Consider the following 144179-nt stretch of genomic DNA (forward strand, 5'->3'; position numbering starts at 1 on the left):
AACAAATGAACAATGTGCCCATGGAAAGAGGACAATAACCCTGGTACCTGAAGAAAGAATATCTCCGGGAAGTTGGGGGGGGGGGGGGTGGGTGGAAATACTTAACGCTTCCTCCATTCTCTAAACCCAGTGCTGCAGCATCACAAAATAATGACATGGTCCTCTTGAGTTAAGCAACAGCTGCAATTGGCAATAACCCTGCTGCTGGGTTTGTCATCCCGTCTGAGTCCTAGGAAAAGAAAAAAAAAAAAAACTAATGTGGGATCAAAACTATTCGGCTGTGCGGGACACCCGCACAATAGCAGGACTATTCAGTTCTGCCCGACACCCTCGGGAAAGCGGGACCCCTGGGGTGTGTCGGACACCTCAGCTCCCCCCTCATATGGGCACCAGTGTAACCTTGTTCCAATCTGGCTGATAGGAATTAAGGCATTTAGCCCTTGGCCTTGGGTTCCTCAGCTGTGATGCAACTCACTGCTCACAGAATGTCCATCCAAGCCCATTGAATCACTCCCTGGGACTTGGGGGCATGAGAACCAGAGCTCCCACGCTGATGCCTCAGCTGTTGCTGAGCTGAGGCTTATTCTGATCATGTAATCTACTTCTGGTACCTATGGATGCTAGGTTTACTCTTTGCAATCCACAGGTTGGGGGTTCTTCCTATTAATTACAAAGGAAGAACAAGGCAAGGGGAGATTTTCGTCTCTTCATTCTTTGACAGAATATAATAACTGTATTCTAAACAGGTTCCTTCCCTCTTCTATTTCTACTAATACCCCTCTTTTTCTTTTTCCTTTGTTCACCCACTAGAAATCATTTATTTTAAAGATATTGAATTTTACAAAGAGGTATCTGCACCCTGTGTGTTCACTGCAGTATTATTCTTAAGAGCCAAGACCTGGAAGCAACCTACGCTCAGTTGCTCAGTTGTGTCTGACTCTGTGACTCCATGGACTGTAGCCCACCAGCCTCTTCTATTCATGGAATTCTCCAGGCAGGAATACTGGAGTGGTTGCCATTTCCTCCTCTGAAGTGTCTGTCAACAGATAAATAAACTGTGGGATACACACACATACACATACACAAATGCATGCACACATGCATATTATTTAGCTATAAAAAAGAAAACCCTGTCATGTGTGACAACACAGACAAAACTTTGAAAGCAAATGCTAAGTTAAATAAGTCAGACAAAGAAAAGCAAATACAAGGAATCCTTGAACAACATGGGTTTGAACTGCCCAGGCCCACTTATACATGAATTTTTCCCCCCACTTCCCTGGTGGCTCAGATGGTAAAGAATCTGCCTGCAATGCGGGAGACCTGGGTTTGATCCCTTGGTTTGGAAGATCCCCTGGAGAAGGGAATGGCAACCTACTCCAGTATTCTTGGCCTGGAGAAGTCCATGGACAGAGGAGCCTGGAGAGCTACAGTCCATGGGGTCGCAAAGAGTCAGACACGACTGAGTGACTAACACACACACACAAATATGTATTACACAATCCACAGTTGGTTGAATCCTCAGATGCAGAACGGCATATACAGAGGGCTGATTGTGAAGTTAGTCATGGATTTTTTAACTGTGCAGGTCAACCTTCACCCTCATCTTTTTAAAACTGTACTGTATGATCTCAGATGTAGAATCTAGATTCATAGAAACAAAGAGTAGCTTGGTGGTTGCCAGGGGCTGGGAATTGGGGAAATGGAGAGATGTTGCTCAAATGGTACGAACTTCCAGTTTTAAGATGGAGTAAGTTCTGGGGAATCTAGGTGTCTTTGCTTTTTTGGCCACATCTTGTGGCATGTGGAATCTCAACTCTCTGACCAGGGATAGAACTCAAACCCCCTGCTGTGGAAGCAGGGAGTCTTAACCAGTGGAGCGCCAGGGAGTCCCAAGTTCTGGAGGTCTCATATGCAGCGTGGGAACTATAGTTAACATGTATTCTATACTTGAAAGTTGTTAAGAAGGGTATCTTAAATGTTCCCACCACAAACATTTTAAAAAGGTAACTACGTGAGGTGAAAAATAAAGATATTGAATTTTAACGTAGCTAGAAAAATTTCACGTTATATATTTGTGTGTGTGTGTTTTGAGAGGTCCTTGGAAACCTTCTTATTTCAAGGCCTGAAACCAAAATTGTTAAAATATTGGACATTTTCATCTCTTTTATAAGCAGTTATCATTGAAGTTTATTGTAGCTTTCTTTTTTAAAGTTAGTTTTAAATACTCTATACATTACAGAAAATGTTCTTAAAATCTGAAAAAATTGAGTAGATATATTAAAGGTTGTTCGTTAGGGAAGAAAAAAGATCCAGGCCTTTAGTTGACTACCCATTCTCAATTTTTTTAAAACAATTTCTTGTGTATATTATCACACATACTGAAAACAAGAGAAAAAGTAAAATGAACTCCCACGTATCCATCATCAGCTTTAATAACTGTCAACATTCTGCCAAACTTTTTTCATCTATCTCCTGCAACTATTTTTCTGAACTATTTTAAAAGAACTCCTAGACACTTCATTTCACATGTAAATATATTAATATGTAAGTCAATCTTAATCCCAAAATGTTAATGCAATATAAGACATGCAATATAAAACCAGACATGCTAGGTGCTGGGAATATTAGAGAGTCAGTTGAGGGCAGAAGATGGAAAGTTCATGGGTTATTTAGGTGAAAAATCAAATACAAGCATTATTGCTCCTAGGTGATGATAATGGTAATAGCTAATATTTATAGATAAATGACTGTTTTAGGCCCTTTGCAAATGTTATTAAGAATAAATGTCATTTTTCAATAAAAATTTTAAAAACCACAAATGGTTTCTATGAAATGGAAACAGACTCATGGTTGCCAAGACAGTGGCGGGAGGGATGGATTGGGAATTTGGGATTAGCAGATGCAAACTAGTACATGGATAAACAACAAGGTCCTACTGTGTAGCACAGGGGACTATATTCAATATCTTGTGATAAGCCATAATGGAAAAGAATATGAGAAACAAGATATATATGTATGACTAAGTCACTTTGCTGTACACCAGAAATTAAACACAACATTGTGAATCAACTATACTTCAATATTTTTTTTTTTAAGAAGAATAAACATCATTTATTCTTCATAATCATCCTCTGAGGATGAGGAAACTGAGAAACCCCGAGAAATGAAGTAACTTCCTGGAGAGCATTCAGATCATAAGAGGTTAAGCTAGAATTTTAATCTAAGTGGTCTGATTTCAGAGGCTATGTGGTTGTTTAGTCACCCAGTCATGTCCGACTCTTTGCGACCCCATGGACCACAGCATACCAGGCCTCTCTGTCCCTCACCATCTCCCAAAGTTTGTCCATATTCGTGTCCATTGCTATGGTGATGCCATCCAGTCATCTCATCCTTTGACACCCTCTTCTCCTTCAGCCCTCAATCTTCCCCAGCATCAGGGACTTTTGCAATGAGTCAGCTGCTCTCATCAGATGACCAAAATACTGGAGTTTCAGCATCGGCATCAGTCCTTCCAACAAGTATTCAGTTGATTTCCCTTAAGATGGACTGTTTTGACCTCCTTGCTGTCCAAGAGACTCTCAGGAGTCTTTTCCAGCACCAGTTGAAAGGCATCAGTTCTTCATGGCTCCGCCTTCTTTGTGGTCCAGCTCTCACAACCATATGTGACCACTGGGAAGACCATAGCCTTGACTATATGGACCTTTGTCAGCAGAGTTATGTCTCTGCTTTTCAACACACTAAGTCTGTCATAGCTTTCCTGCCAAGAAACAAACGTCTTCTGATTTCATGACTGCAGTCACCATCTGCAGTGATTTTGGTGAGCCCAAGAAGAGGAAATCTGACACTACTTCCACCTTTCCCCTTCTATTTGCCATGAAGTAATGGGGCTAGACGCCTTGATTTTAGTTTTCTTAATATTTAGTCTTAAGCCGGCTCTTTCACTCTCCTTCTTTGCCCTCATCAAGAGGCTCTTTATTTCCTCTCCACTTTCTGCCATTAGAGTAGTATCATACGCATATCTGAGGTTGTTGATGTTTCTCCTGCCTATCTTGATTCCAGCTTGTAACTCATCCAGCCCCACATTTCTCATGATGTGCTCAGTGTATAGATTAAACAAACAGGGTGACAACAGTCAGCCCTGTTGTACTCCTTTCTCAATCTTAAACTAATCAGTTGTTCCATACAGGGTTCTGACTGTTGCTTTTTGACCTGCATACAGGTTTCTCAGGAGGCAGGTAAGATGGTCTGGTATTCCCATCTCTTTTAAGAGCTTTCCGTAGTTTATTATGATCCACACAGTTAAGGGCTTTGGTGTAGTCAATGAAACAGAAATAAATGTCTCTCCAGAATTCCCTAGCTTTCTCTGTGATCCAGCGAATGTTGGCAATTTGATCTCTGGTTCCTCTTCCTTTTCTAAACCCAGAGTGGATATCTGGAAGTTCTTTGTTTGCATAATGCTGCAACCTAGCATGCAAGATTTTAAGCATGACCTTACTAGCATGGGCCCCTGGAGAAGGAAATGGCAACCCACTCCAGTATTCTTGCCTGGAGAACTCCATGGACAGAGGATCCTGGTGGGCTACAGTCCGTGGGGTTGCAGAGTTGGACATGACTGAGCAACTAACACTACTAGCATGGGAGATGAGTGCAATTGTCGGATGGTTAGCACGTTCTTTGGTACTATCCTTCCTGGGAATTGGGATGAGGATTGACCTTTTCCAGTCCTGTGGTCACTGCTGGGTCTTCCAGATTTGCTGACATAATGAATGCAACACCTTGATGGCTTCATCCTTTAGGATTTTGAACAGTTCTACTGGAATTCTGTCACATCCACTAGCTTTATTAACAGCTGTGCTTCCTAAGGCCCACCTGACTTTGCTTTCCAGAATGTTTGGCTCTGGGTGGCTGACCACACCATTGTAGTAGTCTGGTTCATTTGGATCTTTTTTATACAGTTCTTCTGTGTATTCTTTCCATCTCTTCTTGATCTCTTCAGTGTCTACTAGGTCTCTACCATTTATGTCCTTTATTGTGCCCATCTTTGGGCAAAATGTTCCCTTGATATCTCCAATTTTCCTGAAGAGATCTCTAGTCTTTCCCCTTCTATTGTTTTCTTCTAGTTTTATACAATGTTTATTGAAGAAGGCCTTCTTGTCTCTCTGTGCTGTTCTTTGGAAATCTTCATTTAGTTTGATATACCTTTCACTTTTTCCCTTGCTTTTTGCTTCTCTTCTTTCTTTAGCTATTTGTAAGGCCTCCTTGGATAACCACTTTGCCTTCTTGCTTTTCTTTCTCTTTGGGATGGTTTTGTTCACTGCCTCCTGTACAATATTATGGACCTCTGTCCATGGTTCTTCAGGCAGTCTGTCTACCAGATCTAATCTCTTCAATCTATTCATTACCTCCACTACATATTCATAGGGAATCTGATTGAAGTTGTACCTGACTGGCCTAGTGGTTTTCCCCACTTTCTTTAGTTTAAGCCTGAATTTTGCTATGGGAAGCTGATGATATGAGCCACATTCAGCTCCAGGTCTTGTTTTTGCTGACTGTATACAGCTTCTCCATCTTCAGCTACAAAGACTATAATGAATTTGATTTTGGTATTGGCCATTTGGTGATGTCCATGTGTAAAGTCGTCGCTTGTGCTGTTGAAAAAGGGTATTTGCTATGACCAATGCATTCTCTTGGCAGAATTCAGTTAGCCTTTGTCCTGCTTCATTTTGTTCTCCAAGGCCAAACTTGCCTGTTACTCCTGGTATCTCATGACTTCCTACTTTTGCATTCCAATTCCCAATGATGAATAGAATATCTCTTTTTGGTGTTAGTTCTAGGAGGTCTTCTAGGTCTTCATAGCACTGATCAGCTGCTTTGGCACTGGTGGTAGGGGCATAGACTTGGATTACTGTGATGTTGAATGACTTGCCTTGAAAACGAACTGAGATCATTCTGTCTTTTTTGAGGTTGCACCCAAGCACTGCATTTTGGACTCTTGTTGATTATAAGAGCGACTTCATTTCTGCTATGGGACTCTTGCCCACCGTAGGCTGTGCTCTAAGAAAAAAGACTACCTTAATATTGCGGTAAAATCCATGCTATTTATCCACTAAACCATTTCATTTTCTTCCTGGCACACAGGTAGACTTGTATTTCCCAGCTCCTTGGGCTTTAAACAAGCCATGTGACTAATTTTGGCTAAAGGAATGTGGGTGGATATTTAAAAAAAAAAAATCTCTGGGTTGGAGCGATTGTTTCCCAATGTTACAGACCAGGGTTCTTGGCCTTTCCCAATCAACAGAAATTGATCAGAGGCTAGACAAGAAATTTAGGCAAGGCTTTACTGGAGCTCCTGCTGTAGCAGGGGGGAGTGAGAACAAACTACAGTTTTCCTTGCTCACTACCTGTGGTGGAGGCAAGCTTGTTCTTTATATGGGGTGAGGGTAGGGGTGTGTTCAGGGGCTGGCCAGAGGGGTGACTTAGGTGATTTGCCCATCTCTTACGCGGTGTTGTGTGCAAGGGTCCTGTGTTTTGGCTCCTGACACCCAGTTTTTGCTCCAGGTTCCTCAAAAGTGGTCATTGGTTTTTTTTTGTTGTTGTTGGTCTCTCTGTATCTTTGGGGTCCAGAATTTGTCCCAACTGTGCACGCACACAGTTGTTTCTAGTCCCATGTAGTTTCTTTGTATTTTGTTGCTTGAGGAGAGGTGTCCAGGTGCAAGCATTGCAGCAGAGGGTCCCTGATCCCAGCCTGTCTCACGAAGATGAAAAGAGCCTGTATCGCTGGGTTAATTGCTTAGAGGCGAGCCTCTCCATCAGGTACATTTTAACTGAACTTTGTGAGCACAAGAAATAAGCTCTTACTGTGCTAAATCACTGAGATTTGGGGGGGGTGTTTGTTATGGCAGATTGTGTAATTAATACTAATAGAAACAGTTTAAACTTTTAAAAATTATGAAATAGTTCAAAACTAATGAAAAGTACAGAATATATTAACAATCATACCTCTATCCCTAGATTTAACAGATATTAATATATTTGTTATACTATTCCTATTTTTCTAAGCACACAAAATATCCATAATTTTATATATTGTAGACAAAGTAAAAAATGTAAATGAGGATAAGAGACACCACCTTCAGGATAGTAATTACATCTAGGGAGGGGTAGGGATGCGGTGATGCTTTATTAGTTATTAGCTATTAGTCACATTTCCTTCTGGTCAATCTTCAAGAAACCCATTGGGTATGGGTGTGTTAGTTGCTTGGTCATGTCTGACTCTTCACAACTCCATGCACTGTAGCCCACCAGGCTCCTCTGTCCATGGAGTTGTCCAGGCAAGAATACTGGAGTTGGTTGCCATTCTCTTCTCCAGATGATCTTCCTGACCCGGGGATCGAACCTGGGTCTCCTGTGTGGCAGGTGGATTCTTTACCACTGAGCCACCTGGGAAGCCCAAGAAACCCATTAGATATAACTAATAGCTAATAACCAATAAAGCATCACCACATCCCTACCCCTCCCTAGATGTACTTACTATCCTAAAGGTGGTGTCTATTATCCTCATTTACATTTTTTACTTTGTCTACAATATATTAAATTATGGAGTATTTTGTGTGCTTAGAAAAATAGGAATAGTATAAAAATGATAGCTTTTTTCATTCCATATTGTTTTTGGGGTGTCTTCATGTTGGTACCTATAGGTCTAATTTATTCTACTATGTAGAAACATAATAATTTACTTATCCATTCTCCTACTGAGACAGTTAAGATTATTCATATTTTTTTGCTTCTACAAACAATGCTGCAATGAACTTCCTTGTATCATCTGCCTAATATCATACAGTCAGGGGAGACCTCTCTGAGGATTTCTCATTTAAGCTGATATTGGGAGGAGGAGAAGGCAGCCACGTGAAGAGCTGGGAAACAAGTGTTTCAGGTGTCTGGAGTAGTGGATAAGCCCTAACACCTTAGACAATGGCATGTACTAGACCCACCCAGGGCGGTTACAGTGAAGTGAGTGAAGGAAAGAGAGGCAGGAGGCAGAGGTGGAGAAGCAGGCAGACTACTGTGTTAATAGCTTTAAAGGCCATACTAAGAAGTTTGGGTTTTCTTCTATGTATAAGGAAAGCCATCAAAGTGTTCTCATTTTTTCTGGATTGATCAGATCATACTCACAGTATTGTGAGTTCCTTTCTTCAACTTCACTACGATGGAAAGTGAAAGTGTTAGTCGCTCAGTTGTGTCTGACTCTTTTGTGACCCCATGGACTGTAGCCCGCCAGGCTCCTCTGGCCATGGAGTTGTCCAGGCAAGAATACTGCAGTGGGTAGCTTTTCCCTTCTCCAGGGGATCTTCCCAACCCAGGGATCAAACTCGGGTCTCCTGCACTGCAGACAGATACTTTACCATTTGAGCCACCAGGGAATGGAGCAGCTCTTAAATGAATTCAGTTACTGCTTTTGCTCTCTGTTTTGGAGGAACTGATGATAATATCATAGAAAAAAAATACTTTTCAATTCCTTTCCCAATCTTTTGTGTCTGAGGGGCAGCTGTATGTTTCAGAGTGAAACTACAGTTGACCTTTGCATAACACAGGTTTAAATTGCATTATATGCAGATTTGTTTCCAATAAATGTTACTACATGATCTGAGGTAGGCTGAACATCAAGGTACCACAGATAAGGAGGAATTCTGGTTAAAGAAGGCTGACTATAAATTATACTATAAACTATATATAAATTATGGATTTTTGACTGCGAGGAGGGTCTGTGCCCCTAACTACTGCATTGTTCAAGGGTCAACTGTATATGTACCAATTTGTCAATTTTCCATCAAAAGGGCTTAAAGGGAACTATTCTCTTTTTTCTCCATATTTTGCAATCAATTTGTTCTTTTACTAAAATCAGATTGACTTCATGAAAGATCTAGCATTTAGGTTGATTTAAGAGCTGAGGAAATATCATACTGCTAGTTCTGAGTTTCATCTGCTAATTCTCAGATAGTTTTATCTGAGGTGTGATAGAATCTGATGATGACCAAATACAGAAACACTTGAAAATTGGGAATGAAAGAAATAGGCACTTATACTAATAATACAATGCCAAACATTGTATTGTGGGCTTTAAAATGATAAATTACACTATTTCCAAAAGTGATTTGGATGTGAACCATTCATTTAGTATCTCAGCCAAACATGCTAACATTGTCTCTCTTTCCTTACTTATTTCTTCTATATTTGCCTGTGGCTATACTAATCACGTTGGGAGGTGGGCTATCACTTTCAGGAGTTTTCATTTAAATTACCTCCCCGATTGCCAACAATTTAAGCAAAATACAGTTATTTTCCTGTATTTTCACCCTATTTTCTGTTAGAACTTTTCGATTTTTAAAGATACCTATACAGAAATTTCATTAAAATCTAAGCTGATGGATGTGGGTGAAAATTTCTCTTTTTTAAAACAACCCCCATCCACCCATTAATTTTTTTATTTGCAAATTGGTTGTAATTTCTCTAGGTATAATCTTACTGCCCAATAGGATGAATACTAAGAGGCATGGTGTATAATTGTGTTTAATATAGACAATAAGACCGAGTTAAAATCCTATTAACATCACACAATCAGAATGTGTTAGAAAAGACCTTAAGGACCATCTCAGGGACTTCCCTGATGGCCCAGTGGTTAAGACTCTGTGCTGCCAGTGCAGGGGGCTTGGGTTTGACACTTGGCTGGAGAACTAAGGGCTTCCCTGATGGCTCAGGTGGTAAAGAATCCGCCTGCAATGTAGGAGACCTGGGTATCATCCCTGGGTTGGGAAGATCCCCTGGAGAAGGGAATAGCCCACTACCCGCTGCAGTATTCTGGCCTGGAGAATCCCATGGACAGAGGAGCCTGGCAGGCTACAGTCCATGGGGTCGCAACCAGTTGGACAGGACTGAGCAACTAACACTTTCACTTTTTGGAGAACTAAGGACCATCTTGTACATCTTGTGTGTATGTGACCACCAGGGCTTTTTGGCTGAAGTCAACAGTTTTCAAAAGAGGAAAAAGAACCTTCAATAAAACAAAACAACTGCCAAAGAAATGATACCATTCTAGCTAACTTAGAAAAAATTTGTTTCCTAAGGTAGCAGCATAGGGATGGATCTTAGGGAGAGTATCTACCCTCCAGCAACTGTACCTGTGGGGGCTGTAAGTAATCCTACTGCCTTTTAATGAGTACTAGGATGCTATTGTTTGTGTAAATGTGCTTTAGGATCACAAAAGAAGGAGCAAGTGATTAAGATTACACCCTCAGAAGACAGGTGAATTGTCTTCAAGAATGACTAAGAATTACACAAGTGGACAAGCATGAGAGTATTTTAACCTTAGGAAATGGCAAGTGCATCTCTTACTCCTGAGTCACAGATAAGACTCTGCAAAAAGATATTTGAAAAGGGTGGCGGCAAGTGACGCTTTTAAACAGTGCACATTAAAACCACCTAGGAAGCTTTTAAAAATCCTGAAGCCCCGACCAATTAAAGCCTAATCTATGGGGAGAGGAGCATAAGTATTTTTTAAAACCACACACTCCTCCATCTCCCCCCAGATTCCAACGTGCAGGCAAGGTTGAGAATCATGGCTTTAAATCAGAAAGCAAAATATTAAGCGTGCATTTTGAGCGGGAAAATGTGGCAGTAGGGCATAGAAAACGAACTGAAAAGTCCTTGGAAGGCAGGGCGGCTACTTCAACAGCAGGGACAAGAACCAAGTGGGAGAGTCAGTGGTAGAGGATTTAGATTGTTTCTGCAGTAGAACTGTCAGGTTTTGGGGGTCGGTAAGGAGCTCAGCCTATATCCAACTCCATTCAAGTGAAGTTATTCTGCAAGTGGCCCTTCTTCTACCCTCAATAATATTTTCTCGCATCTTTTCCCACAGTTAAAAAAAATGACGGAAACGTCTCCTATCCCACGAAAGGCGCATGGGCAGACTGTGGGAGGTGCAAAGATCTGAGATGTCACAAGCGCTCAGCCGTAACAATTTCTTTTTGAGTCCAGAAACACAGGTCACAAACATCTGGGATGGGGTGTCCTCCCCGGCCGGGTTGCACCCACCAGGGGAACGCTGATGAACACCTCAGCACAAATCGGATCTTTTTAAATTCCGGAGGGCGGCGAGGGCAAGGGCGGGGCAACTGCTGACGTTCTCGATGACAACACTGGCTCCGCCCTTACACTCACTTCCGGCGGCTCACAGCACCCGTTTCCGCTTTTCGCGCCCGCGCGCCGGCCCCGCCCCACTCCCACGCACCGCCCCCCCCCCACCCCAACGTCCCCCCGCCCGACCGCCTGGAGAAAAGGCGCAGGTTGCTGTCGGAAGTCCCCCTTCGGTTCCCCTTCCGTTCTTCCTAACGACTTCCGCTTTGGGCCGTCAATATGGACGCTGCGGCTGCCTGGCCGAGCGGCCTCTGAACGGTTGCTGGGGCGCTGCTTCTCTGCGGCTGCCGCCCCGCTTCCCCGCCCTCCCCCCGCCCCTCGCTCCAGTCCCTGGAGCCGGCGGGCTCGTCGCTACATGGGGGCGGGCCTCTGCGGCCGGCGTGAGGCTTCCTGTTCTGAGGCGGCTCGGCAGTAGTAGGCGGCGGCGGCGGCGACTCCGCCCGCGCCCACTTAGGCGCGGTGACTGAGCGCCCGGGAGGGAGGTTCGAGGGCCGCATCTTGTACCGCTGCGCCAAGCCCGGCCCTGTGCCGCCATGGCCCCAGTGCAGCTGGAGAACCACCAGCTGGTCCCGCCCGGAGGCAGCGGCAGCGGCGGCCCCGCGTCAGCCCCGGCGCCTCCTCCTCCCGGAGCCGCCGTGGCAGCGGCCGCTGCGGCCGCGGCTAGCCCTGGCTACCGGCTGAGCACCCTCATCGAATTTCTACTGCACCGGGCCTACTCGGAGCTCTTGGTGCTGACGGACCTGTAAGTGCCGCGAAATCCACGCCTGCTCCCCAGCCCCCGCTTCCCGCCCAACCGGCTGCGAGGTTCGCACCTCCTTCTCCCCAAGAGGCTTTCTCCTCTCCGCTGGGCTGCTTAAGTCTAGAATTTCTGAACTCTTGGGGCCCAGCGGAGGTGGAGGAGGAGCTTTCCATTTGGGGTCCTGGAGATGAAGCAATCGAAACTTGTGAATTATGCACGTTGTTTGACTTTCCCTGAAAAGCCCATCTTTGGAATTTTTGCTCGATTTGCCTGCTGAACCTTATTGATTTGTTGGTTGGAAGCTTTTTAGCCCAGACTCCGAGTTTAGGGTTTAGGAATATATATAATTCGGGCGTTTAAAAAAATTCTCAAAGACAAATTGTGTTACAGCCTCTTACGGTACATTTTAAATGTAGGTTGTAATTGCTTCTGACAAAGTTTGAACTCAGGAGATGTATGTAAAAGAATGTAAAATGTTGGATCCCAACGTTTGTTTTCCTGGAATGTTTGGGACTGTTTGAAGTCTTAACACTTGTCGTGTAAGTAAAGATTTTTTGGTAACTAGCCTGTTGTTACTGTCTCGTGGGGTACGAGGGGAGTTTATAAATCACCAAGTTACCAGTAAAATGCCTTGGGATATGATTAGAGTGTTAATCCCTTCAGAATAGGATCAGAATACACTGTAATGATTTTCAGGTGTGTGAAGAAAAGAAACTATGAAATTTAGGGGTATATATAGTTGAATTACTGTTTCACATTTTTGAAATTTAGGTTCAGAGAAAGTAAGACTAGTTTTCAGCTAGATTTATTTTTATCTTTTAGTGGACTCCAGTGTATTCAGTTGAAGTACATTCGTATGTAGGTATGAGGCTGTGAAGTGTCACAGTAATTTGTTGCTAGAGACTTAAAATGTTCTTTTGCAGATGACTAAAAAAAGAGGTTCCACTTAATCCTGTAAAACATCATTCTGAGAATTTTGATATACTTTATTGAGGGGGATGGAAAGAAGCCTACCCCTAATGAGGAACTTAAATAGCTGTCATGATTGGATTATGGTGGTAGTATACTTCTCTGCACCGCTTATTGTTGGCTGTCATATAAGAATTTGAGTAGGCATGAGAAAAATCTCATGTACCCATCCTATGTATAGCTATGGGAAAATGTTGAAAACTGCCGCTATCCGTGGTGTATAATTTGTATAATTTGTCTTTCCATAGGGCATTTGTAAAAATTCTTGGGTTATTCTGTTTTAGCACTTAGTTATGAAAAGAGAAACATTTATTGCTGTAGGATAAGTATATAGGTTTAGTCTTGCACCCTTTATATGAGGATGATTCCTACACTTATCTCGCCAGCACAGACCTCTCCACTGAGCTGCAGACTCTATCCACATGCTTTCATTTAAGCACCTAGTGGACATTTCAACCGACCAAGTCCAGAACCAAACTCCTGATTGCGTTCAATTCCCCCCCCCCCCCCCCCCAAAAAAAAGAAACTTTCCTATCTCACTAAGTATTCTCTCTATTCTTCCTCTGGATGCTTAGGCCAGGAATTTTGGAGTTAACTCTTGGCTCCTCTTTCTTCCAATCCCACATCAATAAATTCTGTCATCTCTGGCTTCAGAATCCCATCACTTTTCAACCATTCCATCAAGTGTTAATCCTTTGCTCCTGTTACTGCAGTAGTCGACTCATTGATACCTCTGCTGCTATCCTTGCTCCTCTGTGGTTTTTCCTTCATGAAATAGCCAGGATGATCCTTTTGAAACTTATTCTTACTCACAACTTTCCCATGGTTCCCAGTCTCAGAGTAAAAAACTTTTTATAGTCACCCATAGAGTGACCATTAAAGTTTATGGTCCAGATGAGGATGCTTTTGAACATGAAAGGTGGAACTATTAATAACTCTGTCAGAGCAACAGGCATAAACTGGGACTATCTTGAGCAAACCAAGACTGTGGTCTGCCTTTAAGGTCCTACATGATGTGTCTTCTCTCTCACCGCCTTTGTTTAGTTGTTGTTGTTTAGTTGCTAAGTCGTGTCCAACTCTTTGTGACCCCATGGACTGTAGCCCGCCAGGCTCCTCTGTCCATGGGATTTCCCAGGCAAGATATTGGGATGGGTTGCTGTTTGCGTTTCCTCCATTGTAGACCATGGAGAATTTAAGGGGAAAATTCACTGTTGTTCTTGATACATAGATATATAAAATAACTTTTTTCTCATTTGATTTGTGGTCACCAAAATTGGTTTAGGAATAAGTTCCTAAACCATGTATTTTTCCTTGTTCGAGGTAGAAACTGTCAGGGTTAATGTATTAATATAAAATCAGTGTTCAAGGTATACTTTATGAGTCTTATTTCTGCCACATTTGATGTTTGTGGAGTATTGAAAGTAAAAAAGGTGGTTTGTTTTTGGCCCTGGATTTCTAAATATTTTTCTTTTGCTTGTTCATTTCCTCCCGCCCTTCCCTCACCCATGTATATGCTCTTATCTCAGAGTTTACATTCTGCTGTGATTTTTTTTTTTTTTTTTAGAGATTTAGGTTCTACTTTTTAAAAACCTTTTTTTTTAAAAAAAAAATTGAAATCAGAAAATGCTAGAATCTTACACACTTTGGTGTAAATAAGGTTTTTGTGACTTAACTGCACTCTCGGGCTCTTGCCCCAAGTGGTGGACTTGTCATCCATAAAGGAACTTTAAATAGATGAGGAGGAATTGGGGAGAAGAGGATGCAGGCAGCAAAGTCTATCCTTTGTCCCTGAAATGATACCACCTCTGGCAAGAGAAGATCCTTTTAGGGTTTCTGGGACAAGGGGCAAGAGCTGAAACAATGATTCCTGTTCTTTCTGCCTCCAAAGACTCTGCTCTCCTCTTTTTCTCTCTTTTTCACACATGCACACAAGCATCCATGGTTCTCATTCTCTCCCCTCTTAAGGACAAGGGAGAGTTCTCAAGGAGTGTCTTCTGAGTCTTTCACAGGCATAGGAACTTGGCCAGCAACTGCTTTTACTTGCGGCCTTATCATAATGCGTCCTTAATTTTTGCTTCATCCTCTGATCTGCTGGCCCTTCCAACTCCTACCAGTTTCTTTTGTCACTTGGATCATAACTTGAGCTTCCATCCCACTGTCTACGCTAAGAACTGTAGGTAACTATAAGCCAGAGCTCATTTTACTAGTTCCCCTTCCTTGTACCGTGAATCTCTGGAGGTGGTTTTAGTTTTTCTGCACCTGTGGCATGTCAGTGGGAAAAGAGCATCTTAAGTGTCTCAGTGTGTGTTCTTCAAGAATGGATCTGATGTAGGGGAGGCTTTAGAGTTCAGGCTGTTGAATCTTGAACCGTGGAGAATGTGGTGATTCAGGAAGCAGACCAGGAGCTTTCTAAGCATCAGTGGATATGAGAGTGTTAAATGATATAGTTTATCAGGGAAAATGGTGACATTGGTTGCTGGCTGTCAGTACTGCAGAACTAGCAAAAAAGAGATCAAAATTTTCCTGGAGCTGTTTAAAAATAATCATTTGCATCTCACCAAGCGACATCATAATTGCTGTATAACCCTTGGATGGCACTAGCCGTTTCCCGTGCCTAGCTTAACCCACCATAACAAAGCATGAAGGGATTGGTGCTTGGAAGCAAGGTTCTGTTGAATATGGAGAGGCTGGCAACTAAGTACCTTGTATTAATGACCATTTGGTCTTAAAAGAAGATTTTCTCTGACTTCTCTGTGATGTAGTGTGCTAATAAGACTTGGGTTTTTTTTTAATGTTTGAGGTTTGTGCAGTATCTTTTGAAGAACTTTGAATGGAGAAAAATGTTCCTTTGTTAGTTTTTCCTTTGTTATTGCTGAAAACATAAAAATTATGAGTGGGAGCCACACAAGCCTATAGTGGCTGTTTGTTCAGTTTTTCCTAAATGCTAAGGTATTTTAATAGAGTGAAAGTAAAGGCCATAATCATACTTTGATGAAGATGTGCATATATCTAGTCAACTTCTTTTTTTTCTTCTTAGGCTGCCAAGGAAATCTGATGTGGAAAGGTGAGTATGAAAAAAACCTTAAATCTGTGTTGATATATCTATGAGTGAGTGAGTGAGTTTGTGTGAGTGTGAGAGAGAGTGTGGGGGGAGATATGTGTAGGTATGGGTAGTAGGATTGTGGACCGGGAACCTAGGCCCAGAGAGCCTAGGGTGACTTCTCACACCATTTGTTTAAGTTGAGCCCCAGGAAGTGTAATTTCCGCATCCTTGACAGTTCTTGGTATGTGGCCAGCTCTGGACCTCGTCTTCTAGAAACTGACCAGGTCAAGTGCCTCAGGGTGTGGAAAGATGGAGAAGATAGAGAACTAAATGGAGATAGCTGGTTGCTCATTTCTCATTTTCTGGAGTGATGCTATTCGATATCTTTGGAGAATGGACATTTGCCTACTGCTATTACTGATTTATCAGAGGAGGCAATGGCACCCCACTCCAGTGCTCTTGCCTGGAAAATCCCATGGACGGAGGAGCCTGGTAGGCTGCAGTCCATAGGGTCGCACAGAGTTGGACACGACTGAAGTGACTTAGCAGCAGCAGCAACATTACTGATTTATAGTTAAGAGAATTTTAATTCAGTTGAAGTTGGGGCTTAAGACATAACTAAATGCTAGTTCATTTCCACAGCCCAAGGGAACAAGATAAATTAAGGTTTGAAAGATATCAGATGATGGAGATTTAAATTGTGGCTACAGTATAGTCTACTTGACTCTGTCTTTGGCACTACTTACGCTCCTTGGTTGATCTTTTTTTTTGATACCAAATCACTTGGGTGAATTTTAGCATTGTTAGTGACTAGGAACTGCTCCACCCCCCACTCCCAATGACCTTTTTGATAGAATTTGACAGAGATTGGAAAGATAGAGGTAAAAGAGACCTCTATCTTGAAGCATACCTGTCTTACGGTTTGGCTGGTCCATTTTAAAGGAAGGAAATGAAAATCAGGATGTGTTCTGTCCACTCTGTGGTAGAAAGGGAAAGTGGGCCTTGAAGAACCAACCCTTGCTGCCTGTCACCTGAGATAGTGTGGTGTCAAGAAAAAGAACATGTCAAAGTAGTTTACAAAGGGGTATGTTTTCCTTTCCAGTAGAGGAGCTCATCTGGCAAATGGAGTTCATATTATACAAATGTGTTTGCTTTGGGAGAGGAGAGGAGACCTCACTTCCTCTGTAAGCTGTTGCTAAGTTAGAGTGAGAGCACTAAGGTGACTGCCAGATGTGAGCTGTACATTTAACATTTCTGCTGTGTCCCAGTCTTGCCTGTGATGCACTCTGCTTGGTTTATCTCTAAGGATCCTTCACAGACACTGGCAAAGAGTCTTAATTGTATCAGTGTCCTAGATTCTTTTCTTTGTACTACCAATAATATTGCAGGCTGAATCTTCACGAAGCTTTTCAGGTTGTTTGTGGGCTATGTATGCTCTTAATAGAAGCTAGACTCTGGTCTTTAGTCAGGATTATGTTGCAGCAGAAGGTTTCATTTTGGTGCATTGCATTGTGGGGTTACTGTTGTGGAGATACAGAGGTATGGATTGGATCTGTAGGTCGTTGAATAGCTGTACTAAGATTAATATGTCAGAGTCCACTTGGAGGGACGTTGTTGTCTTTCTGGGGTCTGTCATCAGTCCTGACCTGTTGAATATTTTTTTGCGTGTCTTAAGGTAAACCATGAAAGGTAGGATTATCGGTTTTGTAGCCGACATGAAGTTGAGAGGTCTAGCTAACATGCTGATTGACAACATAAAGCTTTTGGTGTAAAGCTTTTAAGGCTTTATGAGGAAAGGATAAAAATACTGATACTGGGAGGAAAAGCATTGTAGTGGATATAGCATAAAAATAGATATGGGCAGACCTAGCTTTTATTTTTAGTGCTTTATTTAACTTTGCTTGGGTAATTTAATATCCAGGCTTTTCACTGAATTTAGTTTGGTAAAGAGTTGCGTAGTTAAGCTCTTTATTCAGGTTTATAAATCATGCTCCTGCCAGATGGGAAATGGACCCTTGCTTTTGTAAAAATAATACAGTTTCAAGCTTTGGTAAGGAGCTTTTCACTTCTTTCTCTTACCAAAAAGGTTACTGATTCATAACTCATGGTTTCAATTTCGAAGCATAATTTCGTTCCCTTTGTGACCCAGTTAACTTCTATATAATCTTATATTTGTGAATATAGTATATTTTAGTAAACAACTTTTATTGTAGTATAGAATTAATTATAAAATGTGATTCATTGCCTAAGCATTCTATTGGATTTATTATTCTGGGGTAGAAAATGAGGCATATGCAGGTGGTATACAAAATGTGACAATAATTCATATTTAGATAAATATTTTAGGTGGGTTCTTTCATTGTAATGGTTGTAAACAGATTGATTCATATTTTAGCTCAGATGAAATTAATTGTGAAATACTCCTTCAAATATGCTGATTCATTAAGAGTTGTTTTGTTTTGTTTTAAAGGAAAATAGAAATAGTGCAGTTTGCTAGCCGGACACGCCAACTCTTTGTTCGACTATTAGCTTTAGTAAAATGGGCTAATAATGCTGGCAAAGTGGAAAAATGTGCGGTGAGTTAAACTTTTGACTTTATTTTATATAAAATAACTTTTTGGAATGTTAACTTGTAATAGGCATAGTTTCTAATTTTAACTCTAACTTATATCTGCTGATATGTTTTCAGAGACATTACTTATGTGAGTAATCATTTCTGTATGATAACATATAGTATATATCTGTAGAAACTTATTTTTTGTTTATGGACACCTAATCAGAAAAAAAAGAGTAGACCATATCTGGAGACATTAAATATGAGACTGGATGTAAAGGGGGAAAATGGTTAGTTTACATTTGTATGATTTCTTAGAGTTTACAAAGTATTCCCTAAATTTTACCTCTTGATTTCTTGACAGCTCTTTTGAGAGTGGCAGAGTCTGTATTCTCTTCTTATTTTACAGATAAGGAAATAAGTTTCCTAGAAGTTAAATGGCTTTTTCAGGGCCACAGAACTGATGATAGCATTTATCTATCCCTTTATTTATTCAATGGGGCTTCCTTGGTGGCTCAAGACAGTAAAGAATCCACCTGCAAAGCAGGAGACCCAGGTTCGATACCTGGGTTGGGAAGATCCCTGGAGAAGGGCATGGCTACCTACTCCAATATTCTTGCCTGGAAAATTCCATGGACAGGAGAGCCTGGTGGGCTACAATCTATGGGATCGCAAAGAGTTGGACATGACTAGCATACTTGTTTATTCATCTGTTCATTCTCCAGACCTTTATTGCACACAAGGCATAAAGACATGGTGGATTGAGACTTCAAATAAAGCATAGTCCCTGCCCTCAAGAAGCTCGTGGTCTTTTGACTGTTGGGTCACTTTTTTGAATTCAAAAGGATGACCTGTAGTGAAGTTTACCAAAGATGCTAAAATATACCCACCACACACACCTCCCTCAAAAGTTTTAAGCTATGTTCAAGAAGGGTTAAGGAGTTCATATTGGAAAGGGTAGAGTAATTATAATAAAGTGAATAAAATCCTAAAATGATGAGAACATGTATTAATCCACATTAATTGAAGTCAGTTCTCCAGATCCAGCTCTGCAAGGCCAAGTAGCCTTCTAGCCACTGTAGGAAAAGTGGATAGATTCTCTAAGTGAACTTGACATTGATGCTCAGATTCTTTTTTTTCATTCGGTTATGTAATGACATTTAAAAGTTTTATCAGTTTTTATAGGTGCAAGTTCAAAAAAAGCTTACACTGGATAAATTATATTCAGATCATTTTCAAATTTTGAATTTGCCAGGTTTCCTAGATAAATTCAAATCAGCTACTCAGTATAGAGGTAATTTATTTTTTGCACCTGACAAGCTAAGTTGAAATATTTTTATAGTAACTGTATTTGCAGATTTATTGGCATTTGCATATTCCATAAAGTTTTACTTCAGAAAGAAATGTATAACATAATTGTATTTCTGCCCGTGACTTTCTGAAATGTCTTCTCAGTTTTAGCCCAGTGCATTTGATATCTTCAGTTTCACTAAGTTCCCCTATCATTAGACAGAAAGCTTATGTGAAAATTGCTAAAGTGAAAGGAAAAGAGGTTATGAAGAAGTTGAGAACTTAAAATTCTAGAATAATATATTTTTTGAAAGTTAAAAGAAGACATTTCTAGCCACAGATTTTTTTGTCTCTAGGAGTAAGCTGATATCATCCTTCTATATAACATTGGTCAAAGAGGGAGGGTATCTTGTATCATATATTGAGTTTTTTTAATGGGGGAAAAGTCCTTTTATTTATTCATCTGTCTGTTGATTTGCTTGGTAAATTAAAGTTTGTAGACAGAAAGTCTTGTTCACTGTAAAGCATCATTCAAAGAATAATTTTTTAAATAAAGATGAATAAACTGGCTTATTTCAAGCTTATTCATCAGAAAGTTTACAATTCGTTTCATTGTTTTTGGAAATTTGGGCACCAAGCCTAATGAATCTATTTTGGCCAAAATGAAGAACCATGGTATAGTATTTCTGATAAGTCCCAAGGTTTCTTTTCAATAGCTAGTTAATTTGGGGTAATCTTTTCTTAAAGATATTCAGACTTTCAGTAAAGAATTAGGTATTACTGAAGTATATAAAATCCAAGTGTTCAATTTTTCAAATCCCGTGTTAAATCCCTAATTATACCATGGGTCTTTAAATTACCTGTTTGATACTACTGAGCTGTATGTTGATAAAATAATATCAAGCAAAATCTAAAACTCTTAGTTTTGATATTGAGGCATATTGTATTCATCTTTCATTAATTCATAGTATTTTCCTATTTTTTGAACTGGCTGTCACAGTAAGTCATATTCTGAATAAAGTCTCATATTGAACTTTATACATAACGTTTCAGTATTTTTGTTTTATGACTGTAGATACCGTTGTGCTATTGTCAAGAATAAAGTCCATAAACTGGAGAATTAGAGGGTTATTCACATATTGACACTTGGTGTTCTCAACTTAATGATTATTTAACTAGACTCATTAGAGGTTCTTTTTTTTTTTTTTCATTTTTTTTTTTTCATTAGAGGTTCTTAATAGATAATGATCTTTAGCCATGCCAGACATATTAAGTGTTTAGCTGAGTGTATAAATACATGGTTTATAGAACTCTGACTAATGGTAAAACAATCTGGATATAGCTAAGAAAAAGAAAAATCTCCTTGAGCTTTTTTAAAAGCAACATTGAGGTACAATTCACATACCGTATAGACTACCCATTTTTGAGAATTCCTGGTGGTCCAGTTGTTAGGACTCTGCACTTCCACTGCAGGCAGCACAGATTCGATCCCTGGTCAGGGAACTAAAATCCCACAGACTATGTGGTGTGGCCAAAAAACAATAATATAAAAGTGTACAATTCAGTGGTTTTTAGTATATTCACAGATATGTGCAACCATCACCACAGTCAGTTTTAGAAAATTTTCAAATTGTTACCCTTTAATTGTCACCCCAAGTACCCCCCAGCCCTAAGCAGTCTCTGCTGTCTCTATAGATATGCTTCTTCTGAATATTTACATATAAATGGAATCATAATATATGGTCTTTTGTGATTGTCTTCTTTCATTTAGCATAATGTTTTCAAGGGTCTTCCATGTTGTACTATGTATCAATACTTCATTTTTATAGCTGAATTGTATGGATCTATTGCATTTTGTTTATCATTCATCCATTAATGGACTTTTAGATTGTTTCCAGTTTGGGGCTATTATGAATAGTGTTGCTATAAACATTCATATACAAGTTCCTGTGTGGACATGTGTTTTCATTTCTCTTGGGTATATACCTAGGAATGGAATGGTTGGATCATATGGTAACTGTATATTTAGTAATCATTTGAGGAACTGCCAGACTATTTTTGAAAATGTCTATACCATTTTACATTCCCATCAGCAATGTAAGAGGGTTCCAGTTTCTCCATGTCAACACCTGTTGTTGTCTGACGTTTTTGGTTCTAGCCATCCTAGTAGGTGTGAAGTGGCACCTCACTGTGTTTTTTGTTTGCATTTCTCTGATGAGAATAGTGATACTGAATAGTGATATCAATAGTGATATTGAACATCTTTTCATGTGCTTTTGGCCATTTGTATATTTTCCTTAGAGAAGTGTCTATTTGGTGCTCAGTTAAAAATTTTAAAGGAGTTTATTATTAATCATATCAAAAGCTGGTATGTGAGTACTTAAAAAAAGAACATGGTGATCATTAGGGACCTATATGGATTCACTAAGAAGTAACTCAAAACTTAACTTTTATTTTTGTTAATTTGATTTCTAAGTCAAAGAAATACAGCTGGGCTAGTTTATTTTGAGTTGAGCAAGGCCGTTTAGAGAGTTTCGTTAATTAATTACCCACATTTAAGGTGGAGCAGTGTAGGCCGGATAAACTATGACACCCCACGAGGGTTGATGCACATCTTCCTGGAGGGAAATCTTTAGTTTTCTTTGGCTTAAGCATTTTTACAGTGTCCTAAGTGAATGGAGACTTGGGATGACCTAAATCTGAATAAAAACCAGTAACAGAAGTTGAAAGAAGCAGGATTCAGAATGGTTTTAAATATGTTAAAATCAGAGTAGAGTCATGCTTCACATTCAGGATGGGAAAGGGGACCTTGCTTGAAGGAGATTGATGCACAGAAGATCAAGACCTTTTAGTTAACTTCAAGGTTGCTGTGTGGCAACAGTGTCGTGGCTCCTGATGTTAGAAGTTAGTGTTGGTGGTATTTGTAGGACTCCCATTTTACTAGTCGTGGAAGGTAGCATTTCTACAGGGCTATGCTGGTCTTAACTGAAGAGTTAGAAAAAAGTTTTTGGTTCCAGCTTCTCTGATTATTGACTATCTTTGAGCAAGTGTATAAACCTCAGCCTCAAGTTTTTCATCTCTAAGGTGATGGTAATTAACTGTTTTTGTCTATTTCTTAGAGTTGTAAAAATCAGATAATAAGTGTGGGAATGCTGAGAAAATGTAGGGCATTGTGTGAGCCTGATGTATTATTAATTCTGGATACCATATTTTAAGTTGATCACTGATAAACTGGACCATTTCCAAGCAGTGGACTTGGGATGGTAAATCAGGAATTTGGAGATGTGAAGACTAATTGATGTGGTTTGCAATGTTTAGCTTGAAGATAGAGTGCAGCTTCCCCTGTTTGAAGGACACGAGAGACTTTTAAGTATTGTTCTGGAAAGGAATTAGTTTTCAGCTTCTGGATGAACTCTGTTAGTTTAGGCACACCTGTGAAATGCATTGAGTAGAGAGCTGATGGAAAGGTTTTCTGTATCGGGCATGAAGTTGGCCTAGATCTCATAATGGGCAATGTTTACTAAGTGTTTTATATGTTCTAGGCACTGTTCTAAAGGTTTCATATGCATACATTCTTAATCCTCAGAACAACCTTGAGAGGGAGGAAACCATCTCCATTTTATATTGAAAAAACAGAGGCACAGAGGGAAAGTAACTTGCCCAAGGTTACAGGGCTCATAAGTTGCAGAAGTAAAATTGAGACCAAGGCAGTCTGGGTCCAGGAGTCCATGCATTTATATCTACTTTATTACCAGTCAACTCTAGAAGTCTGTAAGAGAAAAAGCATTTTATTCTATTTATTTTTCCTAACTTGTCATATGTATGTGTGATGTTAAGGATGGAAAAATGAATTGGGAAACCTTTTATTTAAATTGATAGAAAATTACTGGTTTTTAAAACTATTTCTTCTTTGCTCAAATTACTGGAAGTTTTTTTGATGAAATATTTTGATGAATGGAAAAACTATATTATTTCTTAAGGTTTACTTTGGAATCAATAAATGATATATGAAGTGAAAGAAAGGTGGCTAGTTTTCAAGGAAGCTTAATGCGTTTACCTTTTGCTTTAAAGATGATCTCAAGCTTCTTAGATCAGCAAGCCATCCTGTTTGTGGACACTGCGGATCGCCTGGCCTCGTTAGCTAGAGATGCTCTGGTCCATGCACGCCTGCCTAGTTTTGCCATCCCATATGCTATTGATGTACTGACTACTGGGTCTTATCCAAGGCTGCCAACCTGCATCAGGGTAAGTGTGTTCCCACCCCCCACCCCCCCAAAATTGAAAGCTTTGGCATTAGATTCTAGAATATTAATAAGTAGCCCAGTCCCCCCCCGAAAAAAAAAAACTGTTCTGTGTTTTAAAATAAATATTTCATGTAGTTTGCTTTTTCTCTCATTAAAATTTGGGGGAGGGGAGGTGTTGAAATAAATGGGAGCCCGAACATGAGTAGCTATCAAAATGAGTTATGTATTCATTTAGGTGAGGGTGAACAGAATTGCAAAGGTAACATCTATTTCAGATGTGAAAATATGGCGCATTAGTTGCTTTTTGGAAGTGTTTTTTTTATAAAATTTGTTGTAGTTTATTCACTCGGTGCTATTGTATTTTATACTTCTAAGAAGTGGTAGAAATCATCTAGTGACATTAAGTTAGTTTCATAAATAGAGCATGAAGAAGATTGTGTTGCATTATTATCTTAGCCAGGCGACTGGTGGAATCATTGACACTCTAATATATGATAGTAATGGTCACTATCGATGTAGACTGCAGAAATGAGTGATGAGATTCTCTCAGGTAAAGTAAGAAAATACTGTGTTAGGGCAGGTGCAGGTAAAAATTATGTCTCTTTGTACGTTATTTCTAAATCACTTGAACATTTTTGTAGGATAAAATTATTCCTCCAGACCCAATTACCAAAATTGAGAAACAAGCTACACTTCACCAGCTGAACCAGATTCTTAGACATCGGCTTGTAACCACGGATCTTCCTCCTCAGTTAGCAAATCTTACAGTTGGTATGTGCTTGGAATATATTTTTAAAGAATTGACTTGTTAGAATATTTTTAAAATCAGCTTTTGGGAGTTTTATCTTTTAAAATATCATTATGAAGTCTTTACCTACAATTTTGGTGGTGTTTGAAACTGTAATTTGTGCCATATCATTTCACTGTATCTGGAAATCCAGTGCTGGTATTTGAAGCTGAGGAGAGGGCAAGATCACCTGGGGCTGGAGGAGAGCCTGGGTCCTAGAGTTGAGCCTCAGTATTGTTCCTTGATGTTTAGAAGAGTTGCCTTTGATTTCTTGATGACCTGGAAGCTGGCTACTGTTAATGCAGGAAATACTGAATTGTTTGAACACTTATGAAAGAATCTTCAATCTATTTAAAATTTCTTGTGAGCAAGACTGAAAAGTTCTAGGTTAGCAGGAGGAGGCTGCTTATTTTCTAGCAAAGTAGACTATTTCTTCTTCTTCTAAAAGCAAATGGCCGAGTGAAGTTTCGAGTTGAAGGAGAATTTGAAGCCACCTTGACTGTGATGGGAGATGACCCTGATGTTCCATGGCGTCTTCTCAAGCTAGAAATTCTCGTTGAAGATAAGGAAACAGGAGGTAAGTCATAAATACTGATTTAAATCATAAGTACTGATTTAAATGTTGGATGTTTTTATGTAATTGATACATTCTTGCAGAATAATACATGTGTTTAGCAATTTATCCTGTAATTTGAAACAGATTTTATGATAATCATAACTCCCTACTAACCACAAAGGTTTCAGTATTTCTATAGTATAATCAGTAGTTTTCATAGATAATTTCAGTTTTTTTTTTTTTTTTAACTTATCGTTAGTATACTCTTCCTTAGTTGGTCTATGACAGAGTCTGGACACTTTTCTGAGTAACCACCTTCTTTTTTCCTGCCAATGGAAGATGGGCGAGCCTTGGTTCATAGTATGCAGATCAACTTTATCCATCAACTGGTACAATCTAGGCTCTTTGCTGATGAGAAACCTCTTCAGGACATGTACAACTGCCTGCGTATCCTTCTGAAATTTGAGCCCTGTATTTGTGAAGAATTTGTATCCCTCTACCCCCAACACACTTCCCTGGTGGCTCAGTGGTAAAGAACTCACCTGCCAGTGTGGGAGATGTGGGTTTGATCCCTGGGTCAGGAAGATCCCATGGAGGAGGAAATGGCAACCCACTCCAGTATTCTTGCCTGGGAAATCCAGTGGACAGAGGAGACTGGTGTGCTGCAGTCCATGGGGTCACAAAAGAGTCAGACACGACTAAATGACTAAACAACACCCTCCCCCCCCAGCACACACATGTTTCCATTTGCCTCTAGTCCTGAACTGGAGCAGCTTAAACTCTCTCCCTTATCCTTTCAGGGTGGAAATGGGGCTTTACACTGGCCAGTGTAAAGAATAATGGTAGATCTTTCTTTTTTTTTTTTTAAACCAAGCTTTTCATTTTACTGTTGACTTTGCAGGTAAAAATTTAAAATAATGAGGTAGAAATAATACTCTTTGGAGAGAAAAAAGAGTACTATTTGGTCTACCCATATTCTCTAAACTATGATGAATTAAGGGGTAACCTGGACCTTTTGTTTATATTGGTTCAAAATTAAATGTAAAACCTTTTTCTAAAATTATTGTCACAAATCGCACCTCCTTTTATATACATCACTGGAGAAATATAATGGTCAACTTTTGGGGACTAGAGCATTTGTTATATGAAGTTTGCTTATACTTCTTTGGCTGTTGTAGTAATACATTAGATTTGCTTAACGAGATCCATCAGATTCTTTCTGCTTATCACTTCAGTTAGAAGTGCTACATTCTCAAACTCTAATGTTAATCCGAGAGCGGTGGGGAGACCTTGTACAGGTGGAAAGGTATCATGCAGGAAAGTGCCTCTCCCTCTCAGTTTGGAAGTAAGTAAAGTTGATTCTGGTGGCGTCATGCAATGACTGTAAATACCTCTGTTTCTCCTTTTCTCTCATGAATCTGATTTACTGTATATCTCTGTATATCTAGCAACCTGAATTTGTATGGTAAGGTCCCATGGTATCATAAACCACATAAGACATCCATAATTAGCACCTTTCTTAGAACATGGAATATTTTAAATATGTAGATATTTCTCTGTTTGTACTAAAACACTATTCTTAAAAGATTAGGTTATTCTGGCTTCAAACCAGATTGCTGAAAGACCACCAGTAGGTTAAATTACTGGGCATCATCTTTTAAAAATCCTTGCCTGTCACAGTGTTATATTTTGAATTGAACTTTTTACAAACTTTTGGGAAAGATTTTTGGGGAAACTCAGTTATCAGACTTAAAATCCTCTATTCTCCATTTGAACTTTGCTTGATTTTCATTTTCTGTAAAGGAATCAGAGGTGAATAGGCACCACTTAGAGACAGTTTGTTTTGTTTTGGGGTTTTTTATGTATATATGTGTTTTTTTTTTAATGTAGTAGATCATGTTGTGTTGGATTACAGAATAGCTGTCTTCCCAATATTAATATTCCCTCAACAAAGAGTGAGGGTCTGCTGTGTTCTAGACTTTGGATAAGGTGCACAGTAGACTCTTTTATTCCAGAAGTTAACAGATTGTTGGAAAAAATTCTTAATGCTTAATATTTTTTCTCTTTAGTCAGCAGGTTCTTGGGAGAAAAACAGGGACAGCATCTGTTCACAAAGTTACAATTAAAATTGATGAGAATGATGCCTCCAAGCCTTTGCAGATTTTTCATGATCCTCCTTTGCCAGCTTCTGATTCTAAATTAGTAGAAAGAGCTATGAAGGTAAAAGAACTCAATATATTTTAATTTTGGCTTGATTAAATGAATATAACGTAACTTATCATTTCTACTTAAGCTTTTAGCACAAATTCTTTAAAATACCTAAGGGTTCCTAGAACCCTTTATGAAACTTATTTTAAATGAATGTTATGCTGGTAAGTTTGTTGTGGTTGTTTTAACATCTAATGTGGTAAGGTATAATTTTTAAGATATTCTTTCAAATTTTGTAATTTAGATCAGATCACCATTTTAATTTTTGTTAAGATCTGCCATTTAATCACGATGATAACTATGATTAACAGCGTCTTGATCTATACTTGCCAGATGTTAACTGTAGCCTTTAAGCTATCAATACCATTGTTTAAGTTTGCTTTCTTTTATTGGTTAACACTTCATCAGTGTGATTCTAAAGGGAAGTAACTTGAAACATAGTAATCTACTCTCAGACTTTTAAAGTAAAAATGTTTGAATTATACATACGATTCTGTTGTTGTTTATGCAGATTGATCATTTATCAATAGAAAAACTCCTGATTGACAGTGTCCATGCACGAGCTCATCAGAAGCTTCAGGAACTGAAGGCCATTCTTAGAGGCGTCAATGCTAATGAAAACTGTAGGTTCTTTTAAATTGACATTTCTGGGGCTTTCCAGGTGGTGCTAGCGGTAAAGAACCCGGCTGCCAATGCAGGAGGCATAAAAAGATGTGGGTTCAATCCCTGGGTAGGAAAGATCCCCTGGAGGGAGGGCATGGCAACCCACTCCAGTATTCTTACCTGGAGAATCCCATGGACAGAGCTTGATGGGAAGCAACTTGGCATGCATGTCTGTCTTTTGTTTAAATTAGCATCTGCTTTTATTTTATGAAGAGTCTTTTTTAAAATGACCTTTTTCCCTGATGTACTGATTTTGTTGTAAAAGCTGGGCATTTCTGCCTTTTAATTTATGATCTGTCAAGCTTGTCCTAATTTTCCCCTTACTTTCTTCTTTCTCATTTAGCTTGACCTTATTTTTGAAACGCATGCATATTGACTCTCCTTAAAACTTCCCTATTGAAACAGAAGCTAGCTTAACATTTTAATATGAATCTCATTCTTCTAATTTTTCTTCTAAAAGGTTAATAAGGCAGCTTTGCAAATATTTATAATGTGTTTATAAAATATGCCTCTTTGAAATGAAGCTAAATTTATCCCATGTCTTCAAAAAAGTTTTTTTTGAATTGTTAATATATTAACAGGGTTCAAAATAAATACAGGTGTACACACAGTGAAAAATCTTCTAATTACCTAGTATATTCAGAGTGTTAGGAGACGAATGGTCAGTCATTTAGAAAGTAAGTGCTTTCATTCTAGGAATACAGTTTCCAGTATCATGATGAGAACATTTACTATCCCAACCCCAGTTATTTTTGACTGGTATTGCCTTGTGCCCACAGTATTTTCACAATCCTAATTTCTCTAATTTCAATTTTTTTCAAAATAGTATCATTGGGATTGTAGATAATTGGGGTTGTGACCTTTTGATAGGCTCTGGTTTACTTTAGTATCATCTGTAAACAAGTCTTACTTAAAAAAAGACTCAGTATGATTGCCTGGGGGGTATTTAAATTACTTTGGAAAATGGACTCTGAAAATGTGTTTACCTGGGAATAATTTTGTGTGTTTTTCGAGGAAGTTGTGAAGATTTTCCTTGAGTAGCACTTTGTAGCGATATCACTGCTTGAGTAGTCAGAAGATGTTGGTATGTGCTCATGTGCTCTTGAGCAAGTCACTTAAATTCTTTGGGCCTCATTCTCCTCATCTGTATTTGAGGATGTTACTCCGGGCTCTTCCTGGATCTCTAATTCTAGTAGGAGTGTACTGTAGCAGTGGTTTTCAAGCCCTGGGAATCTGTTGAGTCCTCAGTGTTAGAGAAAGGTGCTTTGGAGAGTAAGTTTTGAAGGAGAGGGAGGATCTTGCATGTGGGGTTGGGCCCTCAGCCCTACTTGAATCAGAGCAGTTCTGGAAATGAGGAAAAGGTCTGCTGACCCATCATTTTAGGACATATGCTTTAAGTTTTTTTTTAAAATTCACTTTCATGTGTTTATACACAGCGTAGCCTCACTTGATCGCTTTTGTGATGGGAAAGCATGCTTTTGTCAGATCCTTTGCTGAGACGAGGGGCCATAGTCTGTTCTGGGAATCTCTTAGTGCTAACCTTCATTAATGAAGGTTATGAAGCTAACCCTTCATTAGCTGTCTTTTCCTCCAACTCCTCACTAGGATAAGCCGAGGAAATCAGTCACTCGGAGAATGGAGCATTTCAAGACAGGGCTGAGGGAGAGCACAGACTGCAGGTTTTGGACAGCCCAAGGGGTAGTGTGTGGTTTCTTGAGGGTGGGAGATAGGGGTGAGATAGCCTTAGGGGAGAGTAGGCAAGACTCTTGGAGAGAAATTTTTAAAAGGCAGTGTAAGGCACTAAAGGTAACTTGTCCTGTGGCCCCTTCTCAGCATCACCTGACTCGAGGAAGCAGGGTGCTCTCCCTCGAGTTGTCCTCTGTCAGCGCCAGATTCAGGGTCTCGAGATCAGTTTCAGAAGCTGTGAACCACACACAGCAATTCCTAATGGGGCTTAGTTGCTTCTCTTAGTCTTCCCACTTTATATTACTGTCTATTGGTCCATTCTTTTTGTCCTCAATAAATAGGGAGAAATGAAAGAGGAGATGTGTGTATATTCCTGCTGCAGGAAAAACTAGTGTGCAACCTGGTCATCTTGCACAGCCTTTACTGGTCTCTTTATAAGTTTCTCCATTAAAACCTGTTGCCTTTAAATGCTCAGGGCCTTACAGCAATTTCTGTGAAGAAAAATATGGACACTGGCAACCATAAAATATGTTCAGAGATATATATGAACATATTTTCTATTAATATTTTTTGGACTGTGTTCTCTGTATTCTTCTCTGATTCCCTGTTGTTTCAAAAATATTTAATTTTGTGAATTAGATTGAAATTATAATTGTTATCCCAATTGTCATGAGTTTTACTCCATTACTACACTTTAAAAATAGTTTTGCTTTAGAGAATACCTTCCTATCCTGTTAGGATTTAAGATGTACAGCTGTATTTTAAAAATCTGCAAGTCTGCTTCAAGTCTGTAAGCATTTTTACAATTTTTCACGCTAATCTGAATATAGAATATTGTAAAAGAAATTCCTGTTTGTGCCTTTTTGTCCTGCTGGTTTGTTTTAGGTGAGAGTTAAGCTGGACCTGCATGGTAAAGATTTGTATGCAAATACATTAGATATACTTGAAAGCAGTTAGTTTTCATCTGATTAAATATGTTTCCTGCAATCTTTTTTGCTTTAGTAATTTGTATAGGCAGTACCAATGGCAGCACCTCCCATTTTACTTGTTGCAGATTATATAGCGGGAGGTTTTGGTTTTTTTCTTTGGTTCAGAAAGGAATACAGATAATATATATTATTGAGCACTTTGCTTTTCAAAGCACCCTTACAAGCTTGTCATTGCTTCTTCCTGAGAACCCATGGTGTGGACAGGAAGAGGTCTTTGCCCTTCTTTAATGAAGTAACATAGAGAAGTCACCCCTGGTGAAGGACTGAGCCTACATTACCACTCTGCTCACTGCCTGCCTGCCTTCTACACTGTAGTTTTAGAGGAATGTGGTAACCAGGAGAGCATATTCCTTTTGCAGGTCATCAGTCTGATTAGCACACGGTGGGTGTGCTTTCAATACTTTGCTTCTCTACTGGATTTTGTTATGCTATCTTGTGAGATTAAGGAGAAAGTTAATTGGGCCTGGTGGAAATACTTTGAAACTCTAGAATGAGTATTGGGAATTTGTGTTTAGTAGTTTGCCTCTGTTCTTATTTTATCTGTGACTTGAAAATGAGGTACATAAATAACTTGAAAAAACTTTGTCCTATATAATAAATAATGCTTAATAGCTTTCAAATGTTTTTTATTTATTTATTTTATTTATTTATTTTTTTATTAGTTGGAGGCTAATTACTTCACAACATTTCAGTGGGTTTTGTCATACATTGATATGAATCAGCCATGGATTTACACGTATTCCCCATCCCGATCCCCCCTCCCACCTCACTCTCCACCCGATTCCTCTGGGTCTTCCTAGTGCACCAGGCCGGAGCACTTGACTCATGCATCCCACCTGGGCTGGTGATCTGTTTCACCATAGATAGTATACATGCTGTTCTTTTGAAACATCCCACCCTCACCTTCTCCCACAGAGTTCAAAAGTCTGTTCTGTATTTCTGTGTCTCTTTTTCTGTTTTGCATATAGGGTTATCGTTAGCATCTTTCTAAATTCCATATATATGTGTTAGTATGCTGTAATGTTCTTTATCTTTCTGGCTTACTGTAAAATATAGGCCCTAATTGCCAGAAAAATCTCTCTTTATGAAGAATGGCATTAAAAATATTTAGGTTGTGAATGAAATTTACTATATTTACCAAACAACTTTTTTCCCCCACTATATCAAAAAGGGACTTCCCTGGTGGCTCAGATGGTAAAGAATCCACCTGCAATGCAGGAGACCTGGGTTCAGTCCCTGGGTTGGGAAGATTCCCTGGAGGAGGGCATGGCAACCTACTCCAGTATTCTTGCTGAGAATCCCCTGGAGAATGGACAGAGGAGCCTGGTGGGTTACAGTCCATGGGGTTGCAAAGACCCGACTGAGCAATCAAGCACACATATCAAAAAGAAAACCCTTAAAATCAGCTTATTAGTAATTACTGACTGAAAGCAAAGCTAGAACACACCTCATTGATAAGGTTAAATTTTCATTAACTATTTTAACCTTTTTTAAGGAATCTTGGAGGGTTTTTTTTTTTTTTTTTTTTTTTAACTGTAGTATTTGGGATGGGTATGTTTGTTTCAGGTCACCTTGTAGGTTACATTCTTCCTTTGAGTTATTGACATAATAGTACTAATCTAGTTTAGCAAAGTTATGTCTTTCCTCTAACATTCAGATCATTCAGTAGTTGCTTCGTTTCTACTTGCTGAGAAATATATATATTTTTGGGGGAGGGGGGATATTCAGATAGAAATATAATTAAAATTTTTAACTGTTCAGCTTCCATAGAGACTGCACTTCCAGCTCTTGTTGTTCCCATCTTGGAGCCCTGTGGTAATTCAGAGTGTCTACACATTTTTGTCGATTTGCATTCTGGAATGTTCCAGTTGATGCTGTATGGACTTGGTAAGTTACTAAATGATAGACTCACTCAGTATAAAGAAAAATATTTTTAACAAAAGCAGAATAAAAACTTTTGCCATTAGTTATTGGGAAGGGTGGTATAAACAGTATATAGAAAGTAGATATGGAAGGAATAACCGGTTGATGTCTGTTCCTTGGGGCCCATTTTAGCTCTCTTGTACCAGAAGTTAAACTTCCCAATATGAAGTCCATTCATGTTGTTTCTCTTATGTAAAAGTAATAATGTTGATGGCTGATCTTTTCTCAGATTAACTGTTTTACCACTAATAGTTGGGTATCATGGAGAAGACTACAATCTAATGTCATTCGTGACTGAAGAATAAATTTATGACAGTATAAATATCTCAAGATGACTTGAATATAGAATCCTGGAGGAAAGAATTTTTTTTTTCTGGCTTAAACACAGTAGAAATTGAAGTTTGATTTCTAGCATGTTCTTTTACCAAGTTGGTGTTCTGAAATGATGAAATACTGGAAACTTAGTGTTTTTGTGTTGCTAATGAGATAGTATTCTTGAATATGTTAGCACATTTCCCATTTGAAATTAATTTTAAGCCAGATTTATGAAAATAAAAATCCTTTCTGGTTATATTACATGGCTGTAAAGATAGATTTTTCTATGAACTGCTCATGGAAAAAACTGGCCTCACTACTTTGAATACATCACATTTATGATGGCTAAATGATAAGTGACACATTAGGAAATTGTTCTTCAAAACTTTAATGGTTTTCTTGATATTTAAAATAGTACATACTCATATAAGTAGAAAAACTAAATGTGTAAAAATGAGAGAAGCAGTAAACAGTTGCCTTTTGGTAATCATTGTTTTTAAGGGATGTATGCTTGTCTTAGCTCAGGCTGCCATAACAGAGAACCACAGAATGGGTGACTTAAACAACAGAAATTTATTTTCTCACAGTTTTGGAGATTGGAAGTATGAGATAAGGTTGCCAGCATGGTCAAGTTATGGTAAGAGCTCTCTTCCTGGCTTATAGTTGTCAGCCTTCTTGCTGTGTCCTCACATGGCAGGAAGAGAGAGAGAGAGAGAGAGCAAGCTCTCTGGTGTCTCTTTATAAGGGCACTAATCTTATATGAGGGCCCCACCCTCATGACCTTATCCAAACCTAATTATCTCCCAGAGGCTCCACCTCTAAACACTTATCACATTAGGAGCTAGGGCTTCAACATATGAATTTGGGAGGATGCAATTCAGTCCATGGGCTTCCCAGGTGGCTCAGCGGTAAAGAATTCACCTCCCAATGCAGGAGATGTAGATTCGATCCCTGAGTCGGGAAGATCCCCTGGAGAAGGAAATGGCAACCAACTCCAGTATTCTTGCCTGGGAAATCCCATGGACAGAAGAGCCTGGCAGGCTACAGTCCATGGGGTCACAGAGTCAGACATGACTGACTGAGCACGCACACAATTCAGCCCATAGCAGTGCTCTTCTAATTGTTTCTGTACTTTTTTTTTAGTTGAAATCATTTTATATTTTGCTTTTTGTTCAACATTCTTTTTCTAAATATATGTATTTTATTGAAGTATAATTGACTTAGTGTTTCAGGTGCATAGCAAGGTGATTTAGTTATACATTTACACATGTATTATTTTTGAAATTATTTTCCATTATAGGTTATTATGAGATATTGACTGTAGTTCCCTGTGCTATACAGTAAACTTTTGTTGCTTGTTGCATATCTATTTTTTTTAATTAGAAATCTAGCATTTTATTCAACATTCTATTAGCATTTTCTCATGTCATTAAAAATTCTAAGTGACATTTAGCAAGCTAATCTTCAGCCAACAGCTCTTGCTTATTTAGCAAGCTAATCTTCAACCAACAGCTCTTGCTTATGCCAGAGATCGTTTGTGTTTAATAAATAAACATTTTAATGAGGTTTTATAGTTTTTGTAATTTTTAAGGTTCTAAGTTTAGTAATACTATGAGTTTTAAATACATACACATTTATAATGTTAACTAACTAGACTAAGAGTTTGGGTAATTAAAATATGGGCAAAGAATTTAATGTATTTGTTACTCATTCTTCCTGCTAATGTACACTTGCTATTAATTATCTTAACTATAACTCTCCCTAAATATTAAAGAAGGAAAACAAATTAGATTTAATTTATGCCTCATGATGTGTTATCATTTAGCTTTTCTCTAACTCAGAATAACACTACTTTCTGCCTGAAACAGTAACTCTCATTTAAATTTTGGGCTATCTGGATATCTTGTGTCTCGTGTAAGCCATTAATTAATGAAGTGCTTTATGCTATAGACCAAGCCACACTGGATGACATGGAGAAGTCTGTGAATGATGATATGAAACGGATCATTCCTTGGATTCAACAACTTAAGTAAGGCTGTTTATTTAGCTCAAAACTAAAATTGAAAACTTATTTTGACAAGATATATTTTCTTCCCCATCATTGATCTTGATCAGCCACTATCCTTTTTATTTATGATGTGAAGCTTGAGCCCCTTTTGGTACTTAGAATCTAAATTTTCTTGAATTAGGTCTGAGATGGCAGTGCTTCATATCAAATTCCTCTCGAAAGCAAACATAGGTATGAAGGGCATGACACTCAACTTTGATTCCTTGTCATGTTATCTCCTGTGTAAGCCCTCTACAAATCACTTACACAATGAATTTTATTGTATCTAGGGTTCTATGCAGTAGATTCTTCTTAGGATAATCTTCATGGTATGAATTGACCAGCTGATACTTTCAGAGTAGTCATCTGCTTCATTCAGTTTGTCTCAGAATTCTTTGAATGCTTCAGACTGTTAAACCAAATAAAATTGAAAATGAAGCTAGAGATAATTGTTTGAGGTTTCATTACCACCCTGGTACACAAAAGTATCATTATGGCAGCTCTAACAGACTCTTTAAATCAGTAAAACAGAATTCCAAGGAATAAAAATAAATATTAGAGATTAAAACCAAACTGGCAAATGGTGTGGTGGGGGTGGGGCAGACTGTTCAGTGGGATTTTAATACTTAAATCTTAATAATTCATATTTTGCATAATTTGAGGTTGTTGGGCAGTTCCAGCTAGTAGAAATATAGCCTAAAACCAAGACTTCAAGTCCCAAAAGCTTTAAACTTATCAAATATGTATTTGTACTTAAACTCACATTATTTATAGGAAAGGTCCCCTGGTTGTCACTTATAATGCTTCTCAGATGATCTTTGATCAGTTTATCACTAATCTATCATGGGACATTAATTTTTTGAAATAATTTTATTGAAATATAATTTGCATAGCATAGGCTTTAATTGTTTTAAGTGTACCATTCAATGTCTTGTCATAAATTTACTGAGTTTTGTAACAACCGTAACCACAATCCAGTTTTAGAACACTTAAAACATTTCTATTGCCTCAAAAAGATGCTCATTTACAGTTAATCCTCATTCCCAGCTTCACCTCAGGCAACTATGAATCTGCTTTCTGTTTTTGTAGATTTTCCCTTTCTGAACATTTCATAAAAATGGAATCATAAAGTATGTGGTCTTCTGTGACTGGCTTCTTTCATTTAGCATAATGTTTCCAGATTCAACCATGTTGAAGCATGTACCAATTTTTCATTCCTTTTTATGCCTAACTAACATTCCATGGTGTGGCTAGGCCACCTTTTATTTATCCATTCATCGTTTGATGGACATTTGAATTGTTTCCACTTTTTGACTCTTATGAATAATGCAGCTGTGAGTATTCATGTGCACATACATGTGTGTAATTTGCATTCCACTAGGAGTGGAATTATTTAAGAAGTTACCATACTAGTTTCCAAAATAACTGTACCATTTTACAGTCACATCAAACAGTGTATGAGGGTTTCCATTTCTCTACATCCTTGTCAGCCGTTGTTACTGTCTTTGACCATAGCCACCCTAGTGAGTGTGATGAGGTATCTGACTGTGGTTTTAATTTACATTTTCTAGGGACTATTAGTATTGGGCATCTGCTCATGTGATTATTTTTTTTAATAATATTCACCGAAAACAAATTCTAGGAAAAAAGAAATGAAAAAACGTTCAAAATATAAGCCCCAATTTTTTATTAGAGTCAACAGTCATAAAATTGCATTTCAATAAATAAGATCAGAACAAAAAATAATAAAAAAATTCAAAATCTATACATTTTTCATTGAACGTATACATGTATAGACAAGTTACTCATCACTTAAACTTTTTGTTCCACAGTCATAACAAAAAGCTGAGTGAAATAGCAATTCCATATGTGCTCTGAAAGAATGTCTTGTATTTATTATTCATATGTTTATAATTTACATATATTTGCAATATATTTCAAATTTTTAATGTGGCAAAAGTGCTTGTTTCTGGTTTGTTGTAACTAAGTTGGATTGGTGATGATAATTACAGGAGATAATGTTTATCTTAAATGTTTCTGTGTTTTTTTAAAAATAACATACATAGTAGAGATACCAGTCTCACAAAGTATGTTGATAAGACTGGAAGTAGAGATTTGAAAGCAATTTTGGCAAGTTCAGGGTATATGTTTTTAACTGTCTTCCAAAATGAAGTAAGTTTTGGTATATTTAAAAAATTTATCATCATTCGTTTATTAATAGCCAGTTCTAGCAGTTGATCCTGTGAAGCTATAGTTAAATTTGTTTTTCAGTATAAAAAAGCAGTTTCCAGATTTTATACATTTTTGGGGTAATAGTTTTCAAACTGCTCTTAAAATGTTATACATTAACTATGGTTTTACTGCACATAGCTAGCACACATTTTGTATCACACGCAGCTCATCACACAAATGCAATAGCACCCAAACTGGTCTGTACCCTGTTATGTAAGACAAGCCGACTGATCATGAGCTTGGATGTTGTGGCATTGTTATATTGCTATGAAAAGCTTCTAAATGTGTATTCTTACTTTTTTAGTTGTCTCATGGTGGATCAGTGAGTTTGTTTACCTATCGTTTTACCTTTTTCACACGTTAATATGATATTGGTCTCTAGGATAGATAACCAGATAAAAGGAATGAGAGGGGTACTACAGTAAAAGCAACAAAGTGAAATCTGGTGGCTTAACTGAGAGAGGAGGGTAATGAACACTTACTGGCACCTGCAAGACATACCCATCACTTTTATATGCGCAGGATAAAAACTGGAACTGGAGATCTCCAGTGATAACCAGGAAAATGAGATACTTTTATATTTATTTATTGTTCTATTTTGGTTTATAAACACTTCATGCATTTTATAAAAGATGTTGAGATTAGTTTGTGCTGTCTTATAAACCACAGGAGATCTTTCATCTCCTATAATAAACTGATACTTTCTCAGCCTTAATACTAGTGGATTCTACCTTATAACTAATTAAGGTCATTCACACTGCAGTTTAAACTCTTTAAACTAAAATTAACGGTTCAGTACAAAACTAGAGAAATGATTCATCATTATGGTCATATGTCCTTTTAGTAGTTCAGTTAAGTTTCATATATTAATTGCTTTCTTAGTGGGGTTTAATAATCTATTTGTAAAATAGTAGCACACAGTTAATCAGAAGTCTATGATTTTGTGATGTGGATGATCTCTTTTAAACTAAGGTTTTGGCTTGGACAACAGCGTTGCAAACAATCTATAAAACACCTGCCTACAATAACCAGTGAAACATTGCAGCTGTCCAATTATTCAACTCATCCCATAGGAAGCCTTTCTAAGAATAAGCTGTTTGTCAGACTTACCCGTCTTCCACAGTACTACATTGTAAGTATGCAAAGGGGTGATTTCGGTGATTGAGTTCAATAATTCTATTTGTATCTTGAATCATTTATTGTTTAGTTTAATTTGAAAATGTATTTTTTATTGGATATTTGAATTTTGTATAATGATTCTCAAGCCAAGAGAGGGGAGAGTTGGTAGGGATGGGGCAGTGAGAAAATCTTATCTGTAGGAAATAATACAATGATTAGGCGGGTTTGGGGAATATAAGGTATGCCTCGTCCCTCACCCCAGGATCTGTCCTATAGTGAGGCCTAGTTTCTGCTTGGAATTAGGCATCTCCTCTATGTAAGAAACAATTTGAAAGCAACTGTTGTGAAGATTTGGAGATGTTTTGGTGTCAGGTAAACTTGTTTGGTTTTAATCAAATGTTAGCTTGCATAATGCTGCTTTCTAAACATGATGGACTAAATTAGCTTTATTTTCTCATCCTTAATTGAAGGTATATATATCCATTTTGTTGATTGCATGTACTTTTCAGTACACAATAAAATCCTCATTCCTTTTTCACCCTTTCTAGATTTTTCTAGTAGTTTCCTTCAGATTATTGAACTAGTTAAAATTTGTAAGAATTTGAAATATGTACTCATATATTTCATAAATGTATTTCCTGCATGTAGAAGTTTTTGTGTACACCAAGTAGATACTTTTGGCTAAGATTCTAAGGTGTTTGAAAAACTTAATTCAATGGGAGTGAATTTTTTTTGAAGCTTTAAGCTGTACTTTTAAAAAGATACTATCATCAAAAGGTACCCTGTGTAGCCTGATATATCTTAAGTTAGGGTTACTTAGGTTGACGAATAAGTCTGTCACTGATATGAATTCACTGTTTTCTGAATTTTAAAACACCAGCTGTGAAACTGGATTTGGCATGTGACAGGATTGTTGTTTCAGTTCTCCATGTGCTGCCTGATCTACATGTATTTTCTGACTTTATTTAGTATCAACAAAATGCCAGGCTTTCAGTTTCAATAACTAGTGGTTTATTATAAAGCAATAATTTGTTTCACATGGTTTAGACCAAACTGAATGTGTATCACTCTTCATCCTTCTCACTTAGGATGATACATTCATAATAGTGGCGAAAACTACCATAGCCTTTAAGAAGAATAGAGGAAAGTCTTATTGCCTTTAAATGTCTTTGCTATTTTACTTTTGCTGGCTTTATTAGAATATAATTTAAACACAATAAAAATTCAGACTTTTAAGTATCTGGAGTTTAATAAATGCATACAGTTTTGTAACTGCCATCTCAGTAAGACACAGAAGCTATCTGTCACCCCCTAGAATTCCTTCATGCTTCCTCTCTATAATCAGACTTTACTCCTGCTCTCTCCAGTGACCACTGACCTGTTTTTTGTCTCTACACTTTAGCCTTTCAGTTGTTTCTTCCACTTGGCATAATGCCTTTGATTTTCATCCATATTGTTGTATTTATAATAATTCATTCTTTTTATTGCTGAGTAGTGTTCCATGGTATGAATGTATCACAGTTTGTTTAGCCTCTCGTCGAAGGCCATCTGCGTTGTTTCCAGTTTTGGGCAGTTGTGAATAAAGCTGCTATAAGTATTTGCATATAGATTTTTTTGGTGATTTCTTTTGGATAAGTAACTAAAAGTGGGATTGTTGGGTCACACACTAAGTGTATATTTGGCTTTATAAGAAACTGCTAAACTGTTTCCAAAGTGGCCAGACCATTTTGCATTCCTGCCAGCAATACATGAGAGTTCTAGTTGCTCTGCATTCTTGCCAGCACTTGTTATTGCAATTAAAAAAAGAAAATGTTAGCCATTCTGATAGATGTGTAGTGGTATCTTATTGTAGTCTTAATTTATGTTGCCTTGATGACTGATGATATTGAATGTCTTTTCATCTGCTGATTTGCTGTCCATATATCTTTGGTGAAGTTCCATTTTAATTCTTCCGTTTCTTCAGTGTTGATTCTTAAGTGTCGGCCAAACAGTTTCCTGAAGAGACTATGTGGGGAGGTGGGGAGAGAGGGGAGAGACAGGAACAGAGACAGAAAAGTGTATGTTGGTCAAGAGCCCTGTCCAGTGGCATTTATTTCTCTCACTCAAGTATTTAGGGAACTCTTCTTAAATTTTAGGTAGACCTTGAAAATAGTAAGCCTCTATGGTGAGAGCAAGGTCTCTGGATCCAGACTTCTAGGATCAGAGCGTGAGTCTGTCACTTCTCAGCTCTGAGACCTTTGACAATTAATCTAAGCTTTTTGTGCCTAACTTTATCAGAAAAGTGAAGATAAGAATCCCTACTTCATTGAGTTACTGGGATTAAATGTGTTAACATCTGTCAGGTACTTAGAGTATAGGGCTTCCCTGGTGGCTCAGCTGGTGAAGAATCTGCCTGCAATGTGGGAGACCTGGGTTTGATTCCTGAATTGGGAAGATACCCTGGAGAAGGGAACGGCTACCCACCCCAGTATTCTGGTCTGGAGAATTCCATGAACTGAATAGTCCATGGGGTCGCAAAGAGTCAGACACAGCTGAGCAACTTTCACTCACTTCACTCACTAGGAGAGTACCTGGCGCATGATAAACTCTTTATCGGTATTAACTATTGTTCATGTTCTTGTTATCCTCATCCTCGTAGTGACTGTATATTTCAGTTGAAAAATCAGGGTTTATTTTTATATCCTTCCAAGTATGAGATGCAGTTGTCATTTTTCTTTCATCATTGTTCTTTAGTCTGATCTGTTTTTTAGAAAACAAATTACATATTTAATTGCAGTGCTTTTTTTGAGATCATGACTGATTTGTCCGTGTTTAAAAAGTCATCTGCATTAGATATATAATTCTGAGCCCTACTTGATACAAGGAGGAAAATATTCAACATTTATCAGTTAGTTATGTCTCTGAGTCTCATTTCTGATTTGGACCTTCTTAGGTTGTAGAGATGTTGGAAGTTCCCAATAAACCCACACAATTGTCGTACAAGTACTACTTCTTGTCTGTGAATGCAGTGGATCGTGAAGACAGCCCTCTCATGGCCCTCTTGCTGCAGCAGTTTAAGGAAAACCTCCAGGAATCAGTTTATCGTACAAAAAATGGGAAACAGCCTAGAACCAGTACCAAGCGCAAGGTATGTTCACGAACAGAAATGAGCCCAGGGTTTGTATCTGTTAACTTTGCTGTACTCTTTTAACTATTTTTAAATGGGAAAGAATTAGGTATGATTTTTAAGAGGCTGGCCAACAATAAGGTTTAGGTAACAAATGTCTATACATTCTTGAAAATGCTTCTCCTTTAATTAATAATTAATTATACACTCTTTCCCACAAGGCAACTTGTTAAGTACATAATATTTACTACTGAATTTCCAGTGTTTAGGTCAATATTTGCTCAGTAAACATTTGTTGAATGAATTAAGATTTGTTTTGGTTAACTTTGACTTTTGTTATACTAGTCCAGGTGCTTAACTAATTGCATCACATACTTTTTCTTTTTTTAACCCACTTGTGTTCTTTACTTAAATTCTAGTTGTCTGATGATGTATGTCCAGTAGAACCCAAGAAAACCAAACGATCAGGAGAAATGCGTGCCTTTAATAAAGTTCTAGCTCATTTCGTCGCTATGTGTGATACAAACATGCCATTTGTAGGACTTCGGTTGGAGGTAACTTTTTGGAACAATTTTGGGTACCCGAAGAGTAATGTTTTAAATGCCTTGCTAAAGCTACATGAATTCCATTAGGAGAACCAGATGGTTGTGATCTTGTTTATTTGGGGAGGGGTAGGGTTGAAATCACAACATCTCATGGTATATGTGTATACCATGAGATTATTAAATTATTTATCTCTGATTCCAAATTGTAGGCCTTCTGTTCTTTGTGGAAATGGGAAGTAAATTCTTCCCAGTTTAAAAAAAAAAATAAAGACAACTTTTGAGAACCTTACTTGTATACCTCGAAGGAGCATTATTTACCTTTTTTAGGGATGGTTAATAGTTAAAGGGGTTGTTTATTTTTCAGTGAGTGAAGCTGTACATATTGCTTACTAATAAAATTGGGTTCCTTTGTGAGAAGCAGGTCAGAAAGAGTATTAAACTAAATTTTTACTTTTTTCCCATGGAAGAATCAATAGACTTAGCCCGAGTTAGTGTCTTTCAAGAGTACACAATTGTGATATTCAGCATGACCCCCAAGCATGAAAGGAAAGAGAGGTAACAGAACCTGTATTTTTGTATTTCCAAAAAGGACTTTGGCCAAGGATTGGCAACAATTAAAAAGTAATACATGAAAATCTTAATTATTTCCCTCTAGTTTAAAGTTTTACTTTTTGTAAGACTTCTCCCTTCTGTAAATTATTGGTGATGAAGGAAAGACCTAGAAATGTGGAAGTGGATTATTTGTTAGGCTGATGATAATAGTCTTGGGAAGACTTGTTGAAAACACTTAGATGCTTTAGAGCAGGAAGCAGCAGACTTTTTCTATCAAGGGGCAGATGGTAAATATTTTAGGTCTTGTGGGTCATTTATTGTTGTTGTTGAGTCACTAAGTTGTGTCTTGACTCTTTGCGACCCCATGGACTGCAGCATGCCAGGCTTCCCTGTCCTTTGCAATCTCCTAGAGTTTGCTCAGACTCATGTCCATTGAGACGGTGATGCCATCCAGCCATCTCATCCTCTGTCATCCCCTTCTCCTTTTGCCCTCAATCTTTCCCAGCATCAGGGTCTTTTTGACTGAGTCAGCTCTTCGCATCAGGTGGCTGAAGTATTGGAGCTTCAGCATCAGTCCATCTCTTGAGGTCTGCTCATTCAGGTCTGCTGTTGTAGTGTGAACCAGCCATAGTTGATATTTAAACAAATGAGTGTGGCTGTGTTCCAGTAAAACTTTATTTACCAAAACAGGCAGTGGCTAGATTTGGCCCATGAGCTATGGTATGCCAGTTGCTGCTTTATAGGGCTTCAGGATCTAAAGGTGGAAACTAGGGTGTGAAATTGTGAGGAGCAGCAGTAGCCTAGAAAATCCAAGCCCAGAAATAGGTGACTAAAGTAGATACTCATGTCCTCGATGTCCCAGCTCCTACAACTGTGAGCCTGATGAGTGTCCCTTGTCTGGGAACTGTCCAGAGCTCCTACAGTGTCTGTGCTTCTAACTATTTGACTCTGTTGTTGGGCTTTTTCATCATGCTACATGGATTGATTGGGCTTCCCTGGTGGCTCAGACAATAAAGAATCTGCCTGCAATGAGGGAGACCTGGGTTCAGTCCATGGGTTGGGAAGATCCCCTAGAGGAGGGCATGGCAACCCACTCCAGCATTCTTGCCTGGAGAATCCATGGACAGAGGAGTCTGGCGGGCTACAGTCCATGGGGTCGCAAAGAGTTGGACATGACTGAGTGACTAAGCACAACACGTGGATGGATTACATGAGAGTCACTCAGTTCTTCCCTTGCAGTGGAATGGGAGGCTGCATGATACCCAGGGGGAGTGCCTCAGTCATTGTCTGCTGTCTTCCTCATTACCCACAGGCCAGAAGTTGCAAAAGCTTGTGTCTTTGTCGTGCCCACATAGACACCTGTAAGCGTAATGGCCTCTTCTCCTTCTCTGTGTTCCTATACCTGTCGCACATGTAGGCTGTTCAACATTCTGTAGTACTCTGTTGAACTCAATCAAGCTCTTAAAAACTTTCTTTTCTCTCATTGAAAAGATGTTAAAGGCAGAAGCAAGCACATTTTCTGCTTAAGGTAACTTACACTGAGATGTGAATAACTAAATCTGATCTTAGCAGGAATGTTGATATTTGTGATCCATAGAACAGAGGCAGTGTTTTTGAGCTCTCCCACACTTTGCTGTCTTTTTAATCTGGAGCCCTACTTCATGGTCAGCAGCTGTTTTTCTACACCTCTGCTCTTTCCAGGCCCAAAGAGCAGGGCTCAGTGACATGCTTAAGGCTGCCTTAAATCCTTTCTGGAATAAGGTGGATATAAATAGTCTGTTAGAGAAGACCTGGGACTATCTGCTTGGAGGCAAGTGTGTTCCTCTGCTGGGTGACTAGAATGACTTCCTGGCATACCCAAATAACCTGTAGTTCCACTGACAGGGTCTCTGGGTAAATGCATCAACTGGAAATCTTTTCTTCTTGAGTTTCACAGAGGAAATAGTTGTTTGAAAAAATGTATTCCAGAAAAGTTGTAAACTGAAAAATACTGTTTGTGATTAAAAATGAGATGTGGCTATGACTCAAACTTTGTTTTCAGATAGACGTTAATTGCATCACACAAGGAAACCAGTCTTATTTAGTTCCCCAGGAAATCAGATGAGGGGGGACAATGCTCACAGCTCTAGAACAGAGGCCATGAGAAGAGAGACAGTAGTACTTAGAAAAGGTAGTTGCCTTTGTAAAATTGGTGGTCTTATATAACTGTACCTTTCTCTTTCCAGTTGTCCAATCTGGAGATTCCACATCAAGGAGTGCAAATGGAAGGTGATGGCTTCAGCCACGCAATTCGCTTACTGAAGTAAGTCCCTGTCATGTGTCTGATGTGGTGCCACACACTGCAGCCATCCTGCCAGTGCTGCTCCTTCTGCGAGTCAGCATAAAGCAGAGTTCAGAACCTGTGGATGTCACAGGTTTCTGTATGGAATTACACAGTCTAGGAGAGGATTCTCTTTTACCTGCCAAGTGGAGATCCAGTACCTCTTGGTATTTTAGGATGTCCTTCCTTTGGCTTTCTTTCATTCATTTCAGCAGATGTTTACTGAATGTATGTGTCAGGCTTGAATTCTGATAGAGCCCTTTGGGATGCTGTGGGTTCATATAGCAGGGGAATCTGGGCTAGTTTGGAAATTTCCACCCTAAAGGAGATCAGTCCTGGGTGTTCATTGGAAGGACTGATGCTGAAGCTGAAACTCCAATACTTTGGCCACTTCATGCGAAGAGTTGACTCATTGGAAAAGACCTTGATGCTGGGAGGGATTGGGGGCAGGAGGAGAAGGGGACGGCAGAGGATGAGATGGCTGGATGGCATCACTGACTTGATGGACATGAGTTTGAGTAAACTCTGGGAGTTTGTGATGGACAGGGAGGCCTGGCGTGCTTCGATTCATGGGGTCTTAAAGAGTCGGACACGACTGAGCGACTGAACTGACTGATCCCCACGGAAGTACAAGTTGTACCTAGACTGAAGGAGAGGTGAGAATTAGCCAGAGGAAAGGGAGCTAGGGTGGGAGTGGGTGCCCCAACCAGAAGGAGTAACTGCTAAAATTACAGCTTAGAGGGGAGAGAAAGCTCGGCATCCTGGAACTGAAAGAAGTAGGGCATGGCAGGAGTTAGGGGCGATGAGCCTACAGATTTACACAGGAAGGGTCAGATCCTATAGGGCCTTGGTATAAATGTCCTTAAGGAATTTAGACTTTATCTGAATGGCAGGAAAGAGCCATCAGATGATTTTAAGCAGAAACTGACATAATTAGATGGGTTTTGTTTTTTTTTTTTTAAAAAAACTCGCCCTGATAGCAACATGGAGAATAAATGGGAGAGGAACAAGACTTAAGTAGCAAAACCAGTTGCTGAAATGGTTCACACCAGAGTTGTTGGTAGCTTGGACCAGGGCAAGTTCCATAAAGACTTAGGGGATGAAGTCTTTATAAGTGATATTGAAAGTGAGAGAGAGAGTAGAAGGTGGCAGAGATGGCTCTTAGTTTTATCTTGGGCAGATGATGGATGGTGGTGGTGTTTATTGAGACACGGGAATGAAGATGTGAGTTTGAAGAGGTTTTGCTAAGTTCGAGGTATTTAGACATCTGTTTGGACAGGCAAGGATGTGTCTCAAGCTCAGGTGACAGGTCTGGGCAGGGGAAATAGATGAGTCACTACCAAGGTGGAAATAATTAAGCTGGGATAGTAACTTAGATCACTGGGGAAAAGTAGATGGAGGGAGATGTACAGAGGGCTTGGTTCTAAATGAGTAGAGGACTAGGGGCCAGTGGATGCTTAGAGGAAAAACTAAGGCAGCGTGTGTGATTTATGAGTTGACCAGGATGGACTTGCAAGCTCAAATGCCATTTTTAAGAGGTCAGCCTTTTTGGTGCAGAAAGCAGTTTTCTTTTTTTGAATTTGTATTGTTTCTTAGATGTTGCTTAATAATATAAACCATAGAAGCAATTTTTATTTATTGAATTCCTCTGTCTGCCAAGACACGGATGGCTCTGCAGTTTGAGCCAGCAGGAATCAATTTGTAACCAATTTGTTGCTTGCAAATCAGTTTGTCCTGTGGAAGAGGGGAAGGTGTATGAGATAGCATGTACTCCACCCACGTGTCATGGTGCTCACTTTAGATAAAGAGTTGAAGAACTAGAAAAGCTGCCCTGCCTGGCTACCGTAATGCCATGTCCACAAAATGGTTGTTTTTTTTTTTTTTTAAATCTTACTTTATTTCCCACTTTTTACTCATACATATAAGGATTTACATAGTTAGAAGAATCATTTTCTTTACTAATCATGACATGATTGATGGCTAGAGTTAAGGCAAAATTATCTGGGGAAGCATAATTTGTTCTTTTTTTTTTTTTCATTTATTTATGCACAAAATGGTTTCTAGAGAGCAAGCTGGTTTTATAATAGACATCAAAAGGAAATGTAATACTTTTAGTTTATTTGCCTTTGGTTTTATATTACTTCTGCCTAACATATGGGGTGTTTCTTTTTACTCTTCTTGACAATTGCAGATTAATAGATGATAACATTTGTGTTCTCTTATCTTTTCATGTTTTTCATCGATCTTAAGATGTCTGTTCTCAGCATTTTTACGAGAAAAATTTCAGTCCCCTTTCTTCTTGTGCTCAAGAGAATTCATTACAGTCCTTACCTAGAAAGAAAGCACTTCATATTTTTTGATTTTCATTTTACAGTAATTTTTAAGAAAGTCTTTACTATATCCTGGCTATTGTTTTCTTTATTTAAAACTTAAGAAAATATATAGAAACGGATAAAGAGATCTGTTTGTCTGGTACATGATGTCCATTATTGGGGGTGTTTTCTTCATAGACGTGAAGGAAAAAAATAATGTCTAAATATGATTTTATTAAAATCTGGCCTGGATCTAATTATTAAGTAATTGCTTTAATACATTTAATCTTTAGAAACTTTTAAGCTTTTAGTCCTAGGTATTTTCATATTAAGTGGGAATATGAGTAGATGCTTCAAAGCTTTAAAACTGAGCACATTTTTCTCCTCTTTGCTAAAAGAGGTAGTCTGTTCTTGTTCAACTTATCTCCATGAAAATCTGTTGAGCAGGTCTCCTTGCTGTATCTCTGAAAATATCATGGTAAACACTTTAGGCTGCTCTGGTTCATGGACCTGTTGCCTGGTGCAGATTCAGAAGCACCTTGATCACACCACACAGATGACACAAGTCTCGAGAGCAGCCTGCTTGCAGTGCCTGGTTATGAGCTCCTGAGCAAACTTTCAACCCTTTTTGCTCTCTTAAATTGTTTATTCTGGGTCAGTGGTTCTCAACCTCAGAACAGTTTTCCCTGCCAGGGAACATTTGGCAGTGTTTGGAGATATTCTTGGTTATCATCGACTGAGAAGAAGGGGTGGGAGATGCTACTGGCACCTGGTAGATAGAGGCCAAGGCTGCACAGGATAGCTGCCCCCCAACAACAAAGAATTTTCCTGCCCAGAATGTCAGTATTGCTGACATTGAGGAGCCCTGTTTTAAGTGTTATATCTAAGAGGCCTGAACCAAAATTCCATATTTCTAGTTATATTTGTTGTTTTTTGCCTTAGATTTTGATAATCATTTTATCAAGTCTGACAGTTAACTCCTCTTTCTTTCCTATGAGTTAAAGGATAGTGTGTAATTAAATATTATCTCATTATTTCATCCAGTACTGAAAAAACTGCTAAAATATCTTACCTCATAATGTTTTATGACAAATAAGATAGTTCATAAAGCTGCAAGAGGAGAAGAGATAAATGGGTATTTCAAGACACCAAAGCTAATATAATCCTCTTGTATATGTGGTATATATAAGAGACAGTATGTATGGTAAATGAGTTGATACATGAATAGGTCCATCACAATGAGTTACCTCTACAGAGGAGGAGGGGAAATAATGAAATAATGAGGCGGGGAGAGATAATGAACCTGAAATTTTGTCATGGCGGTTAGTGATTAAGACTTGGTTTTACTACAAAGAGAAACTAACATATTTGAATACCTGCTGAGCCAACTACTGTAGGCACTTTATGTTTCATCATGTTTTAAAATCAGTGACCCAGAAGGTAATTATGTATCTTCATTTTATACTTGCGAAACAAATTCAGAGAGGGTGAATGTGGCTGAGCCAGAATTAGGATGCAGGTCCCTGATTCCAAAGCCTTGTCCTTTTCACTAGATCATCCTGCCTTCAAAATCTGGTCTTACAAATATTTTGTTTTCCTTAACTTTTTCTTGAGGATATCCTAGGTAGATTTCATAGAAAACCAGTATATTTGATTTTCTGAGAAATTGTGGTCTTTTCTAATAACAAGATTAAGGACGAAGGCAAACATCACCATTAAAATGAGAGTCCTCATCCATGTTGATAGGAATGAAAGTGGGTTAAATGCTATTAATTGTTGTGAATTGCTATGAATTGCTTCCTCCTCTTGCAGAAGGTACCTGGTAGTAGAGTTTGAACCAAAGCTCTACTGTGATACCCTGCCTGTCATTGTGTAAATTGTGCTTTTGTCTTTCTGTGATGTGAAGTACATTTCATATGCTATCTTTCATCACCAGAATTCCTCCCTGTAAGGGTGTAAATGAGGAAACCCAAAAGGCTCTGGACCGCTCTCTCCTTGACTGCACTTTCCGATTACAAGGTAGAAATAACCGCACGTGGGTGGCAGAGCTAGTGTTTGCAAATTGTCCACTTAATGGCACTTCTACCAGGGAACAAGGTGAGATGCTTCACACACTTTTGTCTGCATATTTCTATTTCTGTTTTTTTGTTTTTTGGGGTTTTTTTAAGTATTGATTCCAATTAATGTCTCTTAATCCTCTAGGACCATCCCGGCATGTTTATCTGACATATGAAAACCTGTTGTCTGAACCCGTTGGTGGTAGAAAAGTGGTTGAAATGTTCCTTAATGACTGGAATAGCATTGCACGATTATATGAGTGTGTGTTGGAATTTGCACGTTCTCTACCAGGTACAAGTGATCATCTTCTTGTGGGGGAGGGCAAGTAACCTTCCCTGTCCCAATGCCTTTGGAGGAAGTAAAACATGTACATTGCTAAAAAAAAAAAAAAAATCCTGAGTATATCTAATGAAAAGTTTTCTGTTTTACCTCAGACTTAATTTCTTTCCCCAGGAGACAGCTACTGTTACAATTTGTATATATTCATACACATAGGTATACAAGATTATAGTCGTGCTTATTGAGAATTTATTAGGTGCCATAATGTAATAACCACTTTGCTTGTATTAACTCATTCATTCCTCACAGTAATCCTATGAGGGAGGTAATTTACCATTCCTCATGTCACAAATGAAGAAAACAAGTCAGAGACTTAAAAGAAACTTGCTGAAGTTCACATAGCTAGTAAAAGACAGGGCTGGAATTGGAACCCCTGAATGTGCTTCAGTACATCTCCCCCGCTGCCCAGCCCTGCCCTGGTCAGTCCAAATGGAAATTGGAGCCTGCTATTTATGCTGTTGATCTTTTTTTGTTTTCTTTCTCTTTCTTTTTTTTAAACTAAGTTATAAAGAGAGAGACCTTTCTATCTAGGCATATAATATTACCAAGATCTCTTCTTTTTCACATATATATTTTAAAATGTTGCATGTATAATCTTAAATTCCTTTTTGTTTTCTGTTTAGACATACCCACTCATCTAAACATTTTCTCAGAAGTTCGTGTTTATAATTACCGAAAACTTATCTTGTGTTATGGAACCACCAAGGGAAGTTCAGTAAGTTTATGAATTACTTAGAACTAAAGTTCCTCTCATAAGTCTTCTTAAAAAATCAAGAATTCAACAGTTATGAAAACTTTCTTGAAATAATTGAGGGTACAAGTAAAAATTAGGGATAAAATGATATTTTTAAATACTTTGTTATAGTATTTTGTAATGGTTAACTCTTAAAAATTGAAAACAAAAATTATACCCTCTTCGGAGTGTGTATTTTTAAAGAGTTTTGGCAACGTAATGTACTTTTGGTATTTGTGTTTCTTTCTTCACTGATTTCAAATCTACTTAGCAGCGTGATTACTATAATGAAGATTATGTACAAATGGTCTTGAACAATACGGTATGTCTACGCTTTTAGTCACATGATTGTTAACATTATTTGATCCTATATTAATCTTGAAGGTATTCCCCATAATCTGTAGTTCTTATTTTTCCCCCACCCCATATGTAAAGTCCTAGAAATTTAGTATACAAATTTCAGCTAGCTAGTTTCTTTCTGAACTCTTCCACATAAAGTAATATCAGAAATTTAGCAGAAGTGGGCTAACTCACACACTCAGTGAATGTACTGATCCATAGTGACAGCACATCTGGAATTTACAGAGTCTAATCTTAACAAGTTGCTTCCCAAAAAGACCTCATTTAGATCTTTGGCATTTTGCCTTAGTGTTTAAAGATTATTTTTTCTTCTCCTTGTATCTTTTCCTTTCTTGGTTTCTGAAGCATAATCTTTTTGCTTTAGATTAGTATCCAATGGAATTCCATACATCAGAAATTTCACATTTCTTTGGGAACTGTGGGTCCAAACTCAGGATGCAGTAACTGTCACAATACCATTCTCCATCAGCTTCAAGAAATGTTCAACAAAACACCAAATGTGGTTCAGTTATTACAGGTAATTAACTTTATTTTCTGTTTAAAAATAAGACTCAGTGTGTCATATAAAACTCCTCAAAAAATCATGTGGACTTAACTCATCTTTAATGATGAGAAAGTTTTTACAGAATGTGCCAGAAGGAGATTGTCTCATTTGTGATGATTTTTGCCTTGAAGATTCTGAGGTTTTAGCATCTGTACAGAAACTGGCTGCTCTCACTATGTTTGTTCCTTGTAGGTACTGTTTGATACTCAGGCACCGTTGAATGCCATCAACAAACTGCCCACTGTGCCAATGTTGGGCTTGACCCAGAGAACCAACACTGCCTACCAGTGCTTCTCCATCCTGCCACAGTCGTCCACCCACATCCGACTGGCCTTCAGGAACATGTATTGCATTGATATATACTGCCGAAGTCGAGGTGTTGTGGCAATACGGGATGGGGCCTATAGTCTTTTTGATAATAGCAAGTTAGTTGAAGGTTTTTATCCTGCACCAGGACTCAAGGTAATGGACTTTAGTGTTGGAGAATTAATAAATATAAATGGGATCCCTAAAACAATTCCTTTAAGAGTGAAATAATGAGGGAAAGCAACGATTTCCTGTTTAAATTTAATGAGTAGCCATGTTACTACTCCCTGTAGTAGTAACTACATCTGGTAGTAATTCATCATCTCTGTAGCTTTATTCTGAAGGAGCTAGAAATTCTGTGCCTATGTATATGAAATGATAAAATGTCCTTTTATTTCCTTACAATGTAATGAGTAAGGTGGAAGGTACTCAAGAGAGTCCTGTTTGCTATTTGGAGTTTCAAGGAACTTTGAAAGTAGCCTTTATCAGTGAATATTGAGAAGCTTTGAGCATCAGTTCAACTGTGATATTTTTTTTTTAAATGTAGAGTCCTAGGCCATAATCCTTGGAGATATTGGTATGATAGCTCAATTGTATGTTCTTATAGTTTAGAGTCTAATAGTTCCAAATGGCTTGTATTGAAAATTAGTCCTACTCTTGCCGTTCTGTACAGCTCTTTCTCATGGTATTCACACCTTTACCTCTAAATAGCATTCTTTCATTGCTCTTTGTTGACTTCTTAGTTAAGGACATTATCTGACTCTAATGGAAGAGGAGGTTTTAATTCTTTTTTAGTTCTTTCTTATATGCCCTTTCCCCTTTCCAGGCTACTCTCAGTACACATTTGCCTTCTTTTCCTCCAGCCTTGCAATATGGTTAGGGTAGCAGTTTCAATTAGATAATTTTTCAGTGTTCACATTATTATGAACATTATAACACTGTTCTACCAAGTTTACTATGATTACTTTTCCTTTCTTGCTCAACATTTTATTTTCCTGGGAATTATTAACTTTTAAAAATTCATAATTAATTAAAATTACTAGCTCTCTCTGTACTTACCACTAACAGCCTTAAAGTCTCTCCCATGTATGTAACTCTCCCCTCAGTACGTTCACAAATCGGATACCTTATCAGTTTCATCTTGAAGCCGTCTCTTCCACAGTCTCTGACCTCTAAACGCTCCAGACCTTTTGCCTAATTTTGATTTAGGGATCTGCAGAACAGCAGTGAAGTGGGAGAGTCCTTCATTTCTCTTGTGTTGCTTGCCCTGTGACTTGGACCCCACTTCTTTTTCTTGTTTTACTTCATTGTTTTGGTGGAATACTTTACGTTGCTCCCTGGGAGAACCTTGTGTGTTCGCAAGTGTCTTTAGTTAACCTCATCTAGTTGAGGGAGGGGCTTGATATAGAATTCTAGGTTGCGGTCATTTTCTGTAAGAATTTTGAAAGCATTGCTCCATTGTCCTCTAGCTTCTATTGTGACCATTGAGACGTTTAATCCATCCCACTTCTTCAACTGTATGTGAACAAGTGGACTCCTTCAGTCTGGAAACTTACATCCTTTTGTTCTGGGGAACTTCCTTATGCTATTCCTCAAGTCTTTTTCTTTGTGTTCTCTGTGAGCTCTTTTTGGTACCCCCACTATTCCGATGTCGGGCATCCTGGACATAACCTCTGATTTTCTTTTCTTTTCTGTTTTTTATCTCTTTGTTTCTAGGAGATTTCCTCATTTTCCCCCCAATCCTTCTATTTTTGATTTCCATCAAGAACTTCTTTTGCCATCTTTTTAAGAAAAAATTTGAGACCTCTTTTTGTTTCTCAAAGTTCATTTTATGACATCTGTTCTATATGGCTACATTGTCCTCTCTTGAAGGTGAGACTTGTTGACTGTGATCTTCACTGCAGGACGATCTGCTTGGGCCATTTCATTGGGTAACTCCCAGTGTCAGTAGCTTTAGATCTCTTTGTTGGGCCAGTGTGAGGACCAGGAGAAGAATATCAGAACTCTGCATAGCTGTTGTGCTCTGGCTCCCAATTTTTGGCAAATGAAATAAGAGAAGGAAACTGGTATTCTCAGTGTTCATTATGGCAACTTTAATCTTCGTTTTTAATGTGGTACCCCAGCTATCAGTTGATCCTAGAGTCCCCCAAATCAGAGGCCTTCTGCCAGGTGGTAGAGGTCGGCTTCATTCAGTGAGAGGACAGAGGCTCTGGAGGGTTTCACTGTCTCGTAAAGAGACGATCACCCAGTCCTTCTGCTTTTAGTCTCTTGCATTCTCATTTCCAGAGGTGTCTAATGCTGTCGGTTCCTGTGTATCTTGGAGATCTGGGTGGAAATAGCTTTGCTTCTTGGCTTTCCCCACTGCTTGCTTAGGAAACGACTTCCTCACATTGGATAGTTCAGTTACCACTCAGCCATCTGCTCTGCAGCCTCCTAGAATTTATTGCTGTTTCTCTCTTATCCCATTCTTTTTGTCTTTGTGACTTTTGCTTAAAAAATTCTTTTAGGAGTTTCAGAGGGGTGTTGAGAGAAGATGAAATGAGTATTGTGAATAATCTATTACCTTTAATTAGAAATCAGACTATGTACCTTTAAAAACTTTTCAGTAATTCTGATAAGCTTATAATCTATATTTTTGAAGATTGGGAAGGTAGAGGATATTAAAAAGCATATGTGATTGAGACACAAATTCTGTTAGCCTCGCCTAATTTTTGATGACATAGTCTATGAAACATACCCTTATCCCATTCTTGATAGTTCAAGACTGTTACATAAAATAAAAAGGAAAAAGATGGCTTAGTTTCTTTTTTCAGTTTTCCTCTTTCATATTTGCTGGCTTAAAAAGTGAGAACTCTCACTAAATAGGAAACTTTCCAAGTCATTGAAGTTGTTTACATGCCTGCCATGCAACTTTTTATTCTTTTCCACATTTCTGATTCAGAAATTAATAAAGTATTTTGACCAGGGTGTACTTCTTTCTTTAACTTTTGTTCACATAACAGCATTTAACTTAGATTTTTTTATTGTTGTGTTTAACCATTTTCCTCAATTTTTCCTCTTTCCTTCAAAACGATGACAATCTCTTCTAGGTTGGCCTAACAATGGTGGCCATGTGTCAAACTTGTATTTCAGAGATAGACATGATATGCTTGTCTCTGTTAACACATTCTAAATGATTAAGAATATCTTACTAAAGTTAGATAAAATAATCTAAATTTTACCTGTTTATATCCATAGACATTCCTGAATATGTTTGTTGACAGCAATCAGGATGCTCGAAGAAGGTCTGTAAATGAGGACGATAATCCCCCGTCTCCCATTGGAGGAGATATGATGGATTCTTTAATCTCACAACTCCAACCACCACCGCAGCAACAGGTGATGTCTAACTGATATTGCACATGGCATCACATTTGTGTTACTTAACAGGTTCTACAGATGCCTGCACTTCTTTGTTAAAAGGCGAGGAGGTCCTTGGTGGACCCAAGATAGCCATATGAAAAATAATGACAAAGGGAGACAGAGGGAGGCTTCTAGTGAAGGGAAGTAAATAGTACCAGAGACAGCATTAACCTTAGACTCACGCACTTAAAATAATTTCGGGTGGTCACCCATGTGGTCATAAAAGATGATGTCCAAATGGCCAGTAAGCACAGAAAAGGTAAACATTCTTATCTGGCATCACAGAATTATACATTAAAACCATGGTGAGTTAATACCCCACACCCACAAAAATGGCTTTAAGGAAAAAAATTAGTAATCCTTGCCAACATTTGGTATCAGGACCCCTGAAACTCTCACTTAACTACTGGAAGGTGTGTAAAATGGTACAGCTACCTTGCCGTGGTGTTTAGCAGTATTCAGAGTGCTAACGCTGAACATTATGCATGCCTGTGATTTAACAGTTTTACTTTAGGTATATGCGCAGCAGAAATGCAGCTGGAGAACACAAGAATGTTCATAGCAACATTATTTATGCAAAAAATTATAAACAACCCAAATAACCGGCAACAGAAGAATGAGTGAGTGAATACACTGGAACACTTCACAGAAAAGAAAAATGCTGTTGCTCCATGCAACAAAACAGTGGTTTTCACTGACAGTGTTGAACAAAAGAAGCCAAACTCTAATGGAGTACATTCAGTATTTATATGAGATGCAAAACCAAGCTTAAGTGATGGAGGTCAGAGTACTGCTTACCTTTTGGGAGGTGATAAGAGATTTGGAAGGTGGGTGGCGATAAGAGATTTGGAAGGAGGGAGGCCTCGGGTTCTGGTAATGTCCTTCAGTATCTTGACTTATGTGGCAGTTACGTTTATAAATCCTCATCATTTGTGTGCTTTGTTGTATGTGACTCATACTCTAGTTAAAAAAATAGACTTGGAAGAATTACGTTGTCCTAGGTTTTTTGTTACTGAAGATGAAGGTGAAGGTGAGTAGGGATCAGGTTGAACTATCATATTTCACTGACTCTAAAATGCCACCAATATAAGGTGCACTGTTTTTATGTACTGCCTGAAACAGTGCTGCCAGTTAGACTGTACCGTTCCATGAATTGGAAGACACACCATAATTTCAGAGATGTTAAAATGTGGGGGGAGTTGATCTTAGAATCAGTGAAATGGTAGATAAATAATACTGATGAATCCGTGATTTGGTAGATAAAATGAACAAAAAAAAACATCTTGAGGGATAAAGTAGTGGTACTGCAAGGTCAGGAATGAGGACGTTGCTGTTTTTAAAACACTTTGAAAGGTAGCTTTTTAAAATTTGCAACACTGGTGTGGATTTGGGGCATTTTCACACCTCACCTTTCCTATTTGATAACCAGTGACATGTAAATGTTAATTAACACTGTAGCTCTTGATTGGGGAAAGCCACGCCCGCATCTGCTACATGGTTGGCCATTTTACCAACAAGGAATTTTCTTCTTTTCAGCCATTTCCAAAGCAGCCAGGATCATCAGGTGCTTATCCTCTTACTTCACCCCCTACATCTTACCACAGCACAGTCAACCAGTCTCCCTCTATGATGCACACACAGTCTCCAGGTAAGATACTAACTCTTCTCTTTGTCATGTTCAACTTTCAGATCCCAAATAGACACACATACAGTAAGAAATCCTATAACATGTAGCCTGAGACTTCAGAGAGAACTGCTTTGCTAGTCTATGGCCAGATATCTGCTATTTATTCATTATTGCAAGGTTGTGAAATCTGTGTTTGTGATTCAGGAGCACTTTTAAAAGGTTTGAATTAAGTGGCAGGGTTGTCACCCAGAACCAGACTCATGGTGCATCTCCAGGAATCACAGCATGGTCTGTGTCACAGCGTGATCTATGTCAGAGGTTGACACACTCAGGCCTGTGGGCCATGTCCTACCCACCACCTGCTTTTGTAAATAGTTTCATTGGAACACAACCACACCCATGTATGTAGTGTGTGTGACTGCTTTCCTGCTGCAATGACTGCTTACAGAAAAGCCCCCTTACAGAAGGAGCTGACAGAGCCCTGGTGTATGTGAACGGTGCCCCACCCTCAGAGTTAAGCAGGGCACAGCCTGCTTGTATGAACAAAATGGCTCTGTGGGCAGCCTCATGAAGTGCGATGTAAAAATGGCTGGAGAATGCCAGATTTAGACTTTTAATTGAACTGTTAATTCAGTACGTTAAAACAGTATGTTTTAAGCACTTGCTGTGTGTCTAATGCTGCTGGGTGCTGGGGATTCAGCAGTGAGCCCAATAACAGCCCTGCTCCTCAAGCTTACCCTGCTTACTCAAGCTCCGCTAGCTCAAGCTAGCAAGGAGGACTGGTATGAGATTTGGGGGTAGATGAGCCCTTCCCTGCTCATCGGAGTTGGTGGCACCCCCGGTGAAGACTTGGATCATTGTGTCATTGAAGGTTCCCGAAGGCTGAGCTGGTGGGGGACTCAGCCCCTGTGAAGTTCCAACAGTAGACAGTGTGGGATCCTAGGGAGGAGCAGCTGGGGAGCAAGGGAGAGAATGGGAAGCGGGGACCCAGGCCCTGAGGGGAGGGGGTTTCTAGGATGTGAGTTGAGACTGGTTTCGCATAGAAGGAGAGATGATTATTTTGAAATAATTACAGTAGCAGACAGTTCTGTAGTGCTTCCTGTGCACCAGGCTCTGTTCTAAGTACTTTACCCATTTAATCTCCAGAGCAAACCCGTGGCATAGGTCCTATTATTTCCCATTTAACAGAGGAAAAATTAGCATGGAGAAGTTAAGTCACTTGTCCAGGTCACACAGCTAGATATGTCAATAAAAATTAACTAAGTCAATTAACATATTTCTTGAATGTAAATATGTTAATGTTGAATTGATACTGTATTGAACTAATACTGCATTAGGTATTATATAACGTTAAAAATATGAAATTCTCTTACATAATAGTGGAGAATTTGAAAACTGCTGGTATTGAGGATAATTATGGTAATGTAGTAAGTATTTTAATGTTGCATTCATAGTTTTGGTAGTCATAGTCCCTGCCCTTCGTAATTCTAAATTAAAGTTAGTCCTGTGGCTAACTAAACACCATCCTTAAGCTTATGTCTCCCAGTTTTTTATCTCTCCATCTAGGCCTCTCCCCTAAACTCGAGTCCTGTTATTTTCCAGCTATCTGTTCAGCATTTCTATGTATCGGTAGATGTTTAACCAACATCTGAAACTCAGCACAGCTGAAACTAAATTCCTAACACCCTCCAGCTGTCCCCTATACTGCTGCTCCCATAGACACCCCATTTCAGCAAGTGACAGCTTCTTCCTTCCTGTTACTTGGGCCAAAGCTGTAAGAGTAGTGTTGGACTCCTTTCTCTCATACCCACAGTCAGTCAGTTACCAAATATTGTCGGCTCCATCTTCAGACTTTATCTAGAACCTAACCACTTTTCAATGTCTTGGCCTTCACCCTTTCCCGAGTCACTATCTTTACCTAGGTAATTGCAGTTACCTCTGACTGGTTTTCCCGCCCCCTGCCCTATAGTCTTATTTTTCAACAGCAGCTAGAATGATCCTTGGGGAACAGAAGTTAGGTCATGACTCCTCTGCTCCAAACTCTGCAGTGGCTTCCCATCTCTTTCAGGGTAAACCCTAAGTCCTTAAAGCGGCCTACAAGTCCCTGTGAAATCTGGGACCCTCCTCCCACCTCTCTGACCTAATTGTCTTCCATTTCCCCTTCCCCACCTTGCTCACGCTGTTCTAGCCACACTGGCCTCCCCCTGTTACCTTTAACTGCTGCTACTGTTGGGGCCTTTGCACTAGCTCCTCTCTTTGCCTTCAGTGTGTTATTCCCTGGATATCCTCATGCCTCATCCTTCACTTTATGTCTCAGCCCACATAGCCCCTTTTGAAGAAGTTGCTCTATATAAAGAGCAGCACCTACCTCCATCACCACACGATATATCCCGCTTACCTTGCCCTGTTTTTCTCCATAGCACTTAGCATAACCTGACATATATTTGTCTTTCTCATTATACTGGAAATATAAACTCCCACGAGGGCAAGAATTTTTGTCTCTTGTTAACTGCTGCATCCCAAAGTACCTACAACAATGCATGGCATGACATTGATGTTCATGCCTTTTTGGTGAATGAGTGAATGAGTGAATAAAAAAGTACACTGCATATATTTTTTTTAAAGCATTAGTCAGTGTAAGAGCTAGAATTGGGGCCCCATGGAATTGATTTCTCTTTTAGTGGTGAAATTGTTCCAGTTTTTCTTTGTGCTACTTCTGGGAGCTTTACTACTTGTTTCTTTAGTCTGTAGATAGTCTTAACTTGCGGTCCTTGGTCAGGACATAATATGTGTCCTGCAAGATCATCTATAATTATTTTCCTTTATTAGGAAATCTGCATGCTGCCAGCTCCCCGAGTGGGGCTTTGAGAGCCCCATCACCAGCATCATTTGTTCCAACTCCTCCCCCATCCTCGCATGGAATCTCAATAGGACCAGGGGCCAGTTTTGCTAGTCCACATGGTGAGTCCATACATAGAAATCGTTAGAGCATAAGAGTTTGATGTGAAAGTAGTTTTTGTGAAATAAAAGTTTTTTTTTTTTTTTTTTTGCAAAATTAACACTTATATATTGGGGGAATAGCAAAAGAAAATATGTTTTTCCTGGCAATTCCCCTGCAGTCCAGTGGTTAGGACTCTGCACTTCCACAGTAGGGGGCGCAGGTTCAAAACTAAGATCCCACATGCTGCGTGGCTCAGCCCAAAAAAAGAACGAAAAAACTAGGTTTTTGCTAATAACACCACCAAGAGATCTACCAGTTTAGTCTGTCTGCTTTGAACTCTTTCCCCCCTCACATGACCTGTCATGTACCTGCTGCTTGCCTGAATCTCTGTTGCTGTAGCTTGCTCTCTACCCATCTTCTTGTCTCTCTGCTCAAACACCACCCCCTCAAAAAAAATTGGGACCCTATCATATGTATTGCTTTGAGACTTGAATTTTTTAACTCAAAATTTCTATTTTGAATTTGTTCAAATAGATAAAGAAGAGGTAGCCAGTCAGGTGTTTCCCTTCCCTTTGACCAAAACCACGTAGTTCCTCTTCCCAAAGGCATTTAGTGCTATTAATTTCTCATGAATTCTTGTTTTATGTGGAGTGGTCTTTCCCTCTCTTTTATGTACATGGCAGCATACTGTACACCGTGTTCAGTGCCTTACTTTTGTCACTTAACTAAATCGTGAATCCCATGCCAGTTCTGAACATAAAGAGCTTCCTCAGGTTGTACAGCTGGGTAGCACCTGTGATTCTACTCTTTACTATGAATATTTGCAGGAATATTTCTGTTAGTAAAAACTCTATATCATCATACTAATGGCTTCATAGTATCCCCTTGTCTGGGCATACCATGATTTAATTGCTCTCCTAATATGATACGTTTAGAATGTTTCTAATTTTTCACAACTGAAAGTGGTGTCTTCTCTGCTCACAGGATTATTTCCTTTGGTAAGTTCCTAGAAGTGGAATTGCTGTCTCACAGGGTTTGAGAAATTCTAAAGCTTTTGAAACATTGCAGATTGCTCACCTGAAAGGCTGTGCCAATTTCCTCTAGTATCGTACAAGAATGTCTGTTTTCCTGCATCATTGGCAGCACAGGGTATTGTGATTTTTAAAGAAGTCTCAGTCACTTTGATAAGTAAAAAATGTCATCTTACTGTTCAATGTGTGTTTTTTGATTATTAGTGAAGTTCTTATGTTCATTAGTCTTTTCATGTCTCTTATTTTACGCCTGCTAGTTTATCTTTTGCCTATATTCTTGTGTTTTTTTCTTACCGATTTGTAAGATTAAGTAAGGAACATTTACTCTCTGATATATGGTAGTGTTTTCTCATTTTGTCATTTGGTTACAAAGGGGTGTAAATATGTTAAAAGTATCTGCAGGATGAAATTTTAATTTGAGATTGTTCAGGAAGTCACTGCTTTCAAAACTTGATTCTTGGTTCATTTCTTAGTTACTGTGTCTTTTACTAAATAAAGAAAATGAAAAATTCCCTCTCTCCAGCCTTCTCTGAATAGATTAAAAACATAATTTGTCAGGGTTAGTTTAAAATAAAAGATTTCTGCCCTTAATGGAGCTTTGAGGTTTTTTTTTTTTCTCTTTATCTTTTCAACCATAGTATTTCCTATATAGTCTAAAGGAGACTTATGTATTATACATCTTGAACCTTATGAAAAGGTAAATTTTATCCTTTCTCAATATTTTTTTTATGTTTCTAATTTTTGTATCATGTTAAAAAGTACAAAAACTATACCAAGTAGAGATCAAATGTGTCATGTGCATCAGGCTTTAGTGAAATATCTTTCTGAAAGAAAATAATAAAATTATCACTACATAGGGTATAAGCATGTGAATGTTGTCAAATACTTTTCAGGTATTAAAATACAGGTTTTGAAAACCATTTGTTTACTTGTTTGCAGGAACCCTGGACCCTAGTTCTCCATACACTATGGTGTCACCAAGTGGCCGAGGAGGGAACTGGCCAGGGTCTCCTCAAGTGTCTGGCCCCTCACCAGCAACACGCATGCCTGGGATGTCACCAGCCAACCCATCACTACATTCTCCAGTTCCAGATGCTTCTCATTCCCCTCGAGCTGGAACAAGTGAGTGTCATCAACACTTTTATGTGAGCTTTTAGGATAACCAACAAATGACCTATTTTAATCATCCTATCCCATCCTCACATTTGAAAGTCATGACTTAATAAGGATACTTAACAACTTAAACTTTTATACATTTAGTAAGTTGGTTGTAATGATAGTTAATTTGCAAAGTTGGGCAGAAGAAGGGAAATGTTTTCTCCAGAATTGGAGGAGAGTCTTGTACCTCTGTCCTGACTGCTAACTTAGCTGCAGTACTGGACCTTGAAAGATAACCTCAAGGTAACTGGCATCGTTATGCAGATTAATACAGAAGAATTGTACAGATATGTTCATTAGCTTTTGCCGCATGACTTTTTGTGGCTTAAAGCAGCAATTATATGTTAGCTTGCCGTCCTGCAGGTTGGCAGTTTGGGCTGAGCACAGCTGGATGATCTTCCAGGCTCTGCTGGGCTCACTTGTGCATCTGTGGTCAGCTCCTGGGTTGGTGGGGGTCTGGCTTCTCTCTGCTTTGTGTGGTCTCATATTTAATATGGGCTTGCTCGCCTGGGCTGGAGAGGGTTCCAAGAGAGTGAGTAAAAGCTTAGGCCTACAGCTGGCACCGTGTCACTTCCAGTGCCTTCTGTAGGCCACAGCAAGTGACAGAGTGAGCCCAGAATACAAGTAAAGAAGTAGACATCACTCCTTGAAGGAGTTGCCATAAAGTCACACTGCAAGGGACCTGGCTGCAAGGAGGAAAGTAACTGTAAGGAAGCTTATGTGATTGTTACACCACAAGGAGTAACAAACAGTACAGACTGCTATATAAAAGCAAAGCTAAACAGGGAACAGTGAGATAGTATGCATTTGTTTAAAAAGAAAATGATGATGTTTTCCTTCCCAAAAGGTTCCCAAACGATGCCGACAAACATGCCTCCACCTCGTAAACTACCTCAGCGCTCCTGGGCAGCCTCCATCCCTACCATCCTCACTCACAGTGCCTTGAACATCTTGCTGCTGCCCTCTCCAACGCCAGGCCTCGTGCCTGGCCTGGCAGGCAGTTACCTTTGTTCTCCACTTGAGAGATTCCTTGGATCAGTCATCATGAGACGCCACCTTCAAAGAATTATTCAGCAGGAAACGGTATGTGGGTACCTGGTGAATTCCTGGGTGGTGATTGTCAAGTCAAGTGCTCAGATGCCTCCCAGAATAGGATCTGAACTGTTCCCTCACCTCCTTTAACCTGCTTGTTAGAATTACGCTTTCTCCCCACCCTAGCATTGAAAGTGGATCCACTGTTTTCTTTACCTTCTTCATTAACAAGTTGCTTCTTTTAGAATTCGCTGTACTGTGGCTAACATGAACCTGGAGATAGATCTCCACTATACCATGAGACAAGTGTACGCAGGGTCTGATTTGGCAGAGAATAGCACATGAGTAATTACTTGCCTTCTGGAATGCTTCTGCAGGCAGGCTGACTCTGAATCTGTGATCCTAAAGTTATTTCTCATCACAAAAGGATGAAAGCTGCTTTTGTGTGTGTGGAGCCTGTGTGGGCTTCAGTAGTTGTGGTTCCTGGACTTGAGTGCACAGGCTCAATAGTTGTGGCACACGGGCTTAGCTGCTCTGCGACATGTGGGATCGTCCTGGATCAGGGATTGAACCTGTGTCTCCTGAATTGACAGGCTGATTCTTTACTGCTGAGCTACCAGGAAAAAGCCCCGAAAGCTGCTTCATAAATACATGAGCAGTTGAATGGATTTCAAACTCCTGTAGAAAGACTTCTATCCTGTGGTGATAACCATTAGGAAATAGTTCAGAGTTGAGAGCACCAGTTCTAGAATCAGGCTACCTGAGTTTGTAGCCAGGACATGCCGCTGGCTGGTATAAGCTTGGGCAAATTTCTTCACCTTTTTGATAAAAATAGATAGTAGTATCTACCTAATTCCCAGCAGTTGTGGGAATTTGAGATAACTTTATATAAAACCTTTACATAATGTCTTGGTATTCAGTTATACATTATTTATAATAATTATTGTTATTGATACTTATGTTAATGAGGTAGTCAGAATGGTGAATGCTTAAAATAGCCTCTCCACAGATGGCACCAAGCTATTTTGCAACCTTTACATTTGAATTTGAAAGAAATAAGTTTTAACATAAGTTGAATAAATTAGCATTAAAATGGCAATCATTCAGACCCCTGATCTAGCCTCACCTCTGCCACGAAGCCTTTGAACCTCATTTTGCTCGTGTGCAGAGGGGCCAAGTCCTGCCCTCCATCTGTCTTTGTAAAGTTTTATTGGAACACAGCCACACACATTCAGTTGCCTATTACCTGTGGCTGCTTTCACCTATGATGGCATCATTGGGTGGTTGCAGCAGAAACCATAGAACTTATATTTACCAATCCTGGGCTAGCATAATGTCCCAATCCAGATCTAACATTCTGTAATTGAACTTTTTATTCTTTTTTTTCTAATGGACCATTTTTTAAAATTTATTGTGGACAATTTTAAGCATATACAGAAGTAGAGAGAATATATAATTCTCTTATACAATGAACCTGTCTGTTCTCATACCCACCTTCAACAGTGAACTGACACTAATATTATTTCATCTATAACTCCTCCTCTCATATTGTTTGACAGCAAATTCCTGACATCATTTCATCATAAATATGGTTTCTTTATAACCAGTTATCTAGTTGGTGTCCATATTTCCCAAGTTGTGACAGTTTTTAACCATCTGAATCAGAATACACACACATTTTTAAGTCCTTTTTAAATTATAGGTTCCCTCTCTATTTCTCATTAAATAATGTATTTGTTGAAGAAGCCATATCATTTGTCCTCCAGAATTTCTCACCGTCTGGGCCTTGGTGATCACATCCCTTTGGAATCACCTGACATGCTCTTTTGACCCCCATATTTTTGTAATGTCGATCAGTCCTGTGGATCTGACTACTGAATTCAGGCTCAAGTTGGTTGTTTTGCAAGAGTATTTGATAGGTGGTGTTATGTTCTTCCATCAAGAGACACATAATGTTTGATCACCTCTCTCTCTGCCATGTGGTTAGCAGTTGCTGGTGCTCAAGGCCTAGATACTTTTGTTTTGGAACAGGTCTCAACTTAGTTGTTTTCCTTTTGAAACAATTATCTACTTACAATTACATTTTCTCTTTGACTTACATATTGCCTCATATGTTAATTTGATGCATGCTTCTTGTTTCGCAGTTACAGCTGATAAATTCCAATGAACCCGGGGTGATCATGTTTAAGACTGATGCGCTGAAATGCAGAGTAGCGCTTAGTCCTAAAACCAACCAAACACTTCAGCTAAAAGTGACACCCGAAAATGCAGGACAGTGGAAACCTGACGAACTTCAAGTTTTGGAGAAATTCTTTGAAACAAGAGTATGTGTTTCTTAATGCATAATTTTAATACACTCAGTGAAATAGAATCAAGGTAGAATGAAGAGTAACTTAAAAAATTAAAAAAAAAAAAAGAGTAACTTAACTTGCTTTATTTATCCTTGTAGGTTGCAGGACCGCCATTTAAAGCCAATACATTAATAGCTTTCACCAAGCTGTTAGGAGCTCCTACACACATCCTCAGAGACTGTGTGCATATTATGAAGCTAGAGCTGGTAAGTTACAGAGACAGACAAACTTTTCTAGCCAGGTCAATCAGAGGAGGCTGGAGTTGGTGGGAGAGCATATGTTGGTTTTCACCATTATGTACCTGCATTTTCCTCTTGCATTCTTCTTAATTTTTAACTTAAATTTTATTTGTCTTTGGGTAGGTAACACAATCCTCTTGTATCTTTTGAGTTTAGAATGAGACAGTGGGAAATTTCACATCCGTCCTTGTCCAGCTGTCTAGTCCTCCTCCCCATAGGTAACCTAAGTTACCAGTGACTTCCCTCTTACAAAACCAAATACATTTAGTATCTTCTTCCTAAAAAAAAAAAAAATAATCTTCTTCCTATTCTTAGATCATGAAATAATCCTCCCACGCCTAATACCATTTACTGAAAAAGCTGTCTTCTCTGGGGAAATTTTTAATGCCTCTTCTGTCCTATGAAAGTGTACAATTATATAGCTGGAATCCAGGTGGAAGCCAATTTTATTTTTCCAGTTTTACAATAGTCCTTCATTTTAATGTTTCTAGCATTGCTTCGGGTAACTGTAAATACCTCACTCCTTTTTTCAGTTGGTGTTTTACTGTTAATATTGGGACAGCACTGTCCCTTTGCTAATAGTGTCAGCATTTGGCTTCTGCTCTGATAGGCTATAGGAAACATTATTTATGTTTAAAAAAAATCCGTTTGAGATTTTTTAAAGGAGTAAATATTGTCACTGAAAAAGCTCCAGTAGATATAATTTAAAATGATTAATACAGTTTGACTAGTTGCTTTTAGGGAAGGAGTTGGAAATGAGACTGGGAAGTCTAGACTGGCCCCAGTTAGGAAGTGCCTTGAATGCCAGTGTTGGTACCTAGGTGGCAGGGTGGGGGTGCTTGGGGCAGCATGGATCCCTGCGTGTCACTGAGAATTTGTAAGCTAAAGTAGAACTGTGCTCTAGGACATTTGGCTGGCAGTGGTGTTAAGGGTAGACTGGGAGAGGCAGCCACCAGAAGGGACCGTTACAGGGGCCATGAGAGAAGTTATGGATCCCTCAGCTCCTTGGCATCAGTGAAAATAGAGAGGTGGGAATGGATATCAGAGACAACGAGGAAGCAGAACCCACTGGCCTTGGGGATTAATGAAGTGGGAGGAAAGGAAAGGGAACATATCTCATAAATCCAGAGCTTGACTCTTCAGTTAGCAACTTCACATGTGTATTTCCTTTGAAAAATGCAGGTTATCAACTTCATGATCTATTGATAAGTGAGTATAAAATTCCAGTTTCAGGCACCTACACTACAGTATAATTTTAAACATTAATATGATTTTATCATGATTTTTTTTTCCGAAACAGTTTCCTGACCAGGCAACACAGCTAAAATGGAACGTTCAGTTTTGCCTGACGATCCCTCCCAGTGCACCACCAATTGCACCTCCTGGGACACCTGCTGTGGTGCTGAAATCCAAAATGCTATTTTTTGTAAGTACCACCTGGTGTGTATGTGTGAGTTTAGACTTCATGTAATCTTGGTTTCTGTAGTAAGAAATATATTGAACCTGGTAATTGTGTGACACAGTTGCATCTTAATCATAGTATTTAGTTGTTGGTCATTTCTTTTGTTATATTTAATTTTCTTTTACTTGTTGTATCTTTAATCTGAGTAAATGACTGTACCTTTGAATCATTTTCAGTAAGTATTTTGTTTTCTTACTGTGTTCTTATTTTCTTTTGTATGTGTTGTATGTCAACAGCTTCAGCTGACTCAGAAGACATCAGTCCCTCCCCAAGAACCTGTTAGTATTATAGTTCCAATAATTTATGACATGGCTTCAGGTACCACCCAGCAGGCAGACATTCCCAGGCAGCAGAACTCTTCTGTTGCTGCTCCCATGATGGTCAGCAACATTCTGAAGAGGTTTGCAGAGATGAACCCACCACGACAAGGTACATGACCAGTAGATGATATTTTATTGCATATATGTTATAAACGTTCTTCTGAGAGGCCACCCTTTCTCCCCTCTGCTTCTTCGTTACCCACCTCACCCCTCCAATCCTTGTAGTAGAGCTCTGGTTGCCGTGGCCCTCTTAATGTCTGCCTGTCGCTTTCTTCCTTTCTCACTGGCTCTTCAGTTTTGTCCACGTCTCTGCTGCCTGGACTTTATTTTTGTTCATGATTTACTATTAGGACTGACCCAGTTGCTAATGCCAGAAGCTTGTATTTATAGCACACATTGCTACTAAGCCCTAGGTTAGGATGATAGAATTTTCCATGGCTGTGAATTCCTGCCCCACCATCGATACCTGCCACTCTGTACATCACCAAGTTGAAATGCATGTTGGTTTCTCATATTTCATGGTTCAGTTATGACTAGAATAATATCATCCAAATTTCTGTATCTCCTAAATGTTTTGTGAAGAATAAAAGCTGATACAAATGGCATCCTGCTTTTTGGGCTTCTTATCTAAGTGTCAGGTGGGTGCAAGTGAACCTTTTCACCAAGTGCACAGTGAAGCTCTCAAACGGAACATTTTCAAGGAGACCAGAATGATTCTGGCATATAAACACAGTCCCTTCAATACTGGAGTAGCCTGTGCTTAACCTGGAACTCCTGGCAGTGCTAAATTTTTGGTTATAAAACATAATGCTCAGCAAAGAGAACATACCTTCCATTCTACTTGTTTCTAACATTAAGGAAATTAAAGTACATTTTGCTTATATCTAATATTAAGGAAGTCCTCTATATCTTTCTGTTTAGAATAGTATGATAACAGAATTCATTTTTTTTAAATGAGGGGAAGTTGTTCTCTGAAACATTTTTTAGTTACCACAGTTTCAAAATTTTACTAGACACAGGATCATGGGAGAAGTTATATTTTCAGCTATTTGTTACCCCATATTGTGTACAAAGACAAGTTCTCACTTAAAGCATAGTTTATAAGGAACGCACTGGGCAGTAGAGAAGGGTGTGCTGCTTTTGTTGTAATGCTTCTTCCACTTCTTATAATTTCCTGCTTTCATCCTTTGACTTATCTCTTCTTTCAGCTCAAAATAGGTCCTTCAGTATCAAAGTTTAAAGCTATCAGCATTTTCAAAGCATGTATTATATTTTCAGTATAACCTTGATCACAAACACCATTCCTTCACAAGCAAATGACTATCATTATTATGTCTCATGGAATTTAAAATTTAAAGGAACAAATGTTTTGATCCTGTTTGGGATCAGGCAAGTTTTTCTCCCTATCAATAATGAAAATGGGTTTTTAAAAAAGAAAAAGATGTAACTTCTTTTATTTAAGAAATTGTTGAGATATTTTGGGAGTAGTTTTCTTTTATTTGACCTTAGCCTGGTTAAACCTTTGGGGGTTTTTTTTTGTGTGTACCTTAATTTGCCAGTGGTTGGAGAGAAGGTTGCAGTGACTTGCACAGGGTCACTGCACATCCTGCTCTTTGCCGGAGGGCCATTATTCAGTTGAGGTCTTTACTTCCCTCACTCGCAGCCTCTCGGCGTTAGACCATGCTCCAGGGAAAGGATCAGGTTTGGGATTTATCATATTTACAACTGGTTTTGGTCAACTGTATTGAACTATTTGTAATTTACATATACAGGGAGTAAAAGGCGCAGGCTCTTTGGTTCTTGGAGCAAAGGGGAAATTGAGAGGATGAATCATTAACCTCTTACAATCCCCCCTCCCCCCACACACAAATCTTGTTTTTGGATTGTTGGTGTGCCATATTTTAGCCTCCCTTCCCTCCTCCCAGACTCATCACTTCCTCCCCTGGTGAAGGAGGAATCACTTTACTTTTATTAATTGATTTTAACATTGAACTCCAGAAGTTGATCAGTTCCTTGAAATCTTGGGGAAAACTCCAATAGATGTCACAGACCTACACTGTCCAGTATAACTGCCACTCCCCAGATTTGGCTATTTAAATTTAAGTTAGTTAAAATCAGATAAAAAGTATAAAATTCAGCTCCTCAGTCACACTGGCTATATTACAAGTACTCAGTAGCCACAGCACACATAGAGAATATTTCTGTCATCACAGAAGATTCTGTTAAGACAGTGCTATCACAGGAGTTACCCGGCCTTTAATGTAACAGCAGAAGGATGTCATTGATGTTGTAACTAATGCATAAATATAAAACTAGATTTTTCATTAGATTCAAGAACAGGTCATCAGTAGCCTTGAAGTCCAGCTTCAGAGGCTTATCCAATGCTCCAGTGTTTCTGTAGAGAAACTCTAGGCATATTAGCTTAAATTCACATCTAACTGGGAGTTGCCCAAAATGTCTTCATGATGAAAAAACCCAAACCAAGTATCATCTAATAAATACCTAACACCAAAGCTTAATCCCCTATAAGCTGTGCAGTTAAAATTTAGTCTTTCGTTTTGATCTTTAAAGTTCTTACTAATTTTAGATTTAACTACCCCTACCCCACCAGTGTGTTATCATCTTTCCTGTATTGCGAATAGCTAATGACCATTTTTCTCTGTTGCAGGTGAATGCACAATATTTGCAGCTGTTCGTGATTTAATGGCTAATCTTACACTGCCCCCTGGTGGGCGTCCATAGACACTATTGTTTTTAAACCAGGAAGGCTGAAAAAGAAACAAAACAACAAAAAAAAAATCTGAATTCAGCCTTCAGTTTAAAAAAGAAAAAAGGACTTTTTTGACTTTAAGAGCTAAATATTCTAAACTGGCAAAAATTTTCAGGGTGCACTTCTTTCATCAAAATGACCATCAATCTTTTGTATAGTTAACTTGTATAGTGTGTTTAAATGGGACACATTTCAAACTAGGTAATACATCAGTGTCCGTTTGCCAGTAATAGGTTTAATATTCTGTTTTATACTATAAAGTTACGGAAATGCCAAACTTGTTTATTTAAGTGTTTTCTTATGTTTTGGGTGTAATAGTCGTTTTTTGGTTTTTGTTTTGTTTTTTAAGGCAGGTCTGTCATTTTTGAATACTGTAAAACTGTGATAAACTTTATATTGAAGCTGTATTTTAATATGACCGCTTTGAATCCTTACATGAAAATGTTCTGGGAGTTGTTATAAACACACCCCAAAGAAGCAATATTTAATAAAACTAGGTTTAAAAAAAAAAGACACAAAAACAGTGACACTCACTTGTGTGTATATCAGCTCTGTAGACTTCTCGGCCTCCCTTTATCTTTAACCTGGTGGGGCCAGTAAGTAATTTCTAATAATATATGTCTGAAATTTGACCAAAACATCTGCTTATTTGTTTCAAGATTAATTTATTTTCTTCAGACATTCCTAACTTGACTGATGGTTAACATTTAGCACCTTGGTTGTCTTTCAGTGTAGGAATTCGATTAAAAAAAAAAAGAACTCAGTCTTTGAGAAGAGACAGTGAGTAGTTCATATTGATCAAAGATGCAAAATAATGCAGTCATTCTCTGCTGAGGATGTGGGAACTTTTCTGTTAGGCAAATGTAGTTTACAGGATACTTCTGCACACAGCATTCATTAGGAAATGAAGAACTTGAATGCTGGACCCTTGCATGAAATTTCTGTGATGTTTCTTTATCTTGAGTAACTTCTTCCCCTTGCCTTTCTCACCAAAACTGGGGTGGTTCTAAACAATCCCAATTTAATTTATTGTCAACAAAATGAGAAAATGTTTTACTTGGAAGAAACCTGGTACAGTCCACTCAGCTTGAAGAATCCAAGACCCAGGACCTGTCCAGGGTCAAATGGAGGTTCTGTTACTGACCCATCTCAGCAGTTTCTTTGGAGCAATATGCTGCCTCTCCCAGTCAGTCGAGAACTTTTTTAAGCTTCAAAGAGAATGATCCAAAGCAAAGGTCTTCTGAAGACTTGATGTTATTTGGGAAAGTTTCTTAAATGGTAATACCATGCTGAGTTGTCTGGTCACCGTACTACTGGTTTTCCATGAAATTTTAGATGCTTTGTCTAATTCTACTTTAAGATGATTTAATTGAGCTTCTGTGACTGTCAATTACCAAATTCTAGTTTCAGGCATCTCATTGCAGTTATATCTGTCCTCAGCTTTGCTTGACTCTATTCATTTCTGGTCAGAGTTGAGGCCTTCTTTGCCTTTTCTTCTATGTCTTATTTCTGCCTTCATTTCCTGCTTCTCACCCCCAACTCTGCTACTTTGCGGAAGCAGGTGACTAAACTTGTATCCTTCCCATAACTTAGCTTTTATCCTTCTATATTTGGTTCAACTTACAATGGTAATCATGTCAGTTTGGCAATCTGAGATTTTATCCAGGGTCAGCCCTTTTCTATTTGGAGTTGAATCCTTTCTTTCATGTAGAAATATACATGTGTATACAAGAAATGTATTTTTATCTGCAGGATAATATTGTCTCAAATAATTTTATTAATAGAGTTTCCCTTTTAAGGGTGGTTTTGAAATATTAATTGCATTTTTAACATGATGCATTCAGTGAATACTTTTTTGCTTATTAAACTCATCTCTGAATGCATTGTACAAATCAAAAGTAAGATAGGATTCAGTGAACAGAATTTGGTTTTGATGCTTATTAAAAGTAAATCCATGAATTAGAATTTTGCTATCATACTTGATACTTGGAATTGGTACATACTTTATTACAGCTGGAAAATGCTTAGCATTTGGATCTTAAGTTTCATCACAAGCTATGTCTTTTACCTCTTTTGTTAACCAAGTTCAATCAAAGGGACTGGATACCCATAGGAGTTTTTCCTAATTGATGGTTTGGATTTTTAGTGTGTTTCAATGTGATTATAGTAATTTCAGTAATAAATGAAATTTATACAAGTTTCAGAGAACTAACAACTCTCTAGTTAATTTTCATGAAGATGTTTTGGCGAATAGTCTGGTTTAACCTTGAAGAAATTGGTCCTGATTTGCCACATCTTTTTTCCATCTGCTGAAATGCCATTTCAGAATGTATAAGTATTTTCAGAATTAGGAAGAAGCAAAAACTTTACCAGAACATACCAAGTTATTAATAGCAAGAGCTGAACCTTTTGTTTGAAAATTAACAATGAGTGAGCTAAGTGCAGGCATAAACTAAAATATACATGATTTTGAATTTAAATTCCACTAATAACTTTACTGTGTTGCAGTTAACACAGTAACCTGTAAAGCAAGGATACTAAATGGTTTGTTAGTCATTTTTTGGATCATGGTTGATTTGATAACTTCAAGAAATAAAACTTTGCCACTATAAATTTGTATCCAATTTCAACATAAAAAAGAAATTCCTTTCATGGTTTCTTCCCCAGAAGAAATACCTATTACATTTTACTTTAGTCATTTACTATCATCAAAGTGTTCCTGATATAAAATCATACACAGGAAACTACAAGAGAACTTATATTCAGGTAATTTAAGGAACAGAAAGGAGAAACATTAATGTATATTTCATTGTATCCTGTGGAATTTCCTTCTTCCTTTGGTTTAATGGGAATGGACACTTTGTCTAAAGAAATGATTTGAAATTTACTTGGGATAGATTTAATATTGAGGTTTTTAAGGAAAAATTAGAGGCTACCCAGCATTGTGTGCTGCACAATTCCAGGAGACTGATCTGCTCACAGTTTTCTATAAATTGCCTCCATTTTCAGGTAGCCAGTGAATTGTTAAAATATCTTGCCCAGGAATGACTGACTGAAAGGGCACATTTAGGTCAATATAAAATAATAATATTTACTGAAAGCTTACTATTTCCAGGCACTATTCTAACTATTTCAGTGTCTTACTTGTCACAACCACCCAACAGGGCAGGCCTCCTTTTTCTGCTGAGTAAACTGAGGTCCAGAGGAATGAAGTAATTTGCTGAGATCAAATCAACATTGCTTAAGATCAAACAGCTAAGAAGCAGCATTTTGAGTCAAAGCTAGCACTCCTAAACACTGCCACGCTTCTGTGAAACAAAGTCAGGGGAAGACTTCAAAAGTTTAGACTCTTCCCTCAGAGCCTTTTGACTACATGCAATTTTAACATGTTTTCCAAGCTCAAGAAGCTCACTAAAAGCAACTAAAATTGAGATGACTACGTGTCATTTAGAGTTGACAAGCCATTGCCTTCTGACCCTTACAGCACTGATTTGGAACTTAGCTTACCCTATGCAAGGAGCTCCAGCTATCATATAACCAAAATCATCATCATCTAAGAATGATGCTTCAGAAGCATAGTGGAAGAAGTCCTCATCCCACTCGGGACGATGCAGCCCTCCAGAATCCAGGTGATGTGTCCTGTTTGCCTCTGCTAGGTGGCCCAGTGGCAGAAGTTTTTGAGCTTCGTGTCACCTTGGCACACAGCAGGCACATAACAAGTGCGCAGTCCAGCCAGCCAGCAGTCAAGTTTAACTAATGCCCAGATATGCTACAGTCAATCTGCAGGTTTAGGATACAGTTAAGTAAACTTTCTAGAACTATATAATGCAAGGAACATATGTAATCCAAGAACTGGGCCTTGAGCACCGTCTAGAAAGTGAAAGTGAAGTCTCAGTCGAGCCCGACTTTTGGCAACTCCATGGACTGTAGCCTACCAGGCTCCTCCGTCCATGGGATTTTTCAGGCAAGAATACTGGAGGGGGTTGCCATTTCCTTCTCCAGGGGATCTTCCCAACCCAGGGATCGAACCCAGGTCTCCCATATTGCAGGCACACGCTTCACCGTCTGAGCCACCAGGGAAGGGCCAGCACCGTCTACACCTTTACAGTAAGAGAACTGGAGCACAGGCTCAAGGAGGAGGAGCTAAAATCGGGCCTGGTGAGGTTTCAGTTTTGGGGAGCAGAGAAGAGGGAGACAGTTTTACGTGGAGGCTTTCTGGGCAAGCACCAGACAAAGAACTTACGTGTCCGGGGTCTTATAAGACTGGGGTGGGGCCGCCTTGCCCCGGAAACTAGGTCACCCAGTCACGGGAAGGGGGCGGGGCCATGCCCAAGGCTCCGCTGTCGCCTCCGGCGCTCCCAGGCTTCTGCGCCTGCGCACGGCAGTCCGCCCCGCCCCTCACCCGTTAGCCGCGCCGGCCAGGTCTGGACATGGTGCTCTCTGAGCTGGCCGTGCGCCTCAACTGCGCCGAGTATAAGAACTGGGTGAAGGCGGGCCACTGTCTGTTGCTGCTGCGCGGCTGTTTGCAGGGCTTCGTCGGCCGCGAGGTGCTCGCCTTCCACAGCAGGTTGCTCGCCGCCGCCCCCCGCCTGGGCCCCCGCGCCGCCTGCAGCGGCGGCTGGCGGTGCAGCCCTCGCGCCCGCCAGGTGAGCACCTGGCCCGTGGCCTTGACCGTCGCCCCTCACCCCGTCCCCTTCCCCGGGAGCAGTGTCTCGTGCCTTCCCCGGAGCCGAACCGACCGCGTTACCCGAGGCTCCGAAGCCCGGAGCCGCCCCTCCCTCCCGGGCCCCTCCTCACCGCCGCCCCCTGTAGTTTCAGCCTCAGTGTCAGGTGTGCGCAGAGTGGAAACGGGAGATTTTGAAACATCACACCAACAGAAATGGAGACGTCCACTGGGGAAACTGCCGGCCGGCCCTCTGGCCGGTCGACGCCTGGGAGGTGGCCAAGGTAAGCACCTGCGGTCGGGAGGGTAGGAGGAGTTGGCCTACCAGGTAAGCGTTACCTGGAGCCCGGGGCTTCTGTCCGGTCTCTGTGGGCGCTGAAGCCTCACCAGCGGATGCAGACAGAGAGAGATTGGGTTTTTGATCTAGTGTCTGGATGGTTCAGGGCTGTTACATCGGACCCAGCGCAGCTTGGTGAAGTAGAAGATTTCAACAGGTGTGGCTGGGGCAAGGTGTGGAGCGAGTATCCTGGGCACAGAGGGAAGAGCAGGCAAGGCGTTTATGAGAGTGGACTTCCTGAATGGCTCGTTTTGTCTGTAGGGTGCCATGAAGATGGCAGAATAAGGCAAAGAAAGTTGGGGCAAAGATAGAAAGGACCGTAAGTGCGCAGCTAAAGCATAAAACTTTGGGGAGGCGGGGTGGGGTAGGCAGCAAGATAGAAGGGGGGGTTATTAGGCCTGTTTTCAGGCCTTGGCGCTGTGACTCACTAGCTGGGCAGATGGAGGAATTTTTTTGACTTTTTGGTATTTGCCAGAAGCCCAGTAGGGGGTGGGAGGGACCTGTCGAAGTCACCTGCGGACCTGCATTCACCTTTGGAGGTGCCTGGGAAGCCGGACTCAGAAGCCCCACGCAGCTGCTGCTGTGCAGCCCTGGGCCAGCCTCTGTTCCCTAACCTCAAAAATGAGGAAATTGGACTATATCGGTGACCCCCAGACTTTTGGCTATCACGGAGCAGTCGCACCCTCTTCCTCTCTCTCTCTTTTTTTGTTGCTGCCATAGACTTGCCAGCTTCCACTTTTACCTAGAGAGGAAGACTTAAAACTCTACCTTTTACTGGTGTAGAATGAAGGTCCCTCAGCTGTTGCTTTCATGCCCTCAGAATCCACTTGAAGCCCTTACCTCCTGTTTCTGCCACTCTTTCCCCTTACCATTGCTGTCAACCGCAGACTTAGTCCAACCGCATATTCTTAGTTACCTTTCCAACCCCATCTTCTCAGTTTCCGGACTTCCCGCTTGAGCATCCTCTGATTTCATCCACCTTAGCCTCCCACTTGCAGGCTCATATCTGGGGCCGTGTCAGCCAGGGAGCTGTGGTGTCCAGCAGCCTCCTTACTCCTAGCACACTTGTTAACATCTCCGGCCCCAGGCTTAGCCCCTTGTCCCTATACAATGTTCACAACTCTGAGGTTTCCCCTGCTTTCCCAGTCCCCAGCAGCCTTGGCCCTCCCCACGTCCTTTGTCTCCTCGGCTAGCCCAGATTCCATGGTCCATCATTCTGTTTAGTCCTTTGCAGTTTTCTCTGCCTTTATTCTCCTTTCTCTGCACTGGCCAGGCCCCAACTCCAGCCTTCATCATGTACTTCAGTACATGTACATCATGTACTTCATCATGTACTTCAGCTTGGAGGGAGCTGATCAATTTCACTTTTAGTTCTTAATCACCAGCCACCCCCCCACCCCCCCCCCCACCCCCGCCCCGCAACCCCTGCCGTCTAGCTCTGTCTCTCCATAGGCTGCTGTTTCCCGGAGACAACTGTTACTGCCTTTCCCTCCACCCTCGATCCCAGCTTCTAATTTTGCTCTCACTTCCTGGAGTTCACGGATAGCCGCAGATATGCGCTTCCTCGTCTTTTTACCAGACTTACCAACCTACCTCCATGTGCACCATCTTCTTCCTTCTGCTCCAAAGGAGGAAGGGCATCTCTCCTCTTACCGCCCTGTCCCTCCACTTGAGTGTTGGACCTTATCCTCTCCCACCTGCCCAAGGACTTTGAGTCTCCAGTTATCTACTCTTCTGACCTGCCAGCTTACTCCCATCACTGTACAAATAGTCTTAGTATTGCCTTGGTTTATTCAGTTTTTTAAAAGAAAAGAGACTAAATGTAGAGTTACTATATGACTTAGCAGTGCCATTCTTAGGTACGTACCCAGTGAAATTGAAACATACAGCTGCCCAAAAACCTGTGCACAGACATTCACAGAAGTAGTACTATACACACCAGCCAAGAGGTTGAAACAACACAAATGTCTATCAACTGATGAATGGGTAAGCGAAATGTGGTCTGTCCAGACAATGGAATGTTATTTAGCCATAAAAAGAAATTAAGTATTTGTAACATAAAGATACTAATGGGGGGGGGGATGAAGTACTGATACATGCTATATCATTTCTTGAACCTTGAAAACATGCTAAGTGGAAGAAGCCAGTCATATAGTGTATGATTCCGTTTATATGCAATGTCCAGAATAGGCAAATCTATAGAGGCAGACAGTAGACTAGTGTTGCCAGGGCCTGGAGGAGAAGAGGGGGCAATAGTTAATGGGTAGAGGTTTTCTTTTGGGGGGTGATGAAAATGTCCTAAAATCGACTGTGGCAATGGTTGCACGACTTTAAATATACTAAAAACCAATGAACTGTAAATGCTTAATTTTTTTTAGTGAGGTGTAGTTAGTTTCAAGCATACAACATAAAGATTTGATATATGTTTTGTGAAATGGTTATCATAAGTCTAGTTAACATCCATTACCATGTGTGGTTACAGTCTTTTTTTTCTTCTGATGCAAACTTTTAAGACCTCCTCTCTTAGCAACTTTCAAATACTACATCCCCAGGACTTACTTATTTTAAGACTGGAAGTTGGTAACTTTTGCTTAACCCATTTTGCCCCCTTCCTCCACCCTCCCCCACCTCTGGCAACCACCAGTCTCTTCTCTGCATCAATGAGCTTGGGTTTGGGGGTTTATTTTAGGTTCCAGATATAAGTGAGATCATATGGTATTTGTCTTTCTGTGGCATTTCATTTAGCATAATGCCCTCACAGTCCATCCATGTCATTGCAAAGAGCTGTATACTTTTAAATGTTTGAATTATATAGTATATGAATTACATCTTAGTAAAGCTGTTTTTTAAAAAAAAATTGAATAAACACTTGGAAAATAAACTGTAGAAAGAAATGAAAGCTCCCCTTATCCATTCCCTCCTGCTGTCTCCCCATTTCTCTAACTGCCTCCCATATGTATTCCCAGTAGAACTTCTCAAAAAGTGTGTTATGCCTAATTCTCTTTTCCCCCAGTCCCATTGACTCTTGAACCCACCACCCCCTGGCTTCCGCCGCCCCTGCCCCTCCACTGCATCTGTCTTGTCAGGGGCACACATGACCTTCAGTTCTCCAGCCTCATCCTTCCGACCTCTCAGACATTCAGCACTGCCACGCCGCCGGCCACTCCTCTTCTTGAAACAGTCACGGCCTTGAGACATATTCCTCTCCAGGTATCCTCCTGTCCCCCCAACTCCTCCTCCTCAGGCTCCTTCTGAGTGTCGGTTGGCCTTCCTTGGACCTCTTCTGTCCCCTGCTTCTCCTCCCCTGGTGGATATTGCTCAGGCCCGTGGAGTGAGATATTAAATACTACATTGCTGCTGACAGAACAGCTCTGTGCCCTCTTCTGTGCTCCGGAAGCCCATCTCTGCTACATGACTGTTTCACTTCCTCACTTCCTGGGCACTTTGTCTTCTCAAGCTGGACTCTTCATCTCCCCTTCCCAGGCTGTCCCCATGCCCCACCACCAACCACCTACAATCATTCTTGCTTCATCTCTTCCCCCCTCCCTCTTATTTGTACTTGCAGATTCTTTTTGGACTCCTCCTCACCCTCTCTAGGTCACGGCTCTCGACCCCTTCTCCTGCCAGCCTCCCACCTGGCTGCCTCTGCTGTTCTGCTCACCCTTGATGGAGGATGTGCAGTCTTCATGTGGGAATTAGATCACTTTCTTCCCTTGCCCCAAATCCTTGGATGGCTTCCTGATGTCCTTAGAATAAACTCCAGACTCCATGTCAAGGCCAGTAAGGCCCAGCATGTTCTGGCCCCTGTTTATTTCTCCAACCTCTTCTCCTACTACTCAGTGAAGAGACAGAAGGGGGTCCATGCATGCATGCTAAATCATGTCTGACTCTTTAGGAACCCGTGGACTGTAGCCCACCAGGCTCCTCTGTCCATGGGATTCTCTAGGCAAGAATATTGGAGTGGGTTGCCATGCCCTCCTCTGGGGGATCTTCCCAACCCAGGGATCGAACCCGGGTCTCTTATGTCTCCCGCATTGGTAGGCAGGTTCTTTAGCAGTGTGCTACCCGGGAAGCCCTTCAGGAGTGGACAGTGAGAAACAATCAGGTGTGTTTCTCACCCTGTGCCTGTCTCATTTGGAAGGCAGCAGTGGTCAATGCCATTTTAAGAAACAGATGTCAGCAGCAAGGAGGCAGGGGAGCCTCCTCATTGGCTTCTGGTTCTGAAGAACAGAAGAAGTACTAGAATAAAACCTTCATGTGGAGAGACGGTTTCCTTTGGTGAGAAAATGCCAGACTGGACATACCTTGTAAGAGGCAAGAGAAACTGCCTGGTTTTGAGTCAACTAAGGCCCCCTCTCACTTTGGATGGTCCTCCCAGCCACGTTTCTTTTCTTTGTTTCCTCTCCATTTCATCATTTCTTCAAATTAATTGACCTGTGATACGTTAAGTTTTTGTTTAACATTTGCAGCATCCATAATCAACTTCTTTCCGTGGGTTGGGACATGTTAAGATAGAGACAGTAACGGGGGCTTCCCTGGTGGCTAAGATGGTAAAGAATCCACCTGCAGTGCAGGAGATGTGGGAGACATGAGTTCGATCCCTGGGTCGGAAAGATATCCTGGAGACTTCCATGGACAGAGGAGCCTAGAGGGCTATAGTCCATTACAGTCTAGGGGGTCGCAGAGTCGGACACAACTGAGCAACTAACAGTTTGACTTTCATGTAGTGTACAGTATACAAATTCTCAGTCATGTGAGGCCAGGATGTGTCATTCAACCACTATCAGGAGCAGAGCCCTGACTCTCCTTGCAGGGCGTTGGCCCCTGCCACGTGCTTTTCTCAAAATAGTACCCCAGGCAGCACCATAGGAAGTGGCTGGTTGCCTGCCTCCAGAAACGTGTTTGTAGTTAAGGGAGCAGGTCTCTTTATTTAGAGTTCTTTTTGCGCGTCATTTTTCATGTGTCATCACTTTTAGTCCCTTAGCAGGAATGTACTCTTGAGCTTTGTGGCTTGGTAAAGTTGGTGCATTCAGACATAAATTTGGAAACATTTCAGGAGAGAAATATACCCAAGCCTTGTTAAAACACCATTTTGGGGGTCCACACCATAAAATCCTACCAAAGGCAAGATCATGCTAGAATGAGGCCATTCTGTTGTATCTAGTATCTCACACCCTGGGACTCCATCTGTAATGCCTGTGTAGGTTCTGCTCACCTTGTACCATCAGCATAGTAAATGCCAACATGTGTGGCCTGTATATTCTCATGTGCCGGGCACCATGCAAGTGCTTTACCCGCATTGACTCATTTAATTCTCGAAACATCCTTCAAGGTAGATGAGGACAGTTATCCCCCGTTTACTGATGAGGGATCTGAGGATAGATAACTAGCCCAAGGTCACACAGTGGACAGGTGGCAGAAGAGGGTTTTGCAGCCAAGCTCTGTCGCATTCCAAAGCCCAAACTCTTCACATTCTACCACCATACTGAACTTTCACTTTGGAGCAACTATTAGTTTCAAATCATCTTAACAACTCAGCCACTGAAACTTAAGGGGGAAAAAAAGGCTGCTTTCTACCCCTTTCTTTCTTGGCGTGCTCAGTCCTGTCTGACTCTTTGCACCCCGCTATGGGCTGTAGCCCACCAGGCTCTTCTGTCCATGGGAATTCTCCAGGCAAGAACACTGGAGTGGGTAACCGTTCTCTTCTCCAGGGGAATCTTCCCAACGCAGGGTTCGAAGCCCAGTCTCCTGCTTTGCAGGCAGATTCTTTTACCACTGAGCCACCGGGGAAGCCTGCTTCCTACCCCTGCCTCCTGCTTATATGCCATTAAGAAAGGACAGTTAGGTCAGGTGTGGAAGTGTCTCTACTAGCAGGTGGGCAGATAAAGCAGCTCTTCAATTACTGCTCTGGGCTGAGGCTTGGCTGCCACACTGTTTCCCAACTTGCATTGTGGACTCATGAGGCTCTAATTTAACCTCAACAAGAGAGTTTCAGTCGTCCTTGGGGGAACAGGCAGATAACATTTTTGTCCCACCAGCCCCGTGTAGATAGATGTCTGTTTGGCTTGGAGGAGACTCATGAGCCTCTTGGGCCTCCCCTGCTGCAGGCCTTCATGCCCCGAGGACAGGCAGACAAAACAGGACCCAAGGAATGTGACGCGGTTGCTCTTCTGAATCTCATCAACTCCTGCGATCACTTCGTGGTTGATCGAAGAAAAGTCACAGAGGTAAGAACCCTCAGATTGCCAAGCAGATGTTGCCAAGCAGGAACCACACCCTGTGTTGCTAAAGCAGCCACATGGGTGGAGCTCACAGTCCTTTCCCCAGACAGTGGTGCACAGAGGAGTTAGACTTAGGTCCACCGTTGGCATCGCTGAGCAGGTGAGCAGCACTCACGTCACATGTGCCTGCTGTGATGTCCGAAACCCCTGTGTAAAAGCAGGCAGGGGACTGTCCTTTCAGCTCTCCCTGATTGAACTTTCCCAAGTTGTTAAACAACAACTTGCTGTTGTACTGTGTGTTGCTAAACCAGCAAACCTCAAATTTCTTTTCCCTATTCTGTCATAAACTGAGGCAAAGTAATTTTCCATATTGAAAAAACAAATACAGAGCAATGCATCATTCTCTGCATTGGATGCCAGCATCTGAGTCCTGCCCTTCTCAATCTCATTGGCTAACAGTTGCAAGACCAAGTTGAAAGTGAAAGTGTTAGTCATCCAGTCGTGTCTGACTCTTTGCGACCCTATGGACTGTAGCCCTCCAGGCTCCTCTGTCCATGGAATTTCCCAGGCAATACTGGAGTGGATAGCCATTACCTTCTCCAGGGGATCTTCCCGACCCAGGGATTGAACCTGGGTCTCCCAAATTGCAGGCAGGTTTTTTGCCATCTGAGCCACCAGGGAAGCGTGAACAGTTGCAAGACCAAGCTGAAGTGAAATGAAGTCGCTCAGTCGTATCCGACTCTCTGCGACCCCGTGGACTCACCAGGCTCCTCTGTTCATGGGATTCTCCAGGCAAGAACACTGGAGTGGGTTGCCATTTCCTTCTCCAGGGGATCTTCCCGACCCAGGAATCAAACCCAGGTCTCCCACATTGCAGGCAGATGCTTTAACCTCTGAGCCACCAGGGAAGCCCCAAAACCAAGTTACCTTGACCTAAAGAAAACATAAACATTAGTGGATAAACAGTGTCAGAACAGATCACTGTGCTTGTCAGACATCCTCTGGGAGATTTCAGCTATCTCTGTTTCACCAGAGGACAGTTCTGGTGCATTTGTTACTGTGAGGATCATTAAGAAGTACATATGGCACACACAGATTATTCATAATATGTGCAGAAACATATGTATATTTTGCTAGCATGCCAGCAGCCAAAGGGACTGAGAGTCCTTTACCATCAGCAAAGACAAAAACTATCACAATACAAAACTGACTCCTTTGATAGCTTTTCATCAAGAATGTGGAAAACTGGGCAGGAATTATATATTAATATTAAAAGATTTTTGCATTGTCTGCTTCAGCCTTTGGGTATTCTCAGAGCCAGTAGCCAATACTCTTGCTCTTTGGCAGGTTTTTTAAAAAAAATATGTGTTTATTTTTGGCTCTGCTGGGCTTTCGTTGCTGTGTGGGCTTTTCTCTCGTTGCAACAAGCAGGGGCTCCTCTCTAGTTACAGTGTGCGGGGTTCTCACTGTGGTGGCCTCTCATTGTGGAGTGTGGGCTCTGGGGCTTCAGTAGTTGTGGTGCATGGGTTCAGCTCATGGGATCCAGAATGCAGGGTCAGTAGTTGTAGGGCATGGGCTCAGCTGCCCATGCCCATCCCCATGGAGGCATGTGGGATGGAACCAGTGTCCCCTGCATTGCAAGGCTCATTCTTAACCACAGAACCACTACAGAAACCCTGGCAGGTGTTTTTTTTTTTCCATTTATTTTTATTAGTTGGAGGCTAATTACTTTACAATTTTGTAGTGTTTTTAAGTTAGGGCATTTGGAGGATTGTATAAGAGAGATTCACCCAAGAGCTCAAGGACTCGGGACAGCTGTACACTTGTTTATATTTCTTACCTTGATTAATTTAGTCTTCAAATGGCAGGGGGTTGAATAAGCCTTGGCAACACCTGCAGGCCACACACTTGTGGATTTTAGAACGAACAAGGCCTTTCTGTGATTTTTCTCTGGAGCTCCAAAATCTCAGTGTACCCCACTGTTGGATTTTGAAGGTTTTTCTCTCTTTTTTTGGTCTTTCTGTAGGTGATTAAGTGTCGTAACGAGATCATGCACTCTTCAGAGATGAAAGTATCTTCTGTATGGCTACGAGATTTTCAGATGAAGATCCAAAATTTTCTAAATGAATTCAAGAATATCCCGGAGATTGTGGCGGTATACTCTCAAATAGAACAGGTAAAAATTACATTTAGCAGTTCTGGCATAAAGAACTAAGGGGAGGTAAAAGGAACCACAGTCACTTATTTATTTATTTTCCTTAATATATGTATTTTATTGAAGTATAGTTGATGTACAATGTTTCAGGTGCACAGCAAGGTGATTCAGTTATACATATATATGTATATTATACTGTACTATACAGTAGACCTTTGTTACTTGTTGCATATCTATTTTTTAAATTAGAAATCTAGCATTCTATTCATACTAAGTCAAACAAGTGGAATCAAAATGTCTTTAAATTTTTTAGTTAGGCAAAAATTCATAAGTTTTCTTAAAATATATATATTATACATATTATTTATATATATGTATACCAAAGCTTGAGAAAGAACATAAAAAAAAAGACATGGAAAAATTGGAAAAGATAAACTAAGTGAAATGGGAGTACTGAATATGAAATAGAAAAAGTGAAACAAGCTAGATAAAAGTGAAAGATCATCATATAGTACAATTCACAGTCACTTATTTAGAATTTAAAGCTTATTAGATTTAAACAAAATTTTAGAATGTAAGCAGAGAGCACCATGTTGACATGAAGTCAGAATTGTGATTCATCTGAGCAGCTTTTCTGTGGTCATGGGATGATATTAGAATGGATCCAGTCGACAATGTTTAATTATAAATTCTTCCCTGGTAGGTCAGCTGGTAAAGCATCCGCCTGCAATGCAGACCCTGATTTGATTCCTAGGTCGGGAAAATCCCCTGGAGAAGGGATAGGCTACCCACTCCAGTATTCTTGGGCTTCCCTGATAGCTCAGACGGTAAAGAATCCTCCTGCAGTGCAGGAGACCTGGATTCGATTCCTGGGTTGGGAAGATCCCCTGGAGAAGAGAACGGCTACCCACTCCAGTATTCTGGCCTGGAGAATTCCATGGACTGTATAGTCCATGGGGTCGCAAAAAGTTGGACATGACTGAGCGACTTTCACTTTCACTTTTATGTAACCCAGTGGAATATCCTTTTTTTTTTTGAATATATTTTCCATTCAGTTCATCTATTTGTTTGGTAACCCAACAGCTGTTGACATCTGACTGGGCTGTTTACATCCCTGAGGAAGATCAGCGAGATGGGTGTGACAAAGGAGTTTACCTGAGTGAGAGCCAAGTAAACGAGATAGAAAAGGAATTACTAAAGGAAAAACTTCAAGATCTCTATCTTCAAGTACAAGAACAAGAGGTGTTGCCTGAAGAGGTAAAAAGAATTTTTTTGAAAAAGCACTATATCGTCTGTGTGAGTAAACGAAGCAAAGGCCCCAGGAAGGAAGAGTAGCTCATTTTAACTTGTCACCAGTTATGTTTCTGATTGAAAAGTCAAATAATTTCCAGACATGAATATTCTTTTGGCATAAAATACTGGTACCCTTAAATATTTTCACTCGGTCAGCAAACATTTGGATGCCTAGTATGTGCAACTGAGTGGAAAACCACAGGAAAGGTGACCATGGAATCCTGAGCCTCAGGCTCTGGGGAGTATCGCCAGGTCAAGGTGGGGAGAAGGGGTTGCAAAACCAGCTTTGCTGAGAGATGCTGTGGTGGTGGTGGTGGTTCAGTTGCTCAGTCGTGTCCGACTGTTTGCAGCCCCATGGACTGTAGCCAGGCGTCTCTGTCCGTCACTGGGACTAAGAATCAAATCAGAGTTTGGAAAATTGGCAAGAGCAGAAGGGCGTTCTTGGCAGAAGAAACAGCACTTGCCAAGTCATGAAAGACTAGCCTGGGCCGGACAGTGACGAGGCGAGTGTAGGAGGGAGGTGTGGTCAGGTGTGAGGGTGGTCTGGCAAGTCAGAGCCACATTTTGAAAGGTTTTCTGTGCCGCACTAAGAGGTTTGGACCTTATTCCCCCAAAGCAGTTGGCAGCCAACAGAGGTTTTAAAGCAAGAGAGAGTAAATGAAATAGATTAGATAATGGCTTTTGCAGAGTGAAGTCTTAGGGCAATCAGAGGTTGAAGACAAGCCAGGAGGCTCTTGCAGTTGTGTGAGGATGAGAGAAAAAGGACATAAGCTAGAAGTGTGCAGGAGGCAGGAGCCAAGTTCTGGAGGCACTGCCGGGCAAAGCTGATGGCTTATAGTTGCCAGTGAGATTTCTTGGACCCAGCAGGAGGTGGCAAAGGTTAAAGAATCAACAAGGGTTCTAGCTCTGGACACTGCAGGCTAATGAGGGTCTCAAGTACAGGAGCTAGGAATCTCCTTTGTTACAGGCAAGGTATTAAAAAAAATTAACAATAATAGAATTATATTGTTGTAAGGTTTAGAAATAGCCTGCTGGATTAGAATTCCAGATTCCCAGGAGATCTTGGACAGATCATTTTATCTGTCCATTCCACCTTGTCCAAGGAAAGTAGTTTTGCTGATTACCTCGTTAAACACAACATGTTCTATTTATTTTTTTAATAGGCTGATTTTGAACTTTACTTTTTTTTTTAACTTGTTTATTTTGTGTTGGAATATAGCTAATTAACAATGTTACGATAGTTTCAGGCGAACAGCAGAGGGACTCAGCCATACACATACATGTATCTGTTCTCCCCCGAGTGCTTCTCAGGTGGTTCTAGTGGTAAAGATCCCGCCTGCCAATGTGGGAAACAGAGACGCAGGTTCAATCCCTGGGTCAGGAAGATCCCCTAGAGAAGGGCATGGCAACCCACTCCAGTATTCTTGCCTGGAGAATCCCATGGATAGAGGAGCCTGGCGGGCTACAGTCAGTGGGGTCATAAAGAGTCGGATGTGACTAAAGTGACAGCACGCACGCATTGTCCCCCAAACTCCCCTCCCATCCAGGCTGTCGTATAAAACACAGCATGTTTTAATACAAAGTGTGTACTTCCTTTTTGAGGCCATGCTCCATACAGGTCCATGTGCCTTTGTTAAGGCGTCCGACCTTGACCCAGGTGTTTCACTCAGCTTGATGGGCTCCTTTGGCACAGGGACTGGATACCTCTGGTTTGGGGGCACACCCACCATGGCACACAATAGGTATTTAAGATGGTGAATAAGACTGTTACATCTATTTTCTAAATCCATCTGTTTCATCTGGCTTTATTTGAAAATGTCATTAGAACTAACCCCCAAAGTTGGCCAACAGACGAAAACCAGGGGCTCAGGCTCATGGACCCCAAAGTCATCAGAAATGCTGTCTTCTTCCTTGAGGGAGCTGCAGTTCTTTTGCTGTTTGTGTAACAAAGAGCAAAATGCATCAGTAGCAATACACTGAAACCAGGAGTCTCTGCCAGTTGAGAGTGGGAAGGGACCCTGGCAATCTGCTGCTTTACCACAACCCTGAGGAGCAAGTGCTGCGGGGTGAGAGGCCTCAGGGCCGGGGCGTGAGGGCTGGCCCAGGGGTCTCCCCACTCTGACCCTGAGCCTGCCTTCCCACATGCCACGCAGTGGTTATCCTGTCTCCTGTCGTGTCATCGAGGAGCTAGCAATTGGAAATTTTGACCCCTCATTATCTCCATTTCACAGAGAGGAAATTGGGGTTAATTGACTTGTCCTCTGGGTCCCAAAGTCTCTAGATAGGGGTGATAAATTCTCATTTTTCATGCTTTCTGTTCAGTAGACCGTGGCATTTCTTTTGATATTTCAATTGATCAGAATGTAAGTTTGGCTTGATTGGCACATTATCTCGGAAGCTGTAGGTTGTCTATCCACGATGCATGGAATGGACCTCTTTTGAAATGTTAGCACTATGTATGATTATTCACGTTCTTTCAGGTTAGTCTCCAAAGTCAGAGGATTTGATAAACCAAATTTCAGTGACTGTAAAACACTGTGAATTGCACGACACATTACTAATTCAGTTACTTTCAAAGAAAAAAAATGCTGCTCATTTACTGTAAGATACATGGTGGGCTTCCCAGGTGGCGCTAGTGGTAAAGAACCCACCTGCCAATGCAGGAGACATAGAGACACGGATTCGATCCCTGGGTCAGGAAGACCCCTGGAGCAGGCCATGGCAACCCACTGCAGTATTCTTGCCTAGAGAATCCCATGGACAGAGGAGTCCAGAGGGCTGTAGTCCATAGGGTTGCAAAGGGTTGGACATAACTGAAGCAACTTAGCGCGCAAGCATGTGCTATGAATGGTAAAGTGCAATCTCATTTGAGATGTTAAAATATGAGAAAACGTGCAAGGAAGTGAATCAGCTCTATGTATATATATCTGCTGTCCCTCTTGAGCCTCCCTCCCACCCCCACTCTCCCTTCCCACCCCTCTGGGTCATCACAGAGCACCAAGCTGAGCTCCATGTGCTATATAGCAGCTTCCCACTAGCCATCTGTTTTACACACGGTAGTGTATATATGTCAGTCCTACTCTCCTAATTCATCTTACCTCCCCTTACCCCTCTGTGTCCACGTGTCTGTTCTTTAAAATCATTACTGATTTTTTAAATCCTGGTTGGGGAGCCACTTTCATAGGGAAGCTTGGGGAGAAAGGACAGCGACCGAATGCAGTCGAGGCAGGTGGGGAAAGGATGTAATTGACACTCCATTCGTTAAAGTCCAGATTTAGTTCATGAGTGAGTGCTGACTGTGTGCCAGGCACAGTTCTAGAAGCTTGACGTGCATCAGTGAACAAAACAAAGGTCCCCTTGGGAGAGACAGATGGTAAACAGTCCATGTAATAAGTAATGATGAGGCATTTAGAAAGAGGAGAAGTACTGTGGGGAGCAGAGTGTGGGGATCAGGAGTGGCCGAATGGGGACAGGTGTTGGGCTGTGATAGGTGGCACATCTGGAGGAGGAGCATTCAGGCCGAGGGCAGGGCGATATGAGCAGCGTGGGGGGAGTGTGGTAGGAGCAGATAGAAGGGAAGCCTTGTGAGCAATGCTGCAGAACAATAAAAGGAGCACACTGGCCGCCATGTAGAGGATGCGGGGCCGGGGACCAAAGATGGAACTAGGGAGATGTTAGGAGGCTGCCACAGTTACCTGGTCAGAGAGGTGGTAGTTCGGGCCAGGGTGGAAGGGTGAAGAGTAGAGGCGATGAGAAGGGGGAGCACACATGGCGTGTGAGAGAGGGAAAGGCGTCAAAGACAAGTGCAAGGGTTTTGGCTTAAATGCTGAGAGTATGGATGTACTTACTAACCATCTTTGGCCTAGAATAGTGCCTATCAGGCACATAGTAGACTCAGAATTGTTGTTCGGTCACACAGTCATGTGCGACTCTTTGCGACCCCTTGAACTGCAGCACGCCAGGCTTCCCTGTCTTTCACTGTCTCCTGGAGTTTGCTTAGATTCATGTCCATTGAGTTGATGATGCCATCCAACCGTCTCATCCTCTGTCACCCCCTTCTCCTTCTTCCCTCATTCTTTCCCACTATCAGGGTCCTCTTCGAAGAGTCAGCTCTTCGCATCAGGTGGCCAAAGTATTGGAGTTTCAGCTTCCACACCAGTCCTTCTAATGAATATTCAGAATTGATTTCCTTTAGGATTGACTGGTTTGATCTCCTTAAAGTCCAAGGGACTTTCAAGAGTCTACTCCAGCACAATTCACAAGCATTAATTCTTTGGCATTGAGCCTTCTTTATGGTCCACCTCTCACTTTCGTACATGACTGCTGGAAAAACCATAACTTTGTATGGATCTTCGTTGGCAAAGTGGTATCTCCACTTTTTAATAACACTGTCTAGGTTTGTCATAGCTTTTCTTCCAAGGAGCAAGCATCTTTTAATTCCATGGCTACAGTCACTGTCCGCAGTGATTTTGGAGTCCAGAAAAATATGATCTGTCACTGCTTCCACTTTTTCCCCATCTGTTTGCCATGAAGTGATGGGACTGGATCCATGATCTTAGTTTTTTCAATGTTGAGTTTTAAGCCAGCTTTTTCACTCTCTTCTTTCACACTCATCAAGAGGCTCTTTAGTTCCTCTTCGCTTTCTGCCATTACAGTGGTATCATCTACATAACTGAGGTTGTTGATAATTCTCCTTGGCAGTCTTCATTCCAGCTTCTGAGTCATCTGTTTAACTCTCACGATGCTTTTGTTAAATGATTGTCAGAAGGAAGGAATGTACCAGATGTAGTGCTATGTGCTTTTAGTAGATTATATCTAACCCTTGCAAGAATCCTGGTTGCCATATGTATGGTCATCCTATATTTGCGTATATGGAAATAAGCTCAGAGAGGTCAATTCTTGCTAGTCACACAGCTAGTTAAGTGACAGAGCTGGGTTTCAATACCCAAGTCTATCCAACTGCATTCCATAACTTTTCTAGGACTTAGTTTTTCCATCTTTACTTCCTCTTCCCACTTAAGGTGCACAAGACTTCCCCATTCTTAATAATTAAAAAAAAAAAACTCCTTTTGACTCTTTATCTTCCCCCCAAGCTAAAATAATCATCGCTTTTAAGCACATTTCAAGAGCAGAGAGGGTCAGGAGGTGACAGCACAAAGGATCATAGCTCTCAGGACATCAAATGAAAAGGTCTTTGGGGAGGGAGGACCCCAGTCCATCTTCGTGCACAGACCAGGCCGGCATGGTCTCAGGCGTCTGACGGGAATGCTGTAATGGGAAGGACCCTGGGCTGCATCTAGAACGCCTGGCACAGGCAATAAGCGCTAACAGTGCAGTACCCACAGTGACTAATGTCCACTGTGAATAATGTTATTGATATAAGCTTCATTGCACATCTTTATGGTTTCCAAATTTATTGTTTAAGGGGCTTCCCTGGTGGCTCACTTGGTAAAGAATCCTCCTGCAACGTGGGGGACCCCGATTCCATTCCTGAGTCAGGAAGATGCCCTGGAGGGGAGGGCATGTCAACCCATTCCAGTATTCTTCCGTGGAGAATTCCCAAGGACAGAGGAGCCTGGCCAGCTGCAGTCCATGGGGTCGCAAAGAGTCAGACATGACTGAGTGACTAAGCACCACACACATCTTTCAGGCAGGGCTTTCCAGGTGACTCAGTGGTAAAGAATCCACCTGCCAAGCAGGAGAGGCAGGTTTGATCCCTGGGTCAGAAAGATATGCTGGAGGAGGAAATGGCAACCCACTCCAGTATTCTTGCCTGGGAAATCCCATGGACAGAGGAGCCTGGTGGGCTACAGTCCATAGGGTCACGAAGAGTTGGACACAACTTAGCGACTAACCAACAATAGCAACAACAGTCTTTCAGGGGCTGTAGGCTTGTTTCTAGCCATGTAATAAACAGTTCCAGCTAGGACTTCCTGGTGGTTCAGTGGTTAAGACTCTGTGCTTCCACTGCAGGGGCTCGAGTTCGTTCCCTGGTCAGGGAACTGAGATCACATATGCATGGCCAAAAAATAAAAACAAATTGGAAAAAACAAAAAGAAAACCAACCCAGCTCCAGCTGAAGGGAACATCCCCATCTACTTAGTAACCTACCTGAAGACCTCAGCGTTTCTCCCTGTTCATCCTGGCCACAAGTCCCTTCCCGTCTTCCCCTCCCTCCCATCTCTGGCAGCTATTATTCTGCATCTGACTGTCCCATTCTCTCACGTCACAATAACCTGGTGCCTGCTTGGGTTCTCCTCCTCCAGCACCAGAATCAATTGTGTACATCTCTAAAATTTAAGAACCACGACTCTGCTAGGAGTAGGGTACTCCATCACTTTTTGATCATCTTGACCTAGTTTGGAATTAGGGGTCCCTTATTTAAAAAAAAATTCACCACACCCCAAAAGGTTAATAACTTTCCTCTTTGTAATAAGCACAGTGACCAGTTGAGGGTATCCTGGGATAAGCTGAGTGAAAACATGTCTGTGGTACTATTCTGAGAGTACACACTTTTATTAAGTTTAAATGTCAAGAAGTATGTTACTGATGGGAGTTTAAATTGCTGTAACCTCTAGAGATGACAGTTTTGGCAAAATCTATTAACATTAAAACAGAAAACTCTATTAATTAAAACTCCATTCTGCTTCTAAAAGCAGATCCTACAAATAACCTGTCACTTTATGCAAAATGACACATGTCCCAGGTTAGTTACTACAGCAGCATTTCTCTTAGCAGAAGGCTTGAAATAATATGTTAAAATATGAAACATCCATAACTAAAAAACTATTCAGACATTAAAAAAATGAGGCCACTCTTTATATTCTGATATAGAAAAAACATCAGTTGAATAACGTCTAATATGCTGCCATTTGTGTTTTTGTAAAATGTGTATGTGCCCATTATATCTCAGTAAACCTGGAATTTTAAAAATGTGTGCACATATATATACATGTGTTCACATGTAAATGCATGGAGTATCTCTGGAAGAGATACAAGAACACTGTGGTCACCTCTAAGAGGAGCTGAATGACTAGGGAAAGGATGTGACAGAGAACCAACTTTTTACCTTGTACCCTGTGTTCATTTTGAATTTTGTACCAGTATATTTACTACTAGTGAATAGGTATGTATATTTTATAAATACTGAATAGTAATAAATGTACATATGTAGACATTTTTAACAGTCATACATGTGTACAAAATTCAAACTGAAAGAGCTGTATATGTGTGAGTGTATACACTTACATGCGTTTGTGTATACATTTGTATATGTGTGTACATACACATATGTGTATGTATGTGTGTATATATTTAATTATAATAAGTGGATACAAAATTCAAAATGAAAGGGCTTCATTTTTTATATACATATATATCATATTTGTGTATATATGTATATGTATGCATATGTATATGTATATATGTACACATATATGTATATGTGTACACATGTATATATGTATGTAAACACACACATATAGGTATATACTTATTCAGGAAGTTTTACAGCAAAAAAAAAAAACTTTAAAAATTTTTTTCTAGGGGACTTCCTATATTTATAGGACATCATCTCATATAGATGCCCAAAAAAGGAAAAAAGATGTTTTTTACCTTGTGGTAAGAACAGTTAAGATTTACTCACTTAGCCATTCCCACCTCTGGTAACTGCAAATCTGATCTCTTTTCATAAGAATTTATTTTTTTGTTTTTGTTTTAGATTCCACATATAAGTGAGATCATGGAGTATTTGTCTCTCTCTGCTTGACTTATTTAACTTATCATAATGCCCTCCAGGTCCATCCGTGTTGTCTCAAATGATAGGATTTCCGTCTTTTTATGGCCAAATAATATTCCATTGTGTATATGTACCACATCTTCTTTATCCATTTGTAAGTTTATGGACACTCACGTTGTTTCCTTGTCTTAGCTATTGTGAATTATGCTGCTATTAACATGTAGATGTAGATATCTCTTCAGCATGATGTTTTCGTTTTCTTCAGATACATTCCCAGAGGTCAAATTTCTAAATCATATGGTAGTTCCTTTTAAATTTTTTGAAGATCCTCCATATTGTTTTCCAAAGTGGCTGTACCAATTTACATTTCTACCAACAGTGCTCATGGTTCCCTTTTCTCCACACCTTCACCAGCATCTGTTATCTCTTTTTGAGGATGACCATTCTAACAGGTGTGAGGTGATACCTCATTGTGGTCTTAACTTGCATTTCGCTGATGATTAATGCTGTTGAGCACCTTTTCATGTACCTGTTGGCCATTTGTATGTTTTCTTTGGGAAGATGCCTGTTCAGGTCCTTTGTCCATTTTTAACTTGGGTAGTTTTTGTGCTATTGAATCATATGAGTTCTTTATATATTTTGGATATAAACTCCTAAAAGCAAAAATTTTTAAGGAGACAAGACAAACATTCGCTTGTGTGGTCCCAAAACCAGCTATTGATAGACACAGGAGCAGGACTCAGTTTTGGAGCTAGTAAGTTTTTCATCTGAATTTCAAGTCTGCTACAAAATTAGCTAAGCTGTGCATTGTATGGCTTCTTCGTACAGATCTTAAACCAACTGGAAGTGGTAAAAGAATTTCTAAGAAACAATGAGGATCTTAGAAATGGTCTGACAGAAGATATGCAGAAGCTAGACAGCCTCCGTCAACAGCATCTAAAACCAGATTCAAAGGAACCTGGGGTACAGACACCTGAAGGGAAGGCCTGAGGTGAGTTTAAACATACGACGTTTAAATAAGGACTCAATGGCCTCATCTCTTTGATGTCTGTTCTCTTAGGTAAGGCCATAGCACACCAAGTCTCATCTGAAGTTTCACTGTGTCCTTATTATTTGAAAGAACACAGAGCTTTGTGCTCTTTCTAATTGGTAGGTCTCACATCTGTGAACTAATTCAAAATAAACTCCCTGCCAGCTTTGGTTAGTCAAGTATACCTGAAGTCATTTGGCTAGTCTGACATGAATCAACTTTATGACAATCAAAAAGCGCTTCAGTCCTAAAATGATAGCAGTGATGCCTTGCTCTTAGCTGTGACGTTAATAATGGCAACTTGTTACTTTTCATAAGAAAACCTCATTAAAGTAATGGTATTCAGTGTTTTACTTTTTTCCCTCATGAAGAAAATTAAATGTTCTCTTCTATTTTAGGTCGACCTTCCACAAAGATCAAGCGTGTTCTGTGAAAGTCACCCAGGCTTCCATCTCAGGCATCCTTTTCTGGCCAAAGGAAAAATTCTCCGGAGTACTCCACTCAAACAAAAAGGGATTTGTGTTCTTTTCCTGGAATTTCTTTCCTTTGACTCTTTGGGAGTTTTTTTTTTTTTTTTTAATATTCACAAGCTTGGTGTTTTTATCTGTACCAACCAAAAAATATTAGATACTCTTGTACCAAACTTGCTATCATCCAGGGTTTCTTTTTTGTGGTTTGTTTTCAGGTTTTGTTTTTCGTTTTGTGTTGCTGTTTAAAAGGTGACATTCTTTTCTGGTCCTAAAACTCTTAACTGCTTCAACAGTAACTAGGCTTGTGTTCGGCCAGGCCTGTTGTGAAAGGCCACGCTGAGTTCTCTGCCCACTGGTACACACACCCTTGCCTTAAAGTCTCAATTATGAGGATGCCCACAGGTGGGCTGTGATGTATTGATGTTGCGATATAAATCCTTCCTTCTTGCCAGCATTTCCAGTTAGTAGAGGACTGTGAGTACCCATTTCTGGTAGCCTGAGACGATAAGACAGAGAGCTGGGCTGAGAATACAGTAACTTGACTGACAGCATAGCAGGAGGGCCCAGGCTGGTATCACAGCTCTTTCTGTTCAGTTATTTCAAGTGCTGAGCACAGGGTGTGGTCCATGGGTGCTCGATGAATATTCCTTAACTGAAGGGTCGGCTGATAGTGTAGAGGTATTCATAGATGTAAATATTCATTACATTGTTAACCAAGCCTGGTCCTTTGTTATGAGATTTAAGAAGGAAATTTGAACATTCTTATGGAAGTTCAAAGACATCATTTTCTTTCAGCAACTTCACAAATTCACTCTGTTCCTCTTACCCCAAAAGTCATCCACTTTCCGCTTTGTCCTATTTGTTTCTTGAACTGCAAACCCCTGTCCTGTTGTGTGCAGTGGCCTGTGGGATCAGCTTTACCCTCACCTTCCCCCACATCTGCTCATTTCCAAAGCCAGTGGGCTTCCCTTGTAGCTTGGCTGGTAAAGAATCTGCCTGCAAAAAAAAAAAAAAAAAAGAATCTGCCTGCAATGCAGGAGACCCTGGTTTGATTCCTGGGTTGGGAAGATCCCCTGGAGAAGGGATAGGCTACCCACTCTAGTATTCTTGGGCTTCCCTGGTAGCTCAGATGGTAAAGAATCCACCTGTAATGCAGGAGACCTGGGTTTGGTCCCTGGGTTGGGAAGATCCCCTGGAGGAGGAAATGGCAACCCACTCCAGTATTCTTGCCTGGAGAATCCCCATGGAAAGAGGAGCCTGGTGGGCTACAGTCCATGGGGTCACGAAGAGTTGGACATGACTGAATGACTAAGCACAAAAGCACAGTGGTGCTGAGCTAGCCCATGTTGCCCCTGGATCTTCAGGGACAGACTTGCCACATTCCCCACTGCCTGGAGAAAGTGCTTCCAGTCGACCCAAGTGAAGCCCTGCTCCTTTGCTTACTCAGCTGCCCATCAAGGATTGGATTTTTAGGGAATGGGGGTGGGGGATATATTTGGTGTATTCTTACATTAAAATGCATTGAATGTAATGGTGTAAAACCTGGATGAATGTTCATATGCCTGTAACTTCCTGCTTTCATCTTTCATGCTACTGTTTGGTCTTTAATCTTGCTTTTTCTTTCTCCCTTCATTTCCTGGAATACCTTTAGAAGACTTCAGTAGTAAAGTTGCAATTTTCTTTCATCTTGCAACCTCCCTCCCCCAACCAAACTAAGAAACTTCATGAAATGTTTCCTAGTTTCTAGATATAAAGTAACAAAACTTGGGATCAAATCAAATCTTGATTCACTAACCAATTTAAGATCTGGTTTCTCACCTTAGGAACTTTGGGTTTTGAATACTTCTGTTTCATTCCTCTTGTATCTATTTCACTTTTCCTTATCTACCAAACAAACATTTAGCAAGTGTCAGCCACATGCCAGGCACTGAAGTAGATGCAAAAGAGAAGATTTGTACAGTATGGACAATGGTACGTGAGCTCTCATCTTATTGGATTTATTGTCTGATCTAATGAATTAAATGAATTCAGGGAATTCCCTTGGTTGTCCAGTGGTTAGGACTCAGTACTTTCACTGCATGAGCCCCAGGTTCAATCCCTGATGTGGGGGACTAAGATCCCGTGACCCATGAGGTGTGACCAGCATTTAATTTAAGAAGACATGCCCAGAGGAGGCTTTAAAGCAAACTGTGTGTGTGCAGGGACATCAACCTTCTGGATCTCTGTACGAGGGCACAGAGCATGCACAGAAGGGTGTTCACAGCAGTCTTGGCAGGCAGCCATGGAGAGAGGACCAGTTAAATAATCACAGCACATCCATGTTGCCGAGAATTGCACGACTGTTAAAAAAGAAGGAGGTAAGGCTGCCATGCTGTGATAGGAAATGATGTCTAAGACATACAGATAGAAAAGCAGAATGTATAACAATGCATTCAGTTCAGTTCAGTCGCTCAGTCGTGTCTGACTCTTTGCGACCCCATGAATCGCAGCACGCCATGTCTCCCTGTCCATCACAAACTCCTGGAGTTTACTCAAACTCATGTCCATCGAGTCGGTGATGCCATCCAGCCAACTCATCATCTGTCGTCCTCTTCTCCTGCCCCCAATCCCTCCCAGCATCAGGGTCTTTTCCAATGAGTCAACTCTTCACATGAGGTGGCCAAAGTATTGGAATTTCAGCTTCAGCCTCAGTCCTTCCAATGAACACCCAGGACTGATCTCCTTTAGGATGGACTGGTTGGATCTCCTTGCAGTCCAAGGGACTCTCAAGAATCTTCTCCAACACCACAGTTCAAAAGCATCAATTTTTCGGCACTCAGCTTTCTTCACAGTCCAACTCTCACATCCAACAAGACCACTGGAAAAACCATAGCCTTGACTAGACGGACCTTTGTTGGCAAAGTAATGTCTCTGCTTTTTAATATACTGTCTAGGTTGGTCATAACTTTCCTTCCAAGGAGTAAGCGTCTTTTAATTTCATGGCTGCAATCACCATCTGCAGTGATTTTGGAGCCCCCAAAAATGTATAGCATGCTATAAAATTATGGCGCTTTCAGCTTTTCCCAAGTTTTTTCCCCAGGTCGCCTCTGCGAAAGGAATTGGGGTCGAATTTGGCTTTTCTGTCCTTGGCACACTCCCATATGAAATTTGAACGACAATATGCACTCCTGTATTTTGAAATTTTTTCATTAAAATTTTGTATTTCAAAATACTAGACATAAACTCAAGCTGTAAGACCTGTGTGTCACATTTGCTGGAATATATTGTGGTCTACATTATTGTGGGTGTCAGCTCCCTCTCCAGGGGCATTTGTGAGTTGTCAGGGTCAGGAGAAGCCCAGGAAGTGGTTTCCTTCCCACACAGCGCTGTTTCATCTCCAGATGCCTTGTTTTGGTCCAGCAATGCGATGTGCACCTGGCCTCTCCCTGGTACATGGTATAAGGTTCATAGTTTTGAAAGAATTAGAGGAGCAAAATGGTTGTAGCATTCAAGTTGCAAGGATAAGGCAGTTCTTTGGATTTTATCTTGGGTTTTGCTGGGAAAGTCAGAGGACCTCAAGAGAAAGATGTTATGTATTAAACTCAATACAAAACCACAATTCTGGGAAATAACCAAAGTGTGTCAGTAAGAAAAACTTTTGGAAAAAGAGCTCTGCCAATTTGGAAAATGTTATTGCTTTATAAAGCAATGATAGAGAACTGTAGACAGTTTTAAGTCAAATTGTCAAGGCCAGAAAGGATTATGTTTGAGAGTTTGGGGGGATTATGAAATGATTATTACCCTAATGATTTGAAGAGTACATTTTTATTAAAGTATTAATCACTTACATGGCTGTAAACACTAATATCCTAGACAACAAAGGGTTGGAGCTCTGAGCTGGGTGGGCGTACTACAAATTAGATCCTGTAAGTGAAGCCTTGCATTAGAATGGAGGCGTAGCAATCTTTGGGATTTTTTTTCTCTAACTGTTTTGGCTTCTAAATTATAAATGTAGAGTGACAGGAAATTATCAACAGGGATTACCCCCTTTCCCCTTACCAGGTTAATTAGAAACCTGTCTGCTCTCATATGGCTTCAACAGACAGTGGCCCTTGACTAAAATGCAATACTCAAATTACAAAATATATTTTGTAAAACAAATCTAGAAATATATTAATTTCTACTCATGTAAGAGTGAAGGGGGAAAATCCTTTAAAGTTTCAGTAAACATCTTGATACCAAGGTTATGATTCATTTCAGAACTTTTAGAACTGCTTTTTATTATTGTATGTCTGAACTATCTGAAATATTAGAAGCTACCACGTCTTCCAGAGACTTCTTTCCTGCTCCTCAAGAACCATCCTCTATGATATATGCTTGTTTGTAATGATCACACAATTTTAAACTGAGCATTTTGTGACATCTCTTGGGGAAGGTGGGTAATGATCTTGCATGATTTATTACTTTCTACTGAGTTTCAGAAAGGTATGAAAATTTTTACTTCAGAACCGTGTGTGGTAGCCAGCCTCCAAGATGGCCCCCAATGATCCCTGCCTCGTGCTATCCCTACCCTTCTGTTGTCTTCCCATGGTGCACCAAGGTTGGTCCATGTGACCAAGCAAACACAGCTGAAGTAATAGTATGTCACCTCCCAGGTTAAGCTATAAAAGACTGCAACTTCCATCTTGGACTTTCTGTCTCTTGGAACACCTTTTCTGGGGGGAAGCCATGTTGTGAGCAACCCTTTGGCCCACAGGACAAGGAAGTGAAGCCTCCTGCAAACAACTGTGTGAATGAGCTTGGAAGTCGATCCTCCAGCCCCAGGCAAGTTTTCAGAGACTGCAGCCCCAGCAGACAGCTGAAAGACCAAGCCAGAAGCACTTAAGCCCCTCCCAGATTGCTGACCCTCCAAAACTGTGTGTGAGATATTTGTCGTTTTAAGCTAAGTGTGGGGGTGATCTGTTACACAGCAATAGATAACTCACACGCTGTCATTTTCCAGAGTTTGTTTTTGCCCCTGTATGCAAAATGTGAAATGCAGAGACTGCCTCCAAAGAGAACTGTTGTGTAGATGCCACAGAAGGTAAACTTGTGCCTGTCTTGTCCAAAACCTGATGTCTTCAGAAGCTTTCAGAGTTGTTTTCAGTGTCTTTGCATTTGAAATCTTTGACAAAAGCAGGGTATAAGCACCTTTGAACACTTGCATTAATTGAGGTTCCCCAGTAGATCACTTTGGAACCTTCTGCATTCTCCCAAGGGATTCGGGGGATTTGGGATCAAATCCTAGAGGGCAGCCTCTGCTGTAGAGGTAATGGCCTCACACCCACAACCCCATCCTTATCTTTTTCCCTCCTCACGCTCCCAGGTTTAAGCAAATCCTTGAGCACTCATAGGATTCCTAGCATGGGTGTGTGTGTGCGTGTGTGTGCATGTGCACATGTGCATGCACTTAGTCATATCCAATTCTTTGTGACCCCTCCCCGCCATGGACTAGCATGGATGTGTGTGTGTGTGCTTAGTCATGTCTGATTCTTTGAGACCGCATGGACTACTGTAGCCCCCCAGGCTCCTCTGTCCATGGGATTTCCCAGAATACTGGTCAGTTGCCATTTCCTCCTCTTTCAGGGGATCTTCCTGATCCAGGGATCAAACCCATGTCTTCTGCATCTCCTGCATTGGCAGGTGGATTCCTTACCACCAAGCCACTTAGGAAGCCCTCCTAGAGAGGGATACCCTGGGCTGATACTGCTGACCACTGACCCTCACCCCCAACCCTAGCTAGCATGCAACACTGGGCGATAAGTTCACCAGTTTTACAAACTGCCATTTCCCCCATTTTTAGGCCTGAGGAAAAGAGGGAAGGATTATGATCTTGTTTTTATTTTCTGTTTACCAAGAATTCCGGGTTGACAGCCTCAGAGTTATCTTGTTTCCATGGAAGGTACTATCATTGTTCTCGGTCACCAAGAGATTATACGGTCTCTTGCTAAGTACACCTTAAAAGTCTAAGCTGGATATCACTGAATTCATTTAAACCCACTTGGAAATATTTACCTCAGTAGAAATAGCCCTTGAATTTATTGGTATAAAGAGATTGTGGCTATATCAAGTTTTTAAAGTCATATTCTACTAAGCACCCTTATTTAAACCTGAACACCCAAGACAAGTACCAAAAACATGTTCCCAAGAGAGCTTAAAAAAAAAAAAAATCAATACTTTGAAGTGTTTTTCATTCACTCTTCCTCCCTACATAAATTAACCCTCGAGTTGCAGGCCCCGCAGAGAGGAAGACTAGCCAATCTACCCTCACCTAAAAACCATTTTATTTCTCCACGAAATAAACGGTACTCAACAGCATCAGTTCTGTGCTCTTTGCCATTGTTTATTAACTGAACTGCAGCTTTCAATCAAATTTGCACTGTTTCAGAGTCAAAACCAAACTTTAAAACTTTTTGTTTAGGAAGATTAGTTCAGTGCGTGGAAGCTGCAGAGATTCGATCAGGCCACTCAATCACAGTCCCAGGTCACTAGACAACAGTAGGAGATCTCCCGGCAGTCGCTGTCAGCCGCAGGGTCTTGAGCTGCAGGGGTGGTAGCTGCAGTAGAATCCACAGAGGTGGCAGAGGCGTTAGAGACAGCAGCAGTGGTGGCTGCCGCGGTGCCACCGCCATAGTGGTAGATCAGGTAGCGGCCTGCCTGCATACTCTGGGCCACTATGTTGGTGCCGTGACACGCCATCAGCAGCAAGTTGCGAGGCTGTACACGGTAGGCGAAGCGCATGAAGGCCATCGAGTAGAAGATGAGCGCAGTCGTCATGCGGCCACTGATGATGTCCGGTGATGCCCTCATGTCCCTGAAGGCGGCCAGCGGGAGGCCCCAGTTGGCCACTGGGCCCCAGAAGTGCGTGCTGGTCAGGTAATCTCGGAACTCCTTAGTCTTCACGGTCTCCATCGCCTTCCTCCACAGAGCCACCACCGCTGCCATGATCGTCAAGACTTGAGAGCTCCAACAAACGAACAGCTAACCAATACTGACGTGGGGCGTAGAACCTCGAACCTCAGCCTACCCGGAAGCTGCATTAGCCCCAAGTCTCGCACCTAACACGCGACAGCCGTAAAGCATGCCAGACAGCACATGTCCTGTGTTCCTTTGCGGGCAGAGGCGTGGCCTGCCCTCGTGACTTTGCGTTTCCGCCGTAAAGTGCGCCAGAGGACACGTGCCACTGTCATGCCCGTCTTTGGGAACGTGAAGCGTGGCCTCGCCTTTTTGCCTTTGCATGACTGCCGTAAAGTGTGTAGAGTCTGCAATGCATGTTTGCGCGCGCACTAGTGTATTTAAGCAAAGATGCGCGTACAACCTTGTCTTTGCCTCCGTGGTGTGCTGCCGCAACTTGAAACCTTTCAGTGCTCCAGGTGCTGCCGGGGGAGATGGTGGTCTAGCTTACCACTTCTCAGGTACAAAGGAAACCCTGCTTGCTCTCTCTAGTCTGTGGACTGCATTAACTAGATGTTGATACAAAATTCTTCAACCAAGTACAGAATTTTCTCTGCACAATTTGCCTGAATTACCTGCGGATATTTCACCTCTATATATTTCAGCTTCTGGCTCTTCACAAGGACATTCTCCAAACTACAATAATCCACTCAGATGCTTAACATTTAGTACAGCATTTTCATCTAATAAGCAGTGCATATTTAAATAATTTTATGGCTGTTTTTTTTCTTTCTTGTTGGAGGGGGAAAATCCAGGATCCACTCAAGATTCACATGTAGTTATATTTTTTTAGATTAACCTCCCTTAATCTAGAAGAGTTCCCCAGCTTTTTTTTTTTCTTTTGTGATATGATATTTTTGAAAAGTACAAGTCAGTGGTTTTTCAGAATGTCCTTAATTTGGATTAGTCTGTTTTATCTTAATTAAATTTAAATGGAATGTTTTTTGGTAAGAATACTACACAGGTGTGGTTGTCTTGAATGCATTACAATGGGAGGCACCTGATATTATTTGTTTCCATCACTGGTGACAGTGAGTTTGATCATGTGGTTAAGGAATTGTCTGTCAGGTTTCTCCATTATAAAGGTACCTTTTCCTCTCCTCTCTGGAGCCTCTTTGAGAGTAGATGAATATTCTGTTCTCCCAAGTCTTTCACCTAATAGTTAATATCCATTGATGAAAATTCTTAATGACAAAGCTGATGGTGGTCTTCCCAGTGTTTTCTACTTTTTGCAGTAAAAATGATGAGTCGAAAAGTAATTATACGTTGAAATGTTAATGGCCTTCCCTGGTGGCTCAGCTGGTAAAGAATCTTCCTGCAATGAGGGAGACCTGGGTTCGATCCCTGGGTTGGGAAGATCCCCTGGAGAAGGGAACAGCTACCCACTCCAGTATTCTGGCCTGGAGAATTCCATGGACTATACAGTCTGAAAAAGTCAGACACAACTGAGTGACTTTCATTTTATGGGCTTCCCTGATAGCTCAGTTGGTAAAGAACCCACCTGCAGTGCTGGAGACCCGGGTTTGATCCCTGGGTTGGGATGATCCCCTGAGAAGGGAAAGGCTACCCACTCCAGCATTCTGGCCTGGAGAATTCCATGGACTGTATAGTCTGTACTTACATAGTGATTTATAGGGCATCCCAGGTGGCTCAGTGGTAAAGAATTTGCCTGCAATGCAGGAGACACTGGTTTGATCCCTGGGTCAGAAAGATCCCTTGGAGGAGGTAGTGGCAACCCACTCCAGTATTCCTGCCTGGAGAATCCCCTGGACAGAGGAGCCTGACGGGCTACAGTCCATGAAGTCATAGAGTCGAACATGACTTAGCAGGTGAGCATACATGCAGTGATTTATAATGAGCCCATTGTACTTTAAAAAATTAATATTCATTATCTGTGTTCATTTACATCCCAGATGTTTTACAGATATAGTTTTAAAATACACAGTATAACCATTGTTCAAAAGGAAAGCAGCATTATTTTTATATAACCCTTTTAAAGCACTGGGCTTCCACATATGGATGACTGATATACTGGTGTGAGTCAATTCATTATAAATTGGAATTAATAAATTAGCAAACCATGAATGGAATGACATTTTAGGTCTACACTGCCAGATGCTCCAGTGTCCTAAAATAAATGTAAGTTGCCACACCTTGTCCATTAGAAGCTATCAGTATTTGGAGATCATCTCCCGTAGGTTGCTACTTGGTTTTGATTACCCATTACTGTGTAACAAATCACCCCAAAATATAGTGGCTTAGAACAACAATCTTTTATTGTACTCAGATATTTTCAATTTGGGTGGGACTAAATAGAGCCAGCTTATCTGATCCACCTGAGGCAGCTCAGCTTGGGGCTGGAAGATCCACTTTCAAAATGCTTCCCTAACAAGGCAGGCAAGTTGGTACCGGTTGTTACTGAGAGCTCAGCTGGGACTATTAAAGCCACTTGTGCTTCCTCACAGCACGGTGCCTAAGAAGATGTGTAAGGCACATCAAACAGAAGCTGTGTTTTAGGCATAATCTTGCATAATCTCCCCTCAAGTGTGGGCAGAACGCATGAATTTGATTAAATATCACTCCCTTGATTATATGATGAAAGGGAATTTGAAGATAAGATTAAGGTCCCAAATCAGTTCACCTTAACATGGGGAGATTCTCTCAGTGGGCCTGACATGATCACATGAGGTGTTTTGTTTTTGGCTTAAGACAACAGAAATTTATTTTCTAAAAGTCCAAAATTCAGCCTCTTTCATCTTCCATACCTAGGCTTGTGGCCATATTACTCTAGACTCTGGGGTAACATTGCTGCCTCCTCTTCTGAGTGTCTTCTCTCTCATACGAGCCATTTGAATCTGGGTCTGTTAGTCAGAGACAGAGAAAGTCAGAGATCGAAAGTGTGAGTGGCATTTGACATGAGGGAGATTCTCTCTGACTGACTTGGAGCGTGGAATGGCAGCCTCTAGGAGCTGAGTGCATCCCCAGCTGACTGCCAGTGAGGAGAGGCAGACCAGAGCCCTGTAGCCACAAAGAACTGAATTCCTCCGGCAACGGGCACCCCTGGTGAGACCCTGAGCAGAGAACCTAGTCATGCTCTGCTGAGAATCCCAGCCTACAGACTATGAGCTGATAAATGGCTGGGTTTTTCTTTTCATACTTTAGGTTGTTTATTTTGTATTGGGGTGTAGCCGATTGCCAATCTTGTAGTGGTTTCTGGTGAACAGCAAAGGGACTCAATCTTACATATACATGTATCCACGCAGGTGGCGGTAGTGGTAAAGAACCCTCCTGCCAGCGCAGGAAACATAAGAGACACGGGTTCCATCCCTGGATCGGAAAGATATTCTGGTGAAGGAAATGGCAACCCACCCCCCCACTACAGTATTCTTGCCTGGATTATCCCCATGGACAGAGGAGCTGGGTGGGCTATAGTCCATGGGATCTCAGAGTTGGACGCGACTAAGCCCACACACATTCTCTCCCAAACCCCCTTCCCATCCAGGCTGGCACAAGATATTGAGTAAAGTTCCATGTGCTATGCAACTGGTTCTTGTTGGTCATCCATTTTGAGTATAGCAGTGTATACATAACCTTACCAAACTCCCTAATTATCCCTTCCCCAAATGGGCAACTATAAGTTCTTTTTCTAAGTCTGTGAGTCTCTTTCTATTGTGTAAATAAGTTCATTTATATAATTTCTTTTTAGATTCCACATATCAGGGATGTCATATGATATTTCTCTTTCTCTGACTTCACTCAGTATGACACTCTAGGTCCTTCATGCTGCTGCAAATGACATTATTTCATTCTTTATAATGGCTGAGTAATATTCCATTTATATATATGCCACATCTTCTGTATCCATTCCTCTGTTGATGGACATTTAGGTTGCTTCCATGTCTTGGCTCTTGTAAACAGGGCTGCAATGAACATTGGGGTGCATGTATCCTTTCGGATCATGTTTTTTTTCCAGATACATGCCCAGGACTGGGAGTGCAGGGTCATATGATACCTCTGTTTTTAGTTCTTAAGGAACCTCCATACTGTTCTCCATAGTGGTTATACCAATTTACATTCCCACCAACAATGTAGGAGAGTTTCCTTCTGTCCACACCCTCTCCAGCATTTGTTTGTAAATTTTTTGATGATTAAATGGCTGTTATTTTAAGCCACTAAATATGTGGTAATCTTTTGTGCAGCAGTAGAAAACTACTGTCAGTTCAGTTCAGTCGTGTCCAACTCTTTGCGATGCCATGAATCACAGCACGCCAAGCCTCCCTGTCCATCACCAACTCCCGGAGTTTACTCAAACTCATGTCCATCGAGTCGGTGATGCCATACAGCCATCTCATCCTCTGTCATCCCCTTCTCCTCCTGCCCCCAATCCCTCCCAGCATCAGGGTCTTTTCCAATGAGTCAACTCTTCCCATGAGGTGGCCAAAGTATTGGAATTTCAGCTTCAGCATCAGTCCTTCCAATGAACACCCAGGACTGATCTCCTTTAGGATGGACTGGTTGGATCTCCTTGCAGTCCAGAGGACTCTCAAGAGTCTTCTCCAACACCACAGTTCAAAAGCATCAATTCTTCGACGCTCAACTTTCTTCACAGTCCAACTCTCACATCCAACAAGACCACTGGAAAAACCATAGCCTTGACTAGACGGACCTTTGTTGGCAAAGTAATGTCTCCGCTTTTTAATATGCTATCTAGGTTGGTCATAACTTTCCTTCCAAGGAGTAAGCGTCTTTTAATTTCATGGCAGCAATCACCATCTGCACCATTTTGGAGCCCAAAAAAGTAAAGTCTGACACCATTTCCCCATCTATTTGCCATGAAGTGATGGGACCAGATGCCATGATCTTAGTTTCCTGAATGTTGAGCTTTAAGCCAACTTTTTCACTCTCCTCTTTCACTTTCATCAAGAGGCTTTTTAGTTCCTCTTAGTTTTCTGCCATAAGGGTAGTGTCATCTGCATATCTGAGGTTACTGATATTTCTCCCGGCAATCTTGATTCCAGCTGTGCTTCTTCCAGCCCAGCGTTTCTCATGATGTACACTGCATATAAGTTAAATAAGCCAGGGTGACAATATACAGCCTTGATGTACTCCTTTTCCTATTTGGAACCAGTCTGTTGTTCCATGTCCAGTTCTAACTGTTGCTTCCTGACCTGTATACAGGTTTCTCAAGAGGCAGGTCAGGTGGTCTGGTTTTCCCATCTCTTTCAGAATTTTCCACAGTTTATTGTGATTCACACAGTCAAAGGCTTTGGCATAGTCAATAGAGCAGAAATAGATGTTTTTCTGGAACTCTCTTGCTTTTTCGATGATCCAGCGGATATTGGCAATTTGATCTCTGTGTCCTCTGCCTTTTCTAAAACCAGCTTGAACATCTGGAAGTTCTCGGTTCACGTATTGCTGAAGCCTGGCTTGGAGAATTTTGAGCATTACTTTACTAGCGTGTGAGATGAGTGCAATTGTGCAGTAGCTTGAGCGTTCTTTGGCATTGCCTTTCTTTGGGATTGGAATGAAAACGGACCTTTTCCAGTCCTGTGGCCACTGCTGAGTTTTCCAAATTTGCTGACATATTGAGTGCAGCACTTTCACAGCATCATTTTTCAGGATTTGAAATAGCTCAACTGGAATTCCATCACCTCCACTAGCTTTGTTCGTAGTGATGCTTTCTAAGGCCCACTTGACTTCACATTCCAGGATGTCTGGCTCTAGGTGAGTGATCACACCATCGTTATTATCTGTGTCGTGAAGATCTTTTTTGTACAGTTCTTCTGTGTATTCTTGCCACCTCTTCTCAATATCTTCTGCTTCTGTTAGGTCCATAACATTTCTGTCCTTTATCAAACCCATCTTTGCATGAAACGTTCCCTTGGTATCTCTGATTTTCTTGAAGAGATCTCTAGTGTTTCCCATTCTGTTGTTTTCCTCTATTTCTTTGCATTGATTGCTGAGGAAGGCTTTCTCATCTCTCCTTGCTATTCTTTGGAACTCTGCATTCAGATGGGAATATCTTTCCTTTTCTCCTTTTTTTTTTCTCTTATTTTCACAGCTATTTGTAAGGCCTCCTCAGACAGTCATTTTGCTTCTTTGCATTTCTTTTCCATGGGAATGGTCTTAATCTCTGTCTCCTGCACAATGTCCCGAACCTCCATCCATAGTTCATGAGGTACTCTATCAGATCTAGTCCCTTAAATCTATTTCTCACTTCCACGGTATAGTCATAAGGGATTTGATTTAGGTCATACCTGAATGGTCTAGTGGTTTTCCCCACTTTCTTCAATTTAAGTCTGAATTTGGCAATAAGGAGTTCATGATCTGAGCCACAGTCAGCTCCTGGTCTTGTTTTTGCTGACTGTATAGAGCTTCTCCATCTTTGGCTGCAAAGAATATAATCAATCTGATTTCGGTGTTGACGATCTGGTGATGTGCATGTGTAGAGTCTTCTCTTGTGTTGTTGGAAGAGGGTGTTTGCTGTGACCAGTGCGTTCCCTTGACAAAACTCTATTAGCCTTTGCCCTGCTTCATTCCGTACTCCAAGGCCAAATTTGCCTGTTACTCCAGGTGTTTCTTGACTTCTTACTTTTGCATTCCAGTCTGCTATAATGAAAAGGACATCTTTTTTGGGTGTTAGTTCTAAAAGGTCTTGTAGGTCTTCATAGAACTGTTCAACTTCAGCTTCTTCAGCGTTACTGGTTGGGGCATAGGCTTGGATTACCATGATATTGAATGGTTTGCCTTGGAAACAAACAGAGATCATTCTGTCGTTTTTGAGATTTCATCCAAGTACTTCATTTCGGACTCTTTTGTTGACCGTGATGGCTACTCCATTTCTTCTTAGGGATTCCTGCCCACAGTAGTAGATATAATGGTCATCTGAGTTAAATTCACCCTTTCCAGTCCATTTTAGTTCTCTGATTCCTAGAATGTTGACATTCACTCTTGCCATCTCCTGTTTGACCACTTCCTATTTGCCTTGATTCATGAACCTAACATTCCCGGTTCCTATGCAATATTGCTCTTTACAGCATTGGACCTTGCTTCTATCACCAGTCACATCCACAGCTGGGTATTGTTGTTGCTTTGGCTCCATCCCTTCATTCTTTCTGGAAGTATTTCTCCACTGATCTCCAGTAACATATTGGGCACCTACCGACCTGGGGAGTTCATCTTTCAGTGTCCTATCTTTTTGCCTTTTCATACTGTTCATGGGGTTCTCAAGGCAAGAATACTGAAGTGGTTTGCCATTCCCTTGTCCCATGGACCACATTCTGTCAGACCTCTCCACCATGACCCATCCATCTTGGGTGGCCCCACATGGCATGGCCTAGTTTCATTGAGTTAGACAAGGTTGTGGTCCATGTGATCAGATCGGCTAGTTTTCTGTGATTGTGGCTTCAGTCCATCTGCCCTCTGATGCCCTCTTGCAACACCTACCATCTTACTTGGGTTTCTCTTACCTTGGACGTGGGGTATCTCTTCACGGCTGCTCCAGCAAAGCACAGCCACTGCTCCTTACCTTGGATGAGGGCTATCTCCTCATGGCCGCCCCTCCTGACCTTGAATGTAGAGTAGCTCCTTTCAGCCCTCCTGTGCCCTAATACAGCTTATATTAAAAAACTAATATAAGCTGTATTAATTGGCTTTTATGATCTCTTCTCAGAAGTCCCATAACATAACTTTCTCCAGACAAAACCCACCCAGATTCAATGAGAGGGGACATAGACCCACCTCTCTAAGGCAGAAATGTCGAAGTCATACTTTCTAAGAAGAGCACATGGGGTGGGAACTATTGTTGTGGCCACCTTTAGAAAATACAGTCTACCATATTTTTTAACCTGAAGTGACATAATTATAGAACACTGGATCTCATGGATTATCTGTAAAATAGGGATGATAGTGGTACCTACCTCAGCAGTATTGGGAGGTTTCAGTGTGTTAATCCATGGTCAGTACTTAATATAGGGCCTAGTATATAAGAAATTCTCAGTGAATTTTAGCTGTTATTATTATCATCACCCAGTCCAGCCTTCTCATTTTACAAATAAGGCAGGAAGCTTTAAGAGGTTGTGTTATGTGCCCTGGTGACACAGGGAATTCATGGTAGACCTGGACTGAAATTTCCTTTTCTCACATCAATGCTCTGCACAAATCACTTTAACGTCTGATGCGTTTCTGTCTTTCCAACTGTGTTGTAAGTTCCCTTAGGCCACCAGGGAAGTATTACCAAATGAAATATTCCTTCTCCCCACAAACCTTTCTAATGTATTACCTGGATGTGTCCCAAATTGAAGAAGATAAGATCTGCCTGTTCATGTTGTTGTTGTATTGTGAAAGTCACTCAGTTGCGTCCGACTCTTTGTGACCGCATGGACTATACACATGGAATTCTCCAGGCCAGAATGCTGGAGTGGGTAGCCTTTCCCTTCTTCAGGGAATCTTCCCAACCCAGGGATCGAAGCCAGGTCTCCCACATTGCGGGTGGATTCTTTACCAGCTGAACCACAAGGGAAGCCCAAGAATACTGGAGTGGTTAGCCTATCCCTTCTCCAGTGGATCTTTCCAACCTAGGAATCGAACCAGGATCTTCTGCATTGCAGGCGGATTCTTTACCAACTGAACTATCAGGGAAGCCCGTTCATGGGGGGCATTTTAAAGCAGAGAAATGGAGGTAGAGACAAAGTTTAAGTGACATCCCTAGTAGAATCCCAGTTGGTAGATGCCTAGCTAAATATAGTCTTTGTATAAGGTTTGTGCCCGGAAGATATTTGTTGGTTTTTGCAGTTGAAATGAATGGCCCAAATGGAGGGTAAGATATTGTAATGCAACTTGGGTGGACTTGAGAAAGATACAGGGCAAGGAATGAACAAAGCTGTAGAGAATCCTACCTGGCAAAGATAGTGACCGAACAGTTTTAGAATGAGAGAACATTAGTAATGCTGTCCTGGGGTTACCTTTCCCCACAGAGAAGTTAGACTTAATGTATATTTCACGGTATTTTAATAGATGAGACAAAGCAGCTAAAGATTTATGATTATTGTAGATTCTATTTCTTTACCATTAATATCATTGAAAGTGGCTTTTCTACAGTCTGTGCTGCCTCGCCAACATAAAGCATTCAGGATCTCCTGTGTGGTTCCACCTCGAGACACATGAACATGGAGAGCAAGTTCACTATCACCTTTCAAAGGAAAACACTGGGGACTTCCCTGGTCAGCAAACTAAGATCCCACATGCTGCACGACAGCTAACGCTATGTGCCACAACTACGGAGCCCGCACTCCACCACTAACACCCAAGACAGCCAAATTAATTTAGTTTGAAAAAAGAAAGGAAAACAATTGGAGAAGACTGGCAAATACTAAGATTTTCTACCTTTCCTCAGTCTATTGAAAATGTGCCATTGCATACTTTCTTCTAACAAAAATTCCAGGTCATGGGTCTCTTGCCATCTTCCTTGACATTAAGGACCTGGACGCATGTGACTCCTCAAGGGGTTCCAGTGAGGTGGACCATGGAGAGCACACCTTTGGATTTTATTTTCTTTTAAATTTTTTATTCTGAAACAATCTGAAATTCACAGAAAAGTGAAAATAATTTAAAACAAGAATAACAAAGCAGGAAGTGTGAAAAGAACTCATGTATATCCTTTACTAAGATTTACCAGCTGTTAACATTTTGACACATTTGCTTTATGGTTTTCTTTGCTCTAAGAACTTCAGAAGGACTTCAGTGTCTATTTCCTAAGCATCTGGATGCTCGTGGAGTTTCTCTTACATTACTGCAACACATCCATCAAAAGCAAGGCATTTGCCATTGATACAGTACTGTAATCTACAATCCTTATTCTCATTTTGCCAATTGTCCCAGTAATGTCCTGTATAACAATTTTCTGTTTCTAGTCCAGGATCCAGAGCGGGGTCACACATTGTTTTTAATTGTCTCTGTTAATCTGTCTGTTAATAAGACAACTGTTTCTGTAATCTCTTGTAATCTACAGCAGTTCTTCAGCCTTTCCTCAGCATTCATGACCTTGACATTTGAGAAGAGTACAGGCCAACTGTTTTATAGAATGTCCCTCAGTTTGGGTTCACTGCATGTTTCCTCATGACTGCCTGCAGGAAGTTCATGTTTAGCGGGAGCCCCGCAGAAATGACGTCCTATGCCCAGTGAGGCACCTTAGGAGGCACGTGACTGTTTTTAGTGAAACGGGTGGCGTTTTGGTGATGCATGAGACTGAAGTGATGTTCCCTAGATTTCTCAAAAACACAGTATTTTCCCCTTTGTAATTCATAATTTGTGGGGAGATACTTTGAGCCTATGTAAATATCCATTTCTTCATCAATTATTCAACTATTAGTTTTAGCATCCATTGATGATTCTGCTTGAATCAAGAATTACTATCATGGGTGGGAATTCCTTGCTGGTCCAGTGGTTAGGACTCATTGCTTTCACTGCAGGGGCCTGGGTTCAATCCCTGCTCAGGGAACCAAGAGCCTGCAAGCCACACAGTGCAGGCAAAAAAAAAAAAAAAAAAAAAAAAGAATTGCAGTCATGATGGCAACATTTTATTATTTTTTTTTTAATGATTTTCTGTCTTATGGTTTAAAACAAAAATCAGAAATTGTATTTCTTTAGAGCTGCCCTGGCATGCTGGCTAACGTTTATAAAACATGAGACTATTCCTGAATTATGGCTGTGAAAACTGAACATTTATTATTTAGATATTTTATAAAATTTGGGAGCCACATTTGATGCTGATTTCCTTGGAATATTTGCTCTCACCTTCTACCAAAGGGAATAAAGAGAATAGTGCCTCCAGAAAAGCTGGATAAATAGGACAAGAGGTGGATATATTGGTTATGCTATTTTCAGTTACTGCAAAAATTAATATCAGAGCCATCTGTGCCACTGATTCTAATCTTTTGCCTTCTTACACTATTTTTCTTTTTCCCCACATGTAAATACAATGGCTGAAGGCTGGGTGGTTATCCAGCATATTCCAGTAACTCAGAAATATCAATCAAGTGTGTTGTAGCTCAGCTTCTCTAGCTATAAAATCCCCCATGTTCTGGTCTGGTCCCCTCGTTGCGGTCGAGTGGCAGGAGGGGCTCATTGGTTCCGGCCCCCAGTGGACCATGGCTTCCTTGTTGTCATCTGTTTCATTTCTGCCTGATTCCTATGTCCTCAGATCAGGTCAGTAGTGAAACAAGCAGAAGGCTGCAGGACTCCCCCATCCCTCTCCTGCCAGGGCCTCATTCCCAGGGTCCTGTCATAGGAAATATGCGGTGCCTGTTACTCATACTTAGTCTTGGCACCAGAAATGAAAACCTGTTATTAACCTTTTACTGAAAGAATCCTCAAGTAAATCTTAGAAAAATTCAGTTTTTTAAGACATTGTTTTGAAAATATTTCACACTTAACAAAAAACGTTGCAAGAACGCAGAAAATTCTCACATACCCTTTCCTGAGATCACCCAGCCTTAGGGCTCTATCTGGGAAGCAGGGCCACCCAGCTTAAGAAGGGGTTTGTTGCAGCAGACAAAGCTGGGGAGGTGATGTGATGGGGGACCTGGAGTGAGGAGAAGTTGCCAGTGAGTCAGCATGAGGAGCCAAAGCGGGCCCTGGGCCCTGAAGAGAGACTGGCCAGGAGTCTAGTGTGAGCCTGGGGAGAGGCACAGGGGGGTATATACTTGCCCGCATGCTAAGTCCCTTCATTCATGTTCAACTCTTTGCAGCCCTGTGGACTATATAGCCCACCAGGCTCCCCTGTCCATGGGATTCTCTAGGCAAGAATACTGCAGTGGGTTACTATGCTGTCCTCTAGTGAATCTTCTTGACCCAGGGATGGAACCCAGGTCTCTTGATGTCTCCTACATTGGCAGGAGGGTTCTTTATGCCACATGGGAAGCCCATTTATATACTTTACCTATTTATTATTAAAGTGATCTCATGGATTCATATTTTGTTTACTGGGTTATAATCCTTTGTTGTTCAGTCACTAAGTCATGTCCAACTCTTGGCGACCCCATGAACTGCAGCACGCCAGGCTTCCCTGTCTTTCACTATGTCCCGGAGTTTGCTCAAACTCATATCCATTGAGTCGGTGATGCTGTCCAACCATCTCATCCTCTGTCACCTCCTTCTCCTCCTGCCCTCCTTCTTTCCCAGGATCAGGATCTTTTCCAATGATTTGACTATTCACATCAGGTGGCCAAAGTATTGGAGTTTCAGCTTCAGCATCAATCCTTCCAGTGAATATTCAGGATTGATTTCCTTTGGGATTAATTGGTTTGATCTCTTTGCTGTCCAAGGGACTCTCAATAGTCTTCTCCAATGCCACAGTTCAAAAGCATCAATTCTTTGGCACTCAGCCTTCTTTATTGTCCAACACTCACATCCATACAAAGACTACTGGAAAAATCATAGCTTTGACTATACAGGCCTTTGTCAGCAAAGTTATGTCTCTGCTTTTTAATATGCTGTCTAGGTTTGTCATAGCTTTCCTTCCAAGGAGCAAGTGTCTTTTACTTTCATGGCTCCAGTCACCGTCAACAGTGGTTTTGGAGCCCAAGAAAATAAAGTCTCGCTGTTTCCATTGTTTCCCCATCTATTTGCCATGAAGTAATCAGATCCAAAGCCATGATCTTGGTTTTTTGAATGTTGAATTTTAAGCCAGCTTTTTTACTCTCCTCTTTCACCTTCGTCAAGAGGCCTTTTAGTTCCTCTTCACTTTCTGCTGTAAGGGTGGTGTCATCTTCATATCTGAGGTTACTGATATTTCTCCCAGCAATCTTGATTCCAGCTTGTGCTTCATCCAGCCTGGCATTTTGCATGATGTACTCAGCATATAAGTTAAATAAGCAGAGTGACAATATATATCCTTGACATACTCCTTTCCCAACTTTGAACCAGTCAGTTGTTTCATGTAAGGTTCTAACTGTTGCTTCTTGTCCTGTATACAGGTTTCTCAGGAGGCAGGTATGGTGCTCTGGTATTCCCATCTCTTTAAGAATTCTCCACAGTTTGTTGTGATCCACACAGTCAAGGGCTTTAGCATAGTCAATGAAGCAAAAGTAGATGTTTTTCTGGAATTCCCTGGCTTTTTCTATGATCCAAAAGATATTGGCAATTTGATCTCTGGTTCCTCTGCCTTTTCTAGATCCATCTGGAAGTTCTCAGTTCATATATTATTGAAGCCTAGCTTGAAGAATTTTGAGCAAGCATATGAAATGAGTGCAGTTGTGTGGTAGTTTGAATGTTCTTTGGCATTGCCCTTCTTTCGGATTGGAATGAAAACTGACCTTTTCCAGTCCTGTGGCCACTGCTGAGTTTTCCAATTTTGCTGGCATATTGAGTACATCACTTTTACAGCATCATCTTTTAGGATCTGAAACAGTCCCCTAGAATTCCATCACCTCCACTAATTTTGTTCGTAGTAATGCTTCCTAAAGCCCACTCTACTTCAGACTCCAGGATATCTGGCTCTAGGTGAGTGATCACGCCATGGTTGTTATCTGGGTCATTAAGACCTTTTTTGTACAGTTCTTTGTGTTCTTGCCACCTTTTCTTAATATCTTCTTCTTCTGTTAGGACCATGCCATTTCTGTCCTTTATTGTGCCCATCTTTGCATGAAATGTTCCCTTGGTATCTCTAATTTTCTTGAAGAGATCTCTAATCTTTCTCATTCTATTATTTTCCTCTATTTCTGTGCACTGTTTACTTAGGAAGGCTTTCTTACCTCTCCTTGGTATTTTCTGGAACTCCACATTTAGTTGGGTATATTTTTCCCTTTCTCCTTTGCCTTTTGCTTCTCTTCTCAGGCATTTGTAAGGCCTTCTCAGAGAACCACTTTGCCTTCTTGCATTTCTTTTTCTTGGGAATGGTTTTGGTGACTGCTTCCTATGCAATGTTAGCAACCTCTGTCCATAGTTCTTCTGGCACTCTGTCTGCCAGATCTAATCCCTTGAAATAATTTTTTACTGTGCCCTTAATTTGATGCCCCCGTTGGCCCACATTTGGGCAGTGAGAGCCCCTTGAAGCTGTCTCCTCTGACCTTTCAGCATTAAAATACACACAAAGGTATACCCTACAGGGGCTGTCTTCCTTCTGATTTAGTTCATGTTGTCCACCCCCACCCCCAGACTTACAAGTAGAAAACTTCATCGTTTTCTGGTTCATCCTTCCTGTGTTTCCCTTTGCAAACATAAGGAAATTTATGCATATTTACTTATTTCCCCTTTGTTAAACAAATGGCAACAGATGATTTATATACTTTTTGTGTTACAATGTATCGTGGAAACCACCCCACACCACCTCATAGAGATCTCCAAGTTCTTTTCCTATAGCTACATAGTACTCCGTATTGTGGGTGTATCATCATTTATTTAGCCAATAGTCTTGATTTGTACACTTGAGTAGTTTCTGCTATATTGTATGAGTAATGCCGAATATCCTTGTGTCTGTGTATTTTCTTGTTGTTACTGGTGTATTTTAAGAGGAAGGCACTGGAAATGATATTTCTGGGTCAAAGGCTAAATGTTAATACAAATCTAGTTTTGTTAGATACTGACAATTCATCTTCCATTGTATCTTCTCACAATGTTGAAGAGTGTGTGTTACCCCACAGCCTTGTCAGCAGTGTATAAACAGCTGTTCGGTTCAGTTCAGTCGCTCAGTCGTGTCCGACTCTGCGACCCCATGAATCACAGCACACCAGGCCTCCCTGTCCATCACCATCTCCAGGAGTTTACTCAAACTCATGTCCATCGAATCGGTGATGCCATCCAACCATCTCATCCTCTGTCGTCCCCTTCTCCTCCTGTCCCCAATCCCTCCCAGCATCAGGGTCTTTTCCAATGAGTCAACTCTTCACATGAGGTGGCCAAAGTATTAGAGTTTCAGCTTCAGCATCAGTCCTTCCAATGAACACCCAGGACTGATCTCCTTTAGGATGGACTGGTTGGATCTCCTTGCAGTCCAAGGGACTCTCAAGAGTCTTTTCCAGCACCACAGTTCAAAAACATCAATTCTTCGGCGCTCAGCTTTCTTCACAGTCCAACTCTCACATCCACACATGACCATTGGAAAAACCATAACCTTGACTAGATGGACCTTTGTTGGCAAAGTAATGTCTCTGCTTGTTAATAAACAGCTGTATTGAGGTATAATTCACATATAATACAATTCACCCGTTTAAAATGTATACCGGTTTTTAGTATATGTTCAGAGCTGTGCCATTGTCATGATAATCAATCCTAGAACATTTTCGCCACCCAAAAGGAAACTCGATGCCCATTAGTACTTCCTCCTCATTGTACTCTCTCCAGTGTCTCTGGCAACCTTCCAACACCTTCCTGACTCTGAGGAGTTGCCTATTCTGGACATCTCATTATGGCCTGGCTTCTTTCACTTAGCATTATGTTTTCAAGGTTCATCCATGTGGGAGTTTGTGTCAGTACTTCATTCCTTTTTATGGTGGAACACTCTTCTGGTATGGGGATAGACCACGTCATGTTCACCTGTTCATCAGTTGATGGACATGTGGGTTCTTTCCACTTTTCAGGTATTGTGAATAGTGCTGCTGTGAACATTTGTGTACAAGGCTTTTTAAAATTTTTATTTTTGAAAAATTTTAAGTTGGAGTGTACTTGATTTTCAGTGTTGTGCCAATCTCCACTGTACAGTGAAGTGACTCAGTTATACACATATAGGCATTCTTTTTCAAATTCTTTTCTGTTACGGTTTATCACTGAATGTTGAATACATTTCCTTTTGCTACACACTAGGACCTTGTTGTTTATTCATGCTATATGTAATTGTTTACATCTGTAGTCCCAAATTCCCAATCCTTCCCTCTCTTATTCCCCTCCCCTTTGGCAATCACATGTCTGTTCTCTATGTCTGTGAGTCTGTTTCCGTTCTGTAGACAAGTTCATTTGTACCATATTTTAGATTTCACATTTAAGTGCCATCATAAGATATTTTTCTCTTTTTGACTTACTTCACTCAGTATGACAGTCTCCATGTCCATGCATGTTGCTGCAAATGGCATTATTTCATTCTTTTTATGGCTGAAGAATATTCCATTGTATATATGCACCACATCTTCTTTATCCATTCATCTGTCAGTGGCCATCTACATTGTTTCCATGTTTAGTGTTCCTATCAACATAGGGGTGTGTGTCTTTTTTTGAATGTTTTCTATTGTGGTAAAAATAATCACATAATATAAATCATAGTATTTTAACCATATTTGACTGTACAGTTCAGTGGCAATAAATACATTCATGTTGTTGTGCAACTCTCACCATCACCCATCTCCCCAATTTTTCACCTTACTAAACTGCAAATCTGTCCCCATTAAACACTCCCCACTCTCACTTCCCACTCCAGGACCCTGACATCTACAAGTGTACTTTCTGACTCTGAATTTGACCATTCTAAATACCTCATATAAGTGGAATCAAATTGTATTTATCTGCACCTAATAAACACTGCATTTTTAAAGTTAATATATGTCTTGGGCTTCCCAGGTGGCTCAGTGGTAAAGAACCCACCTGCTAAAGCAGAAGATGGGAGTTTGATCCCTTGGTTGGGAAGATCCCTTGGAGGAGGAAATGGAAATCTACTCTAGTATTTTTGCCTGGGAAATCCCATGGACAGAGGAGCCTGGTGGGCTACAGTCCACGGGGACATGACTTAGCAACTAAAGAACAACAATAACCTATGTGTTGAAACAGATTGTACTTTTTCCCCTCTGTACTATGTAGTAGGTTCTCATTAGTTATTTATTTTATACATAGTAGCATATATATGTCAATCCCAGTCTCCCAATTCATCCCAGCCCCCATTTCCCCCTCTTGTTTTCCATACGTTTGTTTTCCACATCTGTATCTCTATTTTGGCTTTGCAGTTAGGTTCATTTGTACCATTTTTCTAGACTCCACATTATATGCACTAATATATGACAGTTGTTTTCTCTGACTTACCTCACTCTTATGACAGGCTCTTGGTCCACCCATGTCTCTACAGATGGCACAATTTTGTTCCTTTTTATGGCTGAGTAATATTCCACTGTATCTATGTACCACATCTTTATCCATTAATCTCTTCATGGACATTCTGGTTGGTTCCATATCCTCAGTTCAGTTCAGTCGCTCAGTTGTGTCTGACTCTTTGTGGCCCCATGGACTGCAGCACACCAGGCTTCCCGGTCCATCACCAACTCCTGGAGCTTATTCAAACACATGTCCATGGAGTTGGTGATGCCATCCAAGCATCTTATCCTCTGTTGTCCCCTTCTCCTCCTGCCTTCAGTTTTTCCAAGAATCAGGGTCTTTTCAGATGAGTCAGTTCTTTGCATCAGGTGGCCAGAATATTGGAGTTTCAGTTTCAACATCAGTCCTTCCAATGAATATTCAGGATGGATTTCCTTTTGGATAGACTGGTTGGATCTTCTTGCAGTCCAAGGGACTCTCAAGAGTCTTCCCCAACACCACAGTTCAAAAGCATTAATTCTTCGGTGCTCAGCTTTCTTTATAGTCCAACTCTCACATCCTTACCTGACTACTGGAAAAACTGTAGCTTTGACTAGACTGAACTTTGTTGGCAAAGTAATGTCTCTGCTTTTTAATATGCTGTCTAGGTTGGTCACAGCTTTTCTTCCAAGGAGTAAGCGTCTTTTAATTTCATGGCTGCAATCACCATCTGCAGTGATTTTGGAGCCCCCCCAAAATAAAGCCTGTCACTGTTTCCATTGTTTCCCCATCTACTTGCCATGAAGTGATGGAACCGGATGCTATGAAATTAGTTTTCTGAATGTTGAATTTTAAGCCAACTTTTTACTCTCATCTTTCACTTTCATCAAGAGGCTCTTTAGTTTGCTGCTGCTGCTGCTGCTGCTGCTGCTGCTGCTAAGTCACTTTAGTCGTGTCCAACTCTGTGCGACCCCATAGACGGCAGCCCACCAGGCTCCCCCAACCCCGGAATTCTCCAGGCAAGAACACTGGAGTGGGTTGCCATTTCCTTCTCCAATGCATGAAAGTGAAAAGTGAAAGTGAAGTTGCTCAGTCCGACTCTTAGCGACCCCATGGACTGCAGCCTATAAGGCTCCTCCATCCATTGGATCTGCCAGGCAAGAGTACTGGAGTAGGTTGCCATTGCCTTCTCCAGTTCTTCTCTACTTTCTGCCATATCCTAGCTCTTGTAAATAGTGCTGCCATGAACATCGGGGTCCATGCATCTTTGGGAATTGTGGTTTTCCTCAGGCATGTGCCCAAGAATGGGATGGCTGGGTCATGTGGTAGTTCTACTTTTGGTTTTTTAAGGAACCTCCATACTATTCTCTTTAGTGGTTGTACAAATAAATATTCCCACCAACAGTGCAGGAGGGTTCTCTTTTTCCCACACCCTCAGCAGCATTCATTTCTTGTAGATTTTTTGATGATGGCCATTCAGACCAGTGTAAGGTGGTACCTCACTGTAGTTCTGATTTGCATTTCTCTAATAAATAGTGATGTTAAGCATATTTTCATGTGTGTGTTGGCCATCGTATGTCTTCTTTGGAGAAGTGCATTTTTAGGGATACCACCCATTTTTTAATTGGTTTTTTATTTTATATTGAGCTACATGAGTTGTTTGTATATTTTGAAGATTACTCTCTTCTCATTTGCTTACTTTGCAAGTACTTTGCACCTTTCTGAGGGTCATCATTTTGTCTTGTTGATGGTTTCCTCTGCTGTACAAACACTTTAAAGTTTAACCTGGTCCCATTTGTTTATATTGTTTTTATTTTCATTATTCTGTAGGGTGGGTCAAAAAAGATCTTGCTGGAATATATACTAAAGAGTGTTCTGTCTTCGTATTCCTGTAGAAGTCTTATCTATTGGGCCTTATATTTAGGTCTTTAATCCATTTTGAGTTTATTTTTTGGATATGGTTTTAGGAAGTGTTCTAATTTTGTAGTTTTACATGTAGCTGTCCAGTTTTCTATGCACCTCTAATTGAAGAGGCTGTCTTTCCTCCATGGTATATTTTTGTGTCCTTTGTCAAAGATGAGGTGACCATAGGTGCATGGGTTTATCACTGGGCTTTCCATTCTGTTCCATTGATCTGTATTTCTGTTTTTTTTTTTTTTTTTTTTTGCCAGTACTCTACTGTCTTGATGACTGTAGGTCTGTAGAATAATCTGAAGTCAGGAAGCCTGATTCCTCCAGTTGCATTTTCCTTTCTCAAGATTGCTTTGGCTATTTGGTGTCTTTTGTGTATCCATATGAACTGTGAGATTTTTTTTGTTTTAACTTTGTGCAGAATGCCATTGGTAATTTGATTGGGATTACATTGAATCTGTTTATTGCTTTGGGTAGTTATCGTCATTTTCATGACGATATTGATTTTTCCATTGCAAGAACATGGTATGTCTCTCCATCTGTTTGTGTCATCTTTGATTTCTTTCATCGGTATCTTATTGTCTTCTCAGTACAGGTCTTTTGTCTCCTTATGTAAGTTTATTCCTTGGTATTTTATTCTTTTTGTTGCAGTGATAACTGGGATTGTTTCCTTAATTTCTCTTTCTGATCATTCATTGCTAATGTATAGAAATGCAACAGATTTTTGTGAATTAATTTTGTATCCTACAACTTTACTAAATTCATTGATTAGCACCAGTAGTGTTCTGGCGGTATCTTCAGGATTTTCTATGTATAGTATGTCATCTGCAAACAGTGACCATTTTACGACTTCTTTTCCAATTTGGATTTCTTTTATTAGTTTTCTTATCTGCTGAACTGGCTAGTGCTTCCCAAACTATTTTTGAGTGATAGTTATGAGAGTGGACATCCTTCTCTTGTTCCTGATCTTGAAGAATATGCTTTCAGTTGATCACCACTGAGAATGATGTTTCCTTTGTTTTTGTTGTATATGGCCTTTATTATGTCGAGGTAGTTTCCCTCAGTGCCTAAATGGGTGTTGAATTTTGTCAAAAGTTTTTTCTACATCTGTTGACATGATCATATGGTTTTTATTCTTCAATTTATTAATACAGTGTATCACATTGATTTGTGTTTATTGAAGAATCATTGCATCCCTGGGATAAATCCCACTTGATCATGGTTCTAAGGTCCTTTTAATGTGTTGTTGGATTCTTTTTGCTAGTATTTTGTTGAGGATTTTTGCATTCATGTTCTTCAGTGATGTTGGTCTGTAATTTTCTTTTTTTGTGATATGTTAATCTGGTTTTGGTATCAGTGTGATGATGGCCTTGTAGAATGAGATTAGGAGTGTTCCTTCCTCTGCAATTTTTTGGGAAGAATTTCAGAAGGATGGATATTAGTTCTACTCTAAATGTTTGATAGAATTCATCTGTGGTGCCATCTGGTCCTGGACTTTTGTTTGTTGGAAGATTTTTAAACATAGTTTCAATTTCATACTTGTGATTGGCCAGTTCATATCTTCTCTTTCTTACCTATTCAGTTGAAAGGTTGTACATTTCTAAGAGTTTGTCCATTTCCTTCAGGTTATCCATTTTATTGACATATACTTACTTGTCCATGCATGCTCAGTCATTCAGTAGCCTATCAGACTCCTCTCCCCATGGGAATTTCCAGGCAAGAATACTGGAGTGAGTTGCCATTCCCTTCTCCAGGGGATATTCCCAACACAGGGATTGAACCTGCATCTCCTGCATTGGCAGGTGGATTCTTTACACTGAGCCACCTGGGAAGCCTCATAGTTGCTTGTAAGTAGTCTCTTATGATGCTATTTCTGCAATGTCAGTTGTAATTTCTTCTTTTCCATTTATAGTTTTATATATTGTGTCCTCTTCCATTTTTTCTTGATGAATCTGGCTAAAGGTTTATCAATTTTGTTTATCTTCTCAAAGAATCAACTTTTAGTTTCATTCATCTTTGCCCATACTTTGTTTCTATTTCATTTATTTCTGTTCTGATTTTTATGATTTGTTTCCTTCTGCTAACTTTGGGTTTTGTTTGTACTTCTTTCTCTAATTGCTTTAGGTATAAGGTTAGGTCATTTATTTGAGATTTTTCATGTTTCTTGAGGTAGGATTATATTGCTATAAATTTCCCTCTTAGAATTGCTCTTACTGCATCCCATAGGTTTTGTGTGTGTTTTCATTGTCATTCATTTCTATGTATTTTTATTTCCTTTTTGATTTCTTCAGCAATCTCTTGGTTATTTAATAGCATATCAATGTAGCCTTCATGTTTTTGTGGGTTTTTTTTTTTTTTTTTTTAGTTTTTTTCCCCTGTAATAGATTTCTAATCTCATGGCATTATGGTTTGAAAAGATGCTTGATATACTTTCAGTTTTCTTAAATTTACCATGTCTTGATTTTTCACCCAACATGTGATCTATGCTGCAGAATGTTCCATGTGCACTTAGGAAGAAAGTGTATTCTGCTTTCAGATGAAATGTCTTATATATATCAATTAAGTCTATCTGGTCTAGTGTGTCATTTAAGACTTGTGTTTCCTTATTAACTTTTTTTCTTGATGATCTATCCATTGGTGTAAGTGGAGTGCTAAAGTCCCCCACTATTATTGTGTTATTGTTGATTTCCCCTTTTATGGCTGTTAGAATTTGCCTTATGCATTGAGGTGCTCTGATGTTCGGTACATAAGTATTTACAATTGTTGTATCTTCTTCTTGGATTGATCCCTTGATCATTATGTAGTATGCTTCCTTGTCTCTTGCAACAGTCTTTAATTTAAGGTATATTATGTCTGATATAAGTATTGCTGCTCCAGTTTTCTTTTGATTTTCATTTGCATGGAATATCTTTTTCCATGCCCTCACTTTCAGTCTGTATGTGTTCCTAGGTCTGAAGTGGGTCTCTTGTAGACAGCATATATAGTGGTCTTGTTTTTGTATCCATTCAGCCAGCCTGTGCCATTTGGTTGGAGCATTTAATTAATTTATATTTAAGATAATTATCAGTATGTATGTTCCTGTTACCATTTTCTTAATTGTTTGGGGTTTGTTTTTGTAAGTCTTTTTCTTTCATGTTTCCTGCCTAGAGAAGTTCCTTTAGCATTTGTTGTAAAGCTGATTTTGTGGTACTGAATTCTCTTAGTTTTGGCTTGTCTGCAAAACTTTTGATTTCTCTGTTGAATCTGGATGATATCCTTGATGGTTAGACTAATCTTGGTTGTAGTTTTTTCCCTTTCATCACTTTAAATGTATGCTGCTACTCTCTTCTGGACTGCAGAGTTTCTGCTGAAACATCAGCTGATAAACTAATGAGGTTTCCCTTGTATATTATTTGTTACTTTTCCCTTGCTGCTTTTAATGCTTTTTCTTTGAATTTGTATTTGTTAGTTTAATATGTGTGTCCACGTGTTTCTCCTTGGGTTTATCCTGTATGGGACTCTGTGCTTCCTGGACTTGGCTGGCTATTTCCTTTCTCATGTTTGGAAGTTTTTGACTATAATGTCTTCAAGTGTTTTCTTGCAGGTATCTTTTTTGAATTAGAGTTTTGTCTGGGTATGTGCCCAGGAATGAGATTGCTGGATCATATGGTAATTCTATTTTTAGTTTTCTGAGGAAATGCCACACTGTTTTCCATAATGGCTGTACCAGTTTACATTCCCATCAGCAGTGTAGGAGGGTTCCCTTTTCTCCACACCCTCTCGAACATTGGTTATTTGTGGGCTTTTTAATGATGGTCATTCTGACAGGTGTGAGGTGGTTTCTCATTGTAGTTTTGATTTACATTTCTCTAATAATTAGTGATGTTGAGCACCTTTTCATGTACCTACTGACATCTGTATATCTTCTTTGAAGAAATGTCTGTTAAGGCTTTCTGCCCACTTTTTGATTGGATTGTTTTATGTGGTTGTATATTTTCACATCTCATGGGTAGATCCCTAAGAGTGAAATGACAGGGTCGTAAGTAACTCTATGTTTAGTCTTTTGAAAGCTGCCAGACTGTTTTTACAAACTGGGCTTCAGTGTCTTTCTTACATTGCCACCAGTGATGTATTTGGGTTCCAGTGTCTCCACAACCTCGCTGACACTTGTTATTCTCTGTCATTATTGTTGCAGACATCCTAACTGATGTTCTCTGTGTAGTTTTTTTTTAATTATTAATTTAAACTTTCAATTTTAAATTGGAGTTTAGCCAGTAAACAATGTTGTGATAGTTTCACTAGGGGTGGGGAAGAGTATTCCAGGCAAGTGTGTGTGTGCCTGCTCAGTCGTGTCTGACTCTTTGAGACCTCATGGACTGTAGCCTGCCAGGTTCCTCTGTCCATGGATTTTTCCAGGCAAGATTACTAAAGGGAGTTACCATTTTCTCCTCCAGGGGATCTTACCGATCCACAGATTGAACACACGTCTCTTGCGTCTCTTGCCTTGGTAGCTGGATTCTTTACTACTACACCACCTAAGTTTCAGGTGGACTCCAAAGGTACCCACTCATGTATATACATGAACCCATTCTACCCCAAACTTCCCTCCCATCCAGCCTGGCACATGACATTGAATAGTACTTCCTGTGCTACACAGTAGGTCCTTGTTGGTTATCCATTTTAAATATAGCAGTGTGTACACGTCAGTCCCAAACTCCATAACTATATCTTCCCCCCAACCCTTCCCTAGTAACCATAGATTCATTCTATGAGTTTGTTTCTATTTTGTAAATAAGTTCATTTCTATCATTTGTCTTTAGATTCAGCATATATTTCTCTTTGTCTGACTAACTTCACTCAGCATTACAGTTTCTATTTTGTAATAAGTTCATTTGTATCATTTGTCTTTAGAATTTGCATGTATTTCTCTTTTTCTGACTGCATTCAGTATGACAGTGTCTAGGTCCATCCATGTTGTTGCAAATGGTATTATTTCATTCTTTTATTAGATGAGTAATATTCCGTTGTATATATGTACCACATTTTCTGTATCCATTCCTCTGGGTCTTGGTTGCTTCTGTGTCTTGGCTGTGGTAAACAGTGCTGCAGTGAACACTGAGGTGGATGTATCCTTTTGGATTGTATTTTTCTCCAACTATATGGCTAGGAGTTGAATTACAGGGTCATATGGTAGCTCTATTTTTTAGTTTTTTAAGGAACTCCATACTGTTCTCCATAGTGACTGTACCAATTTACATTCCCACCACTAATGTAGAAGAGTTTCCTTCTCTTCATACCCTCTCCAACATTTATTTGTAGATTTTTTGATGATCAAATGTCTTATTTTAAGCCACTGTTTATGACAAGCTGTTGTGCAACAGTAGAAAACTAATATAAGCTGTGTTAATTGGCTTTTATGACCTCTTCTCAGAAGTCCCATAACATAACTTTCTCCAGACAAAAGCCCACCCAGATTCAATGAGAGGGGACATAGACCCACCTCTCTAAGGCAGGAGTGTCAATGTCATACTTTCTAAGAAGAGCATGTGGGATGGGAACTATTGTTGTGGCCACCTTTGGAAAATACAGTCTACCATAATCTTTAGCTTGAAACCACATAATTACAGAACATTGGATCTCATGGATTATCTGCAGAATAGGGATGATAGTGGTACCTACCTCAGCAGTATTGGGAGGTTTCAGGGTGTTTATCCATGGTCAGTACTTAATATAGGGCCTAGTGTATAAGAAATGCTCAGTGAATTTTAGCTGTTATCATCATCACCCACTCTAGCCTTCTCAGTTTACAAATGAGACAGGAAGGTTTAAGAGATTGTATCATGTGCCATGGTGACACAGGGAATTCATGGTAGACCAGGATTAAAATTTCCTTTTCTCACATCAATCCTCTGCACAAATCACTTTAACATCTGATGTGTTTCTGTCTTTCCAGCTGTGTTGTAAGTTCCCTTAGGCTAGAGAAGTATCACCAAATGAAACATTCCTTCTCCCCACAAGCATTTCTAATGTGTTGTCTGGACATGGCCCAAATTGAAGACAAGATCTTCCTGTTCATAGGGGCTATTTTGAAGCAGAGAAATGGAGGTACAGACAAAATTTTAAGTGACTTTCCTAGTAGAATCCCAGCTGATAGATGCCCAGCTAAATATAGTCTTTGTATAAGGTTTGTGCCCAGGAGATATTTGTTGGTTCTTACTGTTGGAATCAATGGCCCAAATGGAGAATAAGACATTTTAATGCAACTTGGTGAGACTTGAGAAGGATACCGGGTGAGAAATGAACAAACATGTAGAGAATCCTGCCTGGCAGAGATAGTTACCAAACAGTTTTAGGAGTAGAGAACACCAGTAATACTGGTCTGAGGTTACCTTTCCCCACAGGGAAATTAGGCCTGCTGTATATTTCCCTTTATTTTAACAGATGAGTCTAACCAGCTAAAAGTCTTATCATCATTGTAGATAGTATTTGTTGAGTCAGGGTTGGAAAAGAAGAGCATTTGAGAGGGGAGTTAGTTTATTAAGAACAAAGAGCAGAGATAATGTGGGCACTGCAGGTGCAGTGGGCCATCATCCTGACAGGCCAAGGAGAGTCAATAGTTTTTGTGAGTTAATAGCCACTTTTTATAGCCTCAAGACAAAATTCCTGCTGGATGGTTGACATTAGGTGATTGTTTGGGGTCCCTTAGGGTGTTTACTAGAGTAGGTGTAATTGGGAGTCAGAAAGCTTGTTAGTGATGATCAGGGGGCTTTTGGCAGTGATTTCAAAGGGGTTCAGTCAGCTTCAGAGGTGTCCTTGGTTCTAGGCTCTGCTTCTGTGGCCTTGGTGCAAGTCCTCGCACCTCTGGCCTTGGGGGCAGGAGCTCAACATTCGTCCCTCTCCTTATTAATGGGCCAAATCTTTGGCCCATTAACACCCTGCTCATGTCTAACTACCTGCCTATCCTGGTCTTGGGACATGGGGACCCAGGTCATTGGGGCAAGGGGCACAGACCACTCTGGCTTCTTCCTGCTGGACAGGGGCATTGTGGGGTCCTGGGTCCCAGTGCCTGCTCTCTGTTAGGGTGCATCTGCTCAGGGACTTGAGAGTCCACAGAATGACAGAACCGCTTGTTCCAATGTGTTCACCAGCTGGTATCCTTGTTGTAACAGCATCTGGAGATTTTACTTGTTGTCGTCTAGAAAAAAACAAACTTAACAGGATGGTTAGAGATACGTGGCCCAAAGATTAATAGAAGTAGAGAAGCTGCCAAGGGGCCTAGAAGAGAGGCTAGTCAGGAGAACTAGGATCAGACATTGGCCCATGATGTTGGTATTTCTCTAGGTATGCGAAGATGCAAGAATTGGGACTCATGAAAATATCTAATTATCTGAAGGCCTGTTCCGCCAGTTTTTCCCAGAGCACAAAGTGCTTCATTTGTGATTGCTACCCTGAGCACCTTTCAGGGGGTGTTGAAGGTCAGTAGCTGCAGTGGCTCCTGATTTAATCTCCGTAGAGGCAAACAACAAGTGCCAGTTCCAGTCAGCAGGGCTCCTTCGTGGCTGTAGATTTGACCTTGGTTTTGGGGGCAACTCATGGTCCGTTTTGTCCCATGGTGGTAGCAGTGCTCAGGTCTGGTGAAGATTTATTTTTGATAGGTCACTCAATATGCCATTAGTAGGCCATGAAAGTAACAAAAGTCCTGGACCGTATCTGCCTTACTAGTCTCTTATAGTCCAGGAAAATATTCCCTCGTGTTGCTTCTTCCCATATCTAGAGTTAACATTATTACAATCATTGATCTCATATGGAACTATCTATCATCAGTTTATTAGAGGCTCAGTCACACATTTTATTTGGTAATGTAAGAGACAACAGTTTTGTAAACCGTGCAATATAGAAAACAACATGCTAGCACTGTTTACGATAGCTAGGACATGGTAGCAACCTAGATGTGCATTGGCAGAGGAATGGATAATGAAGTTGTGGTACATATACACAATGGAATATTACTCAGCTATAAAAAAGAATGCATTTGAGTCAGTTCTAATGAGCTGAATGAAACTGGAGGCTATTATGCAGAGTGAAGTAAGTCAGAAAGAGAAACACCAATACAATATATTAATGCATATATATGGAATTTAGAAAGACAATAATGACGATCCTATACGCAAGGCAGCAAAAGAGACACAGATGTAAAGAACAGACTTTTGAACTCCGTGGGAGAAGGGGAGGGTAGGATGATTTGAGAGAACAGCATTGAAACATGTATATTACCATATGTAAAACAGATGACCAGTGCAAGTTCGATGCATGAAGCAGGGCACTCAAAGCCAGTGCTCTGGGAAAACCCAGAGGGATGGGGTGGGGAGGGAGGTGGTGGTGGGATTCAGGATGTGGGGGACACATGTACACCTGTGGGTGATTCATATTGATGTATGGCAAAAACCACCACAATATTGTAAAGAAATTATCCTCCAATTAAATTAATTTTAAAAAAGAAAACACTAAATGTTGTGAAGTAATTAGCCTCCAACTAATAAAAATAAATAAAAATAAATAAAATTAAAAATAAATAAAAAAAATAAAAAGCTCAAAAAAAAATAAAAAGAAAAAAGAAAACACTATGCTAGTAGGAAGTTCACAAGTAAGAATTTAAGAACTTTTATTAGATGCAGCCCAGTTTATACTGTGTGGTCTGACTTTGTTGAACAACTGTAGGCTGGTGTTCATCTCCTGGTTGTAGGTCATGGGGCACCTGATCTTTATCCAAAGACTGATTATGAAGTCAGGCTTCAGAAACAAACTTAGAGTGTCCTTTTATTAACTCAATTAGATCTTATAATAGTAAAACATAACAGCAAGGGACTAACTGGGAAGTGAGTCTTGGTAAACACAGACGTTAAATTAACAAAACCAGAATTTAATATTCAGTGAAACATAAATTTTTCTGGCCCCATTTTTATTAAACACAGTCAAGACTAATTTCTTTTTAAAATAAGTTTGGTCCATTGACTATAGACACCATACACCTGTCATGAGTTTTTGTAAGGTGGATATTTTCTTCTAGAGATCCCTACTACACTTTGAAATCTCTGTATATGCCAGGAGACAGTCTTTTCATTTACCTGATAAGGTTATTCAGAGCTCAAGTGTCTCAAATTTCTGGAGGGACAAGGCAGAGAGAAAAAAGTTTTAATTTTACCCACAGGTATAAATTGCTAAATTGTTTTAGACCACAAGTAGTTTGAGGGGAAGAGCTTCTTTATATCTGAAAACAAAGATTAGAAGCCAGTGGTATGTCAGACAAAAAGTCATGAAAATTGTAATCATATTTAGCAGTTTATTTAACCCCATGTAATTCATCTTTGTTCTGTTGTCCTTGCCTGATGATTGGGGATGGCAGTGACAGTGATAGTTTTTAAGAAGTTTGTGAAGTTTTTTATTAACGCTTGTATGATTTGTCCAGTGAAGTGGGTGCCTTGAACACTGGAGATTGTAGAACATATATCCAAGTGGAAGACACATTTTAAACATTTTTTTTCATTGTAAGAGCATCAACTCTGCAGCCAGGAACGGCTTTATCCCATCAAATGAAAGTGAGGTTTGTCAGGGAGCCAGGAAAGGCCAAACGGCCATCTTGGATTTCCCATAGCCCTGACTGTTTGATTTACAGCCATTCTTTATCCATTTTAAATTCCCTGATTTAGGAGTAGATGAGGGGTTAATTTTTGTAGAAGCAGAATGAGCTTTGTCTATGTGTGTCACAGTCTTCATAGATCATAGTGAAATAATACTCATTTTGCCAAAGTAACAATAAGTTTTGAAAACAAATATAAATCACTTAAAGATGAAGAAATTTACATAATCTGTTGTTAAAAAGCCATATTCCAAGAAAAGTTTATTCTTTTAACAGGGAGAGAAAACCAAATTCCAGTTTGGTACCAGCTTATATTCACTGTGAAACAAGAGTTATTCACTTAGCCAAAGTAACAATAAGATTTCAAATGCAGTTCAACATCTTAAGAAACTGGTACGATGCACAAAACTCTCTTCTCAGGGTCCATGTCCCACAAACATTTTTTACACTTTCTGTAAATACATCACTTGCTCAGTCAGAGAACAGGCACCTATAAGTTTAGGCTTAACTTCCTTTTCCCTTAATAGAATGTAATTTCATTTCTAATACCTTTTTACTGAAAACATATACCCTACTTTCCTTCAGCAACCATGGGCTGTCCTTTATATAAGCATTCCATAGATTGGTAAACATAAATCACCCAAAACTCTTAGGTTATTTGCATTTTCTTAAAAGTACCTTCACAATATCTATGTTCATTAGATTAACAAATAAATGTTAATACCAGGTATTAATTTAATAGTGAATATTTTCCAGTTCACATGAACCTGAAAGTGATTCAGTTTGATTTTTTTCTTGACTTAAGACTTGTATGATTTGTAAGTGCTTACTTTTCTTTAGGCAGATTAAAGAGAGCCCATTGACAGAATAACCTCAGCAATATTACCCAAAGACAAAGACACACACTGAGACATACATAAATCTGGACAGAGATCTCAGTTTTCCGCTTGAGATTTAACATGTCTCTTTGCCCCCCTTTTCCCCTTGGCTTGAAGTTTTGCTAACTTGCTCATGACTGGAGTCTCAGGCAAAGTGGGGTGTGTATTTCAGGGACATGGTAAAAGTTAACTTCAGGCTTTTTCCTAGGCATGTTTCTCTTTTCTCAGGCTGGGTCAGAGCTAAAAAGAGAAAAAGAGATTTTAACAAACCAGCTTTTTCCTAATTGCAATAGCAAAAAGAACCAGTTTTGCAATTTCAAAAAGATTTCATTTTAACCAGTTGTTTTTTTCAGGGTCTAAAGAATATCATGGCCATCCAGTGTCAAAAATGTCATCTCTCTTTTTTGTAGTCATAGTTTCATAGATAACATTTAAATTAGAGAGTGCTCAAATTGGCTCTGATGACAGGGGCAGACTGATGTTGTCCCAGCCGCGATTGTTCCTCTGGGGAGGTGGGAGCTTAGTTTGATCAGAAGAATTTGGAAGAGTAAGGGAACTTGCAGAAGGAGAGGAAGCTTGGTTTCTTTTCCATTTTCTTCTCCCTCCCCCCAACCCTGTCCCCAAGAGGTAGGAGGAGTGAGAAGGGGATTCTTTAGAATGTTAGGAGAGTTTTCCCAGGCTTTTGATTATAGGAGAAAGTCCTGGGCTCAGAAATCTGATGGAGAGGGAGAGCCAGAGGGAGTTGAGGGGATAAGGTGGCAAAAGAAAGACGTATGTGGCATGAGTCCCTTAGATCTGGAGTCAGACCAAGTGCCATAAAGGTTTGAGCATGAGGAACAGCAAAAGAGATCAAGTTGGAGGATTGTGTTATAATTTAGTGTGCCATTCAGAGGCCATTTTTCATATTTCCTCAATTTGTACTGGCTCCAAGTTTTGTTGCAAAAAGAATGTGAGCCTTTTCTTTCTAAGATTTTCAGGGTCAAATTTTTTCCAGGTCCTGAGAATACAGCCTAGAGGTGAATCTCAGGGAGGTTCTTGAGATGTACTCATGTACACTGAATCGGTGATGCCATCCAACCATCTCATCCTCTGTTGCCCCCTTCTCCTCCTGCCCTCAATCTTTCCCAGCATGAGGGTCTTTTCCAATGAGTTGACTATTCACATCAGGTGGCCAAAGTATTGGAGCTTCAGCATCAGTCTTTCCAATGAGTATTCACGGTTGATTTCTTTTTGGATAGGCTGGTTTGATCTCCTTTCTATCCAAGGGACTCCAAGAGTCTTCGCCAGCACCACAGTTTTAAAGCATCAATTCTTCAGCACTTAGCCTTCTTTATGGTCCAACTCTCACATCTGTATGTGAGTACTGGAAAAACCATAGCTTTGACTATACAGACATTTGTCGGCAAAGTGATGTCTCTTTTTTGATACGCTGTCTAGGTTTCCCATACCTTTTCTTCCAAGGAGCAAGAGACTTTTAATTTCATGGCTGCAGTCACCATCAGCAGTGATTTTGGAGCCCAAGAAAAGAAAATGTGTCACTGTTTCCACTTTCCCCCTATCTACTTGCCATGAAATGATGGGACTGGGTGCCATGACCTTTGTTTTTGAATGTTGAATTTTAAGCCAGCTTTTTTACTCCCTGCTTTCACCCTCAACAAGAGACTTTTTAGTTCCTCTTCACTGTCTGTCATTAGAGGGGTATCATCTGCATATCTGAGGTTGTTGATATTTCTCCCGGCAATCTTGATTCCATCTTGTGAGTCATCCAGCCTGACATTTCACATAATGTATTCTGCATAGATGTTAAATAAGCAGGGTGACAATATTCAGCCTTGACATACTCCTTTCTGAATTTTGAACCAGTCTGTTGTTCCATGTCTGATTATAACTGTTACTTCTTGTCCTGCATATAAGTTTCTCAGGAGACAGGTAAGGTGGTCTGGGAATCCCATCTCTAAGAATTTTCCACTGTTTGTTGTGATCCACACAAAGGCTTTAGTGTAGTCAGTGAAGCAGAAGTAGTTGTTTTGGAATTCTGTTACTTTTTCTGTGATCCAACAGATGTTGGCAATTTGATGATCTCTGATTCCTCTGCCTTTTTTAAATCCAGCTTGTACATCTGGAAGTTCTCGGTTCATATACTGTTGAAGCCTAGCTGGAAGAATTTTGAGCATTACCTTGCTAGCATTTTAAATGGTTGTAATTGTATAGCAGTTTGCACATTCTTTGGCATTACCTTTCTTTGGGATTAAATGAAAATTAACCTTTTCCAGTCCTGTAGCCACTGCTGAGTTTTCCAAATTTGCTGGCATATTGAATGCAGCACTTTAACAGCATCGTCTTTTAGGATTTGAAATGGCTCAGCTTGAATTTCATTTCCTCCACTAGCCTTTTCATAGTGATGCTTCCTAAGGCCCATTTGACTTCACACTCCAGGATATCTGGCTCTAGGTGAGTGACCACACAATCGTGGTTCTTTCTTGAAGAAGAAATCATGAAGACCTTTCTTGTATAGTTCTTATGTGTATTCTTACCACCTCTTCTTAATTTCTTTTGCTTCTGTTAGGTCCTTGTGGTTTCTGTTCTTTATTGTGCCCATTTTTGCATGAAATGTTTGCTTTGTATCTCAGGTTTTTTTGAAGGGATCTCTAGTCTTTGCCATTCTATAGTTTTCCTCTATTTCTTTGCACTGTTCACTCAGGAGTGTTTTCTTCTCCTTGCTGTTCTCTGGAACTCTACATTCAGTTGGGTATACCTTTCCTTTTTTCTTTGCTTTTCACTTCTCTTCTTTTCCCAGCTGCTTGTAAGGCCTCCTCAGACAACCACTTTGCTTTATTACATTTCTTTTTTCTTGGGGATGATTTTGGTCACCACCTCTTGTATGTGTTACGAGCTTCGGTCCATAGTGCTTCAGGCACTCTGTCTACCAGATCTAACCCCTTGAAATAATCCTTTACTGTCACCTTTATTTGATGCCCCAGTTGGCCCATGTATGGGCATTGAGAGACCCTAGAAGCTCTCTCTTCTGACCTTTCACCATTAAACTATACACAAAGATATACCCTGCAAGGGCCATCTTCCTTTTGATTTATTCCATATTGTTCACATCCACCCCTAAACTTATAGGTGAATAACTTCATTGTTTTCTGGTTCATCCTTCCTGTTTCCTTTTGCAAAAGTATGGAGATACATGCGTATTTGCTTCTTTCCCCTTTGTTAAACAAATGGGAATGGATGATTTATATATTTCTTGTGTATATAAATAAATATACTCTGGAATCTACCCCACACCACCTCATAGAGATCGTCCACATTCTTTTCCTACAGCTATGTAGTACTCCATATTGTGGGTGTATCATCATTTATTTAGCCAATAGCCTTGATTTGCACACTTGAGTAGTTTCTACTATTTTGTAAGTATGAGTAATGCTGAGTATCCTTATGTCTGTGTATTTTCTTGTTGTTACTGGTGTGTTTTAAGAAGAAGGCACTAGAAATGGTATTTCTGGGTCAAAGGCTAAATATTAATACAAATCTAGTTTTGTTAGATCCTGACAATTCACCTTCCATTGTGCGTTCTCACAATGTTCAAGAGTGTGTGTTACCCCACAGCCTTGTCAACAGAGTAATAACAGCTGTATTGTGGTATAATTCACATATAATACAGTGTACCCATTTAAAATGTACAGTGGTTTTTAGTATAGGCACAGATTGTGCCAGCATCACAGTAATCAATCCTAGAACATTTTCATTACACCAAAAAGAAACTCCATACCCATTAATAGTTCCTCCTGTGTCCCCTCCCCCGAGCCCCTGGCAACCTCTCAATGCCTTCCTGACTCTAAGGAGTTGCCTATTCTGGACATCTTATATATGTGACATTTTGGTCTGGCTTCTTTCACTTACCATTATGTTTTCAAGGTTTGTCTGTGTGGTGTGTGTCAGTACGTCATTCCTTTTTATGGTGGAACACTCATCTACTATGGGGATGGATAGACCACAATCTGTTCATCTGTTCATCACTTGATGGACATTTGGGTTGTTTCCAGATTTTGGTTATTGTGAGTAGTGCCGCTGTGAACATTTGTGTACAAGGTTTTTAAAAATATTCATTTTTTTGTTTTTGAAAAATTTTTAATTTTAGTATGTATACTTTATTTACAATGTTGTGCTAATCTCCACTATATAGCAGAGTGACTCAGTTATACACATATAGACATTGTTTTTAAAAACTCTTTTCCATTATGGTTTATCACAGAATATTGAATCAGTTCCTTGTGCTATACAAAGGAGCTTGTTCCTTATTCATCCTATATGTAATAGTTTACATCTGTAGCCCCAAACTCCCAGTCTTTCCCTGCGTCACTCCCCTGCCCTTTGGCAACCACAAGTCTATGTGAGTCTGTTTCCGTTTGTAGATAAGTTTATTTGTGCCACATTTTATTTTATTTTTTTTTGTGCCACATTTTAGAGTCCACATATAGGTGACATAATATGGTATATTTTTCTCACTTCACTCAGTATGACAATCTCTACGTCAATTCATGTTGCTGCAAATGGCATTATTTCATTCTTTTTTATGGCTGAGTAATATTCCATTGTATATATGTACCACATCTTTATCCGTTCATCTGTCAATGGACATTCAGTTTGTTTCCACACTTAGTGCTTCTATAAACACAGAGGTCCATGTATCTTTTTTAATGTTTTTTGTTGTGGTAAAAGTCATCACATAATATAAAACATATTATTTTAACCACATTTAACTGTACAGTTCAGTGGCAATAAATACATTCACATTGTGCAACTCTCAGCATCAACCATCTCCAAAATTTTTCACATTACTAGACTGAAAGTCTGTCCTCATGAAACTAACTCCCCACCCCCAGGCCCCTGATAACTACCAATGTACTTTCTGACTTTTACCAATTTGACTCTTCTAGGTACGTCTTTTAAGTGGAATCATACAGTATTTGTCTGCACCTTATAAATGCTACATTTTTAAACCTAATATGTCTTGGGCTTCCCAGGTGGCTCAGTGGTAAAGAACCTGACTGTCAATGCAGGAGATGTGGGTTTGATCCCTGGATCAGGAAGATCCCCTGGAGAAGGAAATGCAAACCCACTCCAGCATTCTTACGTGGGAAATCCCATGAACAGAGGATCCTGGTAGGCTGCAGTCCGTGGGGTTGCAAAAGAGTTGGCTGTGACTTAGCAACTAAGCAACTATGTATGTCCTACAAATAGATTGTATCTTCCTTTCCCCCCTGTGCTGTATAGTAAGTTCTCATTAGTTATTTATTTTATACATAGTAGCATATATATGTCAACCCCAGTCTCCCAATTTATCCCTTCCCCCTTAGTGTCCATACATTTGTTCTCTTTGCCTGTGACTCTATTTTTGCTTTGCAAATAGGTTCATTTGTACCATGTACACAGATTCCACGTATATGCATTAATACACAAGAATTGTTTTTCTCTTTTTGCCTTACTTCACTCTGTGTGACAGACTTTAGGTCCTTCCACAGTCTCTACAAATGGCACAATTTTGTTCCTTTTTATGGGTGAGTAATATTCCATTGTGTGTGTGCGTGCGCGCGCGCGCGCGCGCGTGTGTGTGTGTGTGTGTATACACTACATCTTTACTTTGCCAACAAAGGTCTGTCTAGTCAAGGCTATGGTTTTTCCAGTGGCCTTGTATAGATGTGAGAGTTGAACGGTGAAGAAAGCTGAGCGCCAAAGAATTGATGCTTTTGAACTGTGGTGTTGGAGAAGACTCTTGAGAGTCCCTTGGACTGCAAGGAGATCCAACCAGTCCATCCTAAAGGAGATCAGTCCTGGGTGTTCATTGGAGGGACTGATGTTGAAGCTGAAACTCCAATACTTTGGCCACCTCATGAGAAGAGTTGACTCACTGGAAAAGACCCTAATGCTGGGAAGGACTGGGGGGGAGGAGGAGAAGGGGATGACAGAGGATGAGATGGCTGGATGGCATCACCGACTCGATAGATGTGGGTTTGGGTAGACTCCAGGAGTTGGTGATGGACAGGGAGGCCTGGTGTACTGCGGTTCATGGGGTTGCAGAGTCGGACACAACTGAATGACTGAACTGAACTGAACTGACCACATCTTTATCTGTTCATCTGTTCATGGACATTTAGGTTGCTTCCATGTTGTAGCTATTGGAAATAGTGCTGCCGTGAATGTTGGGGTTAATGTATCTTTTGAAATTATGGGTTTTTTTCTGGACAAATGCCCAAGAGTGGGATGGTTGGGTCACATGGTAGTTCTAGTTTTAGTTTTTTGAGGAACCTCTCCACTATTCTCTTTAGTGATTGAACAGATTTACAGTCTCACCAACAGTGCAGGAGGGTTCTCTTTTTCCACATTCTCTGAAGCATTTATTATTTGTACATTTTTTGATGATGGCCATTCTGCTGGTGTGAGGTAGTAGGTCACTGTAATTTTATTTTTATTTTTTTTAAGAACTTTACATTTTATTGGGAAATACTTGCAGAATGTTAACAGCCTCAGTGTATGTCACTGGCATCACTATTAGCTATCTCCATTTCATGGAGGACAAGGTGCTTCAGTGAAAGATCAGTAGGTGGCAAACTTCTACAATCCTTAGACAGAAGAAGGCCTGCAATGGGTAGCTCCACTTCTAAAGAAATATTTGGGATTTGTACTTCTTTTATGGTGTATAGGTGGTATTGGTTTTGTGTGTATGTGTGCATGTTACATTTTAAAAAGTACTGAATGAAAAATGTTTCTTTACAAATAGTTGTGAAGACATTTGCCATTTAAGCTAAATCAGTATGTATCAAAATCACTTGGTCAACCAGTCAGTCCTGAAGGTCATCTGTGGGTGCTGTGGTTATCTCTGTCCCTGTGGGGAAGAAGGTAAAATAGAACACCCCTAAATTCACCTTCATTTCCCGTCATCTGTGGTTGGAGATGCTCTACTATGACCTAAGTTTTACCTACTCTCAGTGTCTTGTGACCTGGAAGCAGATGTATACTTGTACATCTGTACTTGGTTGGATAAGGTTTCAATTAGATTTTTGGAAGAAAATTTTGAGAGGAAATGTTGAAGGATAACCAGAACATTTGAGTAAGTCCATTGGAGTACAAAACATAGAAGACTATAAGATCACCTTTTGTTTCTTAACTGAAAACTTGGATTTAGTGTTAACTTTTTTTTCATTCCTGAGATTCTTAAGACTTGAAGTTTATGCTGACAAATTCTGGGGAAAAACTATTTCTTCATTTATTCTCTTGGAGAGTCATTTTATAGTTAAAAGGCAATACAGTCTCTACAAATGGCACAGTTTTGTTCCTTTTCATGCCTGTGTAATATTCCCGTGTGTGTGTGTGTGTACCACATCTTCTTTATCTATTAATCTGTTCATGGACATTTAGGTTGCTTCCATGTCCTAGCTATTATAAATAGTACTGGATATTAAACCTTCTTATCCAAGGTTTTTGCTTTTCATGGTTTCATCTGTGGTCGTGGTGTTTTAGTCATGTCTGATTCTTGTGACCCCATGGACTGTAGCCTGCTGGGCTCCTCTGTCCATGGAATTTTCCAGGCAAATTACCGGAGAGGGTTACCATTTCCTTCTCCACTTACTGTAGTTTTCATTTGCATTTCTCTGATTATTAGTGATGTTAAGCAACTTTCATATGTTTGTCGGCCAGGCAAGAACACTGGAGTGGGTTGCCATGCCCCCCCTCCAGGGGATCCTCCTGACTCAGGGTGGGTTCTTTACCACTAGCACCATCTGGGAAGCCCCGATTTAGGGCTACCACCCATCTTTTTTTTTTTTTTTCATTTATTTTTATTAGTTGGAGGCTGATTACTTTACAATATTGTAGTGGGTTTTGTCATACATTGACATGAATCAGCATACTACTACCCATCTTTTGATTGGGATTTTTTTTTGATACTGAGCTGCATGAATTGTTTGTATATTTTAGAGATTATTCCCTTGTCAGCTGCTTCATTTGCAAATATTTTGTCCCATTCTGAGGGTCTTCTTTTCGTCTTGTTGATGGTTTCCTTTGCTGTGCAAAAGCTTTTAAGTTTAATTCTGTCCCATTTGTTTATTTTGGTTTTATTTTCATGATTTTATGGGATGAATCAAAAAAGATCTTGCTGCAATTTATGCCAAAGTGTTCTGCCTTTGTTTTTCCTTTAAAAGTCTTATGCTGTCTGGCCTTATATTTAGGTATTTAATCCATTTTGAGGTTATTTTGGTGTATGGTTTTAGGAAGTGTTCTATTTTCATTCTTTTACATGTAGCTGCCCAGTTTTCCCGGCACCACTTATTGAAGAGGCTGTCTTTTCTCCATTGTATATTCTTGCATCCTTTGTCAAAGATGAGGTGACCATAGGTGCGTGGGCTTATTCGCTGGACTTTCTGTCCTGTCCTATTGATGCATATTTCTGTTTTTGTGCCAGTACCCTATTGTCTCTGGGCTTCCCTTGTGGCTTAGCTGGTAAAGAATCCACCTGCAATGCGGGAGACCTGGGTTCGATCCCTGGGTTGGGAAGATCCCCTGGATAAGGGAAAGGCTACCCACTCTAGTATTCTGGCCTGGAGAATTCCATGGACTCTATAGTCCATGGGGTCACAAAGAGTCTGACACGACTGAGCGACTTTTACTTTTCACCCTATTGTCTTGATGACTGTAAATTTATAGTATAATCTGAAGTTAGGAAGCTGATTCCCCCAGATCCATTTTCCTTTCTCAAGACTGCTTTGGCTATTTTAGGTCTTTTGTGTTTCCATAGAAATTGTAGAGTTTTTTGTTCTAATTCTGTGAAAAATGCCATTGGTAATTAGATAGGGATTACATTGAATCTGTAGCTTGCTTTGAGTAATTATTGTCATTTTCACAATATTGATTCTTCCAATCCAAGAACACTGTATCTCCCTCCATCTGTTTGTGTCATCTTTGATTTCTTTCATCGGTATCTTATAGTCTTCACAGCGCACGTTTTTTGCCTCCTTAGGTAGGTTTATTCCTAGGTATTTTATTCTTTTTGTTGCAGTGATAAATGAGATTGTTTCCTTAATTTCTCTCTCTGATCATTTATTGCTAGTGTATAGGAATGCAAGAAATTACTGTGCATTAATTTTGTATCCTGCAACTTTTCTAAATTCGTTGATCAGCAGCAGCAGTTTTCTGGTGGCATCTTCAGGATTTTCTGTGTAGTATGTCATCTGCAAACAGTAACAGTTTTACTTCTTCTTTTCCAATTTGGATTCCTTGTATTTATTTTTCTTCTCTGTTGACGTGATTAAGACTTCCAAAACTATGTTGAATAATTAGACATCCTTCTCTTGTTTCTAGTTAATTCATTTTAGTGACATATAATTGCTTATGCATGCCTGCTCAGTCACTCAGTCATGTCTGACTCTGTGATCTAGACTGTAGCCTGCCAGGCTCCTCTGTCCATGGGATTCTCCAGGTAAGAATACTGGAGTGGGTTGCCATTCACTTCTCCAGGGGATCCTCCCAACCTAGAGATCGAACCTACGTCTCCTGCATTGGCAGGCGGATCCTTTACCTACTGAGCCATCTGGGAAGCCTCATAGTTGCTTGTAAGTGAATCCACCTGTAATGTGGGAGACCTGGGTTTGATCCCTGGGTTGGGAAGATTCCCTGGAGAAAGGAAAGGCTACCCACTCCAGTATTCTGGCCTGGAGAATTCCATGGACTGTATAGTCCATAGGGTTGCAAAGAGTTGGGCAAGACTGAGCGACTTTCACTCACTCAGACTCTTAACGATTCTTTCTATTTCTGCAGTATCACTTGTAATTTCTCCTTCAGCCTTTCTAATTTTAGTGATTTGAGTTCTCTCCTGTTCTTTCTTAATGTGTCTGGCTAAACGTTCATCAGTTTTGTCTTCTCAAAGAACTAGCTTTTAGTTTCGTTGATCTTTGCCAATATTATGTTTCAATTTCATTTATTTCTGCTTTGATTTTTATGAATTCTTTCCTTCTACTAACTTTGGGTTTTGTTTGTTCTTCTTTCTCTAGTTGTCTTAAGTGTACGTTTAGGTTGTTAATTTGAGATTTTTGTTGTTTAGAATTTTATTGCTATAAACTTTCCTCTTAGATTTGCTTTTGCTACATCCCATAGATTTTGTGTGTTTTCATTGTCATTTGTTTCTATGTATTTTTTATTTCCTCTTTGATTTCTTCAGTGACCTCTTGGTTATTTAGTGGCATATTACTTAGCCTCCATGTATTTGTGTTTTTTACAGTTTTTTTCCCCTGTAATCGATTTCTAATCTCATGGTGGTGTGGTCTGAAAACATACTTGATACGATTTCAATTTTCTTAAATTTACCATGTCTTGATTTGTGACCCAAGACGTGATCTATCCTGGAGAATGTTCCATGTGCACTTGAGAAGAAAGTGTATTCTGCTGCTTTCGGATGGAATGTCTTGTATGTGTCAATTAAGTCTATCTGTGGTAGAGTGTCATTTAAGACTTGTGTTTCAAAAAAAAAACTAAAGACTTGTGTTTCCTTATTAATTTTCTTTCTTGATGATCTGTCCATTGGTGTAAGTGGAATGCTAAAGTCCTGCGCTATTTTTGTGTTACTGTCGATTCCCCTTTATGGCTGTTAGCATTTGCCTTATGTTGGGTGCATATTTACAATTGTTATATCTTCTCCTTAGATTGATCCCTTGATCCTTATGTGGTGTCGTTCCTTGTCTCTTCTAACAGTCTTTATTTTGAGGTCTGTTTTGCCTCATATAAGTATTGCTACTCCAGTTTTCTTTTGATTTCCATTTGCATGGAATATCTTTTTCCATGCCCTCACTTTCAGTCTGTATATGTTTCTAGGTCTGAAGTGGGTCCCTCGTTGACAGCATATACAGGGGTCTTAATTTTGTATCCATTCATCCAGCCTGTGTCATTTGGTTGGAGCATATGTATGTTCCTGTTACCATTTTCTTAATTCTTTTTGGGTTTGTTTTTGTAAGTCTTTTTCTTATATTTCCTGCCTAGAGAAGTTCCTTTAGCATTTGTTGTAAAGTTGATTTTGTGGTACCGAATTCTCTTAGTTCTGGCTTGTCTGTAAAACTTTTGATTTCTCTGTTGAATCTGAATGATATCCTTGATGGTTAGACTAATCTTGGTTGTGGTTTTTTCCCTTTCATCATTTTAAATGTATGTTGCTACTTTCTTCTGGACTGCAGAGTTTCTGCTGAAAAATCAGCTGATAAGTTAATGGGGTTTCCCTTGTATGTTATTTGTTGCTTTTCACTTACCACTTTTAATATTTTCCCTTTGAATTTAATTTTTGTTAGTTTAACATGTGTGTTGTGTTTCTTGTTGGGTTTATCCTGTAGGGGACTCTGTGCTTCCTGGACTTGGCTGGCTAGTTCTTTTCCCATGTTAGGGAAATTTTCAATTATAATCTGTTCAAATATTTTCTCGCATGTATCTTTTTGAATTATAGTTTTGTCTGGGTATATGCCCAGGAGTGAGATTGCTGGGTCATATGATAATTCTGTTTTTAGTTTTCTGAGGAACCTTGACACTGTTTTCCATAATGGTTGTACCAGTTTGCATTCCCACCAGCAATGTGGGAAGATTCCCTTTTCTCCACACCCTCTCCAGCATTTGTTATTCGTAGGCTTTTAAATATTGGCCATACTGACAGGTGTGAGGTAGTCCGTCACTGTAGTTTTGATCTACATTTCTCTAATAATTAGTGATGTTGAACATCTTTTCATGTGCCTGCTGGCCATTTGTGTATCTTCTTTGGAGAAACGTCTGTTAAGGTTTTCTGTCCATTTTTCGATTGGGTTTTTTATGTGGTTGTGTTTCATTTCTCTTGGGTAGATCCCTAAGAGTAGAATGACTGGGTCATATGTAACTCTAGTCTTTTGAAAAACTGACAGGCTATTTTTCCAAAGCAGGCTTAAATGTCTTACATTCCTACCAGCAGGATACAAGGGTTCCAATGTCTCCACAACCTCACTAACCCTTGTTATTCTCTATCATTTTTGTTGCAACCATCCTAGTTGATGTGCTCAGTGTAGTTTCTTTTCAATTTAAACTTTTAATTTTGCATTGTAGTTTAGCTTAACAGTGTTGTGTAGTTTCATTGGGAGTGGCAAAGAGCATTCCAGGCAAGTGTGTGTGTGCATGTTCAGCCATGTCTGACTCTTTGCGACCCCATGGACTGTAGCCCACCAGGCTCCTCTGTCCATGGAATTCTCCAGGCAAGAATACTGGAGTGGATTGCCATTTACCACTCCAGGGGATCTTCCTGACCCATGGGTTGAACCCACACCTCTTTTGTCTCCTGCATTGGTAATTGGATTCTTTACGACTATGTCACCTATTACACTCATCTCACACGCTAGTAAAGTAATGCTCAAAATTCTCCAAGCCAGGCTTCAGCAATACGTGAACCGTGAACTCTCAGATGTTCAAGCTGGTTTTAGAAAAGGCAGAGGAACCAGAGATCAAATTGCCAACATCCGCTGGGTCATAGAAAAAGAAAGAGAGTTCCAGAAAAACATCTATTTCTGCTTTATTGACTATGCCAAAGCCTTTGACAGTGTGGATCACAATAAACTGTGGAAAATTCTGAAGGAGATGGGAATACCAGACCACATGACCTGCCTCTTGAGAAACCAGTATGCAGGTCAGGAAGCAACAGTTAGAATTGGACATGGAACAACAGACTGGTTCCAAATAGGAAAAGGAGTATGTCAAGGCTGTATATTGTCACCCTGCTTATTTAACTTATATGCAGAGTACATCATGAGAAACGCTGGGCTGGATGAAGCACAAGCTGGAATCAAGATTGCTGGGAGAAACATCAATAACTTCAGATATGCAGATGACACCACCCTTATGGCAGAAAATGAAGAACTAAAAAGCCTCTTGATGAGAGTGAAAGAGGAGAGTGAAAAAGTTGTCTTAAAGCTCAACATTCAGAAAACTAAGATCATGGCATCTGGTCCCGTCACTTCATGCCAAATAGATGGGGAGACAGTGGAAACAGTGGCAGACTTTATTTTGGGGGCTCCAGAATCACTGCAGATGGTGATTGCAGCCATGAAATTAAAAGACGCTTACTCCTTGGAAGGAAAGTTATGACCAACCTAGACAGCATATTAAAAAGCAGAGACATTACTTTGCCAACAAAGGTCTGTCTAGTCAAGGCTATGATTTTTCCAGTGGTCATGTATGGATGTGAGAGTTGGACTGTGAAGAAAGCTGAGAGTCGAAGAATTGATGCTTTTGAACTGTGGTGTTGGAGAAGACTCTTGAGAGTGCCTTGGACTGCAAGGAGATCCAACCAGTCCATCCTAAAGGAGATCAGTCCTGGGTGTTCATTTGAGGGACTGATGTTGAAGCTGAAACTCCAATACTTTGGCCACCTGACGTGAAGAGCTGACTTATTTAAAAAGACCCTGACACTGGGAAAGATTGAGGGCAGGAGGAAAAGTGGACGACGCAGGATGAGATGGTTGGATGGCATCACCGACTCAATGGACATGGGTTTGGGTAGACTCCGGGAGTTGGTGATGGACAGGGAGGTCTGGCGTACTGTGGTTCGTGGGGTCGCAAAGAGTCAGACACAACTGAGCGACTGAGCTGAACTGAATGTCACCTAAGTTATGAGGTGCACAGCAAATTTACCCACCCATATATATACACAAGTATCCATTCTCCCCCAAACTCTCCTCCCATCCAGGCTGCCACATGCCAATGAGCAGAGTCTCTTGTGTTATATATAGTAGGTCCTTATTGGTTATCCATTTTAAATATAGCAGTGTGTGTAACTGTCGATCCCA

At 40.3% G+C, this 144179-nt stretch overlaps 3 protein-coding genes across 4 annotated transcripts; 2 read left to right on the forward strand and 1 right to left on the reverse strand.

The window, feature by feature from the left end:
- Nucleotides 1-11403: 11403 nt before the first annotated feature.
- MED14 (mediator complex subunit 14) lies at nucleotides 11404-72273 on the forward strand. Of its 2 annotated transcripts, XM_061137325.1 has the most exons (31): nucleotides 11404-11935; nucleotides 15939-15965; nucleotides 18415-18520; nucleotides 23860-24033; nucleotides 24674-24803; nucleotides 25268-25396; nucleotides 25715-25822; nucleotides 26588-26720; nucleotides 27445-27595; nucleotides 28095-28206; nucleotides 32683-32808; nucleotides 35110-35188; nucleotides 38411-38570; nucleotides 41490-41684; nucleotides 42083-42217; nucleotides 44986-45062; nucleotides 49329-49489; nucleotides 49595-49741; nucleotides 50413-50504; nucleotides 51247-51399; nucleotides 51619-51888; nucleotides 54970-55110; nucleotides 56671-56782; nucleotides 59591-59722; nucleotides 61673-61855; nucleotides 62739-62974; nucleotides 65068-65247; nucleotides 65373-65480; nucleotides 66814-66939; nucleotides 67212-67404; nucleotides 69964-72273. In XM_061137325.1, the coding sequence occupies exons 1-31, from the start codon at nucleotides 11727-11729 to the stop codon at nucleotides 70035-70037; spliced, it is 4359 nt and encodes a 1452-aa protein (XP_060993308.1). In that variant the 5' UTR covers nucleotides 11404-11726; the 3' UTR covers nucleotides 70038-72273. The 2 variants fall into 2 exon arrangements, with proteins under 2 accessions (XP_060993308.1, XP_060993309.1); XM_061137326.1 differs by lacking the exon at nucleotides 59591-59722.
- Nucleotides 72274-74448: 2175 nt separating this feature from the next.
- On the forward strand, nucleotides 74449-97194 carry CXHXorf38 (chromosome X CXorf38 homolog). Its single transcript, XM_061135914.1, has 7 exons — nucleotides 74449-74711; nucleotides 74878-75012; nucleotides 81173-81292; nucleotides 83313-83462; nucleotides 84525-84698; nucleotides 93301-93463; nucleotides 93901-97194. Exons 1-6 carry the CDS (start codon nucleotides 74496-74498, stop codon nucleotides 93460-93462), a joined length of 957 nt encoding a protein of 318 aa, XP_060991897.1. The 5' UTR covers nucleotides 74449-74495; the 3' UTR covers nucleotide 93463; nucleotides 93901-97194.
- A 3264-nt stretch (nucleotides 97195-100458) lies between these two features.
- Nucleotides 100459-100935, reverse strand: MPC1L (mitochondrial pyruvate carrier 1 like). Its single transcript, XM_061136189.1, has one exon. It carries the CDS (start codon nucleotides 100933-100935, stop codon nucleotides 100459-100461), a length of 477 nt encoding a protein of 158 aa, XP_060992172.1.
- Nucleotides 100936-144179: the final 43244 nt, after the last annotated feature.

The sequence above is a fragment of the Dama dama genome, chromosome X, assembly GCF_033118175.1.
Source record: "Dama dama isolate Ldn47 chromosome X, ASM3311817v1, whole genome shotgun sequence".
Taxonomy (NCBI): domain Eukaryota; kingdom Metazoa; phylum Chordata; class Mammalia; order Artiodactyla; family Cervidae; genus Dama; species Dama dama.

Bases quoted from the DNA above. Each gene is read 5' to 3' on its own strand.
- MED14 (XM_061137325.1), top strand. From the start codon at position 11,727: ATGGCCCCAGTGCAGCTGGAGAACCACCAGCTGGTCCCGCCCGGAGGC. The intron at 51,889-54,969 runs GTAATGGACTTT...TTATATCCATAG, and splicing joins ATCCTGCACCAGGACTCAAG to ACATTCCTGAATATGTTTGT. The intron at 59,723-61,672 runs GTGAGTCCATAC...ACTTGTTTGCAG, and splicing joins CAGTTTTGCTAGTCCACATG to GAACCCTGGACCCTAGTTCT.
- MPC1L (XM_061136189.1), bottom strand. From the start codon at position 100,935: ATGGCAGCGGTGGTGGCTCTGTGGAGGAAGGCGATGGAGACCGTGAAG.
- CXHXorf38 (XM_061135914.1), top strand. From the start codon at position 74,496: ATGGTGCTCTCTGAGCTGGCCGTGCGCCTCAACTGCGCCGAGTATAAG. The intron at 74,712-74,877 runs GTGAGCACCTGG...CGCCCCCTGTAG, and splicing joins GCAGCCCTCGCGCCCGCCAG to TTTCAGCCTCAGTGTCAGGT. The intron at 84,699-93,300 runs GTAAAAAGAATT...TTCTTCGTACAG, and splicing joins AAGAGGTGTTGCCTGAAGAG to ATCTTAAACCAACTGGAAGT.